This window comes from Xenopus tropicalis, chromosome 1, assembly GCF_000004195.4.
Source record: "Xenopus tropicalis strain Nigerian chromosome 1, UCB_Xtro_10.0, whole genome shotgun sequence".
Taxonomy (NCBI): Eukaryota; Metazoa; Chordata; class Amphibia; order Anura; family Pipidae; genus Xenopus; species Xenopus tropicalis.
The window spans coordinates 169,391,914-169,520,041 of NC_030677.2; the positions used below are offsets into that span (position 1 = coordinate 169,391,914).

General features: G+C 39.8%; 3 protein-coding genes across 4 annotated transcripts in view; 1 reads left to right on the plus strand and 2 right to left on the minus strand.

Annotated features, from left to right (window-relative positions):
- The first annotated feature begins 18,841 nt into the window (after positions 1-18,841).
- Positions 18,842-34,911, plus strand: ppic (peptidylprolyl isomerase C (cyclophilin C)). The gene is made up of 5 exons (XM_002931727.5): positions 18,842-19,048; positions 25,138-25,251; positions 27,785-27,878; positions 33,589-33,773; positions 34,714-34,911. Exons 1-5 carry the CDS (start codon positions 18,950-18,952, stop codon positions 34,846-34,848), a joined length of 627 nt encoding a protein of 208 aa, XP_002931773.2. The 5' UTR covers positions 18,842-18,949; the 3' UTR covers positions 34,849-34,911.
- A 3,290-nt stretch (positions 34,912-38,201) lies between these two features.
- Positions 38,202-112,079, minus strand: snx24 (sorting nexin 24). Its single transcript, NM_001016125.3, is given in 8 exon segments — positions 38,202-39,988; positions 40,817-42,809; positions 43,435-43,499; positions 44,902-44,934; positions 47,528-47,622; positions 77,897-78,001; positions 80,261-80,344; positions 112,016-112,079. Coding segments are annotated over 7 exon segments (513 nt in total). The 5' UTR covers positions 112,076-112,079; the 3' UTR covers positions 38,202-39,988; positions 40,817-42,738.
- Positions 112,080-117,923: 5,844 nt separating this feature from the next.
- The window catches only part of snx2 (sorting nexin 2), a 25,034-nt gene continuing 14,829 nt past the window's right edge, over positions 117,924-128,128 (minus strand). Inside the window, exons 11-16 of one of the 2 annotated variants that reach the window (XM_012968441.3) lie at positions 126,715-126,920; positions 126,308-126,451; positions 124,806-124,817; positions 120,299-120,379; positions 120,122-120,193; positions 117,924-118,417 (exon numbers count right to left, since the gene is read on the minus strand). In XM_012968441.3, the coding sequence (XP_012823895.1) occupies positions 118,367-118,417; positions 120,122-120,193; positions 120,299-120,379; positions 124,806-124,817; positions 126,308-126,451; positions 126,715-126,920 (566 nt within the window). In that variant the 3' untranslated portion in view covers positions 117,924-118,366. The remainder of the gene's footprint in view (positions 118,418-120,121; positions 120,194-120,298; positions 120,380-124,805; positions 124,818-126,307; positions 126,452-126,714; positions 126,921-128,128) is intronic. The other variant, XM_002931715.5, reaches the window with a different exon arrangement.

A 128,128-nucleotide genomic window follows, 5' to 3' on the forward strand; every position in this document is an offset into this window, starting at 1 on the left:
CATTGGTCCAATCCTTAACCTAGTTGGAGAAACCAGGCTACAGTGTGGAGTTGCAGAGCAGAGGAGTGGCAGAGTGCTCGAGGTAAGAATAAAGGGCAGCAATGTTTTTCTCCATTGATTAATGAGCTATACAATAAAACCAGCTAGAAGAGGAGCTGCAATCAATAAATAAAGTCCCCATATGTATTATTTTCCCTGGTGAAATGAAAAGCTGGAGGACAGAATTTTGCTCTTACATATGGGGGCTAATCTCATCCGATTCCGTTTGACACTCAATTAAAAAGTTTGCATTTCATATTAATTAATTGTCCTGATCCCACCTAAAGACAAATGGGTTGCTGCAGTGTGACAGGAGGCCGATAAAAGGATTCAACAGCTTCACTTCCTATCCAATGCATCCCCTGATCATTGTTTTAAGGTCACGGCCGGCAGAGTTAATAATTCATTAATATGGACATGTATTCTTATGGGAGAACAGGGGGCTTCCAGCCACCCTATACAGTTGCCCCCATACCCTACTGGTGCTGTAGCCTTGCACAGACCTGCAGGCAGGGCTTTACACATGGACTTGTCGAAACTCAGTGCAATACCTTTTTGGCAATCAATCATATTTAACCAATTATATATATATAAATAATATTTCAATATATATATATATATATATATATATATCAAACTCAACAGTAGAAAGCACTCACAGCTGTGAGTGCTTTCTACTGTTGAGTTTGATGTATTATTTTTGTCAGCACCCAGCCTGTGCCCGATACTGGTGAGTGCCGATTCTTTGCAAGACTATATATATATATATATATATATTTATTTATTTTTTGGCCAAATGTAGGATGTGTGTACATTGCCTGTAACAGGATATATTCAGCCTGTCAAATGACAAAACATTACTTCATGGCTAAAGGCCAAATCTAGGAAACAGTTTGATTAACAGCAATAAATATGGACTATGTATTTAATGATTTAGTGTACATTGCGTATTCACTAAAGAAGAGATAAGCCACAGATTAGTATTAGCACAGGGCAAGTGTTGTCTTTTCTTTACTCAGGTAGTTGTTCTGCTGAGAGCTTCCTGTCATCATCACAGATCTGTTAACAATGGTTGGGATTACTCTGCCCTAACACAGCTGCACCACAAGAGGGCACTCCTCTCTCTATGCTGCTTCAGCTCTACTAAAAAGGTTGACAAGGTTAGTCAGTATTTAAAGACCTGCGCTCCTTTTGAGAACAGGAAATTCATAAATCACACACATTGTTTACCAGCATTTATCTACAAATAGGTTTGTACCTGTTGGCTGAAAACATATCCTGTCTTTCAAGGAGCAGCATAAAATATTGTACCTTTAAGCAAACTGATTTTGTTTAAAAATGGAAACATATATATAAGTTTAGGCAAGTAGTGACTTGACAAGTAATATTATTTACCAATTTTTGGATGTTTTTGTGTATCCCTCCAGGACGTCCACCCTCTAACCGCTCTTACCAGAAGGTGAAGCTCCCTGATGTACATATATTCCCCCTTGCATGGGTCCCCCTGGCCAAAGATAGGATTTTAAGAGGCCTATGAATATCTGTTGGGAGAGAAACACATCAAAGGGTCAATGGAATCCTTGTCCTAATAAGACATTTAATAAGAGATATGGGTTGTACAGGCTGTTGGTTTCGCCCCAAATATGGGTCCAGAATGCATCAGCAGCTTATATTAATTTATGTATGACACACTTTGGGCCTGATTGCCTCACTCCCCTGTAATATTGTAGCTTAATTTCTATGCAGGGTCATTTTCATTGCACAGTACATATAAACGCCACCATAGAAATAAGTATAAATAAGAATATTAAAGAGGAAACTCATCTCTTAACACTGCAGGAAGGATACCTTCTATGTGAAAGGCTGCCCTCTGCTCATGGACCTACAAGAACCTCCATACAATTAATGCCAGCTGGCAGCTAGGCAGTGGGGCATTATGGGAAGACAAGGTCATCACTCACTGCCACAAAGTTTCTGAGAAGAGAAGCTTCTCAGAGAAAGTTAAATTCCTAAAAAAAGCCCACAAATAAAGTCACAGTTAATTGCATGTAACCAACAGTTTCCTGGCTTTTTGGCCTCTGTGCCGATAGCTAACAAAAGAGAGCTCTCCAACGCAATTGGAGCACCTAAGAAGGCATGCCTTTTACACCAGTTAGACAACTGCCCATCGCCCACTTTAACCCTTCAATATATCTTCCATTATCACATACTCACACTGGTTAAAAAACAAATTAAAACACGCTTGGAGACTGTGTCTATCTCTCCCTGGTAATCTGTGAAAGCATGTTACCTGAAGCAGGTTTTAAACATTCTGAACATTAAAAAATCATTATTCAGTCCTGTCTCAGTGCACCATAGCTGTATCTTCCACGCTGTTTGCTTAGTGCAAAACAATTTTAAATAAACCCATTTTCCTAAGGAATTCATATCTCAAGGTATGCTTGCCTTCTGCACCTTAGTCATAGCACCCGCCCAGTTTACCTATTGTAGCATAACCGTAACTCAAGCCCTGCTTGCCTAGTGCACCACAGTGATATCTCCTGCACTTTTAGCCTACTGCACCATAGCCATCCTTCCTTTTCTTTGTGACTCTCTGGCAGAAATTATCAATCTGTATTGTGGGATGTGACGACACTGCTGTTATATGCTGAGCATAACAAAGGTGATATTTGTCACATACGTGCCTGAAAAAGGCTTTTTCAAGCAAAGAGGAACATTAAATAAATGTAAATAATAATATATCTTATGTAAAGGTAGATTTGTAAAGTTGAAGAGTTGTTCCAACAGATTAAACAATAGGTCAATATGTGAATATAATTGGAATAATATATATATATATATATATAGACCCATTTTCTTTCACACCAAAGTCTACTCAATAGGCTATGTACTGCTTCGGCAGTACAACAACATTGGTGTTTGTCATATGGACATCATGCCACTAAACTATGGTGTCAGCCATCCTCACCATCCATTGTGACTGGGATTGGCTCCTGGGGGTTTAAGATTATAGAGGGAATCAGTCGGCCTGTGCTGCTAGTGCCACCAAAACAGGTAAAAAGTGGCTTTGCTAGTGGTAGTAGAAATACCAATAAATTTTGAATTAAGCATTTCTTACTGTGGGACAGGCACCTTTTAATTGGACAATAAAGATCCCTAACATATTGATGATACTTTTAAAATGTATTATATTTAGCAACCCAATTATTGTTTTTCTGCACTGGCCCTTTTCCTGTTGTCTGTAGTTCAGACACAATCTTCTTGGCGCCTAATTTTTTTTCTTTAGTAAATATGAAGAGCAGCCTATTTTAGTATAGGTATGGGGCATGTTCTCCAGAATGCAAGGGACCTGAGGTTTTTGAGATAAAGGATCTTTCTGTAATTTGGATCTACATACTTTGTCTACTAAAAAATCATTAAAACATTATTAAATAAATCCCATAAGGATTGTTTTGCTTCCAACAAAGATTAATTATTTTTTAGTTGGGATCAAGTACAAGGTACTGTTTTATTGTTACAGAGAAAAAGGAAATCATTTAAAAAAAAATATTATTTGATTAAAACGGAGTCAGTGGGAAATGCCCTTTCCATAATTCAGAACTTTCTGGAGAACGGGTTTCTGAATAACAGATTCCACAACTTTATACTAAATGTACAAAACAGCAGCCATTCTAGTTTACATTAAAGTCCACATAGATCTCCTGCCAAGCTAAATACAGTCCAAAGTACGCAGTGTATTGTCTGGGGTTTCCATTATTTGATCCTAACAGCCTAGACTGCCCAAGTATATAATGTAGTATCACTTTATATTTCACGTCGCAATCTTTATAAGTTATGACTTAAAAGACTGCAAACTAGGCTGCATACTTTTAATGCAATAAGCGGTTGATTCAGGTATCTTTATAATAGACAATAGCAGATCTATAACAAAAATACTCTGCCACTTAAATAAATAAAACAATGTGTACTAAAAACATTCTTGGTTCAAGATCAGATCACACCATAAAGCAGTGTGGTAAATATTGTCTCTATAAATGCATTCTAAAAATAAGCCTTCACAGCACAAAGGCCAAGGCCTGTCATACATCCCACACACACGTTTTGTTCTAACAGCCTTTGCAGCATCACAACACCAGACCACAGCAGTGCCTAAAATGATTAAGGGAGGAAGCAGGGAAAAGCCATATCATATGGGCTCAGCCTTTTAATCTTGAATGATAATGTACCATAATAATACTCAATATCCTGTCTATAACAAGCCTAAAAAGTGAATAAAGAATGTGGAACAACTTTTGGCTGATAGATGTCTCTGTGGAACTCTGTTCTCCAAAATATATGAAATGTATTTTTTGCTATGACTACATCCATGCATGCACTAAAATAGCCTCCTAAATTCATTGGTTACCATTTAGGTCTAATTCTACATTAGAAAGCATGGTTCCCATGCAAAAGATGCATCTGAGAGCTTGGAGAGGTCTATTTTTCAAAATTTGAATTTGTGATTTTTTTTCTGAATAAAACTTACCAAACTCAAATGTTTTCTTATTTATTTTAAAACTCCAATATCAAAAAAGTGATCAAGGGAATTTATATTCTACTCATCAAAACCCCTCCAAAAATGTAGAAAAAATGTGGTGTAAAAGTCACTTAAATTTTGCTAGGACGAGTCCCATTGATATCTACATATTTGTTTGTTTTGTTTTTTATAATATCACTGACACTACTCACTGGGCCAGATTTAGACTAGCAAATTCCATTAAAATGTGAAATTGAATGTGTAGATGCATTTTATTAATTTATTTAAAAGGTAAGTCTAAACAACATTTTTTCATATACATTTATTTTCAGTTGTTTTAAAGCCATTTCTAGAGGTAATTTATAGCAGTATTTGTCTGTCACTGCAGTGTTGGTTCTGTCTCTTAAAACATGCTTTTTCACAGGTTTGTTAATTAAATGGTTTTTGCTACAAGTCCAGCAGGACAGAGAATAGAAAGGGACAGACATATATACCATTAAAGTGGTTGATTGATATTATTATTATACATTATGAATTATTTTATGAAAATTGGAAAGTTGCTTCGAATTACATTTTCTTTCATTAGGCAACATTTCATTTTTGGGATCAGTTCCCCCTTTTTTGTCTGTTTTGGTTTAGTGGGGAGTTGCACATGCACTTAAAAATGTGTTTTATTTTATATATCATAACCTACAGACCTACAGGACTGTTGTATAAACAAGGTTACAAATGAAAGTATATAATACACAGAAATGTGCTTATGTTTTTAACAGCTACGGCCTTAATCAGGATATTTCTATATGTCTTATTCAGGCAATGCTGGGCATATGCATTCTCTTATCCCTTTACAGTGCCCCCGTCATTAAGCTTGATCCAACGCGTGGCAACCATGTCAGCTGGCACTGCTTTAGATACAGACATACACATGCAGAAAAGCAGCTGGATCTTTACAGCAGCAAATAGATCATCTGATTTATTTGTGCTGCTATGCCAGAGATGTATAAAAAAAAGCCATGACATTCCCAGTGCACACTGCCAAGCAGTCTTTGTGAGAATTATAACTGTTTAGGTGTCCAACACATTAATGTACTGGTTATTGCTTTGTTGGGAGACTGTAGAACCATCCAGATGAATCATCTTACAAATATTCATGCTTATCTTTTAATACGTTCTTTCCTTCATTACTCCTCCATTTCCATTACTCCTCTGTCAGCCAGAGGGTTAAATCTTTTATTGTTTAAGCTGTTTAGAAAATCTAGTGAGTTTATGGTGTTTGGATTAAGTTTAAAGTGTAATACAGTATCCATAGAGCTGCTGAAAAACACACAGACGAGGTAGAGTAAGTGCTATGAGTTTCTGTTATGTTTCATAATATTCAACTGGATACACTTTGGCATACTGTTTATTGTATGTCCCATTCAGTGCCCCTCACATTGGGGTGTAATCACCACTCGGGAGCTGCCCACCGTGACGTAATAATTATTGGACAGACAATACGTTCCCAATTCAGTCCCAAGGCCTGACTCACTAATGACTTAACCTATACTCAAACTGGCATATAAGATTGTAGTACGGTATTCTGTGATCACTGATCCTTATTTTCAAAAACTTAAAAGAGAAAAAAAAAAATAACATGACTGGGTGGGACTGAAATGTGTACCCCCGCCCCCCCATGAAACTATTCACTAAGCTCCTATCCCTGTTCCTGGTTGTTATGGGAACCCTAAGAACCGAATGATAAAGCTGCAGAAGATGAAGATGGTTAAAGAAGAAGGAAAAATAAAATTACAGAGGGGTGCCACTTTGTTATGCAAATATTAATCTCCATGTTCCAGTCTGAGGGAACTTTTGTGCAGAGTGGGCCACGCAGAGATCCTATGTGCCAATTCAGTTATGTACAGTGAATGTGCCCCATCAGAGTGGCTCAGGCGTTATTTGGGGCAAGAATGTGGCAGAGTGCACAAATTTTTAAAGAAGAGGAACACTGGCATAGAGTAGAAGGTTATCAATTAGAGTCTTTTGGGGTGCCTAGCAAATCAGTTTTACATTTCCTTCCCCTTAATGGCTATGGCAGACAAGATTTGCTACATTGGGTATAACATCCTGCCTGGATTTAAACCTGGAACCCACTGCTTGCCATGCAGCTTCCTTGCCTCACACCTATTTGAGTTGACTTGCTGGGTTCCTGGTTCACTTCAATAATTTCCTTAGTTATCCAGGCAGGAATGATGGCTATAGGTGCTCACCATTTACCTGTTCTAAATCTCCAATTATCCAATCCCTACCTCTCAGTTCCTTCCATGCCCGTTATAGATCTGTCTTGCATAGTTCCTGGATGTGCTTTCTGTTCTGTGTATTTGGTTCTGACCTCAGCCTGTATTTTGATTTCGACTGAACGCTGCCTGGACTGACCGCTTTGCCTGTTTGACTTTTCTTCTGAATCCTGATTTTGTACTACGCTGCTGTTCTGGTTTTGACCCAGCCTGCCTGACTCATCCTACTATCTGGTTCCCTTGCTTGCTCAGAACATTTGCTTTGATCCTCTCACTTTAAGACCTGGCAGCACCCTAGTAGCGGAGGGCTCCACCCATAGCCAAAGCTGGTTGTTATAGGCAGGAGTGTGAGCTGTGACCGGGACCTTGGCAATTGTTCTGGGTTTTGGGTTACTGATCATGACACCTGGCTTAATCTCCTCCAGTGCAAGTGTCCAAAGTTACATTCTTACTGAGATTAATGTAAACAGCAGGTGATAAAACATATGCAATGTAATGTGTATGTTTTTACACTGGAACTAGGTAAAACAGACTGTGCAGGCTGGAGTGGGCATATGTCTAACATAATAGCCAGAACACTACTTCCCCATTTACAGCTCTCTAAGCTTTTAGCAGTCAGTAACCAATCAGTAACTTGTGGGTGGAGGGGGGGTATATGGGACATAACTGTTCAGTTAGTTTGTTTTTGAATCTGACCTGTGTGCTCACAAACTTACAGAACAGTTATGTCCCCCCCCCTTAAAGTTACTGACTAACTAAGAGGTTAAAGAGCTGAAAGCAGAAAGTAGTCTTCTGGCTATTATGTTAGACATCTGCTCACTTCAGCCCTTATAGCTTCCATTTTTGCTAACTAACTATATTGGAAATATTTTTTATTTTGTGCAGTCTATCTGTTTTACCCAGTTTCATTTTAACACTGATCTGTTCCTTTAAGAGTGAAGACACACGGAGCTACTAGAAGCAGCTACTTGTCACAGCTACAAAAACAGACAATGCTGATTATTTACTGATAATTGTAAAACATAAATGTATGTTTTAGCAGAGGCTGTCTACAGCAGGTTATTTTCTGGCATTTAGTAGTCTTGACAGTAGCTGCTATTAAGTAGCCGTATGTGTCTTTGCCCTAACACAGGGATCCCCAACCTTTTATACCTGTGAGCCACAGTCTAATGGAAAAAGTGTTGGGGAGCAACACAAGCATGGAAAAAGCTCCTGGGGATGTAAATAAGAACTAAATTTGGCTATTTGGTAGTCCCTATGTGGACTGGCAGCCTACATGATGCTCTGTTTGGCATTACACTGGGTTTTATGCAATCAACACTTGCCTCCAAGCCAAAAATGTAAAAATAACTAACTACTTTGAGGCCACTGGGAGCAACATCCAAGGAGTTGAGAGGCAACATGTTGCTCACAAGCCACTGGTTGGGGATCACTGCCCTAACATGTTCCACGGCTTTGCATTGGATTCTTAGGGTCCCCAGTCACATACCAATTAGTGAGTGGTTCAGGTGACAGAAAGAAAGAAAAATAAACTGAAGAGGCCAGAAATACAAAGATCAGAAATTAAATATTTCACAGTCCATTCTGGTTACTGGAGTCACTGACCCTGACAACCATATCACATTTTAAATTTCAGACTGGAAAGCTGCAGAATGGAGGGCTAATAATTAATAAAAAGCATACATTAGTCTGAAAGTTAATTTTAAGATTACGTTTCCATTTTTACCCCATTAGTGCCGTTGAGGCCAAGTGTTGCTGTATGTATGGTGCAGCAGGTACCTGTATCAGATACAGACAGAAGCACCATAATCTATATCTATGGTATGATTCTGATGTCTGATGTTATTCATGGCCAAATTCCATTCAGCATCATTAGCATACTAACCAGCGTCTACAATTCTGCTGACAGGTGGTGAACATAATTGGAATGCACCACATAGCAGCGAGTACATAGCCTGTCTGTACATGCACTTTAGACGGTGGCACATTACTTATGATCAATGCTACATTGCTGAGTGAAACTCTCACCTTTAAACAGAGGGTTGCAGGCAGAAAACATTTTGGTTGTATAAAGTTTTTATTTGCGCCTGAGGAATTACTTCACCATGCCATATAGTTATCAAGAGGAAGAAAACAGACTAAAATGAATAACTAAATAGGTCAAATAAAAGCTTCAGCATGATGTAGATCCATTAGAGCAGTGATCCCCAACCAGTGGCTCGTGAGCAACATGTTGCTCACCAACCCCTTGGATGTTGCTCCCAGTGGCCTTAAAGCAGGTGCTTATTTTTGACTTTCTGGTAAGGAGGCGAGTTTTGATTGCATAAAAACCAAGTATAACGCCAAACAGAATCTCCTGTAGGCTGCCAGTCCACATAGGGGCTATTAAGTAGCCAATTATAGCTCTCATTGGTAGCTCCAGGAACCATTTTCATGCTTGCATTGCTCTTCAACACTTTTTCCATTTAAATGTGGCTCACAAGTATAAAAGGTTGGGGATCCCTGCATTAGAGCAACATAATTTGGTAATGTAAAAACCCCTGAGTTGATTTTAACTCATCAAACTTATAAATGCAGCATGAAATTGGCCACATGGGCTGTCTGATCGTATGTTGAAGCAGTAAAAACGGAAGAGCAGTGTGTCAGCTCCCACAGAGATGGTGATGCCCTACTAGTTGGGTTTCTATGTTCTTATTGTACTGTACCAATGGATAGTCTATAGATGGCACTGCCTTACAACACTGCCCACAACACATTAAATAAGGAGATTAAACCCCAAAATACAATTTTGCCTAATGTAAGAAAGTGGAACTTTAGGCAACCTTCCAATACACATTCATTAAAAATGTTCAAAGGTTTTTAAGTTATTTGTAAATGCAGTTGCTATTCAATGCAGTATTTGTATATTCTGCACTGCTGGTGGTTCAGCTCTATGGCCAAGGTGTATGATGCAACAAGGAGTCTGAGATATAGGGAAAAAATGTGGCTAATATGATATGATCAAGGCAGGTATCTTTAACCTTCCTGGTGTTAGGTGGATATTAGTATTAAGATGCCAATCCCAGATAATTTTTCTACAGGTGAGTTAAAATAGGTAATGAATTCATTGGCAGCTTAGCATGTGGCATTAACCTTTTTTAAACGATAAACAAATAAATCAGTCGACAGTGAATTTTTTTCGTATATGAATAAAGAAAACCATATTTTTTTATTTTTTAACCACATCCCAAATCCCTGAGGACAATCTTTGACCTTTTCTACCACAGAAAATCTACAGTGTCTCCCATGATCTATCAAAACCCAAAGACAAATATATCTAATAATTTGTTAATGACCCTTCCTCTATTTATTCTCAAGTGTGCTAATTATCCTGCATATCCTATCTAACATCACAGTTGTGTATGACATATACCAAAACCGAAATCTCAATACTTCATTGATTTTAATTCATTGAAAGTTTTTGTTTGCAACTGTAGCAATAAAAGAAGCAATGAAAAAAACTCATGCTCTTATTGTGCATAACAAACTGGATCTTTATGTTTCTGAGCCCTAAGGCACTTAGTACAGTATATATATGACAATAAATTTCCTATAACAGTATATATATATATATATATATATATAGTTTAATTAATTCATTCATTTTGTATTATTTGTGGTTAATTAATAATTATTTTACTTTTTGTTCAGCAACTCTCCAGTTTTAGGGTTCAAATTACATTAGGAACCAGGGAGTAGAATGAGAGACTCCTCACTTTCCCCCTCCCTCCTCACCTTCTAATTGTGTAGCCAGTGCATGGGTATCTTGTCCTCCCATTCTATCACATAAACAAGATTCTGGCATGATACAAAGCTTGCCTTACTAACAGTGTCCACAAAATGGCACCTGCCTGCTTGCTGTGACTGAGCAATTTCAAGACTAAAGGAAACAAGATTTAAATAATTTTATAGTGTAAGTAAAGTTTATTTTGCTCAAGCTAACATGATAGAAAATCATTTGGTGTTATTTCTTAGTGTGACAGGTCCCCTTTACAGTAATTAAAAACTGCAAAAAATAAAGAAGACCAATTAAAAAGTTGCTTAGAATTGGCCTTTTATACCATACAATGGGGCAGATTCATCAGAGTACAAGTTGGAATCCTGAAATGGGTAAAGTTCGGATTAGATACGATAATTTCTGATGTTCAGAAATGTCATGGAAATGCTTACGAAAAAATTGTATTAGACACAATAATATCGTATTGGCGATCCGAAAGTCACTAAATTTTCGTATCCGAAAGATTGTAATCGGTGGGAAAACCTTTCTGCCTTTTTGGAAGCCTCCCATAGGACTCAATGGCACTCTGCAGCTCCAACCTGGCCCAAGGAAAGTCTCCCATAGGGCTCAATGACACTCTGCAGCTCCAACCTGGCCCAAGGAAAGTCTCTCATAGGGCTCAATGGCACTCTGCAGCTCCAACCTGGCCCAAGGAAAGTCTCCCATAGGACTCAATGGCACTCTGCAGCTCCAACCTGGCCCAAGGAAAGTCTCCCATAGGGCTCAATGGCACTCTGCAGCTCCAACCTGGCTAAAGGAAAGTCTCCCATAGGGCTCAATGGCACTCTGCAGCTCCAACCTGGCCCAAGGAAAGTCTCCCATAGGGCTCAATGGCACTCTGCAGCTCCAACTTGGCCCAAGGAAAGCCTCCCATAGGGCTCAATGGCACTCTGCAGCTCCAACCCGGCCCAAGGAAAGTCTCCCATAGGACTCAATGGCACTCTGCAGCTCCAACCTGGCCAAAGGAAAGTCACGATACTGAAGCTTGAATGAATCTGAAACTTTCGTACTCGGCGCGATAAATACGATTTTGTCCCACAAATTGTTGCGCTTTTTGTTGCAAAGTACAAAAAAGTCGCAAAAAATACGCACAGTACGAAAACTTAGAAATACTGAGATCGTACTTTGATAAATGGGCCCCTAAAAGTTTACTTAAAGGTGAACCACCCCTTTAAGCAAAACCAAACTTAAGCTATTTTAGTCAAAGCACTGTTAATCTTGCAATGGCTCTGGTGAGACTCTTACCCTTATGCTTAGTTTCTGCCCTAAAGCTTCCTTAAAGAAGATACAGGGATGTCTATACTGGGACATGTAGTCAGGGCCCCGAGCTGCAGAGGGTCCAATCTGCATACAATCAAGGTACCCGATATTTACCCGGATTAAAATAATTCAGTCAAAAGTGTAATAAAAGTGAGGATAACAAATGGGAGCCTACTAAATAGGAAAAAAATACATTTTGAATTAATCTGAACCCCCAGACCCAGTGAACCTTATCTCAAACTCCCAGTAAAGTTGGAACAAATACATATGTAGTGACACTGAACCTGATCAGGACAGACATTTTTATATGCTCCCATTTAATTTTATTTCATGCAAGTGCCTGTTAAGCCCTGCTGCCTCTTGGATAATATACAGTACCTGCCATGATGGCAGAACCTAAAATAAAAAGAAACACTATTTAGTTAGTATTTCTGGGGCTTATGTATTAGCACAGTAGCCATAGACATTAGGTTCTGGTTTAAGTATCAGATTGGAAGATGAACAGGAGAGGGCCTGTATAAACAAATAAAGTATAATTATATCAATCCTTTTCTCACAATCCTGTGTAAACCTAGAATTGAACTAATTAGAATTCCAAGCATTATGAACAGGAGAAGTTTTGGACCAGCAGAACCCCCTAAAATTGTGAGATAAGAAAACAGTCAGAAGCTGAGGTGATGGTAGTGGGATGTGCACCAAGTAGCACATGAACAGCTAATATAATCCGTAAAACATAGACAGGTACTAATCACAGTGTTTTCCACTATATATGAAGGGAATAATGTAAATACTGCTAGAGCTACTATCATTCATTCCCATTGTAGTCAGCTGGAAGTATTAATGTTTGTATATATAGTTTATGTATGTGAGTGTATAGATAGGTCAGTATAGGTTTGTGGGTTCTGGGTTTACTTGGAAGGGTTGAACTTGATGGACTCTGGTCTTTTTTCAACCCTATGTACAGTAACTATGTAATAGTTACTGTACATAGATTCACCTTACAGGCCATGGGTATTTGTTCTGCAGGACACCTGACGAGAGCTACTTAAAGGGCAACTCATACCAGCCTTGCATATGTGCCTATAGTTTTGAGTAACTAATGATATGCAGCATTTTAACATTTGACCCGCACCTCAAATGGGGTAATTTTAACTTTACATCACAGCTTAAGCTTTAGAGCGTGAAGTTATGGCTACACCTGTCTTTTTACCCAGTTAATTAGTGAGATGAATGTGGTAGCAAGTATTATCCGAGATATCTTTGTCTTTTCCTTTCACTGTCTACAAATGCTCTGTACGATCAACAAGTCATCCTGCCACAAATTTTCTCAGCTTAGACAATAGGTTTGTATCTGATTTTTTCATAATTATTTCCCTGCGGCCCACTTACGCAGGAATAAAAATATTGATTTATTTGCAGAATGTAGTTCAAAGAGACTTATTCTATTGGGGCATGCCCTTCGTTCAACTCTGAAATGTTCCTTTACACCGCTATCAACTCAGAAGGTAATTTTATAAATGTGGCATCTGCAATAACTGCCTAGGAAATGAAGGAAACTATTTATTAATTTGCCAATATTTCTAACTAACTAGCCTTGCATTGTGTGATGTTTTGACAAGCAAAACAAGTCCATAAACAATAAGGAACAATGAGAAGATGAGCACACGCTGTTCTTAAGCTTGAAACATTGTGGTTGTGTATTTCTATTCCTTTACTAAACCAAGGTATGCCTACATCTTTCTGCTCATTGGTTGTTTCTGTGCTTTTGAAGCTGCATAACTGAGGGATACCAATATGGCAATATCACTTTGTTTAAACTGATATATGATGTCCAGTCTGCCCAGCTGTGTATCTGGACCCTGCTATACCTACAATTCATAAGGCAGCTCATTCATACTTAGTCTTAGGAATGCACCGAATCCAATTCGGGCAAACCCTGAATCCTTCGTAAAAGATTTGGCCAAATACCGAACCGAATCCGAACCCTAATTTGCATATGTAAAGTAGGTCACGGAAGGGTTAAAGGTTTCAAAAATTTAAACTTTCCTGTTTATGTGACAAAAAGTCACACGCTTTTAAGGATTCAGACAGGAGCGTGGATTCTGCCAAATCCAAATCATAGCGAAAAAGGCTGAATCTTGCCCGAATCCCAAACCCAATCCTGAAATCGGTGCATCCCTACTTAGTATACTTCTTAAAAAATAATTTAAGGGTACATTCACCTATATATTAACTTTCAGTATGCTAGAGTGACATATTAAAAAAAAACTTTTTAGTAGGTTTTTAGTATTTTTGTTTTTGTATATTTTTCAAATGATTAGCTTTCCCATTCTGCATTGCTGCTTGTCCCTCTGAAGTTTACAAACCACTGCAACAGCACAAACTATAACCACTACAGGTGCTGCTATAGATTGTTTGTAGACAAAGTAGAAGCCATAATATGAGACTATTAGGGCTCTGGCACACGGGGAGATTAGTCGCCCGCGACAAAACCTGCCATCCCACCTGCAACAATGTCGAAAAAGACTCGTGAGGCTTTTTCGACGATTTGCGCGAAATCGCGCCGCCGCGCGTTTACATTGTCGCCGGTGGGATGGCAGGTGAAGGCAACTCAGGGAGATTAGTCACCCGCGAACAGGGAGTTTTGTCGCGGGTGACTAATCTCCCCGTGTGCCAGAGCCCTTAGACCTCGCTTTCAGTTATATAGATGTTCAGAGCTGACAATTGCACTCATACCCTCCCTGGGGCTTAATGGCAGAGGTTCACAGCAAAACAAAAAAAAATAATACCTTGTTTCACAAGTTGCTATGAATCTGCATATAAGTATTATTTTATCAGCCTTGGCATTACTGACTTTTGTATTGCTTACGTTAAGGAAGAATTTAAGCAGTGCAATACGAATACCAATTCCAAACCAAAGTTCTAAGCCAATAAAATGGCAGGAATGCAAGTGTTTAACAGCTTTACAAATTCCTGGCCTGAAAAAGTACATGGATCTTGTCAATATGATGTTTTAATGAGTGGTAAAATGCTACCAGCTTTCTTTTGTGCCAAACATAAACCTACAGGTAAAATTCTGACACGTCTGTAAATTGGATGATATTATAGTAAAAGGATTTATAAGTGCATAAACAACGTATGAGGCAAAAAAAGTATGGAACTTTATTTCACTTTTAAAAACGTTATAAGAAAGATATTTGACATAGCGGAACTGTATTTAGTGGAACTCCTAATAGGGAGAAAAACAACTATTATTTACAGATTTTTGGAACAAATGGCAAAAAACCCAAGGACATAGTGACATAGTTTCCCCAGCTGGGGCAGTTGAAAGGGCAATAGGGCTGAAATGTGGGATGAATGTGTGTTTATTGTGATAGATATGACTGGACCTATACCATGATTATTGCATTAACGATGTATATGGTACATTGGTACTAGAAACCTCTTTTTTGAGATTAAGAGGGTCACTAATCAAATGTTCGATTATAAATTGGAGCTTTAACTAAAAAATAGATTTTGACCTTTCACCACACTGACAAATAGGATGTCAGTGTTCATAGGATATGTGGCCATCCTATTAATGTACTCTGGTATATCCTACAACTAAGTATGCAGCAATACTTTCTATTTAAGGCCCCTAGGTGTATAAGTCCTACTTGGACGGGCAGTTCATTTTTAAATTCACTTTCAGCACAATGAAGACAGTAGCTTCACTTTGTTTTATTTTGGGCATTTAAATGATCTACTTTTTTTGTTTGCAGCTCTAGCACTTTTTTGAATAATAATCGCCTGACCCACTAGTGGGTCCAGACAATTGTTGTAGATATTACAATTACAAACATTTTCCTAGGGAGTGATGTGGGCTGTACATGGGGCAAACAGGCAATAATGGCAGGTTACTAGTCACATAAATGAAATGATCTTTAATTTAAACTTTTTTTCTTTAATGTAGTACCCTGAATTCTTTTTTTTTCAGATCATTAACAGGAAAGAAATATACTCTTAGCAATAAAACTGTATCTAAAAGGCTTAAAATCTGCTTTCCATTTCTCCTTTTTCGTGACCAGAGCTTAACTGTATTTCAAATTTACAACTGTTTAATTCTGCGTATACTTTGAATATGATTTATGCAAGGTTATTATTTGTATAAAAAACTGCCCTTCAGAGCTCATCAGTACAATAAAATCTATAAAGTATATGTGTATATGTGCACAAGTATAGCCATCTGCCAGCATTTACTTGAGGAACACTTTTTCATTTCGGGTCATGCATATTTTAACGATAATAATAGCAATCGTGAAACATAGATTACCAAGTTGCTACACAGACCCAACAATTTTCCACTAGCTCATCTTAAAGATTTATGGGCGTTTGTACTCTAAGTACTTTTTGGAGAAACAGAGTCTTGGAACCTTTATGGAAATTGTTCCACCTGTGAAAGAAAAAATGAACCATGAGTTATGAATGTATACTTAAACTTCATTTAGCATGAGGACATCTCTGCAACATATTCCAAGAAACAAGCGTATTTTATACTAGATGAAAGGTGAAACAAAAAGTATTTTATGATGGATTGGTTTAACTCAACAATAAATATGCAAAGATGGAAACACAGCACAAGGTTGCAACCTTCTGACTCCCGTCGTAAGACCATAATCTGGAGGAAGAACTTTATTGGCAATATAAAATGCATATTTGCCAGAGGAAAAAAAAAGTACTTTGAGAAATAACCCCTTAAGACAGATATATAATTTCTATCTACAGACTCTTTATTAGACCTCACTTAGACTGGCAGAAACTAGGGGGCTCATTAACAGATGGGGGGTTCATGGTGCACAAAGTTTTCATTTTTTGTGCACTTTGCACCCTGCCCCAGTATCAGCACCTGTAGGACTTTGTGCTCCAGAATGAAGGGCAAGAACCTGCGTTTTCTCCATGAATGCAGTTCTGCCTGCATTCAGACACCTGGCGAAGAGCTTGTTGATGCGGTTCCCAAACCAATAGCACCTATGCATAGGGCCAAACAATCAAACTGGCCCAATATCGCTCACCTGTAGGTTGGTATATCAGGATAAGATCCGCATGCTTGGCGAGGTCATCGGTTCAGGGATCGCCGGTTTGGTTCGCTGTCGGTTCCATCTTACAGTGTATGGCCACCTAAAGAGTGGATAAGGATACCCATAAAGTAAAGCTGCTAACAGAAGGGTTTACATTTGTAGCAGTAACATCCTTATCTGCATGGCCACAGGATATTAGTATGCTGGAAATAGAGCAGGGACAAGCAACTGAACTAAGGACTTAAACCCAGAGTAACAACATTTTTACCTGAAAATGGAAGACATCCAAGCACCAAGACATCCAAGGCATTCAAAATATACAGGGTTATAAATTTTTGCATGTAAGTGAATGTGAAAATGTGTCTGTGTGCGCATGTGTGTATATACATATATAAATCTCAAAAGGGAAAACTGTACTCAAAGTTGCACTGATCAGTGCAAAATTATGAAAAGTAAAGTTACATTTCACATTCTAGTTCATCAGGATTCAAACAAATCAGCAAACCACTGAGAAGCCTTCTGTATTAAGAAACCCTTTCCCTGGCCATACAAGAGAGGGTGCAAAATAAAAAGATGTTTTTAATATAGTCAGCCAAAAGGCTGAAGTTAACAGATGTCTAACATAATAGCCAGAACACAACTTCCTCCTCTGTATCTGTCTAACCTAGTCAGCAAATTTTCTGGGCCCCCCAGGTCTGCTATCGCCAACCCCGCCCCTGGGCCGGCAACCCCCAAACTCCACTTCTCTCCCCACAGAACCAAAGGTCAAACAGACAGGAAAAGTAAATAAAACCCTTTTGGCCAAGGGGTTATTAAAGGGGTGGTTGTCCTTCAGGTTTACTTTTAGTATGTTTTAGAATGACCTATTTTTAGAAACTTTTCAATTGGTCTTCATTTTTTTATAGTTTTGATTTATTTGCCTTCATCTTCTGACTCTTTCCAGCTTTCAAATGGGGGTCACTGACCCCGGCAGCCTGTGTTGCTCTGTGAAGCTACAATTTCATTGTTACTTTTTATTACTTATTTTTCTATTTATGCTCCCTTCTATTAATATTCCCGTGTCTCTTTCAAACCACTAGCTGGTTGCTAGGTTAAATTGAACTCTAGCAACCAGGTAGCTGCTGAAATTCCAAACTGGAGAGCTCCTGAACAAAAAGCTAAATAATTAAAAAACTGCAAATAATACAAAATGAAGACCAATTGCAAATTGTCTCAGAATAGCTACATCAGGGGTCCCCAACTTTTTTAACCTGTGAATATAAAAAAGGTTGGGTAGCAACACAAGCATGAAAAAAGTCTGTATTTTGTTATTTTGTAGCCCCTATGTGGATTGGCAGACTGTACCCACAGGTGACAAGTCTCTGGAAAACACCTTCCCATTCTCTTAATTTGCTGGCCAGGGGCCCCTAAAGATAAAAAAAAACAAAACACTGCTGGCCATAGTGATGGGTCACACAGCTGAGCGGCAGTGTAAAGCCAGAGAGAGGGTGCCTGTGCTTCCCCCAAGCTAGCCATATTAGAACGAGAAGCAAACATACTGAGTATGCAATTATCATTTGTCACAAATACCCATAATACTTTCCGACCCTTTCTTGACTTAAACCAAATGCCCACAGTTATAGCAGCCTTTGGTACTAGATTTCATGCGGATGCACATTTTTTTAATTGATTTTTGACGGTGTAGGTGCCTAGAATTCTCGGCTTTAATCCTGCAACAGCGACTCTCACACTGCAGAAATATACTCTTCCGCTGCTCGGAGAAGGGTTTTTGGAGAGGCGTCCGTCCCCTCCTATCCCAGCCCCTCCTATCCAAGCCCAGCCTTCCCAAACTTGTCGCATTTCTCCCGCAGCTAAGGAATAAAGCGCAGCGTTAGGGGGCGGGGACAGCCAGGGCTAGGGGCTGACTCTGTGGGTGGAGCCGAGCTTTGCTGACGTTGCTGGCTTATCCCATACCGCTATAGTGGCGGTGCTGCCAGCTAGGCTGGAGATGTGTAGGTACCGTAGCTTGCTGCTCTTGGGGCTTGTCTTGTTCTTATTTTCCACAGCTCATGGCTACAGGAAGAGGGGACCTGTCGTGACTGCCAAGGTAACACGTTACTTCCGAACACTCCAACTCTTGAGCAAAGCCAGAAACGGGCTGCCCCACCGCCCCATCAGCCCAGTGGGTCAGTAATAGTAGCAGCTAGCCCGCCGCCCCATTATCAGCCCAGTGGGTCAGTAATAGTAGCAGCTAGCCCCCCGCCCCATTATCAGCCCAGTGGGTCAGTAATAGTAGCATATAGCTCGCCGCCCCATTATCAGCCCAGTGGGTCAGTAATAGTAGCATATAGCTCGCCGCCCCATTATCAGCCCAGTGGGTCAGTAATAGTAGCATATAGCCCGCCGCCCCATTATCAGCCCAGTGGGTCAGTAATAGTAGCATATAGCCCGCCGCCCCATTATCAGCCCAGTGGGTCAGTAATAGTAGCATATAGCCCGCCGCCCCATTATCAGCCCAGTGGGTCAGTAATAGTAGCAGCTAGCCCCCCGCCCCATTATCAGCCCAGTGGGTGAGTAATAGTAGCAGCTAGCCCACCGCCCCATTATCAGCCCAGTGGGTCAGTAATAGTAGCAGCTAGCCCCCCGCCCCATTATCAACCCAGTGGATCAGTAATGGTAGCAGCTAGCCCCCCGCCCCATTATCAACCCAGTGGATCAGTAATGGTAGCAGCTAGCCCCCCGCCCCATTATCAGCCCAGTGGGTCAGTAATAGTAGCAGCTAGCCCCCCGCCCCATTATCAGCCCAGTGGGTCAGTAATAGTAGCAGCTAGCCCCCCGCCCCATTATCAGCCCAGTGGGTGAGTAATAGTAGCAGCTAGCCCACCGCCCCATTATCAGCCCAGTGGGTCAGTAATAGTAGCAGCTAGCCCCCCGCCCCATTATCAACCCAGTGGATCAGTAATGGTAGCAGCTAGCCCCCCGCCCCATTATCAACCCAGTGGATCAGTAATGGTAGCAGCTAGCCCCCCGCCCCATTATCAGCCCAGTGGGTCAGTAATAGTAGCATATAGCCCGCCGCCCCATTATCAGCCCAGTGGGTCAGTAATAGTAGCAGCTAGCCCCCCGCCCCATTATCAGCCCAGTGGGTCAGTAATAGTAGCAGCTAGCCCCCCGCCCCATTATCAGCCCAGTGGGTCAGTAATAGTAGCATATAGCCCGCCGCCCCATTATCAGCCCAGTGGGTCAGTAATAGTAGCAGCTAGCCCCCCGCCCCATTATCAGCCCAGTGGGTGAGTAATAGTAGCAGCTAGCCCGCCGCCCCATTATCAGCCCAGTGGGTCAGTAATAGTAGCATATAGCCCGCCGCCCCATTATCAGCCCAGTGGGTCAGTAATAGTAGCATATAGCCCCCCGCCCCTTTATCAGCCCAGTGGGTCAGTAATAGTAGCAGCTAGCCCCCCGCCCCATTATCAGCCCAGTGGGTCAGTAAAAGTAGCAGCTAGCCCCCTGCCCCATTATCAGCCCAGTGGGTCAGTAATAGTAGCATATAGCCCGCCGCCCCATTATCAGCCCAGTGGGTCAGTAATAGTAGCAGCTAGCCCCCCGCCCCATTATCAGCCCAGTGGGTCAGTAATAGTAGCATATAGCCCGCCGCCCCATTATCAGCCCAGTGGGTCAGTAATAGTAGCAGCTAGCCCCCGCCCCATTATCAGCCCAGTGGGTCAGTAATAGTAGCAGCTAGCCCCCCGCCCCATTATCAGCCCAGTGGGCCAGTAATAGTAGCAGCTAGCCCCCCGCCCCATCAGCCCAGTGGGTCAGTAATAGTAGCAGCTAGCCCCCCGCCCCATTATCAGTCCAGTGGGTCAGTAATTGTAGCAGCTAGCCCCCCGCTCCATTAACAGCCCAGTGGGTCAGTAATAGTAGCAGCTAGCCCGCCGCCCCATTATCAGCCCAGTGGGTCAGTAATTGTAGCAGCTAGCCCCCCGCTCCATTATCAGCCCAGTGGGTCAGTAATAGTAGCAGCTAGCCCGCGCCCCATTATCAGCCCAGTGGGTCAGTAATAGTAGCAGCTAGCCCCCCGCCCCATTATCAGCCCAGTGGGTCAGTAATAGTAGCATATAGCCCGCCGCCCCATTATCAGCCCAGTGGGTCAGTAATAGTAGCAGCTAGCCCCCCGCCCCATTATCAGCCCAGTGGGTGAGTAATAGTAGCAGCTAGCCCGCCGCCCCATTATCAGCCCAGTGGGTCAGTAATAGTAGCATATAGCCCGCCGCCCCATTATCAGCCCAGTGGGTCAGTAATGGTAGCAGCTAGCCCCCCGCCCCCCCCGCCCCTTTATCAGCCCAGTGGGTCAGTAATAGTAGCAGCTAGCCCCCCGCCCCATTATCAGCCCAGTGGGTCAGTAAAAGTAGCAGCTAGCCCCCTGCCCCATTATCAGCCCAGTGGGTCAGTAATAGTAGCATATAGCCCGCCGCCCCATTATCAGCCCAGTGGGTCAGTAATAGTAGCAGCTAGCCCCCCGCCCCATTATCAGCCCAGTGGGGTCAGTAATAGTAGCATATAGCCCGCCGCCCCATTATCAGCCCAGTGGGTCAGTAATAGTAGCAGCTAGCCCCCCGCCCCATTATCAGCCCAGTGGGTCAGTAATAGTAGCAGCTAGCCCCCCGCCCCATTATCAGCCCAGTGGGCCAGTAATAGTAGCAGCTAGCCCCCCGCCCCATCAGCCCAGTGGGTCAGTAATAGTAGCAGCTAGCCCCCCGCCCCATTATCAGTCCAGTGGGTCAGTAATTGTAGCAGCTAGCCCCCCGCTCCATTAACAGCCCAGTGGGTCAGTAATAGTAGCAGCTAGCCCGCCGCCCCATTATCAGCCCAGTGGGTCAGTAATTGTAGCAGCTAGCCCCCCGCTCCATTATCAGCCCAGTGGGTCAGTAATAGTAGCAGCTAGCCCGCGCCCCATTATCAGCCCAGTGGGTCAGTAATAGTAGCAGCTAGCCCCCCGCCCCATTATCAGCCCAGTGGGTCAGTAATAGTAGCATATAGCCCGCCGCCCCATTATCAGCCCAGTGGGTCAGTAATAGTAGCAGCTAGCCCCCCGCCCCATTATCAGCCCAGTGGGTCAGTAATAGTAGCAGCTAGCCCCCTGCCCCATTATCAGTCCAGTGGGTCAGTAATTGTAGCAGCTAGCCCCCCGCTCCATTAACAGCCCAGTGGGTCAGTAATAGTAGCAGCTAGCCCGCCGCCCCATTATCAGCCCAGTGGGTCAGTAATTGTAGCAGCTAGCCCCCCGCTCCATTATCAGCCCAGTGGGTCAGTAATAGTAGCAGCTAGCCCGCGCCCCATTATCAGCCCAGTGGGTCATTAATAGTAGCAGCTAGCCCCCCGCCCCATTATCAGCCCAGTGGGTCAGTAATAGTAGCATATAGCCCGCCGCCCCATTATCAGCCCAGTGGGTCAGTAATAGTAGCAGCTAGCCCCCCGCCCCATTATCAGCCCAGTGGGTCAGTAATAGTAGCAGCTAGCCCCCCGCCCCATTATCAGCCCAGTGGGCCAGTAATAGTAGCAGCTAGCCCCCCGCCCCATCAGCCCAGTGGGTCAGTAATAGTAGCAGCTAGCCCCCCGCCCCATTATCAGTCCAGTGGGTCAGTAATTGTAGCAGCTAGCCCCCCGCTCCATTAACAGCCCAGTGGGTCAGTAATAGTAGCAGCTAGCCCGCCGCCCCATTATCAGCCCAGTGGGTCAGTAATTGTAGCAGCTAGCCCCCCGCTCCATTATCAGCCCAGTGGGTCAGTAATAGTAGCAGCTAGCCCGCGCCCCATTATCAGCCCAGTGGGTCAGTAATAGTAGCAGCTAGCCTGCCGCTCCATTATCAGCCCAGTGGGTCAGTAATAGTAGCAGCTAGCCCCCCGCCCCATTATCAGCCCAGTGGGTCAGTAATAGTAGCAGCTAGCCCCCCGCCCCATTATCAACCCAGTGGATCAGTAATTGTAGCAGCTAGCCCCCCGCTCCGTTATCAGCCCAGTGGGTCAGTAATAGTAGCAGCTAGCCCCCCGCCCCCCCGCCCCTTTATCATCCCAGTGGGTCATTAATAGTAGCAGCTAGCCCCCCGCCCCATTATCAGCCCAGTGGGTCAGTAAAAGTAGCAGCTAGCCCCCTGCCCCATTATCAACCCAGTGGATCAGTAATTGTAGCAGCTAGCCCCCCGCTCCGTTATCAGCCCAGTGGGTCAGTAATAGTAGCAGCTAGCCCGCCACCTCATTATCAGCCCAGTGGGTCAGTAATAGTAGCAGCTAGCCCCCCGCTCCATTATCAGCACAGTTTGTCAGTAATAGTAGCAGCTAGCCCCCCGCCCCATTATCAGCCCAGTGGGTCAGTAATTGTAGCAGCTAGCCCGCCTCAACCTGTGCTGCTCAGTCACTTCAAGCGTGGAGTTAATGGTGCCCACACCTTCTAGTCACCAATGCACATGGCTTTTGGGGGAGAGACATTAATTGGGTGTTTTTGGCACTTTAAGTCTAGTAACCCCTAGCAACCAATAAAAAAACCCACAGCTAACCAGTAAAAGCTAGGTTTCCTGTAGCACATTTTTGAAACTATTATTATAGTACCTGCAAGGGGGAATACCCTGGGCTGTCTGTACATAATACTCTCACACTGTTAGAAATATAGCTAGAATCATGGCCATAAAGCATGACAGGATTGCCACTTTTTAAAGGGGAAGTATTGTCTGGTTTAAGCCAGAGGCCCATGCTCAGTTACACAGCGTGAAGTGGCCTCAGATTATGGTTGCTTGCCATCCTGTTATTTGCTGACCAGGAGCATGTTCATTGAAAGACAGGACCATTTTGCTTTCCCATGCAAGTGCTCTACCTCGATGATGACAGGAAGTGACATGTCTAAACATGGTGGCCGCCAACCCCACTGCGCAGCTCTGGGTAGTTATATCCTTTTTCTCTTTCAAACACCCAATTGGCTAATAATTTTTAAATGAAGACAGTGATTTTTGCCCTGTCTGTACGACATTAGCCAAATCCGACAGATGCCAAGGTAACTTTTAGTATGTTAAAGAATGGCCCATTATAAGCAATTTTTTAATTGGTCTTAATTGTTTATTAATAGTTTTTTCAATTATTTGCTGCCTTCTTCTGCTTGCAGCTTTCAAATGGGGGTTGCTGACCCCGGCAGCCAAAATATTGCTCTGTGAGGCTACAGTTTTATTGTTTCTTTTTTTACTTATCTTTCTATTCTGGTACTCTCCTATTCATATACCAGTCTCTCATTTAAACCACTCCCTGGTTGCTTAGGTAATTTGGACCCTAGCAACCAGATGTTAAAATTCCAAACGCTAGAGCTGCTGAAAAAATAGCTAGATTATACAAAAAACAACAAATAAAAAATGACCAATTGCAAATTGTCTCAGAATAGCACTCTCTAAATTTTACTTAAGTTAATTTACAGGTGAACAACCACTTTAAGGTAATGCTAGGTGTGTATTGTAAGGCAAAGGATACCCTTTCTTTACTGCCTATATTAAATTAAAGGACAAGGAAAGGAAAAGTCACTTGGGGGTGCCAAAATGTTAGGCCCCAAGTGACTTAAATCGCTTACCTTTTACCCCAGGCTGGTGCCCCTGTTCGGAGAGAACAGCATCAGCCCGGGGTACCTGCAGCACTTCCTCCTTCCTGTATCGCTCGCGCGCGCATGCGCAGTAGGCTAAAAGCCGAACTTTAACAGAGAAGTCGGCTTTTCACTCTACTGCTGATGCGCCGGTAATGGGGTCCCGGCAAAACGAAGCCGGAAGGAGGAAGCACATCACTCCAGGTACCCCGGGCTGGTGCTGTTCTCTCCCAACAGGGGCACCAGCCCGGGGTACAAGGAAAGCGATTAAAGTCACTTGGGGGTGTCAAACATTTTGGCAACCCCAAGTGACTTAGCCTTTCCTTGTCCTTTACGCTAAGAAATACGCTTTTTGAACTTTATAAATGTAAACAACCAAAGAGGTGCTTCATGCTGCCCTCCATTGCTCGCTTCTTCTACCAACTGCACGTTTGAAGTAATATATGAAAATAGTCCTTTTTATATTCATATATTACAGTTTCCCTTTTTTAACTTATCAGTAGTTCAGTACTGTTTAGTAATATATTGGCCTGTCTCATATTCTTTTCAGTTCAACATAAATGTATTTCTTGTCATATCTAGGTGTTCTTCAATGTAGAGATTGGAGGCACTGATGCCGGCAGAATTGTTATTGGCTTGTTTGGAAAAGTTGTACCGAAGACTGTGAAGAACTTTGTTGCGCTAGCAACTGGGGAAGTAAGGTTTTGTCTGCTCTTGTTATATAATACATTAGGGAACATTATACAACTATATACACATACACCTATAGACTCCTTTGTTCAACACAATAAATATAACTTGTTTTGAAAAAGTATTGTGCCTATTCATTAAGTAAACAAAATTACATTTGTAATATTTATATTATAGTACAGGTATTTTGTTTTCTAGAATGCTTGGGACCTGTGGTTTTCTGGATAAGGGGTCATAATTTGGATCACCATACCTTAAGAATGGGAAAAAAATTGGATTGGAAACGAACATTTTTCCATATTTTTGCGATTTTTTCGTCACCGTCGCGACTTTTTTGTAGCCGTTACGAATTGCGCGAATTGTCGCGACTTTTTCATAGCCATTACGACTTTCGTGAATTGTTGCGACTTTTTCATAGCCATTGCGACTTTCGTGAATTGTTGCGACTTTTTCATAGCCATTACGACTTTCGTGAATTGTTGCGACTTTTTCATAGCCATTACGACTTTCGCGAATTGTCGCAACTTTTTCATATTGAGTGCTCGAAAAATTCGCGAAAAAGTCGCAAAATACCGATCATAACGAAAAAAACGCATTCGGACGCTTTTCGGTGGATTGGTAAATGTGCCCCTAAGTCTATTAAATATAATTGAAACATTAATAAAACCCAATAGGGTTGTTTTGCCTCCAGTAAGTACAATCCCTGTTCATTCAACCCATGGCACATGAACCCCAGTCTTAAACTCCTAGGTTGTAGCTGCATTTTAGCATAGTCCCGGGTATCTCTATGTATTTATTATCTTTAATAAGCACCAAACAACTCAACCTGACAACCTCAAACAGCGCCTGAGAGCCAAACTATACCCAACTGTCCTTTATGAAGCATCTTTCCAATTTTTTCTCCTACTTTAAAAGGGATATTTACCAATTGAGACATATTAATGTGGAACTGCTCAGGGTGCTCATTAGAGGCAGTCATATAGAATGGTAAAACCTGAAAGCCCTTAAATGACTCTGTACAGCCCCCAGAATTAAGTCTCCTAAAAACCATTTAAATATTGAATAAACCCAATAGGCTTGTTTTGCCCCCAATAAGGATTAATTATATCTTATTTGGGATCAAGTACAAGGTACTGTTTTATTATTACAGAGAAAAAGGAAATCATTTTTAAAAATTAGAATTATTTGCCTTTAATGGAGTCTATGGAAGATGGCCTTTCTGGATAATGGGTTTGCAGGTAAGGGATCCCAAATCTGTAAAGGTCCCCATACACGGGCCGATAGTAGCTGCCGATATCTGTCCCTTGGACCGATTCGGCAGCTAATCGGCCCGTGTATGGGCAGAACCGACCGATATCTGGCGTGAAACTGGCCAGATCTCAATCAGCCAGGTTAGAAAATCCAGTCGGATCGGGGACCGCATCGGCTCGTTGATGCGGTCCCCGAACCGACTGCCCCATGGCCGCAAGTGTAATTCGATTCGGATTTTTTTTTTTTTTTAGCTACTTGCTACCCGATATCGCCCACCCGTAGGTGGGGATATCGGGTGAAGATCCGCTCACTTGGCGACATCGCCAAGCGAGCGGATCTTATAGTGTATGGGGACCTTAACTGAGAAACAAAATAAATCTGCATGCAGGAAAAAGGTGTGTTATTCTGGGGACTGTTTAGAGGAATTTTAGAGGATTTTGCACACTTAATAGACCGGCTGTACGATTTAGCAAGCTCAAGAAGCTCAAGAAGCTCAATGTGTACTCTCTGAATGTGACAGAATGGAAAGAACTGTGGCAGAACTTGAGGTGGAAAAGTCTTTGTATGCTCATTAAATCTGACTCATGCCTTCCTGCTCCCTCAAAATATAAACTGGGCTGCTGAAAAATGATAATACTAGTACCAGCTGTTACATGATGCTACGGCTATGCAGTCACTTCTCTTTCCAAATATGTGAAGTTAGTAGCCAGTGAATAAGATTTTATCCAGAATTATTGGGAAAGAGAATAGGAGAAGAATAGCAGAAGAATAATGCATATTGTAGTGGAACCAATGACCTATGGCATTTGATTTCAAGTTATTGCTAGAGGCATTCTATCTATCGCCATATGGTCTATTATCCAGAATGCTACAAATTATAGGAAGTACATCCCCAACAGAATTTTTTAAATTATTTTATTAAATAACTACATTTCTTAAATGATTTGCTTTTTCTCTGTTATACATTGTACCAGATGGTAACAAAGCTGCATGAATCCAAATTGTTGGCAAAACATTCCTATTGGGCTTATTTAATGCTTAAATGTTTTTTTAGTAGACCTAAGGTATCATGATCCAAATAACAAAAAGACCCTTTTTTGGGAAATCCCAGAATAGATCCCATGTAACCCACCTGTATACATTTTATGAAATTGAGTTGGTTAAGGTTTTTTTCCAGTCTAGTGTGGTAAGTAGTGAAAAAGTGAAAGTTGCTGTTCTATATGCCCAGACAGCAAGGACCTTTCCTTTTCTAAATAATCTATATGCTGTATTATTTCTTTCCCTGTAGAAAGGATATGGTTACAAAGGCAGCAGATTCCACAGAGTAATCAAAGATTTCATGATCCAGGGTGGAGACGTCACTAATGGTGATGGGACAGGAGGTAATCTGTTTATAGGACTTGTGCAAACTTTGTATCTTTAAGGACAAATATATCATAACTGAAAATTCCACCAAACATTTAGGCAATAATGAATATATACGGTGCAGGTTTCACTCTGCGCTAAAAATTGTCGTTAAAAATGACCAGTTATTGGAGCTCTCTATGGATCTGCTACTGTCCCTGTCCATGTTTTAAATGAGAGGGGGGGGATGTTATAAAGGACACTGCCAGAAGCACAGTAGGAGGGGAATAACCACAGTCCTACAGTCACACAAGCAAAGACAGGCTACAGTTCCCTATCAGGCCAGCCTAGCTGAGATCATTGCCGCAGGTAGTGCATTACCATGAAAAAAGAGGATTTGTTTACTCACCGATAAAGCCTTTTCTCGGAGTCCCGTCATGGCAGCACAGGTACTAGTGGGGTTAATGCAGTCTTCCCTTTAGGAGGCAGGATAGCAGAAATAAAAATAACTAGGGTCTGTCCCTGCCTCTCCTCCCACTTCCCTGCATTAGCCCCACCTCCATCAGTTACGGCTAGCACAGCTGATATGAAACACGAAAAATGGGTGGGACTCCCTGTGCTGCCATGACGGGACTCCGAGAAAAGGCTTTATCGGTGAGTAAACAAATCCTCTTTTCTCGGTCGTCCCTAGGCAGCACAGGTACTAGTGGGTTCGTCCCAAAGCAGTGAGAGTGGGTGGGATATTTAGAACATAGAAGTAGGAACAGAGAAAAAACCCCTAGGAGAATAGACGGAAACCGAAGTTTGACAGTGCTCTAACATGGCAACTGAGGGCGAGTGCTATGACCTCACCGCGGATTGAAGAACTTTGCGGCTGAAGGATGCTTCAGCTGACGAAAAAACATGAAACTTGTAGAATTTCGTAAACGTATGTATGGAAGACCATGTTGCGGCTTTACACAACTGTTCAGCAGATGCTGCATTGGCCAGTGCCCACGAGGTGCTGAGTGCCCTGGTAGTGTGCGCCGAGGTCTTGAACGGAATAGGTAAACCTTTGTTCTGATAGGTTGAAGTGATTAGGCTTTTGATCCAGCGGGCGATGGATGCTTTCGAGGCCTTAGCGCCTTTGCGTTTGGGGCCATAAAGGACAAATAAGGAATCTGACCTTCGGAAGTCTGTTGTTCTATTAATGTAGAACTTTAGTGCCCTTACCACATCTAGGTTGTGCAGACGCCGTTCCTGTGGGGATGACGGCTTGGGACAGAGCGAAGGAAGGACGATCTCTTGATTAAGGTGAAAGGCTGAGGTGACCTTTGGCAGGAATGTGGGCAGAGTCCGGAGTACCACTTTGTCCTCATGGAAGATACAGTATGGAGTTTTATGGGATAAGGCTCCTAACTCGGAGATCCGTCTGGCCGAGGAGATCGCTACCAGAAAGGCTACCTTCCAGGTTAGAAGTTTCAGGTCGATCGTAGCCAATGGCTCGAAGGGTTTGTTCTGGAGAGCGTGGAGGACCAGATTCAAATCCCATGGAGGGATTGGGTCTTTGTATGGGGGTTTGATGTGTGTCGCCGCCTGGATGAAAGTTTTGACATCCGGGTGTATCGCGAGTTGGCGTTGGAAGGGTAGCGAAAGCGCGGACACTTGTACCTTTAAGGAGTTCACTCCCAAGCCCTTGTCCAGGCCTTCCTGAAGGAAGTCTAGTAGTGTAGGGATGTGACAGCTGGAAGTGTTATGCTGCGTCTCTGTGCACCATGTAAGGAAGGTGTTCCAGATTCGATGGTAGGATGCAACAGTGACTGGTTTACGGGCTTTCATTAGTGTAGTTGTCACCTTGGTGGAGAAACCCTTTCGTGCCCAGATGGCGCTCTCAATAGCCATGCCGTGAGTGCCAGGTTTTCCAGCCCAGGGTGGAGTATTTTCCCTTGGTATAGGAGGTCCGGTCTCAGAGGGAGCCTCCAAGGTGGTGTTATTGCTAGTGCTTGTAGGTCGGAGAACCATGACCTTCGTGGCCAAAACGGAGTGAGAACTATGGCTGTCGTCTGGAACTGGAGGAGTCTGCGGAGGATTGGGTGAATCATGGGTATGGGGGGAAAGATGTATACTAGGTCGAAATTCCAGGGGGTGGTCATTGCATCGACCGCAAATGCCTGAGGGTCTCGGTATCTGGTGCAATAGCGAGGGACCTGGTGATTGAACCGGGAGGCCATGAGGTCCACCTGTGGTGTTCCCCAGCGGAGTGTGAGCTGTTGGAACACAGCCCTGTGTAGACACCATTCCCCTGGGTCTACGAAGTTCCGGCTGAGGAAGTCCGCTTCCCAGTTGAGGTGGCCTGGGATGTACACTGCTGCAAGATGGGACTGGTTGTCCTCTGCCCATTGAAGTAGTCGGGATACTTCCTTCCAGGAGGCGCGGCTCTTCATGCCCCCCTGGTGGTTGATGTACGCCACGGTGGTGGCGTTGTCTGACTGAATTTTTACTGGGCGCCCATGTAGGAGGTGTGCCCAGTGAGTGATGGATAGGTATACTGCCCGGATTTCTAGTAGATTGATATGGAGCCTTGCTTCTTGTAGGGACCATTTTCCTTGTATTGTCCTGTGTTCGAAGACACCGCCCCAGCCGAGTAAGCTGGCGTCTGTTGTGACTACGGACCAGTTGGCGAAAGAGCAGGTTCTGCCCCTTAGAAGTTTGTTGGGTTGGAGCCACCATTGTAAGGAGCGTTTTGCGGGGCAGGACAGGAATATTGGGCTTCTGAGGTCGTGATGAAGTCTTGACCATTGTCTGAGAAAGTCTAGTTGAAGTGGTCGCATATGAAATTGGGCGAACGGAACTACCTCTATGGTTGAGGTCATCAGTCCCAGAAGCCGCATGCAGGATCTTGCGGTAAGGGACCTTGACGTGATGGCTTGTTGCGCCGCTGACTTGAGGTGTCTCTGTTTTCCTGTCAGGAGAAAAACCTTGTGTTGACTGGAATCGAAGAGGACGCCTAGAAAGACAATGGATTGCGTAGGGAGCAATGTACTTTTTTTGAGGTGTATTTGCCACCCGTGTGTTTCTAGGATGTGGACACATTCGTTGGTTCCGGTCAGTGATTGAGAGTGAGATGGAGCTCGTAGCAAGAGGTCGTCTAGGTAGGGGAGGACGTATAGTCCTTGTCGTCGCATGTAGGCCACCAAGGCTGCCATCACCTTCGTAAACACCCGAGGGGCCGTAGCCAGGCCGAATGGGAGGGCTTGGAACTGGAAGTGGTTCCCTGCGAATGCAAAGCGTAGATATTTCTGGTGGTCCCGGTGAATGGGAATGTGTAGGTAAGCGTCTCGGAGGTCGATTGATGTGAAGAAATCTCCGCACTGGACGTTGGCTATGACGGAACGGAGCGACTCCATTTTGAATGACGGTACGAACAGGAATCTGTTTAAAGCCTTCAGGTCGAGCACTGGTCTGAAAGACCCGTCCTTTTTTGGGACCAGAAAGAGATTTGAGTAGAAACCTGTTTTCCTTTCTGGTGCTGGGACTGGTATGATTGCCTTGGAAAGTAACATGGTGTCTATGGCTTGCTTGAGGGCAAGTCTCTTTTGGACTGTAGGAGGGGTGTTTGATGCCAGAAACTTGCAGGGGGGCTTGTGATGGAATTGGATCCTGTAGCCCGAAGAAACGAGTCGGTGGACCCATTTGTCTGTGGTTGTGGATAGCCATGCCTCCCTGAAGAGTAGGAGGCGGCCCCCTACTGCCTCCTGCGTCCCGGGAAGGGCTTTACCTTCATGCGTCCTGAGACTTGTCTGAAGTTCCCTTAAAGGGACGTCTCTGTGTGTTCCAGGTAGGCTTCTTGTTGTGGCGATAGCCCTTTGTGGGGCCTGAATATGTGCTCTGTGGCCGAGAGCGTTGGGGTGAACGGCCGGTATAGTTGTTGGAGCGAAAGGGCCGCTTGGGTTGTGAGCCGCTTGGTCGTGGTTTCTTGTCTTGCGGTAGGAAATTACTTTTTCCACCTGTGATTTTGCTTATAATTGAGTCTAACTCTGGCCCGAAAAGGGAGCGCCAGTAAAGGGTAAAGCTAGAAGTGCCTTATTTGGCTCTCTTGCCCTGCCGAGATACCCCCTGTGGCAGACGACCGCTGTCTGCTTAATGCGCATTGAATTCCTCTGCTCTGCGCTGGAGGAAGTACACGGCGTGTACTAGACGGCACGCTTCTGGTAAGGGCGCACGAATGGCGCCAAATTTGAAAATAGGCGCCAAGTGTCGGTAGGAACGCGACTTGCGGGCGTGCGGCTGAGGAGGGGAACCCGGCGATATGCTTGACAGCGCTTCGGCTTGTCGGCAAGTGCTGGAACGGGGGGGGGGGGGGGGGGGGGGGGGGGGGGTTGGTTGAGGCAGCGCTACAGCATGCCGTAATAACCGTGTCCCCATAATAGAAGCGGCAGCGCTGCAGCATGCCTCTGTGTCTCTCCTTTCTTTGCTGGCAGCGCAAAAGCATGCCGTTAGTGCCCCATTATGTAAGGGGGGGGAGAGCTGGAAACTTGGCAGCGTAGTAGCTTGCCATGGTGAGCAGGAGCTTTACTGTTCTTGTCCTGGAAGATAGGCAGAAAACCGGTGGCCAATGTGGCTTAAATAGACAGGCTAAAAGAAAACCTAAATAATATGAAATAAAATGAAATAAAATAAAATAAAAAGGAAAAAAGAAAAGGGAGCAGAGCCCCCCTATGTCCTGCCTCCAGGAAGCAGGATAGCAAAAAACTGATGGAGGTGGGGCTAATGCAGGGAAGTGGGAGGAGAGGCAGGGACAGACCCTAGTTATTTTTATTTCTGCTATCCTGCCTCCTAAAGGGAAGACTGCATTAACCCCACTAGTACCTGTGCTGCCTAGGGACGACCGAGAAATCTTGGTAATTTAGAGCCTGATTTCCTTTTTTTTTAACTTGTGTTGTTTGGTGTGTAGGCTCCAGTAGGGCTGTGTACCTTGTGGGCAGTGAGGGCTGCCACATCAGCTCAGATTTACATGCAGCAGACTTAGATGCACCTATATTTTCTTGTGAAGTTTCCATGGTTTAGTTCCATGTTGTCATCCATTGGTCAGCAATGTCCATAATCTTCTTTCATGCAGTGATGTTTCTAGAAATCAGAAACTATTCCATGATATATAGGGCTAGTTTACGCTAATGATTCAGTACAGAAGGAAGCAACTTTTCATCAGTTACCTGTTTGTGCATTGTAGTTTAAGGGAGTTAAAATAATGATTCTGGCATAGGACTCTGATGCTGCCAATTTTTTTTTTTATATATTTTTTTTTTATATATATATATATATATATATACATAGATATATTTTTGTCTGGTAGCAAAGCCAAATTTCTGCAGCCTTTTCCTCTCCACTGATCTCTATGGACTTACAAATGTATGTTTTGTCAGTTTTCAAACTGGAAACTATGCAGCATTATAAAATTTGATACGTAACGGTCATCTTTTCCATCCAACCGTTGAAAACAAAATAAGGGAGCTGAGACCTTTCTATTTATCCCACTAGTTCTTGGGTTATAACATTGACCAGATTTTTCTCATGAATACTAAATTGGACTTTTTCAGTTATTCATGTCAATGAATGTCTTACTTAGGACCCTTGACAGCAGAAGAGCCTTTAAAAAGATACTTCTGTTATACATTTTGATTTACGAGTATTTAATTTTATTGAATCTTGGCTTAGAGATTAGTTATCCAGGTAAATAGTTGACAAAAATCATTGGTTTTATTTTTACAGGAAAAAGTATATATGGAGAGACTTTCCCCGATGAAAACTTCAAGCTAAAACACTATGGCATTGGATGGGTCAGCATGGCAAACGCTGGACCTGATACTAATGGATCCCAGTTCTTTATCTCTACTACCAGACCTTTATGGCTAAATGGCAAGCATGTTGTGTTTGGAAAAGTACTGGAAGGCATGGTAAGCTATGTGATGTGTATATTAGCTCTAACTGGTTTTGCAGTTACGGGAAGAATATTTGAAAAGGCATGCCAAACATTTGTCTTCTTTTAGCAATATCATGTTTTAGTATCTCTTCAATGACCAGTAACACTCTTAGGCATTAATTTATGGGGCAATAACAATATTTAGCCTAGCTTTAAAAAAAAAAAAAAAACCAATAAAAAACCTAAGGCTTTATTTCAACCTTAGTTTTTAGTGTATTATGTTTCTACAACTTCTGGTGTGTGCCATCTGGTAGCCAAGTCTCTTCTGTTCAATGGCACCTTTTATATAGAATTGTGATATACCTGCCTGGCCACACCCCTGTCTCATAAAGGGCAACCAGGTCAGTCCATGGATTACATTTTACTATGAGTTCATTTTCAGTAACCCCTTTTACTTTATTACTTGCTACCTTTCTCTTTTTCCCTTGCTTGAAACTGCCTGCCAGTACAACTACTTTGAAAGAGAATTTCCACAATTCACAAACTATGAAAAAACTATTTTGCTTTCATTAGATCTTCTTTCATTTAATCTGAAAGGATAACATTGAACCCCATGCAAAGATTGACTCCTAATTATAGCATCATAGAAGTTATTATATGTATGAAGAGTGCCAACCCAATGTAGGAAGTTAGCAGCTAGAATTACTGCGGTTGCCTTACATTTAATTTTGCCTTGAAGGCAAGAAACTTTTGTGCTTGATAGTCTGTTATACAGGGGGGAGTTTATGTGCACTGTAATTTATCTACCTTACAAGGACCAAACATGAAGTAGCTTCATTTTCCCTATTGCTGGGAATATTGTGGGTAAATGTGGGGATTTACTTGATCAATAGACTTTTCAACATTCATTAAATAAAGCAATTATTTTGTGATAGTATTTCAACCTGTCAGATGACTGTTTCCTCTACCAACAGGCGGTGGTGCACTTAATAGAGCTTCAGCAGACAAATGAAAGAGATCAACCTCTGAAAGACTGCGTTATTGTTAACAGCGGCGTGGTAACTGTAAAAGAGCCATTTGTGGTTGAAGTTGATGACTGGCAAGATTAAAATACGTTCACTTTATTTTATACAAGGCATTTCTCAATAAATGTATATATGTTTATCATTTTTCATATTGTGAGGTTTGGTGCTTAGTTGGATGATAAAAAGTGCAATGTTTTGGTCTATTTGCACTATGGAAAAATAAAAGGTTAATTTACCATTGTCGGGGCATGATGCTAAGCAAAAACTTTGCACCCTGTCCCAACTCCTGACCCCGCACAGCTTTTTGCACTGGAGAATGGAACACACAGATCTGTGATTCCCCCATGAATATAGTGTTGCTTGCAATCAGCAGTGCTGTATTCATATTGGGGGGGAGGGGAGACATGTAGGCATTTCCTCAATGCCCCTTAAAGGTCAATGAAAGGTTAATATAAATTAAAAGTAAGTCTAAAGGCATTCTTTTTAAGTACTTACTGCATATCCAAATTCCCAGATCCCTGCTTGCTTCTCTGAGATATGGTGCTGGCAGCCTACAACAGTGTGAAGCCTACAGTGACATCACTGAAATCTCTCTCCCCTTCCTGTAGGTGCCAGCGGCAGCCTTCCTATTCTCTGAGCATGTGTGTAACTTGATCCTGTCTCCTGTTCTGAGCTACACATGCCCACCAGCCAATCAGAAGCGGATCTGCCAGAGGGGAGGGGGGGAGGGAATGAAACACATGTGCAGTATGAAGCAAGGACGGAAAGGAAGGGAGAATACCTTTTTAGAGATGGCTGCCTGTTCTAGAAAATGTGAAGTAAGTGTGACTGAGTAAATATTTGATTAGGTGAGCCAAAAGTGTGGCGTTTTTACTAAACAATAGGAGGGCTATTGGGCAGTATGCTTTTTAAATTTTGACTTGCATTCTCCTTTAACTTGCATGTTGTTTACCTGTGCAAGTAATGGCCATACATGTTAGAATTATGACCAATGGTAGCAGTAAAGATTTGTTTGTTTGTAGACTATACTAACGTTCAGAGCTGAATAGTCAGATATGCAGGTAGAAAAAAAAATTCTACCCATATCTGATGATTTGGCACTAAACTTTTGCCAGTGCTTGGGCTCAGTGGTTTGTGCCTTAGTCATTCAGCACTTGTGTCTGAGGTATTAATGAATAAGGCCCAAAGTCGATATAACTAGACATCTATTTCATTCTGTACACTTGAGGATATGTACATTTAATAGAAAACAAACATGGAGAAAAGCAATAGACTCTGATTACACCAAAAGTTGGTACGCACCGTATCAAGGATTTGGTTCAGTATTTAGCCAAAATTCAGCCTTTTTCAGCAGGATTCAGATTCGGCTGAATCCATGGTCCTGTCACTCACCAAGATGGAGCTGCAGCCTGTAATCTGCAAGTCCCTGGTGTGGTTCTAGAACTGACAATTCCCAACTGTTGCACAAATATGCTACTTAAAGGAACAGTAACACCAAAAAATGAAAGTGTATAAAAGTAACTAAAATATAATGTGCTGCTGCCCTGCACTGGTAAAAGTTGTGTGTTTACTTCAGAAAGTCTACTATAATTTATATAAATAAGCTGCTATGTAGCCATGGAGGCAGCCATTCAAATGAGAAAAGGCACAGGCACATAGCAGATAACAGATAAAACACTATTGTATTCTACAGAACTTATCTGTTATCTGCTATGTAACCTGTGCCTTTTCTCCTTTTTTCCAGCTTGAATGGCTGCCCCCGTGGCTACACAGCAGCTTATTATATAAATTATAGTAGTGTTACTGTAGCAAACACACCAGTTTTACCAGTGCAGGGCAACAGTGCATTATATATTTATTACTTTAAAGCTCTTTCATTTTTTAGTGTTACTGTTCCTTTAACTGTTAATTTCATGTTCCATTTCAACGAACCAATCTTCGGTCTTTCACACATGCAAACATCTTTTCGCTCAAGCAGATCTGTAGAGGTTCCCAAAGGTTAAAGGAGAAGGAAAGGTGAAAACTAAGTAAGCTTTATCAGAAAAGTCTATGTAAATAAAGTCACAGAAATGCTGCACCTCTATCAAAAGAAACACAGGCTTTCTATTCTTTTGTGTATACATGTTCTTCTGTGTCAGACTTCCTTCTCTCAGAAAAATCCTTCAGGGCACAGATACGAGTCTGTGCAGCTTGCTCCTCTCTCCTTCACCCATCTCTGCTCACGCCCCTCCCTTCTCTGCTAAGAGCTGCAGCATGGAAGCTACTGAGACCAAGCTAAAATGGCAGCTGCTGTCTTAAACAGAAGGAGCTTCTAGGGCTGTTTACACGGTAAAGCTTTCTACCAAATAAATATAGCGTTCTAGCTTGCACTATTGTGAGGTAATAAAACGCCTTTCCTTTTTCTTTAAGATTACACTTGGGTACTTTTTTTTTCACCCAAAAACTTTTGCCCACATCTATGGCAACTGAACACAAATCATCAGTTGAAAATATAGCTGGGATCACTTTTGGAAAGTAATTGCTGAGTGGCTGTGTGCCAGAACCTATCTGATCCTAGCCAAAGATGCTATACGGTAGGAGAATCCACAGGCTGCAAAACACACCGTGTGTGTCAGCACGCAAGCCCCAGAACATTATAGCTGATGTCTTGGTTAGACTCCGTGCAACAGGCTGGCTGTACTTGCTCTGCCACATATAATCCAGTCTAATATTTGACTACAGACATCTACAGGATTCCCATAATGCCTCACTCTAGAGCAAGACTGGTGTACATGCTCAGTTAGTTAGACTATGAGGAAGCTTCCTGCTGATTGGCTCAGATCCACATTCCTAAGGGGAGTGAGCAGGAGAGGGGAGAGAGCTGCATGTCTCTGGCAGAGGAAAACAGACACAACAAATCAAAGCAAAGAGAACTCAGTGCAGCGTTTCTGTGAGTGCTTATGGCTGTATTTACATAGACCTTTCTGATAAAGCTTACTAGTCTTTCTCCTTTAAGAGTCATGAGGGAGCTACCTATCTGGCTATGACAGAGAAGATGGCTCTGCAAAGGCAAAGAGATTATAAGCCCATGGCAAAGACAATGGCTATTTGGCAAAGCAGAGTCATTCAGCAATGATTAGAAATAATAACAGTAAGTTTGCTTTTCACCTGTTATCTGCCCAAGGTGCTAAGCCAAATCAGGTTGATCTGATTGGTCGGTTCCCAGGCCAACTATTGGATCATAGCTAAGGGGTATGAATTGTTACCTTCTATATCCAGAAACTAATACTGGAGAAACCACCAATTAAATGCAAGTCTGTGTGCTGATTATTAGATCCCTTTTACAGACATATGATGTTTGGTCAGTAACCCTATAAAATATCAAATGTAAAAACGCAGAAGCAAATAAATGTGAATTTGGCCAAGGTTGTAATGAACACCACGCAGAAAGATCCGTCTGTATGTTATACATTTATTGCATACATAAACATCAAGGTTAAATTTCTTTTTACATATAGATTATCCATATAAATTATCTCTCTCTTTTTACATTACTTCTGTAGTGGTAAACGGTAATGCACTGATATAGCGACTGTACAATGTGCATATCAGAGTATGGTAAACAGCTCCACCCATTTCTGCTATGCATTCATCAGTAGTGTTCCAATACTATAATGTTAATACTAGTAATATATTGCATATACTTCACAAACTAAAAATGTAGTTTTACTTGTATAAAGAGCATTTACGGTAATGTGCCTTAAATAGAAAACATAACTCATGTAAATGTACACTTTATATTCCAATGGGGCTATAAATAAACAGTAAATTATAGTCATTTTCCTTGATTCTCATATTTGTGTACGGATAATGCGGCAGTGCTGTAGTCCCCACATTGTCCAAATGGAACTATGGGATGCTGTATGTACACAATAAGCTTACACCATCAGATACAACAGAAAACAAAGTGTGATGTTATAGCTTCTGTAAATAGAAATTTCCTTTTATTCATTATAGGTATTTTATGAAAACTTTTAGGGATATGTAATAAAAGGTGCAAAATTTGCCACAGGGCTAATCACCTATAGCAACTAATCACCTGTTCAACGGCAACCATCTTATTGGATATGATGGGTTACTGCCCTTGGGCAAAGCTCTGTGCCTTTTATTATATATGTGGGTTTGTGTTCTCCCAGCCTCTATAGGGAAGGGTTTTGCTAAAGGAAGCAATGAATCCCGCTCAAATAAACACAGCTGTGGAGCAGAAATGATCCCATGATACCCCTTCTACCTTACCATTTATTCAAGGAAAATGAAAGGAACATAATCTCTGTCTATAAGAAGGGTAAGTTTCATTTTTAATTCCAAGAGGTGAGTATATAGGCAGTGATAAAGAGACATGTTATTAAGTAACATATTAAAAGTAAATTACTAGGGGCAAATGGACAGTCTACAAGATGACTTCCAGCTCCATAATTCATGTTAATGCTAATTAAGATTTTATGACAAAATGGTCTCATGGTTATGGTAATGATGATGAATTTTTGAGACCATGCTAGGTACAGGTAGCACCCAGTTTTACATTAACTCATACAAAAGTTTCACTTCCCATATATTTTGTATTTTCCCTTTTCACCTTATCTTTATTCCTACAGAAAGAGAAAACTGAATAAGGGCTATGACATACGCGGTGTAACATGTAGCCAGCTTCAGTCTGACAAGCATGTTATTGCGTGATGCCTGAAAATGATTAATTTTATATATATATTGTCTTGATAAAGACATTGATGTCTTGATAAAGGTCCTTTGTGTAGGACCGAAATGTCGACTTGTACCATTACATTTTTGTATATAATAATATATATATATATATAAGTCCCATGAGTGCTCTGTGTTCTACATGCTGATATTATATATATATATATATCTATATAAGAAGAGCTTAACAAGTTCATGGTCAAAAATCTCCATTACATCTCAGCTAAGGCCTGTGAGGGTGGTAGCCATTTGTATTATAAACATGGCACTTACTGGGTTTGGAATAAATACAAAAAAGTCTCAGAGGAGCCCAAACTTAATTTCTTAACTTTCTTAACATTCTTACACATTCTTTTCACTTATTCAAATCCCTGCGAGCACTGAGTTTTTTTAATATACAAGTTTCAGTGAGTCATAACAGAAATTACATCACTAAGCACCAAATATAATTGGAGACATCACTTAGCACCATTTATAAGATTATCATTTACAGCAGTGCTGTCCAACTTCTGTTGTACCGAGGGCCGGAATTTTTCCGACCTACGTGGTGGAGGGCCGATAATGGAAGCCAGTTTTGACCACTCCCCTTTTTTAAACCGCACCCACTTGAAACCACACCCATGTTATCACATGACCATACCCATATTAATGGTTGTAGTACAGCAAAAACCTGCCATACTCTGCCTGCCCTACCCTGCCTGTGTGTGCCATACTCTGCCTTCCCTACCCTGCCTGTGTGTGCCATACTTTGCCTTCCCTACCCTGCCTGTGTGTGCCATACTCTGCCTTCCCTACCCTGCATGTGTGTGCCATACTCTGCTTGCCCTATGATGCCTGTGTGTATGGCACACACAGGCAGCCTACAGTGACACAATGCTGGCACTGCTCCTACAGTCTGCACAGTCTGCACAAAAACTATATATTAAACTTTTTAATTGCAGTACCACCTCAGTATATGTTCTTTTTGTAGTGTGCAGGGATTATTTGTGGGTTTCTACTGCTCCTGAGGTGTGAAGAAGTGAACAATGGGGGTGATTACAGCCTGAGTCTGAGGTGTGAACACTGCAGGGGGTAAACAATGCATAGATTAAAAGGTGTGAACAACACAGGGGATTACATATTTAAACAATACAGCCTGATTACAGCCTGAATCTGAGGTGAGAACCATGCAGGGGGGGCAGTTAATCACAGTACTGATACCATTTAAAGCTTACACAAGAGTAAGCCATCAAAGCAGCCAGACAGGTGGGGGGCCACACAGAGGGGGGTCGCGGGCCGCATGCGGCCCGCGGGCCGCCAGTTGGACAGCACTGATTTACAGGATATTCATGGTTCTGGTGTATTACAGCCTTTTAAACAGTGCTTAGTGATGTCATTAGTGTGTCAACTGGTGATTAGTTATGTACGTTGTCAATGACTCACAGACACTTGTGTATTATAATAAATAATATACCCCCTGTTGTAAAATATGAGGATATTAGACACCACCTTGGAGTCCCATGACTTGGCCTTCAGCCCCATGCCTTTATATAGTCATGGAAATCCTCAATGACTTATATTCTTATGTTATACAATAGGGGTTACATTATTACCTAAATAAACACACACATTGCAGTACAACTGACATTTTTAATAATGCACTGAAAGCGAAGACATCGGAGGAGCTTGCAAGCAGAACTTGTTCAATACTTTTAGAATTACGGATGAGTGACCACTGCACTATTTTGTTCAGGGCATCATTTACCTTAAAGGGGATGTTCACCATCAGACAATAGTCTGAATTTGAACATCCCAAGTGAGAAAAAACATTTTTTCTAAATCAACTTTTTTATTTAATAAGTGTAGTTTTCAAGTTTACAGACCAGGATGAGTGCGGCTGACAGGCTTTCTGCTCTGCTCTCTCTTCTGCAAGGATTGCCGACACTGAACTGGTTACTGTGCATGCCTTCCCTAAATCTTAAGGAGCCCTGAATCTTGCCAGCCAATGGTATCACAGATTTGCAAATGAAGCAGGAGGGGGAAGGCAAGCACAGTAACCAGTTCAGTGTCAACTTTTTTTTTTTGACAACCTGCAAAGTTCTCCTCTGGGAAATCCCCTACTAAGAGAAGAGAGAGCTTGACAAGAGCTTTAGCAGCACTGATCCTTGTCTGTAACTACACATTTTAAATAAAGATGATTCACAAAAATGTTTTTTTTTTCCACAGGGGCAGTTCAAATTCAGATTATTGTCTGAAGGTGAAAATATTAATGTATATAAAATGTTACCTACAGGTCATGCTGATCGATTTTCACTGATTGGGCTGCTTTTGTAAGTAATTGTTCCTAAACCTGACTGTTTTGCCAACCTGACTGTCCCTTCTCAGCCTGTCAGTTATAGCTTCTAATGCTAATAGCCTACTGCTGCACAAAAATGGCAGCCCCCCATAGAGAAACATGGGGGATCAGATAGGTAATTTAAAAGCATTGGGCAAATGCATCTAAGGCAAAATTATAAACAGCATTCAAATAAAATGTTATGATAGATATTTAAAAAAAGTTTCATTTTTGGTGTCAGTATCTCTTTAAGGCTGGCCTTGCTGGCACAGGTACATACAAAAGGGTTAACAAGGTTCTAATTTATTAAACAAGTAGGCATTCTATTAAACTCATACTTTCACTTTTCTATTAATATGAAGAAAATGTCTGCATCACTATAAAGTACCACTCTAGAGAAGGGCAGTACGACTGAAAAACTCAGGGTTCTGCCAATCCTAGCACCCGAAATGCTTCCACTATAGAGGCTCTAGGTCACAACAGCCTTACTGCCCAGTTCAAGTGGCTGGAAAGCTTCATGGCATGAGCAGGTAACCCACATTCCAGCTGGTGAAGAGAACTGGAAAATACATAGGTGTGGCATCCCATAAAGGTTTCTTATTCCTGGTATCATGATCAGTGGGGCTGGTAATCATTCACCTGGAGATATTTCTGTACCTAAGTGAAGCAAATGCTTAAATGATTCCTATGACTTACAGTTAAGGCGAATGAACCTACATATATAATACATATTGGCACAATGTTATAACTGGATATCTAAAGCTTCTTAAAGCTGAGACTGCACAGTAGTCAGTTGATGTTTCCCTTTGTTTCCATAGGTAGAATCATCACTGGAACAGATTTCATTGTTTCCCGTTAACAATAACAACACAGAAACACAGTTACTTCCCATGAGAGCTTCAGCCTTCAGAGAAGTTCAGTCTCTAGCTGGTCTGAAGGTGAGGGTAAAACAATCCATGAAGAACGCCTTCTATCACCACGTTTGCTGCGTTATCTGGCATGGGGGGGGGAAGAAATCTATTTAATAGGCATAAACAAATGGAATAAAGTGCTCCATGGAAACAAATATTTATAGAACCCATTTGCAATGAGGCTGTGACAATAGGTCCTCTGCACTCACCCATATACAGGACATTAAGACCAGCTATTGCAATATATGGACAAACAATCCCTGTTTCATTAAAAGGGAAGGGAATTTCTTAGTAAGATAATTCACAAAATGTTTTAATGTCCTATATATATTTATTGACAAAGGGTGAGTGCAGAGGACTTGTCCCTGTCTGTGTTGGGTAAAGGGTCCCACAGATATATTCACAGCCAGGCCACTGGTCTCCCACCCCGCTGCAGGACTAAAAAGAACACAAAACTGTTTGCTAGCCTTGTATTGTTATTAAGATGTTCTACGTCTGCATTAAAGTAGAGATGCCAAAAAGATTTATCACTCACTACAGAAAAAAAAACACACGCTGACATAAAAGTATGAACTTAGTTGAAGATATATGGCAGCAGGCTGATAATATAGTATTCTAAAGTCTGAAAGGCCAGCAATAACATTGCTGTGGTTTGTGGTGCAGGGTCAGATCAGTAAACAGCGGTTAACAGATGACAGGTTTGATTACCGTTGGCTGCAGGCAAGATGTATGGATCCCTTAGGAAAAGCAGCACAGGCTGGTGGGACAGTTTGCTGGAAAGGTCAAAAACACAAGTGTCAGCAGCAGAAATGGTAAAGAGAAAATCCAACAAACTAGTTTCAACACGGTGATGAGCTGTGGCTGCAGCTCAGAAAAATCCACATTACTCGCCTATCAATGTTTCACTGAGGAAGAAAAGTCTGTTTCCCAAATAGGAATATGTGCCTACTGCTGTGTCTGCCAGTAGCACTCGCTTTAACTCAAGCAATCGGATTCCAAGTGGGAGCTCACAGGCTGCTCAGTGGTCCCACAAATCATCCTATTATAACCTGGCCCAAAGGCATGTACATAACGTCTGGTACACTGGGGTCTAAACACATAGGAAGCTCATATATGTAACTCATACATACAAATATGCAGCGAACGATTAAGCCATGTTTATCTACCCTCTATATACCCCAGCTAAAGTACAGGATCCATTATCCAGAAACCCGTTATCCAGAAAGTCATGGATTACAGGAAGGTCATTTCTCATAGACTCCATTATGTGCAAATGATTCTAATTTTTTTCTCTGCAATAATAAACAGTACCTTGTACTTAATCCCAACTAAGATTAATTAATTGGGGCAAAACAATCCTATTGGGTTTATTTAATGTTTAAATGACTTCTTAGGAGACTTAAGCTGGCCACACACGTGACGATTTTCGATCTCTGCGTGTATGGCCAGCTTTAAGATATGGAGATACAAATTACAGAAAATACCCCTTATCTATAAAACCCCAGATCCCAAGTATTTAGGATAATAAGTCAGGTCATGTTAAGCACACATGAGCAAGAGGGTGTTAAATATTGTGTTATCCGGTCCATTTTATCAGTCTGCTTTATCCCCAAGAATATCTAGAAAATTGTACCTACCCTAAATCTCATCTCAATTAGCCTTCAGCCTGGAATTCAAAGATTATCTAGCAGAGCAATTAGGAATTTACCCCAAATATCATCACAGCCAGCCTTAAGGATAACCCCCTCTACTGCTTTCCCCATAGATTGCAAGGGAACCTCTGATAAAGGGATATATTTATCACAGGGAGCAGAGGAGCTCCCTTGGCATTTAAACTGAGATGGAAATGTTAGCACCCCAGATTTTTTTTTTGTCATTTTCAGTGAACACAAATGTAAATACAAACATGGGAAACAACAATTCTCTGTAAACTTGGGAACGTTTCCTGGTTTTTTAAAGTGACCAATAGCAGGAGCAAGCGTATCGTCAGCTTCTAAATGAAACAATAGTATGTAGTGGGGCACCTAACAGCCCTGCGCTTGTATAAGATATTGACAGAAATGTGCAAATAATTGTAAATTCATAAAGCAAATGCTACCCTGACAAACTAAGTGGTCAGCACTGGTGTTTACTTTGGATTTTTACGTATGATCTCAGAAAAAATTCAACACCCACCTGGGTTCATCTGATTCTAAGTCATCGATGGAGCTGAAATACAGTGATTTACTTATTAAATTAATTCATATACACAGAAATATCAAGACTGATAAACAGGTGAAATCCATATACTGTAATTTATCTGTAACAGCAAGGAGAACTAAAGCCTAACTAAAGAAGTAGGGCAGAAATGGTGAATGTATTTTATGTTTTGGGGTTCTGGCAACCCCAGCCCTCTAACAGAAGAGATCTGTGCCTCCAAAGATGCCCCAGTAGCTCCCCATCTTCTTTTCTGCTGATTCACTGCACATGCTCTGTGCTGCCACTTACTGAGCTTAGGGAGACTCACAATATACAGGTATGGGATCCGTTATCCGGAAACCTGTTATCCAGAAAGTTTTGAATTACGGAAAGGCCATTTCCCATAGACTCCATTATAAGAAAATATTAAAACAGTAGCTTGTACCTGATCCAAACTAATATATAATTAATCCTTATTGGAGGCAAAACAATCCTACTAATGATGTTTCAATTATTTTTTAGTAGACTTAATCAAAATTACAGAAAGATGCCTTATCTGGAATGCCCTGGGTCCCAAGCATTCTGGATAACAGGTCCTATACCTGTATTGTATAATACAGAATATAAATGTCACAGTATAAGGCTGATTAGTAATTTACACAGATAGTTACTACATGGCAGCTTTGAAACCAGTGCAATTAGCATCAGAACTTAATATGCCCTGTAGCATCAGCTTATATTTCAGGGCAACCTTATTTTCTCCTTGATAATTTGAGAAGACCCCTAAAATCAGATTCTTTACAGCTGCTCAGAGCACACTGAGCATGTAAGTGCTGCAGACACTTTCCAAGATGGGGAGCTCCTATGACAAGTTTGAAGTCCTGGATCATTGCTGCTGTTGAGATGCTGAAGCTTTTGGCTGGTGCAGTAAGTACAGTATATATAATATGGCATTTATAGCCATATTTATTCTAGGGTTTAGTTTTCCTTTAAGAATAATACAGATTTACTACCATCACATGAAACTGTGGAAAACTAATTGAAATATAAATAAATAGACGTCATCAGGCCATGTAGCCAACTGTGTAATTCTCCCTGAATAGTATAATACCACCAGAATCCGTGATAGAGAAGGTAGATCAGGACAGAGTAGTGCTGATCCGCTGTTCGGATGAGTAGTGAAACGTCTTCAATGATTACCAAACAAGTCCAGTTGCTTTAAATTTAATTATACTAGATGTAGATCAGGACAGCTGGATAGTTATCAAGTATCAAGCAAATTCATTCATTTTAGCATTTTAGAAAGTGCCCTTGGTTTCTTGTCTAGCTGTGCTATAGTTACATGCCATTTTTTCTTAGGCCAGTTGGAGTCAGAGAATAACACTAATGAGGCCTAAGAGATACTTTAAAGAGATACTGACACCATCACCTTTGTGAGAAGAGCCTCTTACACTTTACATGTAAGTCGCCGGCGGGATGGCACACGCGGCGGCGCGATTTTACGCAAATCGCCCCGCCGCGTCTGCCATCCCACCGGCGACTTACATTGTCGCCGATGGGATGGCAGGGGAAGGCAACTCGGGGAGATTAGTCGCCCGCGAACAGGGAGTTTTGCCGAAGGCGACTAATCTCCCCGTGTGCCAGAGCCCTTAAACTGCCCGTGGCTCTTGTTGGCCCTTTTAAAACGTGCATCAATGAGTTAAATCAGTGCTGTCCAACTGGCGGCCCGCGACCCCCCTCTGTGTGGCCCCCCACCTGTCTGGCTGCTTTGATGGCTTATCTTTGTGTAAGCTTTAAATGGTATCAGTACTGAGATTAACTGCCCCCCTGCATGGTTCTCACCTCAGATTCAGGCTGTAATCCCTCTGTATTGTTTAAATATGTAATCCCCTGTGTTGTTCACACCTTTTAATACCTGCATTGTTCACCCCCTGCAGTGTTCACACCTCAGACTCAGGCTGTAATCACCCCCATTGTTCCCCTGTTCACACCCCAGACATAGGTACTGTAGGTACCTATGTAGGTACTGCCTGGAATATGCTGCCTGTGTGGCACACACAGGGAGCATAGGGTAGGCAGAGCATGGCACACACAGGCAGCTAAGGTCAGGCAGAGTATGGCACACAGCCAGCATAGGGCAGGGAGGGTATGGCACACACAGGAAGGGTAGAGCAGGTAGAGCATGGCACACACAGGCAGCTAAGGGCACGTAGAGTATGGCACACACAGGCAGCAACCTGTCAGAGGTTTGTTGTGGGAGTTAGCAGTTGGAAATAGCCATTAAATGGTCCCTAAGGTGTACTTAGGTGTACTGGGGGTTGCTGTGCTATCCACAGGGGAGGAGGAGGCATATGGAATTTAAGGGTATATCTTAATATGACATAATTCTTTCACATATGAATGATGGTTGATATCCCCACAGTAAGGACCAAGCATTTGGGATTTTGCTGTGCTACCACCATTGTGATAAAATAGGTGTGGTTTCAAGTGGGTGTGGTTTCAAAAAGGGGAGTGGTCAAAACTGGCTTCCATTAGTGGCCCTCCACCATGTATGCTAGAGAAATTCCGGCCCTCGGCACCGCAGAAGTTGGACAGCACTGAGTTAAACCATTAAGGATCTTACCCACAACTCTCCGCTTTAGGCAGTGATGGCAAATGTCGAACATTCAAGAAATCCAAAAATATCTTTGGAAGTTCTTCATTTTCAAAAATGACAGCCTGAAAAACACAAAATTTAGAAAAATCAAATCATTATAATTGTATCCCAAAGAGAACATGCATTATTAAGTAACTGTCATCACACCAGTGAGCAGACATTTGTATAATGATCATTTGATAACATAAATATATTTTTATATATACTCATACTATAGAACTGTAAATATTTTTTAGCATTGTGTATCTGTTAAACGATGCTGTGCTCTAAAAATGGCCAACAAATTCCCAAATCAATTTTAAACCTAAACCAATTTATTACTAAACGCAACCTCTCCTTGCAGAGATTGCCACAACATGTATATCTTTATGGTTAAATCACTCTTCTTTTGTTCTACTGGTAAAACCCATTTTCCTTCCATCTCAAATGGATGTTCTCATACCTCTTGCAGGAAACAACTGGTACAAGAAATCTGCATGTACATATGTATATATTATGGAATAATAAAAGCAATCTTTCTGTAAACGTTCCCGGTGTGCACCTGCCTATGTGGGATTATACTAGAGCAGGGCAACAGTACATTATATTATAATTACTTTGATACATTTTAATTTTTTGGTGTTACTCTTCCTTTAATTACTTAGATTTCCTTCTCCTCTTCTTATCCGCTTGGCGCCCTCCCAAGAGGGTACTTTGGCTGTTGGCTTCTGGGCATGCTCAGTTCTTTTCATCTCAGGTTAATAAACACCCTCCAGTCTAGCAGACAATAAAGAGATGGCACTGCTGGTTCCATAGAAACTCTAGCTGTCTGCTCCTATTTTTTTCTTCTAACCCCCTTTTCCTGAGCTCAGCTTAATCATTACAATCATTATAGTGCTCAATTAAAGAACACTTTTATCAAAGTAAGTTCTGCCTGTGTAAGCCTGCATTCTTGATTGCACTGCACTTTACAGTACACAGATGCTGTTTGCGAATGTAAATGTAACTGATGGTGTGTCAGAGGGAAAATGGCAGCAAAAGTTGCTATTTGTTTAAGGAAAATGTGATGGTGCTGGCGAACAGAGGGGATATATACAGTACAAATTGTGTGGTTTGGGGGGAGCGAGATGTGCCCAACTTATTTACATGGTAGGAAAATGCAGGGTTTACGTGTCCATTAAGCATTTGGTCTTCTGGGCTTCTTTTTTGCCTACAGGATTAGTGAGATTGCCTTATTATACTGGAGTTATATCATACCTCGCAACATTTTGAAAATGGAAAGAGGGACAAAAATAAATGCTGCGGCATAATTATGACCACACCCATTGTTGTGACCTGTTTAGTTTATTAGTTACAATTGTATCTCAGTGCAGGGGGGGCTTTTTACCTTTCTGGGCTCTCTGCCAAATATGAGAAACAATGTATCTAAGTGCAGGTGAAGCTTGTTAAGATTTCTGGGCTCTCTGCTACTTTTTAATTAAATTTGTATCTTTTTTAGCTTCAGCGCAGGAGATTAAAGGAAAATGAGGGACTTTTCAGTAAGAATCCGGGACTGCGGGTTAAGCTGTCAAAAGAGGGACTTTCCCGTGAAAATCAGGACAGCTGGGAGGCATGTTGAAGGTATAACATTTGAACCCCAAACTCTACTACCTTTGTTTTCTTTAGCTGGAGAAAAATCTGAGATGATTCTCTGCATCTGACAAACCAATCAATTTTTTTCTCCCCATTCAGTTGAAGGACCTTAAGTATTTTATACTTGATTCAAAACAGCCTGACAACCATGTTTTTTTCCCCACCGCAACACTTGCATTGCTCTATATATTAATGGGAGACGAAGCCTTTTACTTTCAGAGTCTCATGTAAACCAACACATTTAATCATAGATTAGCAGAAACAATAACTCACAACTTCCCAAATGACTGCATAAACACTTTGATTTATAAAGATTAATAGGAATCCCCAGGTGAATGTCATTTTAAGCCCTCTGTATCACTGATTTTCTCGTCATAATAAACTTTTATCTGACGTTTTTATTTAGGTAAAAGCAAAAAGAAAACAAAGCGTTTAGATTCAATGGCCAGGCTATTTCATTACTCAGCCTTGAAGGAATCCAATCCATCATTGTGCTGAGAGAGAGGAAATCTCTTGTGGGTTCAGCGACTCACTCTGGTTTTATTAATGCAAGATTTAGGAAATGTTAACAATGTGAATTGTTTGTTTAACTTGACAGATCAGCTTACGATGCACTGGCCCCATCTATAGTATATTTGATAATGACAAAGGACAGGCCACAAATCTAATGTCAAGTTATTTGCAGCTATTCCCCGATACTTCTCATAAGTTATCAGACATCTACCTTATGTGCTTTTGCTGCATATTTTCATGATAGAACTACAACTTGGAAATAAAGAGAGGAAACTACAATAGCCCCCTTTACGTACCTCCTAAGACTACTACTTACTGTCTACTGAGAGCTCTCTACCTTGGCCCAATTCATTTGTCTTAATCTGGTGAGTGGGTGTTTAATTTATCCGAGATGCAAACTGACCCTCCAAGACAAGCAACATACTTTACCCAGTATATATTTTACAATTTAGAAACCATAGTCTACAGAGGACACCAAAGTGTGGCAATTTCACATGAACAACTGGCAACACCTAACTTTTGGGAGCTACAATGATACCTATGTAGAGTTTCATAAATTATATTAAAGGGATTCCATTGTGATTTTTATGGTGGAGTTTTTATTACTATATTACACTGTTCACATTGCAAATAATTCATTCTACCATATAAAATTGTATTTTTTAACAAATAAATATATATATTTTTAGTTGTAATATAAATGTGTAGGCGTCATCGCAGTTCATTGTGTCTAAGTCTGAGCTTTCAGAAGGAGCCAACACTACTAGAACTGCTTTTAGATAACCTATTGTTTATCCTACTCCATGTAACTGGAGGAGTCATGAACCAGACTTGGAATAAGAGCTGGGAGCACTTTCAACAATACAGGTGTCAGGTACCTTCCCACCGGTCTGCTGATCAGTTGCTGGGGGGAAAGGGAGGGGGGTTATATCACTTGCAGCGCAGCAGTAAAGTGTGACTGAAGTTTATCAGAGCACAAGTCACATGGTTGTGGCACCCTGGGAAATGAAAACTATGGCTAGCTCCATTTGAAATTTCAAAATTATATATAAACAAAATCTGTTTGCACTTTTAAAAAACGTATTTCAATGCAGGATTCTGCTGGACAAGATGTATTTTGAAAAAAAGCATATTTCCCATGACAGTATTCCTTTAAAGTAAAAATTGGGGGCTGTAAGGACTATTTTTAATTATGCCATTATTATTATTCTTGCCTGAAATGGGGATTAAGGACATCAAATGGCAATACTGAAAGAGGATTAAGGTAAGGATAGCAACACTGTGACAAACTCAATTCTTACAAAAAAACAAAGTCTGGTAAGGAACCCCTAGGAAACTATAGTATTAATCCACATACTACACAGGCAAGTAGGTAAACACACTATCCACCCGCGGCCCTATACAAAGGACAGCAATTGCAACAATATCTAGCAGTTCAAATGTCAGTTTCTGTAGTTGTTTGGGTAATTTACATGCTTGAATATCCACAAAAAAATGTTGCATTCTTGCACCACAGTCACTGCCGTAGGAGAGCCTTTTACTGAAAGTGATACTGACACTAAAAACTACTCTTCCAAATATTAATGTACATTAAAAGTTACCGATAAGTCGTGTTGCTTTTCACTGGTAGGGCTGCTTTTGTAAGTATTTGGGAGATCACATAGGTAATGTAAAAGCATGAGGCAAATACTTTTAAAGGAGAAGGAAAGATAAAACTCCCCCCCCCAGTGATTGTAATTGCTTACCGTTTACCCCGGGCTAGTGCTGTACTTTAAAACTGCAACAGTCTGGGGTAGCTGTGAGCCAGTGACCCTCTTCCTTCGTGCTGCTCGTGCATGCGCAGTAGAGTGAAAAGCCGAACTCTAGAAAAAAAGCCGTCTCTTTCACTCTACTGCGCATGCGTCGGCCCCAGGATCCCGAAGATAGAAAAGTAAAAGGATCGCCCCCTCACAGCTACCTACCTAGCCAAATGTTAGGCACCCCCAGTGATTGTAATCTCTTACCATTCACATCGGGCTGATGCTCCTGTTAGGAAAAAAACGCCCCAGCCCGGGGTATAATGAAAGCGATTACAATCACTGGGGGTGCCTAACATTTGGCAACAACCAGTGATTTTTTAGCTTTCCTTTTCCTTTGAGGCAAAATTATAAATGGCGCCCAAAGACAATGTTACGATAGATGTAAAATAGGTTTAATTTCTTTTATATCAGCCCAATGCTTGCTACAAGGTGGCTATTTCTAGTTTCTGAGAAACATATTTTAAATGACCAAAATAAACCAATAAAAAGTGGCTATTTGACTTTGAACAGAAGCTCATTTTTGTTAATAGCCAATAGCTGGCCATTTGTATACTTGTTACTTTTCTATATATAATATATTATATATAATTTATTTATTATAGGGGCCTTCTGGATGTGTCTTTGGCTGAGTCCTCACACTTAAAATATATGATATGAAATAAAAGTATATTTAATACACATTCCAGGAGTGCAGCAGTCTTTTATTCAGGTGTGTGACATTTTTCTGGCACTGGGGCATATTTTCCCATTAGAAGTACATGCAAAGGTCTATTTCAATGTAGTGATAGATAGATAGATAGATAGATAGATAGATAGATAGGTCCATTGTTAATTTACATTGCTGCTTTTTGTAACTGAATATTATAAAGCAGGAAGAGAATAATAACCATAAAAAGTACAATGAGTTAAATTATAAATATTGTGCAACTCTTATAAACAAAGTTTCCAGAGACAGTGCACATTATGTGTATTCAGTATGAACATAAACCAATGTAGCAGTGGTTATTAAAAATCCAGAGTTCTCCTAATCCTGTTCTACCTTATCATTGTCACAAAACTGTGTTCCCAATGGGCATCATTGATTGGCTGCACGTTACAGCTTTGACAACCCTAGTACTTAATTGTCAGTTATTTCTTCTTCTTCAGTGGCTAAAATACAGTCACATAATAACAGAGGGACTTGTTCTGCTTTAACCTTAGCTAGCTGCCATCACGCAGTGGAAAATAGTGTTAAAATATCACAGGATCATGCTGTACTGCAAAGAAAGACGTGTAAAGAGCGTAATGATTTCCCTTGAGTTTGCTTTGAAGAAAATTGTCACCACAGCAAGCAGAAACTGTGACACATCTTCAGAAGGGATTGTGGGAAATCGAACAATGGCATTCTAGTTAGGGCCAAGCCTACTCATCAGCCAATTATAACTGGAACAGAGCTTCATACTGAAAACTTCAACAAGACTACTTGGCTAACCTTTTGAGATTTCCAAGCAAGCTTTGAACAGAGCAAGATATAACGTGATCAAAATGAAACATTTCCTTCCACTTAGTGCTCCGCAAGTCATTTGTGAAGTGTATCTTGCAAGGAGTGAGCACGTTGTAAGTAAGAGGGCAAGAATGCGGTCTATATCTGCTCTGAAGCTCTAGTTTGGAAGTCACCTCTGCCATAGAAAGATATATAAAAACATTAATTCCACCTGCACTGAGACAGTAGTTCCCCGTGGAATTCTGTGGATGTTTAAACGCGCTCTTCTTCGGGTGGAAAGGGTCACACCTGTGTTTCTTTTTAACAAAATGGTTTACTGTACTAAGAACATTACATTTTATTAGTAAGTAAAAAGCCTCAACTGCCGCTACCCATCTCTGGATGGAAAAAAAAAAAAAAGTATTATTACCAGAAGTGGTAAACTCTATAATGGGTATATTTTAAAATCAAATTTCAAGTCAAAGTATAAAAAAAAAACCCTCCAAAATATAATTCAGCGCCCCTAATTTGCAATAATTATGTATCTATACCCTCCTTGCAACACTGTTTTTGAAACGCTTTTAAAAATCCCATAGGAATGAACAGAAAGTGGCTGAGTCTTTCTGTGGTGAGCTCTAATTTCAAATTTTTCCTGTGAGAAATGAAGCTTGGTGTTCCAGAAAGGGAGTATATAAACATGTTGTAGCATTAACCTGGAGGACAACATAGCTATAGAAATGGGTATAGCTCTCTGTAATAATAAAACAGTACCTTGTACTGAATTAATCCATATTGGAGGCACAATATCCCTATTGGGTTTAATGTTTTAATAATTCTTTAGTAAACAAAGTATGGTGATCCAAATTACAGAACGATCCTTTAGCCAGAAAACTACAGGTCCCGAGCATTCTGAATAACAAGGTCCCATACTGTTTTTATATCCTGCATATAAGTGGCACAGAGATTATTATCTGGGTACAAATCTGATTGTTAAACATGGTTTAAAGCGGAGTATAAAGAAGGATATATCAGTTGACCTATAAGAAGTTCTTAACCTGGGGTGTATAAAAGCAGCAAGTTAACTGTAGGAGTTTGTTGCTGACCACATCTAATAATGAAGGGCAAAAGTCTCAGCCAGGCCTGGAATGGCAATGTGTGGATTCTGGCAAATGCCAGATTGGCTGCTGTAAAATGCCATAGACAGTCACTATTTTAGGGCTGGTAGGAGGCTGTCTGGGCTTTATGTACTTGAAATTCCAGGGCCTATTTCCAATCCCAGTCCGTGCCTGGTCTCTGCTCCTATTACAGTTTGAAAAGGCTGTGAAATTGGGTTAAGCCTTAATCATGGGGACATTTAATTACCTTGATATTGACTAGTGTAATGGAACTGCCACAACAAGGGTAGGATAGCTTTTATATTTGCCATGTGAGCATTTTTATAATTCAGGTGCAGAAGTTCCCACCAGAAAATGTGCTCTGTTGGATCTGATGATCAGAAACAGCTTATTACAAATCTTCAAGTAAGAGAACCCCGAGGAATGGTCACCATAATATATTCAATCTAAGTTTGATAAAAGTTACAAAAACATAGGTTTAAAAAGGATGCCTAAAATCATACTAATTATTCTTTTTATTAATCCATTGGGGAAACCAATAAAATATATTTCTATAAAGCCTCAACTTAGCTTCACTCAAAAGATAATGAAAATACACATACTGATCTATGCTCCAGTCCCTTACACTTAGCTGAACCACCAATAGCAACCATCACTTGGTTGGCAGTCTGAGGAGGGTTCTTATGGATTTTGAGAAACATTTAAAATACAACACATCAGATAAAATAAAAATCTCAAGGAAAGAGGACAAACAGTTGCCCATAAGGCTGATGCCACACGAGGCGTAGGGCTGAAATTTTCGGCAAGCGGAAAAACGCTTGCCGAAAATTCAGCCCTACGCCGCATGTGGCATCAGCCTAATACCTTAAGCACCTAATTAAAAAAAAAAAAAAAAAAGATTTTCTTTTGAATACTAGGGATGTAGCGAACATCGCCAAAAATGTTCGCGGACCCGTTCGCGGACTTTCGGCAAAACTCGCGAATATTCGCGAACTTTGCGAACCCCATAGACTTCAATGGGAAGGCGAACTTTAAAACCTAGAAAAGCCATTTCTGGCCAGAAAACTGATTTTAAATTTGTTTAAAGGGTGCCACGACCTGGACAGGGGCATGCAGGAGGGGGATCAAGGGCAAAAACTTCTCTGAAAAATACTTTGTAAAAAAAATGCCAAAAAAAAAAAACGCCAAAAAATAACGCCAAAAAAAAGCCAAAAAAACGCGGCAAACCCAAAATGGCGAACATCGCCAAAAGTTCGTGAATTTGCGGACTTGCGAACACCCGATGTTCGCGCGAATTAGTTTGCCGGCGAACAGTTCGCTACATCTCTATTGAATACCAAGTAACTGATTGGTGTTTTTAGAAGTTTTTGAAACCACAAATAAGCCATAAATGACTTGAAAAAGCTTGAACAAATTCAAATGCAGAACAAAAACGTAATGAACACGAAACCCACTCATTTTTTGTGGCATTTATGTTTTCGGAAGAATCTTCAAAAAGATTGTTAAATTTGTCTAGGACTGCTCCCATTGACTTCTACATGACCTTGATAGCTTTTAGTCAGCATATTTTTACAGTTGCATTTTTAGTGGTTTTGACGCATAATAAATTATGAAAAATAATGAAAAAAAAAACGTTTAGTGCAAAAAACCCCCAATATTTTAGTAAATACCCCCACCCCATAGAGTCACGTATACCCTTAAAGATCTGTGAAGGTTAATAGTAGACTCAAATAAGGCAACATATCAGTTCTTGGCTGTTCCAATGAAAGACTATTACCCTTCTTCCACTTCCTTCAAATTTCTACATTAGTGCCTGACTACCTCAGTCATCCAAAGCAAGTTTTACAACAAAAATGTCTTTATAAATCAAATGTTCCTAAGATTTGTAAAATCTTGAAAAAAATGAGATCATGAGCAGTAGGTTGTCTTGACACTGTGCGTACTTTAGATTCTTGCATCTGTTTCTACCCTTTAAAATGGAAGCAATTTGTCACCATTACAGTAGTTTCTCTACAGCCCCCGAACGTTAAATGGATAGCCCTCTACAATGCACTTTTCACTTTAAATGAGCTCTGTACAGAGTTCTCAGTATGATTGATCTCTTTCTTTAGTTTCCCCTGGAATGCTGTTAACAGGGCTAGTCTCTGATAGAGACTAACTGGTATGAATTGCTGGTTCTCTCAGTCCTACTCATTCAAACACCACAGGGATCATTTAAAGATCCCAATCAGTGCAAAGCAGCTGTTGGCTACAAAATGAGCCTTAAAATACAGGGCACTTTTCTCCTGCTTTAATGTAGCCAAGGCCAGAAGCACATTTGTATCTATAATAAGTATAAACAGTCTATTTTAACAGTTATATTTCTCACTCATAAAATCATTGTGATGTTTCCGACCTCTGGAAGAGTTTTCATCTTAGTATGAGCCAAACACCTTCTCTCACCATTTATCTACACCTGCTTGCAAATGATTATCATCTATTGTGCCAATTCCCAGCCTTTTGTTCCAGTCCTATGAAGGAATGGACAACGTATTGGCACAGTATTAAAAAGAAAGAAAAAAAAAAGCTGTCAGTAACGGCACAATAGGTAAATAAAATGTATGGAGACAGGTGCTATAAGAGATCTGTTGGAAATGGGTCCCGTAATTTGCAGGAAATACCATATTTAATATATTTTGGTGTTACTGTTTCTGCTTTCTAGGCCGCCATAAAGAAATAGCCAGAAACTACGTTTGCAAAATAAAATGGGGGTAGGGGAAGCCAACGTGCCAGATACATACTGGGTTAATTTGTTCGTATTAATGCATAGTGGCACTGTGTGCTTGCCTAGTTTATATATGAGAATGGACAGCAGGACTTTAGAGCCCAGGGAATCTAAATACGGGTCACTTATGGTTTATAGAACACACCAAAATTCTGTCTGCCTTACTACTGACTGATTACATATCTGGTGATTTGCTTACTCTGTACCTTAGAATTTTAACTCTCATTGCCCCAACTCCCCCCACAGTTTACTGCTCCCAGAGGTGGATATTTGTCATTGTCAAAGGGTATTAGTTATCATTCCTTGTTTGGAAGAAACAGAGTCTTGTTCTAATATCAAACCTTGGGATTAGACCCCTAGATCAGATGCCTGAGGGCTCCTGGGTACATTCCATCGCAGATGAATGCTTAGACTGCATTTATTACACTTGCACAAAGTTATAGTCATTTGCAGCCATACTGGTGTATAGACCCTGCATGAGCGCGCCTGTGTAAAGTACAGCGTGAGCGCGCCTGTGTGTTCAGATGCACCTGTGTGTTCAGATGGCATAGGAAAATTTGCTGGAAGTGACACTGTTCCTTTCATGCGTCCAACATAGTATGTTGCCTAGACACTATACCCTGCCTTGTTAAATACTGCGATGGGAAAACATGTTGTTTTTTCAAAACACATCAGTTAATAGAGTTTCTCCAGCAGAATCCTGCACTGAAATCTATTTTTTGAAACCACAAGCAGATTTTTTTTTTAATATTTAATTCTAAAATTTCACATGGGGCTAGCCATATTCTTCATTTACCAGGGTGCCACAGCCATGTGACCTGTGCCCTAATAAAATTCAGTTGGAGTGATATCACCCCCCCTTCCAGCAGCCGATCAGCAGAACAATGGGAAGGTAGCAAGATAGCAGCTTCCAGTAGATATCAGTAGTAAGAAATTCAAGTCTGGCTTGGGACTCTTCCAGTTACATGGGAGTAGGAGAAAGCAGTTCTAATGTGCAATATAAAAATATACATTTGTTGGTTCTAGTGGAATTATTGGCTATGTAAACAGTGGAATTTAGAAAAAAAAAGTACACCATAAAAATCATGACAGAATACCTATTGTCAAATGCCATTTGGTTTAAGTGATAGTATACTATAAATAATACTCGTCATTTGAATTTAATCCAGTCTTTCAGCATGCTTTATGGGATATAACTGGCCAGCTACATATAATAAGGTGGAAAGCACTGGGCTAGATTATGCAAGTTAAGGTGGCCTACACAGGCAGCTTTTATGGCCCATGCATACAGCCCCCTATATCTTTCATTGTGACTACATCCCTTTATAAATGCCATTTAATCATTCTTGCCAGGATTAGCTTACAGGGTTATCTGGAATTTTCGTTTGCAAAGCCTGGATAACATAGTAGGAATCCATGGGATAACAGGGACTGTTTTACTGTAAGTCAAGCACAGTGGAAGGTCATACTTTAAAAGTTAGAACAGCACAAACCCCCAAGAATATACACCCAGCAATGTACACCCAGGCCAAATGCAGTTTTAGTGAATTTTATTTAACCCTTCCTAGGCAGCCAAAATTCTCCTTGCAAAGCAAACGCTGATAATAAATGAGCTTATTAATAGACAAGAAGGTCTGTGGGTTTTCAACAGAGATTTGTTGTCACAAATAAAGCACACACCTAATGCTTATTGGGCTGCACCAGTTTAAAAGGACCTCTCTAAACAATGCAAGATGGCCCGAGCAAGCGGAGGGTTAAAGAAAGCAGGCCACTTTACAAATAAAATTTGTCATTTGGGAATCATAGTCAAAGGTCAGTGAGAATGTAAATGAGTCGGACAGAGACAAACTCATCTTAATCTAACATTTCTCTTTTAATGTGCTTTGGCATGGGCCCAGCTCTCCTCCCCAAAAAGAGATTCTTGCGGAGGGGCTGAGCATGCCTACTTGCGCGTGGCTCTCCAACGGGGGCTGGGAAATCAATAGCAGCTGAATGCCATCTGCTTCGGCCAGCAAAACAGCACCAAAAGTGTGAGCCATGCATCTTCCTTTATTGAAAGGTTATTTTTATGCAAGTAAACAATTCATCGTCTCCTTACACGCTTGATGCTCATTTACCACCATTGATCAATAAAATATGCAAAACTAAAAAAAAAAATGGAATCCTAAGAGTGGCTGTGATGCCAGGGTGAAAGCTAATCAATAGCCGGCCTGTTCAGTAGGGCAAGCCAAGGGGGTACTCTTAGAAAATTATGAATCCCTCGGTTTTCATTCCAAATGATTATTTTCTATGTGGCCATTATGCAAATAAATACTGATCTAGGGAGGGGGTTTATTTCCAACTCAACTTTCCATCTGCACTAAAATACTGCCTACTGTTTAACAACAAGAAACACAGCTCTTAAGTAATACCCTAGGCACTGGCATTCATCTGCCTGGTAAAAGCTGCTCATCTACTGCCAGTCTGGGCCGGTTCTTCCTGCTCAGAGAATAGGAGCATAAAATAATCTACTGCATTGGACCACAAAAAGCCCATTATTGAATTGATAATTGTTTTAACACAATTATCCTCACTCTTAAGCTTCACTTACATTTGTGATTGCAATTTCATCATCAGCGCTTTCTTAGATTTTCTTATGTGTCCACTAAGTTCAGGGCCAAGGCACTGTAAATCTTCTATTAAAGCAAAACGGCTGCATTTACAAAAACACTACCTTCGTACGCTGATAAGTAAATATAACAGATGTACATTTATATGAAAGGCATATATTTGTACATTGTCCCCAGACAATGCTGGGCTACCTTGCATTCTAGTCTTACCTATTTTAAAACATACTGGGAACCCTAGCTAAACAATTCCTGTTTAAAAGCCACTGATCTTTGAAAACACATTTATTTAGAGAAGCTTACCCTAATTTAGTTTAACATAACCTAAAAGCAATACCCTGTGCCACTTCTCTCACATTGCTTAATTTTAATCTTGCCCATTCCCACACCTTGTGTCTCAACCCTTTCTCCTTGTAGATTGTAAGCTCTTTTGGGCAGGGTCCTCTTCACCTCTTGTATCGGTTATTGATTGCTTTATATGTTACTCTGTATGTCCAATGTATGAAACCCACTTATTGTACAGCGCTGCGGAATATGTTGGCGCTTTATAAATAAATGTTATTAATAATAATATTAATAATAAAGTTGATAGAAGGGCCTTCCCTGATAGAAGGGCCTTCATTTGTAGCTTCTGTCCTATTTTTGGTTTCTGTGTTTTCCCGGTAAACCCTATCATAAAAACCCTTTAAGATTAGATGCATTACCATGCTTATTTCAAGAAGTAATAAATGAGTGGGTGGCTTTTTCATCTTAAAAGCAGAATGGCATTACATATTTAATATATGGGCTGTTCACCTTTGAGTTAACTTTTAGTATGATGTAGAGAATAATATTCTGAGACTATTTGCAATTGGTCTTCATTTTTTATTTAGTTTTTTTATTTCAGTTTTTGCTCAGCAGCTCTCCCTTTAGAGTTTCAGCAGCTATTTGGTTGCTAGGGCCCAAATTACCCTAGCAACCAGGGTGTGGTTTGAATGAAAGAGTCTTATATGAATAGGAGAGGACCTGAATAGCTGTGGCCTGAACTTCAGTGGCAACCGTTCTAGGGAATGCTTGGAGAGTATGAGGGAGTCCTGAACCAAGTGACTCAAAAGGTAACTGCATTTCAACCATCTCTAGAGCTGCACAGACTATGGAATACTACACAATGAAACATCCCATAAAGTAGCAGGCTGAGCATAACCATTTCTGATGGCTGAAGATAACTAGGGTTCCAGATTGAGAGTCATACATTTTCTGTGTCTACCCAAGAATATAAGTGGGAGATAGTAATTGAATAGCTGAGGCAGTAGCTTTCTTAGTTCCTGGGTACGCAGACCCAGGTCCGAATTGGGCCACTAACCCGGACCCAGAGCCAATCCCAGAGACGCTCCCCCACTGTCTGATCTCTCTCCCCCGATGCGCCGAAGAGAAGTAAAAAAGGTATGCACGTTAGGGGGAGGGGATTGGGCATGCAGCGAGGGCCTTGGCAGGGGCTACTTTGGGGGGGGGGGGGGGGGGTGTTGGGTTTTTCCAATATAACAACTCATTTATACCAAAATTGTACAATTTGTATTTAATCATTATGCATTTTTACAAACAGGGCCGGTAAGTAGCAGTGGCTGCTGATCAACAACTTGACAAGCAGTGCAAGAAGTATAGTACTTCCTTTATCTGTCTACTGGAAACTTGGTCACATATCTTACCTTTCAGCTCATAGCACACAGAGGTATAAATTTGCCTCTAAGGGCTCTGGCACACGGGGAGATTAGTTTCCCTGCCGAAATCGCCTGCGCAGCATGTGCCATCCCACCGGCGACTTACATTGTCGCCGGTGGGATGCCAACTCGGGGAGATTAGTCGCCCGCGAACAGGGAGATTTGTCGCGGGCGACTAATCTCCCCGTGTGCCAGAGCCCTAAATGGGTGGGAAAAACACAGCCATCTAATAGCAAGTATACAGACTAATCAGGTATGTAGCAAAGACAATATACTTTCTGAAGACATGCATTAGAGTTACAGTTCAGAGAAGACGAGTGCCTTGAGAAGCTCTTTTTTAGAAGTGTCTGTAAAGCGTGAAGACAGGGTGCTCAGCATAATACCTAAGGGCTGGGAGTTCCACAGATAAGTTGCGGCACTGGAAAAGTGTTACAGACGTGATAAGGCAGTGTTGACACCGGGTGTGGAAACAAGACAGGCCTCAATGCAATAGGCATAGTAGATTAAGGCTGAGGTGCACCTTGGAAAAGAGTTGAAGGGTTTGTAAGGACAAAATATGTATCTTGTACTTGTACCAATGTGAGTATGAAGACAATTAAGAGATATTAACCACAGAGAATTAATAATAGCACTTACAACAGAATGTGAATATGTAAATGCTGACTGCAGTGAGGAACCTTTAAAAAAGCCCTTCTACTTTATGGGTACTTGGGCAAAAACCATACAGGCTGGTAATAACCAGACTAGGACAGTAATCAAAATAGATTGCTGTGGTGCCATAGTGCTGAATCACAAAAATTGGCCTTACAACTCTTAAAAAATTAAAGCTCAGTCACATAATGCGCATAGAGGGAGCAATAAAGTCTTGTATAAAGACAGAGCAAACTGTGTTTAGACAATAGACCCAGAAGGTTGACATGGCGATCTCTGTAAATGACCGATACTAAGCATTTTTGCTCTGAAATTAATGTTGTAACTTGCTGTTGTTTTCCACTATGTGCTGTGAAAACAAGATTTGCTTCATCTGTATATAAGATTACAGAACTGAAAAATAAGTGTTTAGAGGAATACTAAACTTAGAAAACCTAATAGTCACAATAGGGATCCTGGGAAACAGAGCGATACCTCTCTGATAATGGAACACTGGAAGTGTTTTTTCCCAGCAAAGTTCTGGTGGTAAAACACGCTGCAATTTCTGCCCTGGGTAAGGGTAAAGACACACGGAACTATGTGTAGCAGCTACTTTTTCAAAGCTACTAAATGCCAGAAAATACCCTGCCGTGGAGAAAACTAAGAATTGCCACTGCTAAAACACACAGAGAAATTAGAGACAATCAGCATTGTCTATTTTAGCTGCTACTAGTAGCTCCATGCGTCTTCACCCTAACACAACAAGGTGAAACTCTACATCAGTGCTGTCCAACTGGCGGCCCGCGACCCCCCTCTGAGTGGCCCCCCACCTGTCTGGCTGCTTTGATGGCTTACTCTTGGGTAAGCTTTAAATGGTATCAGTACTGTGATTAACTGCCCCCCTGCATGGTTCTCACCTCAGATTCAGGCTGTAAACCCTCTGTATTGTTTAAAAATGTAATCCCCTGTGTTGTTTTAATCTCTGCATTGTTCACCCCCTGCAGTGTTCACACCTCAGGCTCAGACTGTAATCACCCACATTGTTCCCCTGTTCACACCTCAGACTGTAGGAGCAGTAGAAACCCACAAATAATATCTGCACACTACAAAAAGAACATATACTGAGGTGGTACTGCAATTAAAAAGTTTTTTTAAAGGGGACCTGTCACTTTGAGAAATAATTCCAAATTTAGTTCTACCATGTTAGTTGAGCAAAATAAACTTCACTTACACTATATAAATAATCTAAATCTTGTTTCCTTCAGTCTTGGAATTACACAATTCCAGCAAGCAGGCAGGCACCATTTTGTGGACACTTATTTAGAGAAGCTTTACATCATGCCAAAATCTTGTTTATGTGATTGAATTGACGGCCAGATGCTCAAACCCATGCACTCGTTACACAATTAGATGGTGAGGAGGGAGGGGTAGAGTGAGGAGTGCAGCGACATCTAGGAAGTGCTGAATGGAAAGTTAAAGTTATTGTCTGCCCCACCTCTATGCCTAAGGCATAGAGGTGGGGCAAGCAATATATGATTGACAGCTGGGATTTTTGAATGTCTTTATAATGGCTATGGATGTGTTAATAAAAAATGGAATTTGGATTTCATGTTTAATTTGAACAGGACTTTTATTATACAGTTTTTTATGTCTGGGTGACAGGTCCGCTTTAATATATAGTTATTGTGCAGACTGTAGGAGCAGTGCCAGCATTGTGTCACTGTATGCTGCCTGTGTGTGCCATACAGCATAGGGCAAGCAGAGTATGGCACACACAGGCAGGGTAGGGCAGGCAGAGTATGGTACACACAGACAGGGTAGGGCACACACAGGCAGGGTAGGGCAGGCAGTGTATGGCACACACAGGCAGGGTAGGGCAGGAAGAGTATGGTACACACAGGCAGGGTAGGGCAGGCAGAGTATGGCACACACAGGCAGGGTAGGGCAGGCAGAGTATGGCACACACAGGCCAAGTATGGCACAAACCAGCCAAGAATGGCACACACAGTCAAAGTATGGCACACACAGGCAGGGTAGGAAAGGCCGAGAGTATGGCAGGTTTTTGCTGTACTACAACCATTAATATGGGTATGGTCATGTGATAACACAGGTGTGGTTTCAAGTGGGTGTGGTTTAAAAAAGGGGAGTGGTCTAAACTGGCTTCCATTATCGGCCCTCCACCACATAGGTCGGAAAAATTCCGGCCCTCGGTACCACAGAAGTTGGACAGCACTGCTCTACATTATTACCCCTAACAGTTTCTAATCATACCTACTAAGAGCTTGGTTTGTGTGAAGTCAGTAGCCACGCTGCCATTAACACGGCAGCAAAGTTGTAATGCTTTCCATGTTACATATTTACAGCAATAACACTGGGCTGCTGGTTCAGAATATAAAAGAACAGCAAATAAATCCATATCCAGCACATTTTATAAATATTTTCTATTCCAAAATGACAGAAGATTCTTCTTTTACAACTTCTTCTACAAACTGCTCTAGTTTTTCCAGATTCAAAAAAAAAAAAAAAAAGAAAAAAGTGCCTTCTCTCTACTGAAGATATTAAATCTCTCCTCCAAAGTGTTCAGTGGGATTTAGATCTGAACTCTGGGCAGCTTTTGAAGTGTACTTTGGCTCATTCTGCTGCTGGAAGACCCATGATCTGCAACATTTTGACATTTTCTTTAATATCACCCTCCAAAATGCCATGGGAATCTCCTGATGTCATGTTGTCACGCACAGACTTAAAGTGGCCATACACACTGCAATCCAAACGAGTGGATCTTCTCCAGATATGCCCACCTGAGGCTGGCAATATTGGGCTAATTCAATCATGTGGCCTAGGGCCAATGGACCGAATTAAGACAATGGGCATAGGCGCAGTCGGGCCGAGGAACGCATCAATTAGTCAATGCGGTCCCCAATCCAACAGAAAATCAAACCCGCCTGATCAAGATCTGGCCAATTTTAGGCCATATGTTGGTCAGGTAGGTCCATTGGGGGTTCCTATACACGGGTAGATAAGCTGCCGAATTGGTCTGATGGACCCGAATTGGCAGCTGAAATCTGCCATTGTATGGCCACCTTTAAAGTAACAGTTCAGTGTAAAAATAAAGAGTTTTCAGCTCTCCAACCTCTTAGTCAGTGACTAAGGGGGAAGTAGTATTCTGGCTATTATGTTAGACATCTGCTCACTCCAGCCTTTATAGATTACATTTTGCCTAACTATATTGAAAACATTTTTTATTTTGCGCAGCCTATTTTGCCCATTTTCATTTTTACACTGAACTGTTCCTTTAAGGTGCCTAGTTCCAAAGACAGAGAAGCAAACACAAAACATCACTGCACTTTCTCCACCTTATGTTTGAAGTAGGGTTGCCACCTTTTTTCATTTTGCAACTTACTATAATGGTTGTAGCTCTTGTGCAGCAAATGGGGGGCAGGTTGTTGTGGAAGAACTCATTTCTGTTTACTGTACTTTACAGATCTGTACAACATTTGTACATTTATTTTTACTAAAGTCAGTGGAAAATATTTTCCATAGACCACAAAAAAATATTACTAACTTTATAGATAATTGATATTTGGAATGATATAATGAACCTAGAGGAAACAATGCTCAAGGCCAGCAAGCTCCAGGTGTCCGGCAAACAGCAAAAAAATAATCTAAAATATGCCATGTGTGGCTCTCCAAGGGAATTTTTTGGCAATCAGTCTGTTAAAGGGCTCCATAGACTTCCATTTTACTGAACACCCTGAATTACAAGAAACTCTGTCTAACAAATAATATTTAGATAGTATATAACCCTCCCGGAGAAGTAGTTTACTATTTTCTTGTAATATGATTAGACCCATATGGATATAAGCTACCAGAAGTATAGTTAAGGATAAACTGATTCTGCTATACCTACAATTATCTGCTGCTTCCACCACAAGATCTAGTAAAGTATAATAAATATTATCTCAACAATTTTTTATCCCACAAATCAAAACAATTACGTGATAATCTTTTATACCTTTTTCTCTCTCTAAAATGTAATACTAGTTATGTTTGTGCACAGAAATGTTACAGCACAAGAAGTATTTTACTTCTGCCAAGCCACAGGATGAATATCCAAGACTGCCTGGTTATAAACCACATTTCAGTCAATGCCTCCATTTTCTTCTGATGCTTTTAAAAGTATCTTAAAAGTCTCAGGTACGAATGACACAGAATAACTTGATACTTGTACAATAATAAATTTAGTACTGTACTGTAAATAGCTATAGAATGAATAGTGAGTAACTTTGAATTGTGTATGTGTATTGAACTGTGTATTTTCACATGCGCACACATAGGGGCCCATTCATTAAAGCACGATGACCATAATATAATTAAAATTATGTGACTTTTTTGCGTTTTGCGTAACTGTGCACAAAAAAAAATCGTATTTTTCACAATGACTACGAACATTTCGTAATTCATTCAAGCTTTGGTATCGTGACTACCTTTCGGCCAAGTTGGAGCTGCATAGTGCTATTGAGTTCTATGAAAGGCTTCCAAAATCCTTCATTGAAATCAGAAAGATTTTCACGCCGTTTACGTTCTTTCGGATACGGAAATTTCGTAACTTTCAGATCGCAACCACAATATTTTCGCACGACCGCGTCACAAATTTTCACGCATTTTACACGCAAACACATCAGAAATTATCGTGGTTACTAACATGAAAGCACGATGACCATAATATCATTAAAATTATGTGACTTTTTTGCGTAAATGTGCACAAAAAAAATCGTATTTTTCACAATGACTACGAACATTTTGGAATTCATTCAAGCTTTGGTATCGTGACTATCTTTCGGCCAAGCTGGAGCTACATAGTGCTATTGAGTTCTATGAAAGGCTTCCAAAATCCTTCATTGAAATCAGAAAGATTTTCACGCCGTTTACGTTCTTTCGGATACGGAAATTTCGTAACTTTCAGATCGCAACCACAATATTTTCGCACGACCGCGTCACAAATTTTCACGCATTTTACACGCAAACACATCAGAAATTATCGTGGTTACTAACAAATTTTTCCAATCGTGCTTTTAACAACCTGAAATTTGTGCTTTAATGAATGGGCCCCATAGTGTTGAAACCTGGCTGGGGCTAGTCTTACAACTTTACTAGCAATGCACTTAACAGTAAATCTGTAATAACACCTCCGATTAACCCCAAATTCCTTATCCATGCTCCCCCTCTATACACTGAACTTACATATTTCCCTTCCATGGCAATCCTGATGGCAAGGCCCCACCTCGTTGGCATCATAACCACAGCACTTACATCACATACCCTCCCCCACCCTGGCCAGTAATGTATTGGCAATCCCACACACGTTTTGACAACAGTACACAAATTGCAGGTCGGAAACATCAATTCATACTTCTTAAATGTATTCACCAGTATTCTTCCATATAAAATCTAAACCATTCATATGTAGTCACAAATAAAGGAAGAGATGCTGATAGCGCATGGCCTAGAAATGAGCAGTATCTGTAAGTCAATGACCCAGCCAGCAGCAAGGGTATAATTTAAAGGCAGAAATTTCCAGTGAATGCACGGTTAGCCACAGTGAACCTGTTACAGCTCTAAAGGGAATAGAACGGCTCTTATTAGATTTTTTACCGCACACGCATAAGTGATAAATGTACTGCTGTACTCACTGTCAAGTTAATCAATGCTGCCAAAGTTTTGTTGACCTAACTGTAATCTATAAAGTAAGCAGTGTCTTCTCTATTACTATGACATCTCAGTCTCCATGCAATTCTAGTTTCACAAATACAGCAAATGGAGGTTATCATGAAGTTCTCCTTGATTATTTTGCAGAATGCACCAGGCAAGTAATGTATTAGAACTGTGCTTATAATAATTATTTTAAACTATTATCCTCTATTCTTTAACAAATATAAGCAAATAATTTTGTTTTCAAGGCAATGATACCAAGACATATGTGACTTAGGTAATAATCACTGCCACTATGCCACCAGCCTTGTGAGCTACTGCTTCTAGTGCTATATGTGTCATTTTAACTGACCCGAAAAGAACAGCGAACACTAGCAAATTGGGAAATGAAGTTCAATGTTGATAAATGCAAGGTTATGCACTTTGGCAGAAATAATATAAATGTGAGTTACACACTAAATGGTAGTGTGTTGGGGGATCCTTAATTGAGAAGGATCTGGGGTTTTTTGTAGATAACAAGTTGTCTAATTCCAGGCTGTGTCATTTGGTGGCTACTAAAGCAAATAAAGTGCTGTCTTGTATAAAAAAGGGCATTGACTCAAGGGATGAAAACATAATTTTGCCTCTTTATAGGTCCCTGGTAAGGCCTCACCTTGAGTATGCAGTGCAGTTTTGGGCTCCAGTCCTTAAGTATGAGCTGGAGAGAGTGCAGAGACATACAACTAAACTGGTAAAGAGGATGGAAGATTTAAACTATGAGGTTAGACTGTCAAGGTTGGGGCTGTTTTCTCTGGAGAAAGGGCACTTGTGAGAGGACATTTACAACTACATTAGTTGACGTTATAGATAAAGGGGAATCTTTTTTGCAATAGAAAAGATCGACACAGTAGAGGCCACCCCTTTAGACTTGAGGAACAGAACAGATTCTATTAATGCCTTTAAGAGGTGCTTGGATCATTTCTTGAGCAAGCATAATACATAAGGCTATTGTGTTCTTAAAATCTCCAGTTAGTTAGTATAGGTATGTGTATACTGTATACTGTATGTGCACTGGAGTTCATTTGGAGAGGTTGAACCTAATGGACTTTGGTATTTTTTCAACCCAAATTGACTATGTACCTAAATATGTAACTCAGCCACTGGCATGCTCTGGTATTCACAGAGGGAACTCAAGTACTTAAGTAATAATGTGCAACTAATGCAGATGAGTACTGATGGCTTATTCAAAAGAGAAGTACCAAATATACCCGGTTCCTTGAACAACCCCTGGCTTTTGGTAGCATGTCATTCAATTTAGTTATGTGTGAGCAGCTTCACATATTTGGTTGCACTTCTGGTCTAAAACCTGGTCATCACAGATAAAAGATGTATGACTGCACATGGTCCATTCACCAAAATTATCTCTCTTAACAGTCAGTTTTGTTAGCATAAGTGGGATATGTGGCTATAATTCTTTAAGGACAGCACATGGCACAGATCTGCTAACATACAAACCTATATACTACAGACTGACTGGAAAGAGAAGAGATCCAGTGGAACTCTCCACCTCTCCTCCAGATGTTGGAAGGCTGCAGGCTTGAGTCCCAAAGAGGGAATAAATAGCGGGAAAACATTGAAAAGTTTTAATATATACTTTTTATTACAACCAAAATTGTTGTGCACATTTGTAGGAAATTGCATATACAGTGGCTTGCAAAAGTATTCGGCCCCCTTGAACTTTTCCACATTTTGTCACATTACAGCCACAAACATGAATCAATTTTATTGGAATTCCACGTCAAAGACAAATACAAAGTGGTGTACACGTGAGAAGTGGAACGAAAATCATACATGATTCCAAACATTTTTTACAAATAAATAACTGCAAAGTGGGGTGTGCGTAATTATTCAGCCCCCTGAGTCAATACTTTGTAGAACCACCTTTTGCTGCAATTACAGCTGCCAGTCTTTTAGGGTATGTCTCTACCAGCTTTGCACATCTAGAGACTGAAATCCTTGCCCATTCTTCTTTGCAAAACAGCTCCAGCTCAGTCAGATTAGATGGACAGCGTTTGTGAACAGCAGTTTTCAGATCTTGCCACAGATTCTCGATTGGATTTAGATCTGGACTGTGACTGGGCCATTCTAACACATGGATATGTTTTGTTTTAAACCATTCCATTGTTGCCTTGGCTTTATGTTTAGGGTCGTTGTCCTGCTGGAAGGTGAACCTCCGCCCCAGTCTCAAGTCTTTTGCAGACTCCAAGACGTTTTCTTCCAAGATTGCCCTGTATTTGGCTCCATCCATCTTCCCATTAACTCTGACCAGCTTCCCTGTCCCTGCTGAAGAGAAGCCCCCCCAGAGCATGATGCTGCCACCACCATATTTGACAGTGGGGATGGTGTGTTCAGAGTGATGTGCAGTGTTAGTTTTCCGCCACACATAGCGTTTTGCATTTTGGCCAAAAAGTTCCATTTTGGTCTCATCTGACCAGAGCACCTTCTTCCACATGTTTGCTGTGTCCCCCACATGGCTTGTGGCAAACTGCAAACGGGACTTCTTATGGTTTCTTCTTGCCACTCTTCCATAAAGGCCAACTTTGTGCAGTGCACGACTAATAGTTGTCCTATGGACAGATTCCCCCACCTGAGCTGTAGATCTCTGCAGCTCCTCCAGAGTCACCATGGGGCTCTTGGCTGGTTGTGCCGTACTCCTTCCATTTCTGAATGATCGCTCCCTGGGATGTTCAAGGCTTTGGAAATCTTTTTGTAGCCTAAGCCGGCTTTAAATTTCTCAATAACTTTATCCCTGACCTGTCTGGTGTGTTCTTTGGACTTCATGGTGTTGTTCCTCCCAATATTCTCTTAGACAACCTCTGAGGCCGTCACAGAGCAGCTGTATTTGTACTGACATTAGATTACACACAGGTGCACTCTATTTAGTCATTAGCACTCATCAGGCAATGTCTATGGGCAACTGACTGCACTCAGACCAAAGGGGGCTGAATAATTACGCAAACCCCACTTTGCAGTTATTTATTTGTAAAAAATGTTTGGAATCATGTATGATTTCCTTTCCACTTCTCACGTGTACACCACTTTGTATTGGTCTTTCACGTGGAATTCCAATAAAATTGATTCATGTTTGTGGCTGTAATGTGACAAAATGTGGAAAAGTTCAAGGGGGCCGAATACTTTTGCAAGCCACTATATGTAGAACAAATAAATGCCTTTTTTAAGATGAAATAAAATGTAAAGATTTGAATATGTAAAATCAGGGCATCACTAAAATAAGTTCATACTTTCTTTAGAAGGAACCACGGCTGCTTGATATAGTTTTGCTGATATGACACACTGTAAGATACTGTTTCTGGGAAAAAAAATGTTTGCAAGAGACTTTTTTTTTCCCAAACAGCAACTCCACTCTTACAAGCAATTACAGACATATGAAATATGAATCGCCATTGATTTTATTTTCTTCAAGGGTCGAGCTGCTCCCTGTTTTACGCTCTCAAAGGCATTTATTTCGCCGGCCAAACTTGACACAATTTCACAATATCCACTTAGTAATGTAACCCATACTTTGTCAAAGGGATTCTTCATTTTTTACTTCCTGACATTTGGTCCCTGCATAGCTCTATTGGGAGTGAGACAACAGGATAAAAACATGGACCAGTGCAATTACTGAAAAAAGGACAGCTCACAAGATCTTAGGAAAGTCTGTCATTAGGTTTTTTTTTAATGCTCTAATTTTTAAATTTGCTCATCATAACATTTCACATGTTAACATTAAACCACAACAAAAGTTTATAGAGGAACCATCACTTATATTAAATCCACCATGTTGCACCGGTTCTTTTACACACAGAATTTTTGAATTTTGAGGGCAGGGAATGCCGAGTCTACTGAAACAAGTATACAGATATAATTGGGGCATCTACAGAGATGCTACAAAATTAACAGCAAGCAGAGTGGAGGACAGCTCACAGACTGTGCGAACTGTTATATGGTTTCCCATATATATAATTCTAGACAAATTATGCTAAAGATCAGTCAACACAGAGTAGAGTTCTACATAGAGAGAATTGTCAGATGCACAAGCTGGATTTCAAAAAGGCCAAGGAACAAGTGATATTATTGCTGATGCATGCTTAATTATGGACAAGCCAAAGAATACCAACTAAAAATGAACATGTGCTCTTTTGAATGCTGCAAAGTTTTTCATTATGTTGACTGTAACGTCATGGAAAAACGAGAAAGAGAACATCTAAGGCTAATGTCAGATGCAGTGTTGGACCTTTGCCGAACACCCGGGTCACAAACACTTGGTGGTTGAGACAAGTTGCCAGAGAAGGAAACTTTATTTGTTTAGTTCATCAAGCATAGAATACATCTGCATTCAATATCACTAGAATTCTGACGCCTGTTACATTTGCATTACATTTTATAGGGGGGGGAACAAACATAATGATCATATAATAATTTCCATTATCTCATTGGGTATTTCTAAATAACATTAGTCACGTAATTATTTCAGACTACTAATTTTACTTTTATTTTGCTGACTTTCTGTTATCATTGAGTCATTCCTATCATAACACTTGGCATAATTACAGATTAGATGGATTAGACAAATATGATTTATGATAACAATTTATTCACTTACTATATGAAGGTATGTGTGTTTTGTGGAAATCTAATTAGCCAAAGAATTATTGCTATTGCAAACTTAATAAAAAGACCTACTAACGGGAAAGACATGCTGGCCCTAAAATTTCTCCACTTTGGAGATTAACATCTCCACTTTCATCTTGACAGACCACTAGTATTTATTCTGACATAAGGGATTTCAATAAAAATGGAAGGTGTTGGTTGGGCAGCAATTGAAATTGGACAATGAATTAGGAGTGGAACTGAAAGAGATACACTTAAGTCCCTCTCTTTACGTACAAGTACCTCATATTGGGCTGGGGTGTATTTCTGTCAGTGAAGAAATGCCCCTAAAGGCCCACGTGGCTTCCCATTGATTAATTCTGCCACTGTTTAATGGAAACCAGGCAGTTTTGGGCTAAGACACGTTCTAATAAACATTTTTGGAACTATCACAACCTATACTACATGTAAAGCATGGTGGTGCAAAGGTTATTTTTTGAAGAAGCTTTGCTGCATCAGGGCCTTGGCAGTTCACCATCATAGAATCCACTATGAATTCTCAAATGTACCAGAGGGCGCTTGATTATAATGTGACACCATCTTCCAGAAGATGGAAGCTTAACCAAGTAGACCTTGCAGCATGGCAATGGCCCTAAACAATGAACTATATCCACCAGGAAATGGCTGAAAAAAGGGTATTGGGCCAGCACACATCTTTATTATATGTTGTTTGGATGAAGATCAGATACCGATGTCCACCTATGCTAAAACAGAAAAAACCTCCCATGGGATGTAGTTACATTTTTGACATGACTATATATTATTGCCACCTGTCTAAAACTGTACTTACCAAATGTTTTCTTTAATGCTCAAAAGAACACAAAAGGATACTTGAGTGAATGGGTACAGATAGCTATTGTAAAGATGTCCCCCAAATCAGCCCATTTGAGAGATCCTGGGGATGCTTTTAGTGTTCCCCGATTTCTAATATTATTTATGTTTTAAACTATCTCACACTTGTTAATATTAGCAATAGGGCAGGTTTTAAGGCCCAGTTAAAAATACAACCTAAAATAGCTTGCACAACTTTTTTCACTAAACATTTCTTTTCATAGATGGCAAAATATCACTTCTTAGAAAAGCATAGCGAATGAATTTTTAGTGTCAGCATAAACAGAAAATATTAACTATGAAGTGTTTAAACCATTATTTCTCTTTTCCTACATGATTTGCATTCATTAGCTCTTGCAGTGGTTTTGCAGTGGATTTGTTTGGAACTAATTGCTTCCAATGAATCGGTTCCAGTTTGATAGCTTATTTATCAGATGGGGAAGGAGAGAATTAATGGTGCTTGCATGAAGCAGGTCCTATAATTGGAAACAATGTTTAGTTCACATTGTGCTTAAGCAATTAAGAGCAATTTAGAAAATTCTTGTTTTTCCCCCCTCCTTTTTTCTACTATTGTCTCTTTGATTGGATTTCTCAAGGCAAAAGACAAAACAAATAGGGATACAATCTAATAGTTTTAGTCTGAATAAAAATCCAAGCGCCAAATTACTAACTATGAGAAATGTGCACAATACCTATTAATCCTTCTGCCAGCTTACATTTATTTCAACAGACTATTACAGAAAACTACCAATATTTCACAGATAACATATCCTTCTGCCTTACTTTTTATGTAATTGTCCCAGTTTGAAAAATAAAGCAAACCTGTAGAAGAAGAAATTATTTTTCTTGATTAAGCAGCTAGATTTCTCTAGGGAGTAGAAGAAAACAAACAATTAATCTTTTCTTATTTGCTCTCAGAAGAACCTCCATGCCTTGCACTCAGGACTGCCAGTGTACCTGTGGCAGCCAGTCTTCAGCAATTAGGCTTGATCTGAAAATGAATGGGCTTATATCAGAGGGCCAAATCTGCTGAGATTTCTACCTGGAGGGCAAGGTTACTCTGTTCCAATTCCCTCTTGTGGAAATATGGCTCAAATGTGCCCACCGTGCGCCAGTATAATTAACAAGGCCAGGGAATTAATATCAGCTAAGTAATTGGAAAGAATTAGCAAGAGAAATATACATTAATCTTTACTAGTTACGGAGTGTTAATGAAAACGAGCTGTGAGTTCACGCTTATTAGAGGAATTGATTAAAGAAAACTTTTTATTAACCTGTAGATCATAAAAGGAACCTAACTTACTGACTGCATAGAAGCAGATACTGAATCTGTGTCCTCACAATTCTTGTACACTAGAGATAAACTACAACAGCTTTTCCGTATTATTTACATAGCACTCTATCCTACAAGCAAGGGCTCTGTAATGGAGTAAAAATATGCTGGAGAGAACTGCTAGGTTCTGCTATTTAGCAATAAAGAACTAGTAAAGGAGATGACCCAAACCCTCACACTGTGTCCCATATGAAACAGGCATCCCTGAATACTCCTACATTTATCCTAAGCCACCAGAGGTTTAAGGTAATCCATTCCTGGAAAAAGTGAATGGCTACTATCCATTTTTCACACAAAGTCAGATAAATCTAAAAAGAGACCCAAAACAAAAATGGCCCCATGTCACACCATAATAAATCTCTTCCAGGAAACTCAAAGGCTCGTCTGAAGAGATCAGTGCAGCAAATACACAGGGATTTTCAAAGGACAAGCTGCATACATACTGCATAATGCCATTTGCTTTCTGTGGCATCAAGTTCCATTCACAGAAACCACCAGATTAAAAATGTTGTACTTGCCGAGGCCACCAAAATGGAACAAAGTAATTGAATTTCTATTTGGTGTTATCCACCTAGCAATAACTCTTTCACCATCTATATATATGGCTGGAATCATTTTTAATGATTAATACAAAGCAAATATTTCTCCCATGAACTGAAAAACTGAAATCCTGCCGGTAGAATTATCCTAGCACAAAGTAGTAACCATTTTTTCTAGGGCACATATGTCATTTAAGAAAAATCATCAGCAGAATAATTAAATTAGCAAAAAAAGAAAAAAAAAAATCTTCCATGCAATATGCAAAGTGCTTATGACAATTACTGCATTCTGAATTTTAGTTGAATACATACACTTTTTAAAGATCTACATAGGTTACTCCACCAGTGGATGAACAGATGTATCTCTTTCCTGGTCATATTAAACACTACTATGTAAACAAGGAGAAATTGGCAGGCAACAAATATCACTCCTCCGTTCTTCAAATGCAATTGTCTGAACAAGTTTTGAAAAATGTTAATTACTATAAAAATATTGTACCCACTTTTCTTCTTACATTCAGTAGATGCTGTGTTTTTAAGCAACAATCACCTGCTCTTTGAATGCACCCAAAAGCAACGCTGGATTTGTATTTTCTGTGCCCCCCTAGGTTGGCCCATGTCTCTCCACTCCTCTCCCTGATGCTGAAGTTTTGCATTGTTTTTGTTTTTTTTTTTTTTAGAATTTTTCTGCACTTGAGTTTTGAAAATTCAAAATTTGGGAATTTTGACAAAAAAAAAATTTGACTTGAGGAATTAGAATGTTGATGAATCACACCCTTAATTTTCCCACAGGCCACTGTGGTTTTTGATAAAAAAAGAGGCCTTACCTGGAGAAAAACATATCTATTTATTTTACTGGGGGGTGGTTAATATTTTGGACTCCTCAAGCTACTCACATAAAACAAACGAAATCCCTTGAACCATGATCACTTACAACTAAAGATTTAAACAGCACGCTGCATAGACTTTAATAGCATTAGAATAATATACTGTCATTGGTAAAACAGAAGGTGCTTTCATAGGTGCTATCTCATCTAAAACTCAGGCAGTCGGGTTCCAGAGGTTGCCTGAGACAAGAATTCAGCCCATAAACTGAGTCCAGCTGATATACACAATGATGGATTCAAGTTATTAACCGATCAAAAAGAGATGGATGGTTTTCTGCTTTTTGTAATCTACATCATCATCTTGATTCATTTAAAGATATGTGGGGCACTTAACAAACGCAGTTAAGGTTTGGATAGAATTAGTCGTATAATCTGAACCGTTGCATCAAGCCCAAATCAATCAATACATTCAGTTGTGTGGGAAAAGAACTGTTAAGTACTTACAACCAGGGCCATTAATATTATTTAACACAGCGCTCAAACTTTTTAATAAGGATCAAGAACAGGCAGCGATTCCTACTGGGATCAGATACTGCGGTACAGAAACATTTCACTTTCAATGTCTCCACTTTCAGTGATGTGCTTTTATTTCCTATTATCAAAGAAAATAAAGGAGAAGATTGCTCCACTGGGACTCCCTATTCCAATTTTGTCTTCTATTTTTCTATTTAAACAGCAGAGCAACGAAAATCAATACACATAATTACAAGAAAAAGTGACTCTAGCATTTTTTTTTTTTATAATTTATCAAAGAAGAGAATTGAAAAGACAATGTAATTCTAATCAAATTGTGTATCTGGATTTAACTATGGGTGTATATGTGTATAAATGGATGGGATTTATTCCAACCAGAACACTTGGGACGTTGTTTTTTTTAGATAAGGATTTTTCTGCAATTCTTTTACCCCCAGGTTAAAAAAAGTCCTTCCATCAATTCCATAGGAGGGTCAGTAGTGTTGTGTGGGCAGGCCCAAAAGCAGCAGGTTGGTTCAAACTAGGTTTCACGGCCCCACCATGCTCGCGGTGATGTCAGTGTGCCGAGATGCCTCATCTAGCCATTATTTCATTTTATGGGTGGGTATAAAAGTAATGATGGCACATCAGGGCAAGTTGCTTTTGGGTTGGGAGAGGGAGGGTTATGCTCAAGCACAGCCCAACTGTTTGTCGACCTGTGAATCACAGGATAAAAGTCCTGTTTACTGAGCAGCGCAGCAGCAAATAGAAAAGTGTGTAGGTACTGTGACTGCAGGGTGTGCTAGGTACATGTGCAGAAACAAATCCATTGGCTGGCACTTTGCTCAGCTTTGCTTCGACTGGATATTTCATGGATTTTATAGAAGTTTGCATTGTTCTTAATTATTTGTTTTTGCCCATAAAAATTACATTATTTTGATTTTCAGTTCCCTGTGCCATACTTGACACTGAACTGTTCATAAGACCCCTGTCATTCATATTTATGATGTTTTTATTATTATTGTTTGGTGGTATGTGCTATAAATTGCAAGCTTGAAGGCGAATTTCAGAAATGTCATTAAAAAACTAGAGATTATAATTAGTAGTTTGAAGTAGTAAGGCATAGCAACCCATTTTTGTTTTAGCATTCTAAAAATGTAAGGTTTTCTGGGGTGTATACACTATGTTTTAATTTTGGGATTTCTACATGCCACACATATTGGCAGTCCTATGTATACTGGGCACCAAATGCCTGGCATATATTTATCTTTGTACCTTAGACATGTGGAACAAGACAGTGTAAAGTTTAAGCTTTGAGAGAATTTTCAGAAATCCTAGACATATAAAGAGTCTTCATAAAAATATACATATCTGGTATTGGAGACATGAAGTTTGAAGTTCTTCAAAATCATGAATGGATTTGCATGTTTACATATTAAGTGATATATTGTGCTAGGCAAAAATGTGTCCCGCGAGGGCCGGGGCCCACCGGGTTTTTTCTGGTGTTCTGCCGGCTCATCTCAACCCTGGAAGATTATATATAGTTTTGTGGGCATAAAGGACCCAAAAAAAACTACAGCAACTAATCAGCAGTTGTGGGAATGGTGCACACTTTGCCATGGTACCACTCAACTGCCTCTCTGATATATACTAACACTTTTCAAAAGAATAACTAATTGGAGGAAGACATCTTACCTGCAAATATGCCTCCAACCCCTGGCGACGTTGCTCCAAAACTTTAGGCACCCAGTTTCTTACATGTTTTGATGGAATCTCTGGCGTTTTAATACTTTTCTTAAGCTAAAGAGCAATAAGAAAAGTTTCTTTTACAAATGGCATATGCAATTAATATATCGCATACTATAAGAACCATACAAATCACATGCCATTAATATTTCCCACATTATAAAAACCATACCAATCAACCTTGATATTTCTAATGAAACGGGCAATTACACATAAAAATGTAATATTGTACAATGAATTCATATGTTTTCTTTAATTCTAAAAACGTTACTCAGCCTATCACTACTGATGCAGATATGGCACAGATAGCTCATTACAATGTACAGTATCTTATCCTCTGGCCTCTTAAGGCTAATGTCCCATGGAGAGATTAGTCGCCGGAGATAAATCTCTGCTACTGCATGCTACTAATCTCTCCGAAATGTCTTTCCATTGGCAACAAAGGGAATCTCTGGTGGAAAGGCCTGTACAGCACTTTGGCTTCCCCAAGTCTCGCTAGGTTTCCACCAACAGGACTTGCAGGACTTCAGAAAGCCAAAGCGATATGTGGATAGACTGGTTGCCCACGGTAGCAGAGTTTTATTGTGGGCGACTAATTTCTCTGTGGGAAATCAGCCTAAACCCTGTGACCAGTTAAGAGTTGCTTGTAGTTATTCATAAGTAGTAAACTGTAGTGAGAGAACAGTCTACTACAAATTTAAAACTGAAAGGAAATATGGGATTGGCTACTATATATAAGTAGTTACACAATTTACATGTTTTTCTGAGTAATATTCCATTATTGTACTAGGATAGTATGTGTTCAAAGATGATATTTTTGTTTATTTAATCTCTACATTGTGGTGAAAGCCCAGTGCCTAAGTGACAGCACAACAATATTTTTCTATTTATCGTTGCAAAGCCAAAAACCTAAGCATGCTTCCTTTCAGTTTATTAATGTGTCAGGCTTTGAATAGGCCATCATCACAGCTGCTGGAGTTGGTGACAGCCATGTGAAAGAGAAGATAAATTACACAGGATACAGAGATGCAACCCAAAGACAATACAGGTGCCCAACAAGACCAGCCTGCCTATACAATTCCTAGAGAATTTCTTTTAGTAAATCATAAGCAACTGTGCTCTCTGCCTAAAAATAACTCTATATCTAGGGATGTATGAAAATACCTGTTGCAGGGAACCATTATATAATGTAAGGGTATGCTATATACCAAATGTCTATATTACCATTCAGACATTTATGAAAGGGAGTTTTTCTTAATTTCACAGTACAGGTATAGGACCCGTTATCCAGAATGCTCGGGACCAAGGGTATTCCGGATAAGGGGTCTTTCCGTAATTTGGATCTTCATACCTTAAGGCTACTAAAAAATCAATAAAACATTAATTAAATCCAATAGGATTGTTTTGCATCCAATAAGGGGTAATTATATCTTAGTTGGGATCAAATACAAGGTACAGTTTTATTATTACAGAGAAAAAGAAAATCAATTTTAAAAATCCTAATTATTTGATTATAATGGAGTCTATGGGAGTTAGGCTTTCCGTAATTCGGAGCTTTCTGGATAATGGGTTTCCGGATAAGGGGTCCGATACCTGTATAGGATATGCCCAGATTATTACTTCTGTGCTTATTTACCAACACCTTGGCTGATGCATTCTACTTGGACAAGTACTGAGCTACCAATGAGCAGAGTAAGCCTGAGCAGGATGAATGCGGAAGTAATAAAGAGACTTGGGAGTTAATTCTTCTGCTGCAGGCTTTCTGGAGAAACTATTATGTAATATGCAAGGAACCCATACATACTCATACAGCACTTTCCTCCGCAATTACTTTAGTAATTCATTTATGATCATGTAACACCAGCTAATTGTTGCATGAGGATTGGACAAGCACTGCAAGATTAAACTTTAAAACGCACTTAACCAATGCCCATGCAGGTATTTGCTGGAGTCACAGTGTCGGACCCTTTTCTTTTGTGTTATTACTGAACTTTTTAATTGTCTTTAATTTCGGTCAGACTATATTCCACACTGACTTTTGCAATACGTTGATAGCTTGTATTGTTGTTTGTATTTCTAGTTTACATCTTTGTTTAGAAGCTATAGACATTTCTTGAATAAAATATTAATTTGATAAAATAACGCACACAGTAGTAACACTTTTACTTCTCTTCTGTTTACCACTTTCAATAATATACTTTCTTCTCCCCCATTTGCACCTAACAGTCTATGATGGAAGGTTTACACGCTAGCTAACACACAGGCATCAAACTTTACTACACAGAATAATAAATCTGTAGCTGTAATATTTACCTTTTTATGAAGGGCATGGAATTCGCTGTACCGCTTTTCAACAAAATGTCGTCTGCCATTCACTAATACTTCTATTCTAAACACCTGAAAAAATACCATCAGAAATATTCATTAAACAATGGAATTAGTGAGCTGCTTAAGAAAAATATAACGTTGCTAATTTGTAACACAAATTACATGGGAAAAATGTATTTTATAAACTGTGTCACCCTTCATTTCTTTCTCCTTAAATAGGAATACAATATAAAGGCTCGATTATGTACAGGCATTCTCCACAACTCAATCAAAAAACAGCTCTAAAGTAGCAGCTGGCCCCTAGCTGCACACATTTAATCATAATACAGGTGTGGATTTGTTATTCGGAAGCCCATTATCCGGAAAACTCTGAATTACCTTGTACTTGATCCTGACTACGATATAATTAATCCTAATTGGAGGCAAAACAATCCTATTGGGTTTATTTAATTTTTACATTATTTCCTAAAGACTTAAGCTGGCCCTACACATAACGATTTTTCTCTACTTAATGACCAATTTCAGTGTGATCTGCCAAAACCATCAATTTATCGCAAGGTTATTGTGCACCTAACAATTGTACATCTAGCAATCTTTTGATCAACATCAGTCACAAAAAAATGTCCGTCTTTTATAATAAAATTTGTCCATTGTCCAACTGCTTTAAGGACCAAGCAGGCAGCTGCCACAGTTTTTCCTAGCTTGAACCGGACATTATTGATTGAAACAGTTGGTATCATTGATGGACATACTTTTAAATGATCGTTTCACAATAAGCTTGGTCCTATAATAACAAGAGATATTTTAAAAATCTACATGTGTATGGCCGTAATCCAAATTATGAAAAGATCCCAAGTTCTGAGCATTCTGGGTAACAGGTCCCATACCTGTACAATGGTTCATGCTGCTGGCTCCCATCCAGTTTTAAATGAGACTTGTTGGGAAGTGTGCTTTGCCCTGCACCTACTGACGTTGGGTGCAAAAGGAACCGTTGATCTCCCGCCTGGTCAGGGGGTAAGTGACTGAGTGCCACCAAGTGCAACTTCACGGAAGTACCTTTAATGAAAGTGGTTTTACTTACAACTGACATGGGGAAATTTGCAGGAATGCAAGTGAACTTGCAATCCTAAATAACCCATATATCTTTAGGATGTCCAAGTAGCGCCTGCTGCCAAGTGCTTCCACAGAGCAGCAGTTTCCGCATGTAAAACAAGAGAGGTTGATAACAGTAGGGCAAGATGTTAACAGTACAGGTGTTGCAGCACTGCTATTGGTGCACTCCAAGTGCACAGGCCAGCCACTAATGGGTATTAAATGTAGTGAAAATACTTCAACACCTGCTTTGCCCTGGGGCCAGTCACTAATACAGGTTTCTTGCAGGATAATAAAGAAACTAAAATAATTGTTCCCTCACACAGTGAAATGTACCTGCAAAAGGTGGTAAAGCCATGTTAATACATCCCTGCCATCGGCATTCAAGTTCTAGGCCTGGTGGAAACGCCACTTTATCTTCCTTTTACTTTTTCAATGCATTAAAGTATTAACTTTAACGCATTAAAAAAGTAAAAGGAAGATTAGTTCTCAAAATTCACAATTAGTACATTTCAGAATGTAGTATATAATAATAAAAAAAATACTGGGTAAACATACTAGGAAATTATTCAATAAAGAACCCACTACAATATTTGCTTAAAGTGATGCTTAAATTGCAAAGAAAACAGTGTTTAAAATTCTAATTCAAACAACCCTAATTCATGTGGTGTGTGTATTTTGCCACGGTGATTGTGCTTTCCGATTCTATCACGTTTCAGCTGAGAAAGTGCAGCCTGCTACCACCTAACAATGCAAGGAAATTGGTTCACATAACTCAAAGTGCCAAAATAAAGAAGGATGAAAAATAAAAACACTGCAAGGAAATTAGCTTCCCATTGAACAATGCTATCTTTTAGAAGATAATTACAAATAGAAATGTCCGAATTAATTATTGTAACCATTACTGAAGAGCACCCATGAAATATGAACCCACATACAACAAAGAAGAAAAAATATCAGCAAGAGGTGCTTTACTACCTGCTATTACTCCTAGCTGTTTGGGAATTCAACAACTGAGAGTTTAATAGTTTTCATTGCCTTATCCATACCTTTACAACATAGAAAAAGATAAATTAATTTACCAAGTTATTTTATCTAATAAACAAGATCTGCAGTGGTGGGGCAGTTCCCAAACAATTGTGTATATTGCCAGGGTCACCACTGGTCTATAACCTGATCATCTGAACATATTCTCAGTGGTAATTTGATGTGGGGTGTCCTGCAGAGACTTAGGGCTTTGACAGACAAGGAGATTAGTTGCCCCACGATTAATCTATGATAGTGTGGATGACTAATCTACGAAAATGTAAATCACTGGTGGGATGGCATACGCGGCGTCGTGATTGGCGAAGATGCCTCTCGAGACAACTTCGGCAAATCGGCGCACCGTGTATGCCACCCCACTGGTGATTTACATTTTCGTCGGTGGGATGGCATTTCATGGAGATTAGTCGCTGTGCAACAAATTTCCCTTGTCGCGGGCGATTAATCTCCCCGTGTGCCACAACCCTAAGAGTAGATTAGTCACTAATTTCCGACTAATTTCCCCGTGTGCCACAGCCCTTAATGCTTTCCCACCAGTGATAATGTAAATCGCTTGTTGTGCGTGTGTTTGCTCTGTTGCACGGTTGGGATCTAATCAAGAATATATACGTTAGTCGCTGCGTGACAAATCTCCCTTGTCGCGGGCTAATCTCCCCGATATGCCATCCCACCGGCGAGAATATAAATTGCCGGTGGGATGGTATACACGGTGCAGCGATTTCGCCGGTGGGATGGCATTTCGGGGAGATTAGCCCGCGACAAGGGAGATTTGTCACGCAGCGCCTAATCTCCCCGTGTGCCACAGCCCTTACACAGTGTGGCACACGGGGAAATTAGTCGGAAATTAGTGACTAATCTACTCTTAGGGTTGTGGCACACAGGGAGATTAATCGCCCGCGACAAGGGTGGGCCCAATTAATCGCCCGTGACAATTGTACGGCCCAATTTTAAACAAAGGTTATTTTCTTCAGGACAAAAATGCTGAAGAACTAAGTGATTGTCTAAGTTTCTAAGAGAGTGCAGAACTTGATGTAGGGGCCCATACACTGGGATTGGATACAGCAGGTGAGACAGATATGCAAAAGTGTCAGTGGCACTGCACATGCTCTGTGCTACTGTTGAGAAGCTAAACTTAGGGATTGTTGTCAGCCTTGTATTTTGAATTGCATGTTGCATATTCATAGTGTGTGTGTGTGTGTGTGTGTGTGTGTGTGTGTGTGTGTGTATGTGTATATATATATATATATATGTAATTTTTATTTATTTATTTTTCTGTATATTGTGAGTTGCTGAAAATCGGCAGAAAGGAGATGGTGAGCTACCAGGGTATCTTTATAAGCACAATCAAGATGTTCTCTACTAAAGGGCTGTGGTGGCCTTGGGACTGTAAAAAGTTTGAAGCACAAGAAGTAGCATGTACACTGTAATCCTTTGCAAAACTTTAATTCCCCTTTAAACTTATATATTATTAGATACAATACAGCACAACATTGTAAAACAAAGGGAGAGAACAAACAAATCCAATATAAATGTTCCTCACTGTGGTCAACCACTCCACATGAATCTCTGTCACCCTAAATATAGCATCAGCATTTCTTTATTCTCTTATATGGTTCAATGCGATAGAAATGTGATAGAAAAATAGCAGCTCCAAGAGATTTGGCATTGATTTTTCCACCCCAAACAAAGACTCTTTCCTAGTTAAATGATCTATCATAATCTAAACATTTGTATCTTGGCTTTGGTCTAGGAACAATGACTCCAAAGAAATATGTTGACTTGCAAACTTTAAGATGGTTTGTAGTGAGATTGTAACAGCTGTTTTAGCCATAATTCAGAAAATGTACCTAACAGCTAAGATCCCCATGAGAAACCGGCGGCTTTATCAATACTGAATGTGTATATTGTGTGCTTTAATATGATGACAGATAAATGAGTTTCCCTTATAAGTTGGCAAATCAGCAGAAGTGTAAAGAAAACAAAGATTATGTTTTTGCATTGAGATTTTGTCTCAGGACAGTGTATGTAACTCAAACAAAACACTTAAGGCCAATATTTAGGTTCAAGCAACAACCAGGCTATTTATCACTGGACCTTTCATGATTGCAGGCATTATGATGGAAAGTTGACGTAATAAATATTGGCATTGGTTACTGGCATTGGCTTACTGGTTAAATAAGGGTGTGTGGGTGATTGTTTTCATGCTGTTACAGCATCAATATAATTGTTAAATATATTAAAACCATGGCTTTCTATTTATTACCCAGCCAGAAGCACATCAGTTTCATTTAATGCTTGCCCTGTCTTCATTTTAGTTGTGGGTTTAATGCTCTAAGTTTCCATTACAAATCACTGAATCTGTAACTACAGAAAAATATCTAGAACAACTGGTGGGATAAGTTCTTTGGACCACCTTTTACAGGAATATGTATCTATCAGACGATTCATGACTCAATTTTCAAATAGGGCAACATATTCCTAAAAGTCCTGAGATGAGGGTTTGACTGAGCAATTGCCAGACATACCCCTTTTTGTCCTTGAGCCACTATAGTGTTACCTTGGCCTTGCGTTTAGGATCATTGTCCTGCTGAAAGATGAACTTTGCCAAAGATTCAGGAGTACAGTTACCACATAGAGCAGAATGGCATTTAACTGCTCAAAGAATACATTCTAATAAACTGACACAGTAGTATTACTTAGCTGCACATTTATATGATGTAACGTACACCTTTTGATATATATGATTTTCAGCTAGTAATGGATTTCTCAGTTCGCTATTTGATAAATAATTTTTTTTTAGCAGACTGAAAGTTTCCCCAGCAGTATGTGTATCTGTACTTTCATTTTAACAAGGGGGGGGGGTTGACCCATGCCTACAATGAATTATTAACATACAGGCAGATTAAACAGTTCCTGTTAAAACCTATCACAGTTTCTGTTAATGTTGCATGTAATTGTTATATAATCAATGTAAAAGGTGACAGAATATATGTCAGTGCATGTAGGTCATCAAATCAATAAAATTATAATACAGGTATAGGTCCCATTATCCAGAATGCTCGGGACCAAGGGTATTCCGGATAAGGGGTCTTTCCGTAATTTGGAACTCTATGCCTTAAGTCAACTAAAAAATCAATAAAACATTAAACACAATAGGATTGTTTTGCCTCCAATAAGGATTATTTATATTTTAGTTGGGATCAAGTACAAGGTACTGCCATATAGAAACATATTCAGCGCAGGTCTTTAAACCCAAGCAAATGTACATATTTTGTGACCATGAGATATCAGCCAAAGTATTGTCTGCTCACCTCCCTGCTGCATGTATATCAAGTACAGCAATACAGACCAAAGATTATTTCTGCCCTGTGGAGTTCTACATGATATCACACAAAACATATCCACTATGAGAAAATGCAGATGCCACTGTATATCAGAGCGGCATTTGAGTCTTTTCACAGACAGTCTAAAACAGTTTTCTTGATCTCTTTCAACCTGAAGTCTTGTCAATATATGGATTGTCTTGCTTTCTAATTCAGTGAAAAATCTAGTTTTCCATTAGTCTCTGCCTTTCTAATTTTCAATACAGCCTTACTACATGTAATTATTAAGGGCAGATTCAAGAAAGCAATTACTGAGCTACGGCTTTGTATCTTTAAAGTCTTAATAAGCGGGGAGAAGTTTGAAGGCTACCGGGGTAAGCAGAAAGAAATGTCTACATGATGATGGGTTGCTCATATACAGCAACACACAGTAGAGCAAACAGTCGGAAGTTGATAGAGGGAATGGGAATTATAACCAAAATTCCACCTTAATGCTGTAAATCATTTACAGCTGATAGAGAAACTGCCCATTTGCTCTATTACAAAACTGATACAAAAAAGTTCAAACAATTCATACTAAATGTATGCCCTCTTTAGCTTTTAGATTGTAAGCTCCATTTAGCAGTGCACTCTTTAGCACTAGGTATTGATTATCTGTTTTATTTTTGTATGTATGTTCAATCTATACACAGAATATGTTATAACTTTATACATGTGTTAATAATGCATGTTCCGAGATCTTCATTGATACTTTGCAAGGACTGTTTATGGTTTGCTTGACAATATTAAAGGGGAACTCAACCCAAACACAATTTAAACTTTTTGAAAAGTAAACATAATTTCAAGCAACTTTTCAATATACATAAATTAAAAATATGAAGCCGTTTCAAGATTTGTAATGTTTTGGAACAGTTACCGAAGCCTGGCCCCCTGTTCTCCTGCTGATCTGGCTGACTACTTTGAGAATGTAACAGTAGTTGACAGTCCTCAGCCTGCATTATATGAATCCCACAATTTAATGCACATGTGATGTCAATAAGGAACATCACAATTCAAGGCATTGTGGGTTATGGAGTTCCTGCATGCCATCTTTAAGCTGTTGAGAAGTTGTTACAATTTGTAAAATCATTGTTTTAGTCCCTCCTCCCCCTTCCAGGATTTCAAATGATGCAGAAAAAGAAGAACTGTTTTGCAGATAGATTTCAGCATATAAAAATGGTATTTATTCATACTTTTTGACAGATTACAGTGATAGGTATATAAGGGGGATTCGGTGTTGTGTGTTAACAAATTTTGGTTTGGAAGCTGGAGTTCCCCTTTAAAGATCCAGCACCATTAACCCATTTTAGATCAGGAAAATGTTTAATGTAGGGGTTGCAAACTGCACTCCAGTTCTGGAAACTAAGGGGGCATTATACAGATTTTTTTTTTGTGCAAATGCCATGCTGGAAGGACAGCTCTGGATATATGGGTAGGATAAAACAAAATGGTGGCCAGTGGTGTCTATGTAGGAAGCCCTGCAGCCATTACAGGGATGGGAACATGATGCTTAATCTCTTTATATGGGTTCTGAGAGTTCATTGTCTCAGGTACCCTGGGCTATTATAAAATCACTTGACTTTCATTTTTCATATTGTAGTCACAGCTGAGCACATACACATGTACAACAGAAAGATAGCTGGAACTTGCTGGATCCACACAGAGAAACAAGTTTGACATGACATGATAAACATGGGAGCCAGCTCTAGCACCTTTCTTCCTTGGTGTATGTGAAACAGGTCAAAGTTTGCTCATTAAGAACTCACACTTGGAGACACTGTATGGAAACATTTTTTAGATAGGGAGAAGCTGGAGGTGTTTTAATTGCTTTACTATCAGTGACCAACAGATAAACTTAAAGAAAGTCAGAGAAAGTTACATTGCATCAACAAATAATGCTTGAGATGAAAAACAGAACACAGAAAAGGTCATTTTGCTATACGTGCTTCAGCTTCAGTACATCCCTATGGCACCTAGAGGGGCTGGCGGAAGGTTTTGATCGAACCTATTAGAATCTACTTTAGGCTTATGAAACATGTCATTGTGGCTGCTGCAGTTTGTCATTGTTGACATCATAACACCACAACATAATGACCACGGACTTCTATTACAGCTCCTAAGTAGGTACAAGTGATTTTTTCATGATTCCAACCAAAAAGAAGACTTTCACATGATCTTCCATGCTGTAAGGTCAAATCTGATCAATTAAACTGCAATAACTTTTTCATTTAAGACTTTAATATTAGTATTTTTAGACATGTATACCACATCTGATAAGGGTTGCCAGTGCCACCTGTAGGGTTTTAAACAAGACAGACTTGTTTTTCTTAGCACTGTCCATGTTTCAACCTACTGAAAATTCACCACCAATGCCCACCTGTGATGTCACAGCTCCACCCTTGTGGCAAAGGTAGCAACCCTACATCTTGTAGGATGTGATATGTCAATTGAACCGCATCCAACAATATTTCCCACATATGAGCATAAATACAAGGACAGACAAGGCAGTGTTTTTCTCCGTCAGATGATGTCGTCTTTCTAGCAGTGAGAATGTTACAAACCAGTGCCTGATAGCATGACAGAGCCAAACCTGAGGACAGCTGAGAGCACAGAGTATTCTATACTGTTGCTTGGCCAGCACTCTGAACTGCTGCAAAAACTGTTGTAACAATAAACATATGGGCTATTTTCTCTCTATAAATATTATTCTGGGGGCCAAGACATAAAAACTAATTATATTGCACATAAGATTTTTTTTTTTTTACCTTGGTGCAAGCAGTAGTGATGAGAAGAATTTTTAGGCAGACATGGTTTACCCACTGACTTCGATACTTGTGTAAAAAAAAAAAAAAAAGAAAAAAAAGAGAATGCTGTGAAAAAATGGCAATTGACTTCAGCGTATTTTGTGTGAAAAAAAATGGAACAAAAGAGAACAGATTCACTCATCACTAGCAAGAAGCCTGAACCTTCAATAGGAAAGAAAGCCATTCAGTTAAAATTATTTTATGTTCTTATCGTTAGCTTCCAGATTCAGAATAAAACACTTTTGAACATATTCATAGGCATCTAGGTAACCTGAACCCAAGTTCACTTCTTTCCTTTATTTAATTTTCAGTTGAAAGGGAAATATCACCAGAACAGCTGAAGTTTGGTACAACCATTGTTTACAATAGAAGCCAAGAGCCATTTGCAATTTACATTTTCCTATAATGATCTTATGACATAAGGATTGCTAGAATTTGAGCAAGAGGGGGTTAAATTATCACTGCAATTATCACTGCCGTATTAGATTAAGAATGGCAGAAGTTGCTGATTTTATTGCATAACTCTGAATGAACTAGGAAAGACTTAGTTATGGAAAGTATTCCCATTAACAACTGTAGTTTCAGCGGTAATAAAGGTGACAGGGGAAGTCCAAAAGCTGCAACATGGGTATACAGCAATTCCTCAAAAGCAGCCAGGGTTTTAGATGCTACTCCAAACATCTGCATGCATTTATACTGCTGTCTTCCTGCCATCATGTCATCGTAGCAACAGGGAAACTGTCATTTGGTCCTCTTTGAGATGTCACTGAGAGGCCTGGTTAGCAATGAGGTTTCTACGTACTGACATGTGTTTAAATCACTCAATGACAGCTGACAGTAGGGAAAGGGCACAGAAAACTGCCTATTGATCAGAACAAAATGATTTGATGGTATAAACATGGTTGTTGTGTAAGACTGTAGATGCCCTGAGGTGAAGACATTTCACGTGCTCCAACTGAAGTGTTAAATGGTATACAACTTCATTATATCATGCCACTAGCATTTATCACATCATGGATATGTCCTGGCTGGTTAAGAAGTGAGCAGATGAAGACAATTTACTTGCACCCAGATCAATTATCTCATGAAAACTTTTATAGAGTGCCCAGGAATATACAGCACACAAAAAGGCTTCAGTTTTCAATCTGCAATTGGTGAGCCATCAGTAGCCAATTCCAGTTTGGGATCAAACTCAGAACCCCAGCACTGCAAGGCAAACATGGGGACACTGAGCCACCATGCTGCATTAATATGCCCTTCAATATTGTGCCTTTTAAGTGCTAAAACATTAAACTCCTACAGGTGCAAAATGCCTTGTACTTATAGTCTGGTCATGGCAGCTGTTAGGTACAGGGCTCCCTTGCACTGAAACATGATAAATCCCTCAACTCAACAAAATTTTTGTAAAGTCACATAAAAATTGCATATAAATATTTTGAAGCAACACTGCAAGGAAAACATGTCCATACTGCCAAGGGCATAGGGTCCTCCGACGCAGTGCAACCAGCAGTGAGAGCGGTATTTACAAAACCTGTGTAAGTGACAGCTGTTGGTTTATTAACTTTGGTGCAGGAAAAAAAATGATGCACAGTTTCTCCTGTTTCTCACTTTACACACAGTGATACTATGTATAGCTTGTTAAAGAGAATAGTGCCTTCATTACACTGATTTAATGTTTATATATAAGTTTGAAAATTCATAGTCAAGACAGGAATCTCTTTGGGGACAGCATAGACTACTTTTTGGCTTACCAAGTGATGTGACTAAAGACTATTATTTTAAAAGGAAAGACGTAGAGTCTTTATGACAGGGGTAGAGGAACTAGGGAATAATCTCGCTATTGCTGAAAGCATGCCTGTAGCACTATGAACACATTAGTGAAGGGACACAATCAAATCGGGCTTTTTTTTTTTTTACAACAATAAAGATAAAAATAATAGGATTCCAGTGGAAATGGATTTAAAAAAATCTTTAGACTTTAGCAGATCTATTCACACTGCTCAGTGTAAATGATTAATGAAGCCGAGATGTACAGGTAATACCGATGATCCCGGCGATGTGGGTTTTGGGTGAAGACAGGGTTAGCCTGAAAAGATTCTAACACTGACCCAATAACTTGTGCTGCAACTTACAGCATATTATCTAGTGGCAATTCGGAGAAAACTATTTGGGAGCAGATACAGGAAAACACAGAAATATATAGACAGGAATCCTGGGAGAAAATCTCTTGCTAATGATCACTACATTGGAGATAAATTTGAGTTGATGGATTGCATTGAAGAAATACTCTAAGCACTACTCCCAAATGAGTAGGTGGGCAATAGTATATATTTTACTATGATATTAGGAAGAAACTCTCCAGATTACAATTGTGGTCCAGGTTAACCAGCTCCAGACCCACAGCACAGAAGAACCATGAGCAACAAATAATGGATAAATGGGCACTCCAAGAACCCACAAGGCCACCATCTTGAGAGAATATATCTTTAATTCTATAACCAACATTTAAAAGCCTTGCCTATTTTGTGCCAAGAGGCATAGGAATTCATAGGAAACACGGACTATGCTTAACGGTATATCACAGTATTCAATTCACAATTAAAAGATATATATTTCATGCGTCCTCCTTCATATTTACTGTTGGAACAAGAATGTACAGTCTAGTCCTATACCCCAAACGATAGGGCTTTTACATCAAACACTCTCTTCATTAAAGACTTCTTTTATTGTTGGAAGGAATGGAACAAATATCTTAAACTCTTCAACGCAGTGATTGTGAGTTCTGTAATGTAGTTACAAAATAATGTAGCTTTAGAAGTTACTTAGAATTGATTTACTGACCTATTATAAAAATGTTAATTCAATAGCTAAACCTTTTTATCTTGCTGCGCAGTGACTTTATAAAGTCCAAGCTCCAGGAAGGTCAAAATATTTAGGAAAGATAAAAGACATTTCACTCTGCCTTAGTGTAAGGCTTTAAAATACTGCATCTGTGATACGTTATATGTGGAAATTTCAGGATTTTTCCTGCCCCGTCACATATAAATAATTTTCTTATACCACCAGCCAAGCTACTGTTGGGTAACCTGGCCATTTACATCTTCCAGTGATGATCACAAATTGTAGAGACCCACAACCCCTTTGTGACTGACCACCAGTACTAAACAGATGCTCAGAATGTGCTCTATCCTATGGCTCGAATGAGACAAAAAACAATAGAGAAGCACTTTATCTTGAGAGCATCTTTAGAAATAGCCACAGAATTTTTCTCAGCTTAACTAACAAAAGTAAAGAAAAACACAAAGGAAAACTACTTGCCAAGCACTAAAGAATCCCCATTTTAAATTTTTTCAGGGGAAAGGAAAAAATGTGCAAAATCAGGGAAATATGTTAAAGCAACTGAAGCTCTGAGTACTCAAAAGATACAACACAAGGGTCAGAGTACCATATTTTCGGGTGTATAAGACGACTTTTTAACCCCGAAAAATCTGTGCCAAAGTCGGGGGTCGTCTTATACACCGGGTACTTACCTGCACCTTGCTTCCTGGCAGGGCCGCCATCAGGGGGGCACGGGGGGGGGGACACAATCGTCCCAGGCCCTGCTTCCTGCTGCTCCGGTGGTGTCCCCCGCTATGTGCCGCAGCTCCCCGCTACTTCTGCGCTTTTATAAGGTTGCGCCCGTGCGTACTGACGTCACACACACGGGGCGCAACGTTATAAAAGCGTAGAAGTAGTGGGGAGCTGCGGCACATATCGGGGGACACCACCGGAGCGGCAGGAGGCAGCTGGGACCTGAAAGATGCTTGGGGGCCCTGGGGGAAGCTGAAGGATGCTTTTGGGGGGGGCCCTGGAGGAAGCTGAAGGATGCTTTTGGGGGGGCCCTGGGGGAAGCTGGAGGATGCTGGGGGGGAGCGGAGGGTTTGGGTCTGCGAGCCACAGGGTGGTAGTATATTCCAAACTCTTTATTTTAACTGGAAAAGTTGGGGGCCGTCTTATACGCCGTAAAATACGGCGTATATTTTGAAATACAATACTCCAAGAACTACAACAATAATTAATAATGGTCTAGGCAATGATAGTTAAGGGTGCTTTTTGCGCCCGGGGGTATAGTTCTCCTTTAAGAACCAAGAACAGTCTGTATTTATTAAAGAAAAAAATCCTGAAAAGGTGCCAAGAGAACTGAGTAAGTAATAGCTGGGGAGGTTCAACAGAAGTCAATGGGAATTGTCTCTAACAACTTTATTTATTTTCCCAGTTATATTAACATTAGAGTTTTTTAGCCTCATTGAAAATGAACCAATGAAAAATGGCTTTTTCAATTCTGTCACAGTTTTTCTTAAGTATACTAGTGTTCAAAAGAAAGTTGCACAAGTTTTGTTGCAGTTTTTTTTCACATCCGCATGTTTTCCACATAAACATTTACAGCAGAATCTAGGGCAAAATAGGAATGTGTTTAGTCTTGTAAATAATTTCGCTAAAAATATCAGTCACAAAAAGACCAGCAATAAAATGTAGAACAAAAAGATATGAACCTCAGCAAAAAGCTGAATATGCTTTAATATGCTTCAGCCCCTCTAAAAAACATGAAGACTCATCCTTCTCATTTTATATTTACTGTGATTTTGGTTAATAATTCCTCATCAAATCAAACATTTTATGTTGGACACTGATGCTAAAGAATGAAAAAGATGCGTTATCAATAAATACACTTGCTCATACAGGTAAATAGGTACTAAATAATCCTGGGCAACATTTTCTCCAGCTCAGAATGCCATAAACTATCTAATGTTAAGGAAGATACCCTCAAACCAGCTTGATTACTGATCCAGGCTTATACTGGTCAATCAGCATTCTATCATTTTCAACAGAGATGATGCTTATGAAACAAAATAAAATTATGATTGGGAAGCAGCAATAACTAGTAACTAAATAGGCCCTAATATCAATAACAGTTAAAAAATAAAAAGGAAACAATTTACAGTATTTCAGGCACTGATTAAGCAGTTAATAGCCTAACAAGTCAGTAAAAACAATACATCAGCGATGCACAATAATATGTGTATGTGGTTATAACCAGGTTTACAAGACAGTAATTTAAATCCATTAACTCCAAGAGACAGTGCAAGGTCAGTGGTGACAGTGACATCTACTGGTGTTTTGTCAAAGCAAGTTCATTGCCACTGTGATTTAACAGAATAACAAAACCCTTCTGTATATTAAAGTGAAATATATTTAGATCAATAAGCAATTAAAATAAACTGCACTGCTACTGAAGCTACAGTAGATATTCCTGCATTCAACATTGCATTTAAAATTTCCATTTGTTCCATAACATCTGAATGCTAAATAAAACTTCCTGAGGATACTGCCACTTCAAATATTAACATTTCCGAGCACACAGCTAATAACAAAAGATACTTTCCTTTCTGCACACCGAGCACACCAATGATTAGAAAAATCAAAACAGACTGAAAACACAAACAGTGGGTGGGACAAAAAAAAAGGGCTCTGGTACTGGAAGTGGGGTTGTAAGGGAAAGGCTCTGAGCCTTGATATCCTACTTAAAGGGGTTGTTCACCTTGAAATTAACTTTTAGTATGATGTAGACATTAATAGGTTTTATATTTTGTAGTTTTTCAGCCATTTAGCTTTTAGTTTAGCACTTCAGCAGCTATCTGGTTGCTAGAATCTTGTTTAACTTAGCAACCAGGCAGTGGTGTGAATGAGAGACTAGAATATGAATAGAACAGGGACTAAATAAAAATATATGGAATAAAAAGTAACAATAAAAACAAAATTGTAGCTTCTAATAGAAAAAGTTTTTTTGCCTAGAGGGGTCAGTGACCCCCATGTAAAAGCTGTATTCAAAAAGGCAAATAATTAAAAAAAAAACACTATTTACAATAAATAATGAAGATGAATTGCAAAGTTGCTAGGAATAGTACATTCTGAATATACTGAAAGTTAAAAGGTGAACTACCCCTTTAAAATTCCCAGCATAAAACCACTAAGGCAGAAGGTAAGATGTTGCACACCATACCTGGGAAGACTGAGGGCTAGGAAAGGCTCTGGGATTCCTACCATCCCAGCATACTATCACTACAGGCCGTATTGCATGTAAAGGTTAATCACTTGGCTTAAATAAATGATACCTGTTTAAGTACAGACTCCATTCCTACTTGTGCTATAAACTGTTTTATAGCTATATTTTACTTTCTGCATCCTTCCAGACACAGGATTCGATGTGTTATCCAATACCCAATACTTACTCAATAGGTTGAAGATATAAGGAAGATAAAGGTATACTATAGTCATATTTTTTTTAAACTATATTTTATATAGAACATTTCATTCTGCCTGCTTTCAGTTATAGGATTTGAAATTCTTATCTAAATCACCAATAATTAACAGGTTGAAGAGATAAGACAAGATAAAGGTATACTATAGTCACATGCTTTTCTTATCTTCTATACTTTTTTGTGTAAACAAATCATAAGGCTGCATAGTTCTGATATATTTGGGATCTTTCTCCCATGTTTCCTCTAAATTTCAGTTATGTTTGTGGAAAAATAGTAATAATCACATGCAAATGAAATTGCTTGCTATACATTCAAGAATGTCCCCCACATGGGTCTGGGAGCAGTGTCTAGAGGGGAGCAGCCTGAATACAAGTTAAAACTTGTGACTATTTGTACTTAAGCCCCCATATTTAATAAAAACTGGATTTCTTTTAGTATCTGTTGGGGTTAAGTAATAAAAGGCGCTAAGTTTGCTCAGTAGCAGTAACCCACAGCAGCCAATAAGATGTTTGCTTTTAAAAAGGCGCCCATTAAATTCTACCTGCTGATTGGTTGGTATGGGTTACTGCTCCTGGGCAAACATTGCACCTTTTATTACTTAACCCCAATTAAAAGAAACACAGTCAGATAATTTATTAGTGTGTGGAATTTGGATGAACACCTAAGCTGGCTATACACTTGGCGATATGCCCACTTTGAGGTGGCCAATATTGGGTTAATCTGATTGGATCATAATTGCTGCTATGTAGGCAGTTGGATCAAGGACCACATCTATGTGCAAATGCAGCCCTTGATCAAATGGTAAAATCAAACCTGCCTGAACAACATCTGGCCAATTTTTAGCTATTGTTTTTAAAGATATTGTCATGTAGGCCCATCAGATGGACACATACACGGAGAGATAAGCTGCAACTTGGTCAGAAGAGGCTGAATCTGCATCTTAAATTTGTCACATTTGTGGCAAATGTGGCCACATTTATTTTGCTTAGATATTCTTAGAACAAGAGATAAAAGCCTTAAAGCAGGCAAGAAAGTAATAAAATGCAGTTTTGGTAACATGCAACAAGAAAAATCACACATCCTCTCTGAAATAGCCACTGGCAAATGCTACAAAGTACATGAGATGGCGACAATATTTCAAGTCAAAACCTTTTATGAAACCAAGATCATTTTATTTCAGTTCAGCATTTCATTGCCACAAACACACACACAATCTGTCAACTGCACCCACACGTTTGTAAATGGGAAGCAAAAAACAGAAGTGATTGTATTACAGTTATCTGTGGCCAACTAACTTTCTGTAAATAGGTTTTGGTTAAAATTTACTTTTAATAATATGTTATTATTTGTTATATTTTGAGAAAATCGACAGTTGGTCTTCATTTTAGATTGTGTGTTTATAGAGCTTTTTGTTTTCAGCAGCCTTCCAGTTTGCCATTCAGCATCGATCTGGTGGCCGAAGAGCGAATTGGTAAACTGTGTATACGCAAGCAGGGTACGTGTCGCCAGTGAGACCCGAAGTGTCTTCAGTTGCGGGTAAGATGTCGGGCAGGTACGCTGCTTCGCTACTATGTTAGGAGGACAGTTCTTAAACTTTAAAACTATGCGATAAGGGAGAGGAGAGTGGGGTCAAGTTGAGGGGGCTTTATCGCCTAGGGTTATAGTTCTCCTTTAAAGGAGAAGGAAATGCTAAGTCCCTTGGGGGTGCCAAAATGTTAGGCACCCCCAAGTGACTTAGATCGCTTACCTTGTACCCTGGGCTGGTGCCCCTGTTAGGAGAAAACAGCACCAGCCCGGGGTACCTTTAGCGAGCGTTTCCTCCTTCCTCTCTCTTCTGCTGGCGAAATCCGTCGGCCGGCGCATGCGCAGTAGAGTGAAAAGCCGACTTTCTTGTTTAAGTTCGGCTTTTCACTCTACTGCGCATGCGCAAGCGAATAGGAAGCGATCGCTGCTACCCCGGGCTGGTGCTGTTCTCTTCGTACAGGGGCACCAGCCCGGGGTAAAAGGTAGGCGATCTAAGTCACTTGGGGGTGCCTAACATTTCGGCACCCCCAAGTGACTTAGCCTTTCCTTCTCCTTTAAGAGGAAATGTATTATTTTTAACTGAAGTCCAGAATTGCAGTGTGGTTTCCCTTTTATTAATCCATACATTTTAAATGTAATCCAGGTTTCATTTACCCTTAAAGTGTTACACTTAAAAAAAGCATGCTTACATTTGCCTAAAACTTTGCAGGATCTGTAACTCGCAGCAGAAGCAATTATGATTGCCCTATGGCTGGTATTTTACAAGTCTGTTTAATAATTAATATGCCTGATGGCAATGTTATTAATATGTAAAAAAGGTAATAGGGATAGGGGCTGTAAAAACCTGGAGAGTCACAGTATAGGAAACATTTTTTATATATTTTTTATTACAATATATATTTGAAAAGGTAATAATTATTTTTACATTTAAATACTTTGTAGGTTTGTGGCCCTTTAAAGTGTAGGGGCATTATAAAGAGTGTTAGCTCCGCTGCCTGCCCTTAGCCTGTGTGTGACAAATATTGACTTTGCTTCAGGAAGCCTCCTGGTCACTTTCCTGCCCACCTTCACCGCAGCGAGAGACCTAGAAGGAATCTATTGCTGTCTGCCCTGGGTCACTTTGCCAGGGTGAATGCCACTGAGGAGTAAGGAAGGGAAAAACAAGGATGAAATATTAAAAAGAATCCATATTATTTCCACACTACTGCTCAGGGAGCTGACGGCGATTTTCTCCTTGGCCTGCGCATGAATAAAGTGCCAAAACTCAGTTTTGCATGAAACCTGCGGAGAGTTCTCTGTCAATGGCAGGCAGCATGATCGAAATAACAAGAGCTCTTGATCTGTCAAATTTTAGCTACAGATTCCTGACACATTTTAAATGTTTCTCAAATGAAATCACTAACATTAACACCCCAATGCTAATCGATCGCAGTCTGTAGGAATCTGGAGAGCTCCACCGGAGGCTCAAACACATCACACAAGCAATCAATTAAGAATGTCAAGCGAAAAAAGGAAAAATGCTGCAAAGATCAAATTTGTCAATGGTAAAATAATCTCAGCTATGACAATAGCAGAGGAGAAATGCTCTTACATATAGACAGGATAATTAAAGAGTGTGACCCAAAGTGTCGCAACTTTAAATCTAAACATGATCATCATTCCACTGATATTAAATACAGCAGGAACCACACACACTTGTAGGCCTTCAAATGCTGCTTAAAGAACATGTAAAGCCTACATTTTCCTAGGATGTATATAAGTTGGGCACATTTCCCGCACCCACACCACATCATTTGTACTGTATATATTCCCTCCGCTCGCCAGCAACATCACATTTTCCAATAATTGAGTCTACTGCTGGGTAAACAGTAGACTCAATTATTGTGACCCAAAAAGCAACAAATAAGGCCTGTTACAAAGCTAATAAATTGTTTAGTTAGATGTTTTGTTCATGACAAAAGTTTGCAAACAATATTGCACAAATTAGCACTTGGTGTTGGGGTTTTTTTAAGAACTCTTGTCTCCACCATGGGTCAGGAGCTTTACCTAGGACTCCTATGCAGGATCAATGATAAAACCTTCTCATAAACTGTTAGTGAGCAATAACTTACACACACACACACACACAAGTAATAATAGAATCAAATAGATTTACTTATCTTTGTATGATTATAGTTACAAGTAACTACAAAAAGATACATGATTTTAAGGTTTCGGTTCGACTAGGCACATGGATTTGTCCAAATTCGAATCTTGGCTAAATTACATACCAAATTCTGGATTCGGTGCATCCCTAGTTTATATCACAGCAGCATAAAATATATAATAAGAATGAAGGAGAAAAGTTGGAATAAAAAATGGAAATCTTTGTTTCCAAGCTGAAAAACATATACTGTATGAGTATTTGCCACACAAAGAAAAGATATTATTTTGTAAGCACTTGCTGATTTGACAATGGCATATTTGCCTGATTAGCAGAGAGAGACGGCTTTAATCCTCTACTGCTCTTAACTTCACACAAAATGCTAGGTGCAAAGATGACATTTGCCGCTTGCACAAATAATCTGATTCTAGAAAAAGAGCTGCACACCGATAGTGCCAGGAACATGACAAATTGCAGGCCAGATAGCAAAGGGCTGAGATGCCTGGCCCATTTGCAAATAAATGATATTGTGTGGAACTGGCATGCTCAGCGCATGACAAACTGAGGCAATTTCAGCTCTATCGGAGGAATGGGGCTCCATTTCTCCAATGCTGGCCTTGGCTACTGCATAGAATTGTGCAGAGTTCCCAGATTTGAATCACTGGGGGCTTGAGAGGGCTCCCGCTGACAGGCCACAAATAATTACAGTACACTCTTTCCATTGTATTCTATTATTTTGTACCCCTTATCTCTACACTTTGGGCACTTGTGAACAAGCAGGGTCACTTCTATTTGACCACAACAGCAAGGAAACATTGCTCTTCTGCTGATATCATAAATAAACAAAGGCCCAGCAGACTAAACATCATCTTTATCAGGCCGAGTTCATGCTAGAAGCTTGAAAAGTACAAAGAGGTGGGGTACTGGAAGCTAATATCCCATGGGTCTTTATGAAGGAAAAAAATTATGAGTGCAAGTTCATGGTCTGTTTTGCTCAGATCCTACAGCCACTAAATTACCAAAAATCCGATATGAGAAATGTGCCACAAAAGTTCCCTAAACTCTTTCTGTGCCATGAAAATGAGCAGCAAGTACTCTGAATGTTATTGTCAATGTGGAGTCAAAAATAAGCAGCAACATGCTCATTTTATTCTTATGAAGGATGTTGTACATGTGGTCTTTAGTTTTTTAACTAAAGGCAGAAAATATGAAAAAGCAAATATGCAGAAAGTCTTCTACTGAGCACTTTAATGAGAGAAAGGGAGCACCAAGCCCAAACATGCATTTGCACTGCCAGTTATCTGATTGGGGTACTGTACCTGTAATAAGGGAACATGCCAACAAAGTCTTTTCACAAAACTTTAGAGTAAGTACCATGTGGTACCACCCCAGAGGGAACCGTCAGCAGCTGTCAAAACAGAATGCTGGGTCTCTTCAGAGCCTAGAGGTGGCACATTTAAATGCAACGATCTAAAACTAACATTCAGACTGACATTGTAGGATAAAGATGTAAAAATACAAAGTTCAGAGTTAGGAAGCATGATGAAAATAACTGCAAATCAATTACAAAAAAAGGAATACTATGCCACCATAATGAATACTTAATCAACAGATTTATATCATACCGAGTGGCCTAATAAAGAACCTTAACAAACAGAAATATATGTATCAGTAAATATTGCCCTTTAACATCTTTTCCCTTAAGCCTCCATTTTGTGTGCTCCCTCAGAGATCACATGACAGGAAATAATGCAGCTCTAACTGTAACAGGAAGAAGCGTGGGAGAAAAGACAGAACTTTAAAAGAGCTAATGCGACCTAACATGTATGTGTGCCCTTTGTTTGTTTGTGTGCACCATGAATCATATGAGCCCAGGGTGTGGCCCCCTATTACAAAAAGTGGCAATTTTCTATTTAGGAGTACCCAATGGCACATACTACTAAAAAAGTGTATTTTTATGAAAATTGATTTTTTAGATAAAGGAGGGTTTTACGTATAAGCTGCTTTATACAATATATTTTTAGTGAGACCTACATTGCTTGGGAGTGAAGTTTCTTTAAATTATGAATTTTAATTTTCGCTAAAACTGTTGTCACATGCCCAAAATGAATATACACAGACAGTTTAGATCCCAAAGCGACTGCTATAAAATGTAATGGGCGTCACATAAGGTGAATAAAATATTCATAATTTCAGATGAATATGAGAGAGTCTGGAGAGAAAATAAATGTCTGGTATGACTTTCCCAAGTAGCAAATTGTTCAGATATTTAACATCACTTAAAGGCCCCCATACACGGGCCGAATTTTTACTGTCAAACGACTCCCGAATGATTCGATACTATCGTTAAGTTACTGTATCGTATAGTTGATGGTGTGCGAACGATCATCGGCCCACTAATCGACCCGACATTATCGTCCCCAAAATCGATCGCCCAGGTTTAAAAATTTTAGTCGTTTAACGATAAAATCTGCCAGTTGGTGTGAGTGTCAGACATTTGTCTTCGAACGATTGTTCTCTGCGCATGTCATGATTGCCAGCAGCAGAAGTCAACGAACATAAACGGAACAACACGAACGTGCATAAACGTTCGTTCTTTGCAGAACTTAATGGCTCGTATAACAAAGCTTTTGGATCTGTAATAAAACATTTTTTTATACTCAGCAAAGAAGAATGTTACATCACTTCATGTTACATCACTTCCTGTTTCCTGTAAATACTGCTTCCGATCGTACGTATTTTACGATAATGGTACAATGAAATCTTTTGCAAATTATCGTTGCCCGTGGATGGCATATCGTATGGAAACCTGATCGCCATACGATCGTTTGTCGATATAATCGTTCGTCGCACAACGAGTGAAATCGCCTCGTGTATGGGGACCTTTAGACTCATACTTAAGCAATTTCCATCTAAACACACTTTCCAAATGTATCATTTTTCAGCTAATTTTTACAGTTTGTGAACTCTCTGGAAATCTTGCGAAACTGTGTGATCCATAGTGGTGCTAAGCAAATGAAAGGCTGCATAAACATTACTGGCCATTTATTGTTGTTTTTAGAGTTTATAGATGATAAATACCTGTGCTGAATGTGCAGGAGGGCTCATGTACCACAATCATACAGCAGCCACTTACAATGAAAGGGTGATTTCGCCAACACTTGCAACATCAGTGGGAAAGCCTACACTATTTCCAACTGTGTCCAGAGCTGAACTATTTATACGAACTGCCACATTTAGGTCTTGGGAGTACACTTTTAGACACTATAAAGTTTCAAAAACACATCTTTAAACTAGGGAATTGGCAGGATTGGGATTCAGCCAAATCCACGGTCCTGGCCAAACCGAATCCAAAAAATCATGTGACTTTTTGTCACAATCACGGAAGTTAAAAAATTTTCAGGGTGCGGTGATATTTATGCCTTCCAAAACCTAATTAGCAGACTCAGTTTGGTATTCAGCTGAATCCTTTACAAAGGATTCGGGGGTTCTGCAGAGTCCAAAAAAGTGCATCTGAATGGTGTAAAGGGGTTCTTGGTTGAGTTCTGGAAGGTATGGGGCTACTGCTTAGCTGTTTTTTTGATGGCGAGGTGGGTTTTAAGTTGTTTTTTGGTTGATGTCAGGGGGAACTCATTTGGTTTTTGGATGATGTCAGGGGGTGGTCATTTGGTTTCTCAGGGTAACCAAGGGAATTCTTTTGCTAAAGAAGAAAAAAAAAACCAAAAACACTTTTTTTTTTTTTTTTACACACTCCTAAGGGACAAACATTACAAATTAAAGAGAGAGATTTTTACAGCACTGCTGTAAGGGTTTCGGATAGCTTTAACCTTTGTCTCGCCCAAGACTGCTTCTTAATACAAGGCTGGCCACTGAGCAGTTGAGTAATGTCAATTGTAAAATGAATTCTTTTTTGTCGAGACAAGTGGGTCAAGGGTCAATTTCTCCTCTAATTCAAAGGAACAAGAAGACATGTTAATGTTTGTGATTAAGCTAGAAGGCTTGGGACAGATATTGACACTTGCTGATCTGCCTTGGCTCTACGGCTGACCTTGCTTTGCAGAAGCGTTATGCAGACACCTTGCCAATGGCACTTAATGAGCAAACGTACAAATTATATTAGAGATCAGCACTCTTGAACATCCATGTCGCTTTGTTGTATCTTATAGTGTTTTCTTATTTGCCAACTCCTGCTACCTTTTTGTAAGCAATAGACTTGTTTTGCCACATCAAGTAGACTTTGCAAGCTGCCACTTTCTAGAAGGCATACTAACAATGTAGTAGCAGTACTTATTCAACCATTTAACTCGATGTAATAGCATTAGTATCTGAGCAAATTGAAACAATTCAAGCCCAGTTTAAGTCTAGGATCTATCTTGACAACTTTATTTACGTGTAAGAAAAAAAAAAAAGAGATGCAATGGAGGTTATTTAACAATGCCACGGACGCAAGTGCTAGTGCAGTAAGGGGTGCACCAAAATGCCCATTAGCGCTCATTCACTGAGCGCTTACAACCCATGCATGTCTGTGATCTACATCTCTAGCTGGATTAAAAATCCAGAGCAAGTTTCAGAGTGGAGGGCACAAGACTGCAACAGTGGAGCAAATTGCAGAGCAGGGTGCAAATAAAAAAAAAAAAAAAAAAAAAGTTTGTGCCTGTTTTTTTGTACTGCACTTTGGTAAACAACCCATAATGTGTAATCTATACTTAAGTATTTATGGTTTTCTTATAGTTATAAGTTAGTTACAGTACACACTAATATGGTTTGCTATAGTTATACAGGTACTGGATCTATTATCAAGAAAACCTTGGTACCTCCAGAACCCTCTGACAGCCTTAAATATCAGCTCTGGGTGAACCAACACATCAGTATCACCTAGCCAGTCATAATGTGGAAGCTTCATGTCAGTCATCAACCTCTTCCCAGGGGGGAGGTAATTCCTACAGCATTGTGTTAGCAGAAGTAAGTTATTAAAATCTAAAAAATAAAGATACGAATCACACTCTGTGCCCTAGAGTGTATCACTATCACTTCATGTTACTTTGCTTCCAAACTTTGCAAACACAAAGTCTGGTCATATTTTATGTCTGAGAGTCAAGCTCAGTTGCACAAAGCATTCTTAAACTTAAAAAAACAAGTAAAGCTCATTATAACGACAAGCAATTTTACATCTTGTTCTTTAAAAAAGCAACAATGTGACATAGTTGCATAGGGTTGAAAAAAAGACCATTAAAGTCCTTCAAGTTCAACCCTTCCAAGTAAACCCAACACACACAAACCTATATTGATCTTTCTACACACTTACATACATAAACTATATATACCAACATTAATACTAACTGTAGATTTTAGTATCACAATAGCCTTGGATACAATCCTTGTTCAAGAACTCACCCAAGCCTCTCTTAAAAGGTATTAACAGAATTCCCCAACCTCACTGCCCTCACCGTGAAAAAACACTTACGCTGCTTCAAATTAAAGTTCTGTTCCTCCAATCTATAGGGATGGCATCTGGTGCTTTGGTCATTTTTATGGGAAAAAAGAACACCCCCTATCTGCCTATAATCCCCACTCTATACTTGGACAGAGTAATCATGTCCTCTCGCAAACGCCCTTTTTCATGAGAAAAAAACTCCAACCTTGACAGTCTAACCTCATAGTTTAAAGCTTCCTTCCCTTTTACCAGTTTAGTTGCACGTGGTTTTATTTGGTGCTCAGTAGATGCAGGACCAGTTCTGTAATGAGTTCAATGCTATTATGTACACACGCATCAACAGAAATATATAATGACAGGGAGAAATGGATAATTGAATGAAATGAAACAGGAACATGCTAATTATAACATGTATCATGCATGACTTTTTGTAACATACGTCCCCTTGACCTAAAGAAAGCAAGAGGGGCACGCAGGTCAATACAAAGCAAATGTGATCTAATGTATTCACTGTTTTATGGGCTCTCAATCAGCATTAGAAATGAAAGTGGCATTTGTTATTCTGGTATTGGCACTAACAGCAAATTTAAATGATAACAAGCACTATCAGTGTCATTTGAAAGTGCAATTGCTCCCTATATTGAGCCCCACACAGTGATCCCACACAAAGGTCACTCATAGGCAAAATATGAGCAACTGCTCCCACCCTCCTTGTCTGCTTATTGACATGAATCGATACAAACAGTAGTATCGGGTACATAGTCTAAATCAATAATTTATGCATTAACTTTCTTTTTGTAAAATTAATTTTGAGGTAAAAAAAATACAAAAAATGTATTTTGTTCCTGCAAAAAACAGAACAACAAACTTTTGAGTGATTTGTAGAGAAAACAGTGAATTTTGCCTAAACAAAATAGATTCTTCAGGCTTTCAGACTGTAAACTATATTGAGCATAGATCTCTTTAACTTTGCCCAAGGCTGGTCTCTAATGGCCCCATACCATCAGAGAGTCTTATCTACAGATGTCTGTTTTCCACCTGTGGCCAGAGGCACCAGAGCAAGGGACAGTTTTATCCAGGTCTATGGATATTTTACCCCAAGCAAAGTATAAAGTTGGCCATACACTAAAAGATCTGCTTGTTTGACAAGGTTGCCAAATAATCAAATTACATTAACGGGACATAGGGCGTTGGGGGGGAGAGGATCATATCTATGATTGAATGTGCTCTTTGCTCAAACAGGACTTATAAACCTGTCCAACCCACAGATATTGGTTGGTCCGAGAGCCCCCATACATGGGACGATAAGCTGCTGACTCGGTCCGTCAGCAGTTTTTAGTGGCCTGTTTATGGTCACCTTTATAAAAAAAACAAACAATTGTTGTTGATATTCATGTCAATTAAACAGAGATGTTTTACTAAACCATTAAACTCTCTTGAAGCTTCCTTATAAAAATGAATATCAGTTTATGTTTTCATTCCAAGACAGAAAGCAATGAGAAGGAGAGCTCTACATTTCATTTGCTATGAAATACATTTTGACCACACGCTATTTAACTAAAATAAAGACTTATTGTTTTCCCATGCCAAGGACAAGTAAATGAATATTCAATTGAGACGACTTTCCAAGCGAACAGACTGCTGTCTAAGACATTGCAGAATTGTTTTTAATATATTACTTTTGTCCCTAAGACAAGTGTAACTGGTTTTCCACCTGTCTGGGCAGGTGAATGTGTTTTAACTGATCTGCCTCCCCAGAGCCGGCTAAGCCCTGTGAGACACATGCTTTAAAAACCACAATAACATTACAGAGAATCTGCCTTTAAAAGAAGCATGCATAAAACCATTATTACCTAATTTGAATGCTTGCATAAAGCCATGAGGAAATTTTAGGAATGACCAAAAGTGTACCTGCACATTTTTAAAAAGCAGATTTTTGCTTACTTTAGCAATCTAAGGGATGGGGCAAACTAGCCTGATACAATATTTTAGCCAATAATCAGATACAATAGGAGCCCAGTGAAGACCCAGCTAATGTCAGATTTCCCAATCAATATTTGACTGAGCCCCAACAGGATATCAGTTGGGGGGCCAAAGTTTATGCCTTTACAAAGGTGCCCATTTGGACATACTGTATGTGGCAGAGTGTGCAGTCAGTAATGCCTTGTATATGAACAGTTCTATATCAAATAAAAAGCTTCTTAGCAGCTGCTACTTGTTGTTCATATTTTCCTCTGTTGCCTAAGACATGTTGCACATTGCATTATAACACAAAATGCAAAACCTTGGCCAATACCAACATATATAATTATTATTATATAAGAGGTGCAAGAAAGACTTATTTATCCCTTTTTAAAAATGTATAGTTTTCTAGGTCAACATATTCATAGGAGGGGTTTGCTTCATAAACCACAGGCTCTATCTTGTGTCAGTAATAAAAATTCATATCTACTTCATTTATGTTCTTTCTACATGCCAAAAAGGAACATTTCCTAGTGGAAGTTTTGTTACATTTTTTTGTAAAAAATGCTGGTTTTAACAAACATCTTTCTTGGCCATGCAATCAAAAGTGTGCCTATTTCTGCTGTCATGGTTTAAAAGTTGTTTTTTTCCCCCCATTGCTATTGGCAGAGTGGACACTTGATAGAGGATGTGCATGCAATAGTAAAAGACCTAGACTGCTCTGAGTATGTGCTGATCAGCAACCAGTGCTCCGCAGGCCTGTGTGGACCGCCATCATTTCAATAAATCGTACCTCTGTCATTCTTACATTCTAACCTAGAAAGCCTTCTTCAGAACAACCACAAAAAGAAACAACCTAATCTCTGAGAAATATAATTAAACTAACAGCTAATTTCATTGCAAAAGATTTCCACACATTTCTAAATGCTTTTCAGTAAGATACTGAGAAACAACTTTAATATGAAGTTACTTTGATGGGTTAAGAGCACACAGGTAACGGAGTAGTGTTGTTTTCTTCATTATTCATTCATAGTGTCCTTACCTCCCCCTTAAAGCAAGACAACCATCATATTATTTTTACCAGCTACCTGTTTATACACTGAGAATGATAAATACATCTAAATAAAGTATTCTTGTGGCTTTGGGGAAATGCTTCCTTGGTTAAGTTAAATAAAGTTGTTAAATACAAGGATTAAGCCTTAATCCTCACATTAATACTATAATTAAAATGAACACTAACATTCTCTCCTGCTGATGCAAGTCAAAGCTCTTGTTAAATATAGTTTTACAAGGTTTTAATTCCATATTAATGCTCAGATGGTCATTAATTCTCTACAGGGGTCACCACTACATCTTAATCTTTCCTTAAAACAAACACATAGGGAAAGAAGAAGAGTTTACTATATTATAATAATTATAATTGTTCTCCCCAGGAGCCCTCTCTGCCCAGCATTTTTTGTAATTTTAAGGCCAATGACACACAAGGTGATTTGTTGCCTGTGTTAAAAAATCACTACTGTGAGCAATTTGGCTTAACTGTGGGAAAATGCCAGACCAGGCTACTCAAGGTCAGACTGGGTATACGAAGCCCACCAGGACTGCTACCCCAGGGGTCCCTTCACACCCCCTTAGGGGCCCCAGCTGCCTGCTCACCCACCTCCCCCTCCCTTCATGTGTACCTTATACTTGCTGCAATCGAGGGAGGTAAGGCAGCAGGGGAGCAATGGCAGTGGGAAGCAACAGGTAGCATTGGGTCTGTGCCAGTGCCCCACCAGGTTTAATCCCAGTGTCCCACCGGCCCGGTCTGAACCTGAGGCTATTTCTCGGAGAAAAAGCCAACCCACTCTGACACATGGATTTCATTGTGTGCATTTCCAAGCTGTGAACATGTACCTAATGTAAGTGATGCCACCGGTGGTCTGGGTGCTCTAGCCTGCCCCTGGTAGGTACTCCTTCTATCCTAATCCAGTTATTGACCTTGGCCTGTCCTCAGTCTACCTGCCTAGATCTATTGCCTGGACTTTGCTATACTGTGCCATGGACTCTTGCCTGCCTGTTATCTGGTATGTGCTAGTACATACATCCTACCTTGCTTTATTAACCCTGCCTGTGCCAGTGCAACTCTTTACATTTGTTCTGCTGAATGAAAGCTACTTGATTTTCACTAAACCTTTAAAAAGGGACTAATGGCCACAGGTTTCTTCTTTAATTATGAGAGGTATACACACCGAGTGAAAGCACGTGGCTTATGCATACATGGAGATTTTTTTTTTTTGAGTTTTTATTTAGAGTTTTAACATTTTAACAACAACAGTTAAGAAAGAAAGAAAGGTATACAAAGTTTGAGCGAGCCTGGCAATTTTATCCAGATTGTGCATTAAACCAAATGTCCCACCAACCCGCATTGAACTTGGCTGGAGAGCCTTGGGAAATGTAGACCAATTATTGTTTAGGTAGCGTGTCATTAACTAGTTTTTTTCCAGAAGGTAAGTGAGGGGGCTGTCGTCGATTTCCAATTTAACAAAATGGTTTTTTTTTATATATATATATATTTTTTTTTTTTTTTTTTTTTTTTTTTTACAGAGAATAGCAATTGCACAACCGTTGATATACATGGAGATTTCTTTACCATCTAAAAGCCCAGATCTGGCTCCTCCAAGTGTGACATGAACCAAAAATTCTTCTAATTAGGTTTTAAAAATAATCTGATATAAATAGTAGAGTGAGTATTAGTGAATCATTGTTGAATCAGCACCACCCCAGGAGTCCTAGCTGCCTGAGGCAGGCATATTGATGCCACCTCCTTGCATTTAGTGATGGGGGCCGCATCACTAGTGCAGAGATATAAAAATCTGAATTTTATCTCTTTAAGTAGCAGCTTTTTGCAGCTTTTTTGAAGGATGTCCCTTCACTGGTGATAAATAGATACATCATAGTTCCCGTTCTGCACTGCAGATTGTCTCGCTGTAAATGCTGCCATATTGTGCATCTGTTTAAATACATCTACAAATTCTCCCACAGACAATTTCAATAGCACCATCTTCATTTTGCCGTTAGAGAATCTTTAGGCTTTTGCCTTTACCAGGCCAGCATTACTGCAGCACTCATACATATACAGAAGATCCATTCTTTATGCAAATACATGCATGGGATCTATTATTCAGAACACTTGGGACTTGGGGGTTTTCTGGAAAAGGGATCTTACAATTACGGTCCCATAGCAAGTTACACTTATTCTATTTAGCAAAATGTAACCTTCAAAAACATAGTGTAAATGTTATCTTTAAAAAGAGGAAGCATATAGTAATTGGCATGCAGATATGAAACCACTGTAAATCTCACTTTGGCAGCAGATGCTGACATTAGCGCTGGACAGTCATATGGGAATGGGAACTTCTTTTTAGAGATGTACTAATCTAAAAACTAGTGTACCATTCTTCACATGCCTCTATGTCACTCACCATCATGAGACAACAGGGTGCCACTGGGTGGCAGGAACTGTGCAAGGAATCCAGCCCCGGAGCCATACAGAAAGAGGAAACTCTCAATAAAATGATTCTGGATGAGTTAATAAATGCATTCTGCAAGGCTGTGCTCAAACCTCTGGAGCCACAAGGGGGTGGAGGTGAAAGACTAATCTATATACATGATGATCCCTGTATACATAATTTCTTTGCCATATTGTTTTTAGGATTTAGTTCTCCTTTAATAATGCCAGAAATTTATAAGCATTGTGCTATCATGTATGAAATAACATTACGTAAATACTAAAGACAGGATCACAACATCCAAGCTGGGCACGCCAAAGGCATGATATCAAGACTATACAGCACACTCTTAAAACCCAATATCACTGCACATACCGACTGTTCCAAAATAGCTTGGCAAGAAAATATTGGGCAGATTGATCAAGAGGAAAGGTAGGAAGTCCTTTGAATCCCCCAAATACGCTTTCCCATATACAAGGCAACGTACAATCCAAAGATACTCTTTTCAAAGAGTCTCTCCGACTCATACGTCAAAACAGACACTACATGCCCCAGATGCCACTCAGATAGCCCCACTTCTACCACCTAATATGGACCTGCCGGCCCTTATCAATTACTGGAAGCAGGTAACCCAATTTATGCATGATGTGATGGGATCGCCAGTTCCATTGGATCCCAAAGTATGCCTACTGGCTTTTATTGAACACCTTTACCTAATACGCATGTGTCAAACACAAGGCCCGCGGGCTGAATACAGCCCTTCTGGCTGTTTTATGTGGCCCCTGGTGACTGTGCCTGACCGTACAGTATCTTAATAAAAAATTTGCCAGGCAACTTAGCCTGTATTTTAGATTTCGGCCCCTTATATGATTGAGTTTGACACCCCTGCCCTAATACATAAGAACGTCAATGGCTGAGTTACTTTACCTGGCCCGTAAACACATAACAAGTAAGTGGCTATCTATACAACGGTTGGCTGGCTCTGGTAAACCAAGCATTTCCCAATACAAAACTGGGGTACCCAGACAAATACAACAAAGTATGGAGCCCTTGGCTCCAAAACCACCGTAAAGCACTACATTCATAACCAAATTCTTTTACGACCACAGAGTCTTGCATTATTGATCAATGGTAATGGAGGCGGGCCAAGTCGGCCGGGCGCCCCCCTCCCCTGCAGGGACGCCCGTAGAGGAGGGAGCGCTGGGCGCAATACACGCAGATGCTGTGCAGGGAGGCAGCACAGAGAAATGAAGTCGGGGGAACAAATCCCGGACTAGGGGTGGCAAAAGAGGTACCTGCCTAGCGCCCCTTCACTGTTGCGCCCTAGGCAGGTGCTTCTTCTGTCTACTCCTAGTTCCGGCCCTGAATGGTAACTCCTATGGCTCATATATAAACTATGTAAAAATTATATCTTCAAACTTGAAACCATTTTTAAAATACTGTAATACTGCACTTCCCATCTACCTGCTTTTACTAATGTGCTATAACTCTGTTATCCTTATTATTTTTGTTTAAGAATTTTATAAAGTGTTGAATAAAAAATAAAAAAGACAGGATCACAGCAAAGACTGTGACTATCTTTCGTGAAAAATTCAGCTGAATTCTGAACCAAATCAGAAGGCAAGAAAGGGGATAAAAAGTTTCTGATTTCTTTGTTTGACCAAGTCACTTGATTTTAAGGGGTTCAAGGGCTGCATATAAAAAACTCCACAAATGCAAAGTACTTCAAATAACACACTTAATGAAAAGGTTAAAGGTTATTAAAGCTTATCATGTATTAAACCACATGCATTCATTTAGCAGAATGAAAGCTGGGGGGGGGGGGGGGGGGAGAATGTGTGTATATTTATTCAACTACGGCGCCCTATTCATATAACCATCTGTAAAGTACTGCCTATACGGCACAATTACAGCCGTACAGAGCTAAAGAGCTATTAAAGGTGCATTAGGCTGTGTAGGCTCTGCCTAGGGATCATTCATGCCTTACTTGAAGGTGCTGAAGTAGAACTATCAGTTCCATGCATGACAAAAGTGCCTTTACCTTGGATTTGCTCTTGACAAGACACTAAGATTGAAAATACCTTTTCTTTTACATGACCCAGAGCTCACTTGTATAGGTTATATGTGTTTGCAGAGAGAGGTCACACTCGAAAATCCCATCCAAGAGGGACCTTCCCACTCGCACTGTTGTGCCCCCTTCCTACCCGATACAACAGGAGTTGCCAAGCCCATTGTGACCTCACCTCTTGCCTTTAACAACATTTGGAATGGGACAGAAAGCAATAGAGTGATACCGTTAATAGTTTGGTATTGCACCCTCACTATCATTGCCAGATAACGTATCATTTGCACTGGTTCCTGACAGCATTGGGTAGGGGATGAAGGCAACCGGATTTGTTTTGATTCCACCCGGTATCACCCATAGGCAAATAACAGAGAGCGTCGGTAGCTGCAGTAGCGCAGCTCTGTGACCGGCATTTGTAGTTCGTCACTAGTTGTGTCGGGGGGTGATGTGTTTTTCATTCACTAACACACACTCATTAAGCACAACCGTGCCGTTCCCTTGCAGGCAGCGCTGGCTCCCCTACCGTGTAGCCTCTCTCCATATCACTGTCTTCGTACCGGAATGATGGAATGTAAACCTCCATAGCGTTCGCTCTCCCCGGGCACGGCTCGATGAAGGCACGGCCAATGGGAAGCTTCCCAGTGATGTCACGGTTGGCGCTGAGTGCGGCCGCTACGAGCACTAACCAGCAGAGGCACTGGGCGGCACGGCGCTGGGGAGAGCCATATGGAAAGCGCTGTCATGTGACGCGTCATGTGACCGCTCTGAATGTGGAAGTTTGCCGGATTCCAGCCTTCTTGCATAACTTGCCTGATGGAGGGGCAGCTGACACGGCAAGTCATTGCCTTCTGCTTCTGTGTTTAACAACATACTGTAGCTAAACGTTGGGAAGGTGCAGCCGGCGGAAGGTTCCGCTAAGGAGACTAATAACGCAAGCACAATATATGCAGAGTCATAACACTGCGCTGGGTGTGAAAAATATGCAGTTGGCCGACTGCTGCTAAATTACTGGGCCCTATTTATAAAGGCAGCGCAAAGAGAACAAGTTAGCCTTGCCTGTAGTTATATTTAAGCAGCTGTGAACTGGCATATTTAAAGCGCTTGTTTACCTTTAAATGAACTTTTAGTGAGCTATATATAGCAATGTGTCTATGAAGATTCTCATTCATCCAGGTCATGATATACAGTATCTAGTAGAATTAAGTCTAAAACAACTGGACTTTTCTGAGTTTTTCTTGAAAACGTTTCACCACTCATCCGAGTGGCTTCTTCAAGGGGGCCTGAGACACTGCTTGTCACCAACATACGATGGCGCGTTGACATCCTTACTCCGGCAGTTTCACAACAGTTCACACTTCCAGTCATGTACTTTGAAGGATTAACACCTTCATCAATGAGAATCATGGTACCATTGTGATTGGATCATACCTTCTTACACCTGTCAGTTTCAGCTAACACCTAACTGAACAAGTTCAATGGAACCATTGTGATTGGATGCCTTTGACTGTACTACCATCAAGAGTTTAAATACCGGGGAATTCCCTACCAGTCATTTGAACTGAAGAAGCCACTCGGATGAGTGGTGAAACGTTTTCAAGAAAAACTCAGAAAAGTCCAGTTGTTTTAGACTTAATTCTACTAGATACTGTATAACATATATATAGCAATATTCTAAAACTTTGCAATTGGTTTTCATTTTTTTTTGTGGTTTTTCAGTTATTTAACTTTATGTTCTGCAGTTTTCCAGTTTGGAATTGTAGCAGTTATCTGTTTGCTAGGGCCTTAGGTTCACCTTAGCAACCAGGCAGTGGTTTGACCTAGAGAGAAGAATATGAATAGGAGAGGGACTGAAGAGAAAGGTAAAGAATATAAAATAACAATAGTAATAAACTGGTAGCCTCACAGAGCAATATTTGTTTGGTTGCTGGGGTCAGTGACCCCCATTTAAAAGCTAGAAAGATGTAGAAGAGAAAGGCAAATAATTTAAAAACTATAAAAAATTAATAATGAAGATCAGTTGCAAACTTGGTAGGTATATGACATTCTATCACATAATAAAAGTTAACTTAAACGTGAACCACTCTTTTAAGGATCGAATATAATTCAGTATTTTTATTGGCAAATTGAGAATAGTTATGCCTATACAGGAATTTTTCTGCATTCAAATGACTGCACTCCAGCTTTGCAGCTGTTTTCACAAATCTTGCATTTATAATCACAAAATTACCATGCTATATTTGCTCACTACAACCACGCACAGTAGCCATGCTTACACAAACACCCATAGGGTTGCTAAATGGTAATACCAGTCTTTGGGGCCGATTTACTAATCCACGAACAGATCGAAAGCGTCCGAATGCGTTTTTTTCGTAATGATTGGTGTTTTGCGGTTTTTTCGTCGGCGTCACGGCTTTTTCTTAGCCGTTATGACTTGCGCGAATTGTTGCAACTTTTTTGTAGCCGTCGCGAAAAAATCGGAAAGGTTTGCCCGCCGTTTACTAGCGCTCAATACGAAAAAGTCATGACAATTCGCGCAAAAAATTGCGACGGTGGTGAAAAGATCGCAAAAAATACGAAAAAGTCGCAAAATGTTCGTTTCCAATCCAATTTTTTCCCATTCGGGATTCAGATTCGTGGATTAGTAAATCAGCCCCTTTTGGTCAGGGGTATGACATAGGGTGGGGAAATGAGTGGACTAGGCAGGAAAGAGGCGATTGGAGGTGTTAAATGGGCAGACTGGGCATGGAAGTAGGCAGGTGGGCCTGTGATTACAAAGGCTGATTGGCAGAAGTCAAGGAAAGGATTTATAGGGTATTACAAATTTACCAGCAAGCACATTGGTAAATTTTTACTACTGGTGCCAGCCCTAGCTGGTGAATTACTGGCCAGGTTGGTTTGATACCAGCCAGATGGCAACTCTAAATGCCCATCTAATTTGGGAATATTTGTGTGCAAGGCGCAGCTCACCACAATGCGCAAAAAAAAAGTTACAGCATGGGAAAACACAAAGAAAACCCATATGTGAATAGGTACAACATTTTTAAATGGCCCCAAATGTGAGTAAATAGCAAAGGTCGATAAAACTAGGGTTTCCTACTCAGGGTTGAAGTTAGAGAGAGAATTTGGATGGAGGCACACTTGAAAGGAAAATCAATTGTCACTGTTTCAGTAAATCACACGTTTATGTAGCCACAGCAGTGGCTTTTGGGGCAGTCACCTTGATGCACAAGAGACATCAGCATTCATTTTTCTTTGGCCTAATTTCTACTCAGTTCCACCAATGGGCTGCTGACCCTGGACAGGGGAAGCTCCCTTAGCTAAAGCTGTAAAATCCTCTGTTCCCTAACATAGTTCCAACAGCCTGCATACCAGCAGACTCTGCCCTGTTTGTGGCCTGAATGTGTTCATGTACATTATGTTGGGATTTAAGAAGTCTGAGCTGTTCATTTTTTATTGCCTATACAGCAAGTCAAATTCTTGATTTAGTAATGAACTCAGAAATAATCCTCTTCCCCTTTACACAAATAATTTTTTTAAAATAGTACACCACAAATAATGTCTTCTTGCATTGCTCAGCAACTTCAGAGAAACGCCTGTAAGAAATGTATTGAATAATAAAAGCCAGGCCCAAACTGGGGTTCAAAATAGGCCAAGGAATTTCAAGTACACAGAGGCCCAAACAGCCTCCACCAGTCCAATAAATAGTGAGTGTCTATGGCACCTTACAGCAGCCCCTCTGGCATTTGCCACAACCCAAAGATTGCCAGTCTGGGCCTTATAAGAGCCAGCACCATAATCCTTTTACCAGTTCCTAAAACCAAACAGACTTTTTTCCTTAATTCCACCTTAATATCCTTTCTCCCTTCTGCACATAAACCCTCATTAGTATTGCTGTGTGTTACTGTGCTTTTAATTTGCCTTTTGATCTGTTTGTAAGGAGAACTTTGTAATAAGCTGATCTGGGCACAGATCTGACCCAGCAGTGGGGACTCAGATTTCTCTGAAGTATTTGCTCAGCAAGTCAATTTTTACATTTCTATTTACAGTTTTCTAACTTTGATGATTATACAAAAATAGCAGACACGGGTGCGCCCAGCTGCTTTCCATCTGACCTAGTGAGCACTTAACCGCTTGTGTCTACATGCAAGATATTTAAAGAACTTTAAGCATTTTTTGTAGAAGAGTAAAATGCAGAAATTATATTTAAAAACACAAACAAAATTGATGAATTACAATTAAAAGAGGGAAATATGCAATTTATTCTAAATTATAACTTATGTATAGAATTAGTGATCTCCCATGTTATGGGACCTGGTTTACACAGGTAACCTGCATGCCATTAATTGTATTTTCTTCCTTTTTTTTTTTTTCAAGCCCTTTCAGTTTTTTGTCTCTGTCCAAGGACTTATTTACTCTGGCTAAAATTCAGATGTGATTTTAAAATAATTCTATGAAAGAACAGCCAATACCTTGATAATACATGCTTCCACATTAAATTGCAAACATAAATGCATGAATTTACTCCTTGCAGACTATACCAAACTGATCTTATAGCTCCATCAGCCATACACAGCTTGTAGTATTGCCACCATCCTGCTTAAAGGAATACTGCCATTGGAAAACATGTTTTTATCAAAATGCATCAGTTAATAGAGCTTCTCCAGCAGAATCCTGCATTGAAATGCATTTTTCAGAAACACAGATTTTTATATTTAACTTTGAAATTTCACATGGGGCTAGCCATATTCTTCATTTCCCAGGGTGCCACAGCCATGTGACTTGTGCTCTGATAAACTTCAGTCAAACTTCAATCACACTTTACTGCTGCACTGCAAGTTGGAGTGATATCACCCCCTCCCAGCAGCCGATCAGCAGAACAATGGGAAGGGAGCAAGACAGCAGCTCCCAGGAGATATCACAATAGCACTCAATAGTAAGAAATCCAAGTCCGGCATGGGACTCCTCCAGTTACATGGGAGTAGGAGAAACAATAGGTTACCTGAAAGCAGTTCTAATGTGTAGCGCTGGCTCCTTCTGAAAGCTCAGACTCAGGCACAATGCACGGAGTTGGTTGGTTCAAGAATGCATTTTTAAATGGTAAATTGTTTGCTATGTAAACAGTGTAATTTAGAAATAAAAAGTACACTGTAAAAATCATGAAAGAATCCCTTTAAAGAGATACTGACACCAGAAATAAAACCTTTGTCTTTGCACGCTATTTATAATTTTGCCTTAAAAATATTTGCCAAATGCTTTTACATTACCTATCAGATCCCCATGTCCCTCTATGAGGGGGCTGCCATATTTGTGCAGCAGTAGGCCTTTAGCATTAGAAGCTATAACTGACAGGCTGAGATGGGACAGTCAGGTTGGCAAAACACTCAGGTTTAGGAACTTCAAGTAACAATAACTTAACAGGTTACTTTTTATGTACATAAATATTTTAAAAAGGAATGCAACCTACAGTAACAGGATGACTATATAGACAAGGTCCTTTATCTGCTTAATACATTTCTAAAAATGCTATTATAAAGCAGGAAATCAACACATGAGACTATCAGCTAAAACATGGCAACTATCCACAACTGGCGATCTACTGCAATGAAATTTAACATGTCACAGTCCAATGACACAAAATATTACAGTGTATTTTCAAAATGAGCATTACTAGTATCTGTAATATGTGTGTGTCTACAGCAGCTTACCACAAGTCATTCCTGTTGCAACAATTTCACCTTCCTTCTTATACCAGGCATAGAAACAACCCCTACTAAATGCCAGCTCATTCTTGCCTGGCACCATGAGCTTCACTCACATGAAGTTATAAAATAAAAAAAATCGAGCTTCCAAACTGAGAGGTCTGGTACAGGACCAGGAATCCAAGTTACATTTTTGTGCAACATATTCTTATACACAACATATTCTTATACACACTCATTTTATACAGCCAGCGTCAGACTGGGCCGCCCGGTGGGTCCCAGCTCAGATCCGATCCCCCCAAGGGCACTCCCGCAACCCGATGCGCCGCAGGTAAGTTTCTTTTAGGAGCGCTCGGTGGAGTGGGTCGGAGGGTGTTGCCTCACTACTGGTACCATGAGCTGACAGGGAATTCCTAAATGTCAGCAGCCTGCATGATCAAAGGAAGTCTGGCATCAGAATCACTGTATAATATGGGTAAGGCCCAACCAGACGGATTGTCAGCCGGCATAAAAGTGCATGCAAAATTCAGTGCTTACGGGTGCAAGCTCAATTAGAAGATTTTTCATGAATAAAGGCAGATTGTCAGCCTTGCAGGCCTTACCCTAAGAGCTTGTGTATACAAGGATTCCATTTACAATGTTTACTACATTTAACTTCTCCAATAATCAGCTGTACACAGGAAAGAATTTAGCCAATAATGCAAATTATAAAAGATGAAAGTAAGACATAAATAATGGCATTACACGAGGCATATGCCTTTATTATAATAATCACAAAATCATAATATCTGTACAGGAATGTGTAAGTGAACATTTATAAATGCAACAATAGTTTGATTCATAAAGATAAGGGTATTATCATTGGACAGAACTTGTTTGCAAGTAATAATACTCGAGAGTAAAACATTCTTGCCTTCTTCTGCACTTGTTAAATGCAAAATAGTAAGACACATTAGTGTTCAATTCAGCAGAATAACGCAGAATATCATGCCACAGTCCATTGGAATGGGTCAGGACATGCAGCACTTATTAAAATGCAATAGTATATAAAAGAAGCCACATGTTAATAAAATATAGAGTGGTTTATCTTGATATTGTCTTTGATTTTACACATGATTTTATTGTGAAATGGGGTGTACGTCAATGTATGAACTGAACATGATATAGTCTTCATCCTATGCTATGGCTTTGGCTTCAGGTAGAAAAGCTTCCCAATACTTAATGAGCTGGAAAAAACAAACAAACACACAATCAGATTTCTAGTATGGATAAAGTACTATAGATACACATCTAATAAGACAATCAGAAGTTAGGGCTGTGGCACACAAGGAGATTAGTCGCCACTAATCTCCCGCGATCACCGCATATGCCATCCCAATGGCAATTTACATTCTAGCCGGTGGGATGGCATACTGGCGAGATTAGTCGCCCGCAACAAGGGAGATTTGTCGTGCGGCGACTAATCTCCCCGTCTGTCATGGCCCTTAGACACTATTAGGCAGAATTTAAAGTCAAGACACAAAGTAAAAAATTAAGGCCAAACGGATATAGAATATCACTGCCTGCATCATATTAAAAGTTAATAGTTTAAATTAAAATGCTTTTTTAAAGTAACTTTATATTTATCACCAAATTATTTCTAATTTTATATTAATGGGGAAATATTTAGCACCCGGTGTATAATTATTCTTAACTTTATATTAATGGGAAACATTAAGCATTGGGTGTATAATTACTTCTAAGAAAATGTTACTGAACAGGTTGCATTATACTCAGGTTTCCAGCCACACAGAACCTACTACAGGTATCTGACCCCTTATCTGGAAACCCATTATCCAGAAAGTTCCAAATTACGGAAAGGCCATCTCTTATAGACTCCATTTTAATCAAAGAATTCACATTTTTGAAAATGATTACCCTTTTCTCTAATAATAAAACAGTACCTTTTTCTTGTTCCCAACTAAGATATAATTAATTCTTATTGGAGCCAAAACAATCCTATTAGGTTTATTTAATGTTGAAATTATTTTTTTAATAGGCTTAAGGTAGGAGAAAGTACGGAAAGACCCCTTTATCCGGAAATCCCCGGGTCCCAAGCATTCTGGATTATGGGTTCCATACCTGTACCATCCTGTTATAGATTCATTACAAAAAGTGAGGGGTAACAGTGAAATATTTTTCAAAAAGGTAATAGAACAATACCATAATATCATGTCAGCATAAGGGTCCTGTCTCTAAGCTAAATTAAGCGATGCACCAAATCCACTATTTTAGAATCAGACGAACCCCGAATCCTTTTGCGAAAGATTTGGGTAAATACTGAACCGAATCCAAATCCTAACAGAAAGATTAAAGAGAACCGTGCACAAAGTATGAAGTGAATATTTTCAACTTCTGAATCAGCCAGAGGCATGGATTCTGCCAAATCCGAATCTTGGTCAAATCCCGAACCGAATCCTGGATTCAGTGCATCCCTAAGCTAAATATAGTAAGTTTCTATATAGTGGTTAATTAAAATTAAATATTTTATAAAATATTTTCTTCACACAGATTTAAGCCCCACCTATTATCCCCCAAAACATTGTTCTGTGTTGAAAAACTGGCTCAAACTAGGGATTGCACCAGCAAGAAGCGGTGAGCACCGTGACTTCTTTCCTTAACCAAGTGCAATGTGTATGCCTGCCTGTGGTAGGGAAATCAGACTCTAAGCTGGACTGGACAACTAAACAAAAACCTTCCTTAACTGACAATGCACCAACTCGATGTCACTGTTCAATAAATAAAACCTTACATATTAAAAATAATTGTAGAGCACTGTGTTTCAAGACAGTACTACATTAATGACACTGTAATAGTTTAGCAACACAGATTTTATGCTAAAATTGTTACTGGTTGATTTGGCTTGAAAAGAAACCTGTTAGTTTACATACCTGTTGCTGTGTTCGGACTAACGATTCTAAGTACTTTATAATAACTGATTTGAAGTCTCTCACTCTCTCTTTCTAGAACATAGAAACAAATATTTCATTTATTATACTAGACTGATCACAAATATAAATACACTGTAAGGTCATCTTTACAATGCCCTGGTATTGGAGGATACTTGCCTCAAATCTTCCTACTTCCTTGCGAATAGTTTTGGATATTTGGTCAAAATCTCTCTCTCCTTGTTGAACCTTAGCCTCCCACTAGGAAAGATGAAGGGTGTTGTTAAATGTAACATTCAAACCAATAGACAAAAACAATGTGACAACAGTTATGAGCTCATTTATGCTGTATAACAAGTTGCCATTCCAAATCATGAAAATTAAGAAAACCACAAATTGACATATATTCCCCAAGCCTAATTATTCTAGTTAGAATGCATTTAATATGTGTTTTTGCCTAAATATTACAGTTTAACTTTTTTGGATACATGTATCCTAATATTAAAGATATGCAGATATGGGACCTGGGGTTTTCCAGATAAGAGATCTTTCTATAATTTGGATCACCATACCTTGAGTCTACTTAAAAAAAAATTATATATTAAATAAACCCCACATGATTGTTTTGCCTCCAATAAGGATTAATTATATCTTAGTTGGGATCAAGTACAAGGTACTGTTATATAATTTTGGAGGAAAAGGAAATCATTTTTAAAAAATTTAATTATTTGCTTATAATGGAGTGTATGGGAGATGGCGTTTCTGTATTTCTGAGCTTTCTGGATAATGGGTTTCCAGATAATGGGTACCTGTAATATATTTCATGCTTATGAAAATCTCCTAATTTAGTAATACTTTCTTTAGAATGCCCAACAAACTATTCTTAACATTACGTTTGTCTTATTTTAATACCTAAATTATGAGCTTGTTTATAAACATCTTTAGGATGCCCTGAATTAGAGACACTATCATCTTTCAAAAATGTCTTAAATTATACTGCGAGTTGTTCATTTTACACAACATAACCCGTGTATGAAAGTTTTAGTGAATCTAGTTATACAAATGAATATGCCAACATTATACAACAGAATTTTGCACCCCAATGGAATTTTTGCAGTACTGAATATCCTGTAACTCTCTTTTAAAGGAACAGTAACACTAAAAAATAAAAATGTTTTAAAATAATTAAAATATAATGTACTGTTGCCCTGCACTGGTAAAAGTTGTGTGTTTGCTTCAGAAAGACTACTGTAGTTAATAGAAATAGCTGCTGTGTAGCCACGGGGGCAGCCATTTAAATTGAAAAAAGGAAAAAAGGCACAGGTTACATAAGAAGATAACAGATAACTGTGAAGAATACAATGGGAATCTATGCTACTTATCTGTTATCTGCTTAGTAACCTGTGCCTTTTCTCCTTTTTTCAGTTTCAATGGCTGCCCCCATGGCTACACAGCAGGGTATTTATATAAACTGTAGTAGTGTTTATGAAGCAAACACACAACTTTTACCAGTGCAGGGCAATAGTACATAATATATTATTTTTATACACTTTCATTTTTTGGTGTTACTGTTCCTTTAATAACAGACTGAGTCTAGGCCTGCCCAAATCAAAGTTCTATAAACACAGACGGGACACTGAAAACAAAGGGCTTAGACAATTGTAGAAAACACACATTACGTATGATTTTATGTAATTTTCCCATCTTTCTGATGTCATGAATGATGCAATCAAATTCAGTCTCTGAAACCATCCTTAGGAATTAATTCTGACACGTACAGCTACAAAACACATTTGTAAGAAAGACCCAAATCAGTTCAGTTGATAGAGAGGCTATTACCACCTTTCTTGGCTAAGAGCATGAGTAAATAAAATAGTGCTTAAATAAACTCACCCTGCTCAGATTAGAGTAACACTTAAAGGAACTGTTCTGTGTAAGGATGAAACTGGGTACAACAGACAGACTGCCAAAATATTTCCAATATAGTTAGTTAGGCAAATGTAATCTATAAAGGCTGGAGTGAGCAGATGTCTAACATAATGGTCATAACACTACTTCCTCCTTTGCAGCTCTCTAAGCAGTCAGTAACCAATCAGTGACTTTGAGGGGGGAGGGGGGGCATATGGGACACAACTGTTCAGTTAGTTTGCTATTGAATCTGACCTGTGTGCTCACAAACTTACTTAATAGGTATGTCCCATGTGCCCCCCTAAAGTCACTGACTAACTAAGAGGTTAGAGAGCTGAAAGCAGGGAGTACTGGCCATTATGTTAGACATCTACCCACTCCAGCCTTTATAGATTACATTTTTGCCTAACTGACTATATTACAAATATTTTTTAATTTTTTTTGAAGTCTGTTTTATCCAGTTTCATTTTTACACTGATCTGTTCTTTTAAAAGGGTGGTTCAACTTCAGGTTTACCTTCTAGTATGTTATAGAATGGCCAGTTCTTAGCAACTTTTCAATTGGACTTTTTTATTGTTATTATTTGGATTCCTCTTGAGATTTTCCAACTTTCACTGGCCCCAAGCAGCCAAAAAACTATTGATCTGTGAGACTACAATTTAATTTTAATTGTTACTTTTTATTACTTATCTTTCTATTCCAGGCCCTCCTCTATTCCCATTCCTGCCTCTCTTTCAAACCACTGCCTGGCTGCTAGGATAAATTAGACCCTAGCAACCATATATCGGCTGAAATTCCAAACTGGAGGGCTGCTCCAGAATAGCATTCCTTACATCATTTAAGTTAATCATACTGCCCTTCCCATTTAAACACCCCTGTACAACCAACTCCTCATCTGTCAGCCTGAGACACTGCAGGATTTTTTTTTTATTTATGGGTGAACATACGTACACGAGACATCTGTATATTATGTGTCACCATATTTTACTCTAAAGGACAAGTGTGGATTTGGCAGACGCCAGGAGAATGCTACCTGCCTGAATAAGTAATGCTTACCATATTATTTGGTGGAGGAGGAATAATGGGCTGGGGCTGTTTTCCATTGTTTGGGCTAGAACCCTGGTTCCACTGAATGCAGACCTTAATGCTACAGTAATATTCTTAACAAGTCAGTGCTTACTACTTTCTGGAAAAATTATGGGGAAATCCCCTTTTCTTTTTCAGCATGATAAAGCCTTAATGCACAATACTGTACTAAACTGTGCACTTAGAAATTAAGGAAATGTTTTCAGTATTAAAATAATAGAGCTCATTGTGCGTTTTCAATGTAAGCCCTACGCACAGATGTATAGTGTCCTTTTAAGAAAATGTTGTATTGCTTTATTAAATAAAAAGCTTTCACAAGAGCTAGAAACACATAGCAACCAAATACTTCTGTTTCATGCCTCTAAGTCACTTTGGGTACCTCCCAGAATTCTATGCACCTTTGCAGTGGCAGTTGCAGTGCTAATGTCTAGCTTCCAGCCTATTAGAATTCTTAAATCAATATCCAACACCATAATCAAATGTAATTAAACAAGGCACATAACCTTACATTCACCTGTATTAAACCTTATTTGCCAGTTTGCAAAAATCTTCTAATCCCATACCTGTGTAACCACTTTACCTAATTCTTATCAATCTGTGAAGAGCAACATTATTATTTGGTTTAGAAAACCAAAATCTAATCCATTTTATAAATTATCACCACCAGGGGCGATTCTAGGACAAGAGCCCTGAAGAGGCTCCTGAGATGTCACCCCCCCCCCCCCCCCAGTGATTACCTTTGCTGTGCCGGAGCAGGTCCAGGGGGATGGGGGCCACATTGCTGGTGCAGAGAGCACAATTCCGCTCCACAACCTCTACTAATATATCAACCATATTTAGTCTGACTCCAGACCAAATCATCAGCTAAGTCTGCAGCCAGGTTTGAAAATCATCTGACATGATCAGAATATTTGACACACACACAAACACACATTTATGTAACAGCAGCACATGCCATGTGTATTTTTTGCTCACCCAGCAGCATGACACAGTTAGCTAAGATGTGTTTAAGTAAGGATTTGCTTACAGGTTAAGTACAGGGCACTACAAGAGAATGGCTTGAATGTATATAAACCAAGCCCTGAACAGGTGTATTTACCTAACATTGGTAGGTTGAACTCACTGCAATCACAGTCAATCACAGCAATCCTTTTTGCCTGGTGCCATAAGATGTGACCATTTCTTACGGAGAATAAAATAATGTTTTTACTATTTACCAGAAGTCATTGCCCTTTAACCTCCCTATAGCTTCTTATTAGTAGAAGATGCGGAAATGAGCTGACAGCCAATGGGATGTATCCAGTCAAAAAAGAAACATAAATGGTACTCTCTTAAGCAGGATACATCTCAGAGTTCTCTTATAGCCTGTATGGGAAGGTACCCTAATGCTACATCATCATAGATATTCTCCTGATATAGTGCTGCATTATAATCTAATAGTTATGTCACACTAAGGCTGCAATATCAAGTGGAAGTTAAAAAATAAATAAATAAATAAAATCATGGTAAACAATAATACAACTAAAAAAAAAATATATTGTGAAAGCAAAGTTATGAAATGAAATAATGACTCAATTATTGCTATTAAATATAAATAGTAAAATACTAATAAACAGTTATGGTTCTACTAACTTGCGTACAGGTTTCAGAAAATAGAAACACAAATACAGGGTATTAATACGGAATATCCTACCTCTTCAATCTCCTTAAAGAAGCATGGGAAAGATGACCAATAAAAAAAATTTAACGGAAGTTTAAAATGAAAAGTGCCACATTAAATACTTATATGGAACAGGCATTCACATACCAATAAGTATTTACAAAGTTAAGGTATATAAATGCAAATAGCAAATGCTTCTATCAAAGTAAGTCACAACTTCACAGTGAGCCTGTCATGCCTCCAACCCGGTTATCCTAACACTAATGTTCTTATCATTATCTATTCCTCAGGTTGTCCCCACTGGATACATGAGAAACAGCCTTCGTTATTGTCCATGACACTGACTTTAGAATATGAAGATTATTCACACCTTCATATGTAACTCAGGCAGCCAGACTATGCTGTTAGGCCAAATTCCATTAATAAACCTTTTTATTCACAGACCATTTGGAAGTTTATTACAAATGTATTTGTAAGCGTTTATCTCACCTATCCATACATAAACCTCAAATATAATATAATTAATACACTGAATAACGTGTAACAGGTAAATTGCAGTTCACAACATGTTTGTATGCATAATCCAATAGCCATGAATTAACTATAATAATTCAAATAATTCATTGTTTTAAAAAAATTATTTCCTTTTTCTTTTTAATAACAAAATAGTACATTATACCAAGTAAGATATAATTAACCCTTATTGGGTTTATTTAGGTCTAAATGGGAGATTTTGTAGGACGGTGTCAGATTGACAGAATGCATCCTACAAGTCAGATGGGTTAAAATACAATGGAACCGATACAAAAATGTGGTGCATGGTGTTGCGTGACATCAGATGAAATCTGACTTGCAAAATCTGATGAAAATCGCCCGTCGAGTTTCGCGCTTAGGGTATAATGCTCCAAATTATGCAAAGACCCTTTATCCGGAGCACTAGGTTCTGAACATTCTTGATAATAGGACCCATTTATTATTGCAAATCAAAAAGGAAATAACTTTTAGAAATATTTGCTTAAAATGGGGACAGCCTTTATATAATTCGGATCTCAAACCTGTACTGCTAGCTAACCGTGATTCTAGGGCAAACTATGTATATGGTGACAACTAACTAAAATGCTTAACAGTAAGCACAGAAAACTAGCAAAGAGTAGAAAATATACAGATACGCCTCCAAAAGCATATGAAGTATAAATATGCTGGCATTCATAATGTACCAAAATACAAACTGCAAGCTTTTCTTTGACCTTTAATGTATACTACCAATAACAATACCAATTTGTACACACTATGATTACTGTATGGTAGGGGCGAGCAAAGTAAAAGTTACAAATAAATACATGATGAAAAATTGCTATAGAAAGCAATCCAGCTCAACATACGGATGATTTTTAATCCTTTTGTAACTACCATTTTTATTCAGAGTATCTTTAGTTAAGAAATTTACAGAAAAAAATCCTCTCAAATATAAACAATAACATAAAAGAATGCATAAGTGATAGAATGCAGTACTCCTAAACAGGCAAACATCATACCTCTCTGATTTCATCTTTAGCCTGCTGAAGTTTATCAGGTTTATTGGAGATCTGAAGTTTGGCCTCTGCCTCCTGTTTCTTTTGCAGATTAACCTGAGCATCTTGCCATTTTTGCCAGCACTTCATCCTCTGATCAAAAACACCCTGCAAGTACAAGATTATGAGAAACAAAAAAAAAAAAAAAAAAAAAGAGAAAAAACATTGATTGTAAATTTTTTTCTTCAGTGTATCCAACACTAGAGAGGTTTTACTAGACTGAATGATTATAAGCACTGTTGTTCCCTGAGACATTATGTAAGGCACTAACTCAGGCACTCAGACTATAAGACTGTCTACTTCCCAGATTGGTTTTATCATGGGTCAATAGACAATTGATTAATTAAATATAGATTTTACAGTGGATGTACCTTTACAGCAGCAATAAGTCGTATATAGTCACTTAGAAGTTCTGTAAACAAATAAAAGTCTGCAAAGGCCTGATCCTGATGCAACTGGTCAATTTTTTCTTCCACCTCTGCAAGCTGGGATAATGCCCGGGAGAGTGCGGTGTGATCTTCTGAATTGCCTAGCATTGCAGCACTCTTTGCAAATGCAGCTGTGTTGGCTGAAAGCTCTACAGAGAAATAATGAATCATAGCTTAGCGGTTACAGGCACAACTTAATACATGAATAAGTTTTTGAAGGCGAGGGTGTTTTCTTAGTAAGAATGACTCTAAGCTGATTCAGGGAAGTGTGGGTTCCTCTACAGTCAAAGCTTCTTGTGTAAATCAAAAGGTCACAAAGATGCAGGCATTATAATTTAGATGATATGATTAGGACTTTCTGGGCCTCAAACATCCAACACATAGGGGCACATTTACTTACCCACGAACAGGCCGAATGCGTCCGATTGCGTTTTTTTCGTAATGATCGTTATTTGGCGATTTTTCAGAAAATTATCGCAACTTTTTCGTTGTCATTCCGAATGTTGCGCAAAATCTGGCGATTTTTTCGTAGCGTTAAAACTTGCGCGAAAAGTCGCACCTTTTTCGTAGCCATTCCGAAAGTTGCACAAAATGTTGCGATTTTTTCGTAGCGTTCGGATTCATTCAAGCTTCAGTATGGTGACTTTTCTTGGGCCAGGTTAGAGCTGCAGGGTGCCATTGAGTCCTATGGGAGGCTTCCAAAATCATGCTAAGTCTGAAAGTTTCGCCCGCCGCTTCCGAGTGCTCAATACGAAAAAGTCGCGACAAGATACGAGCGAATCGTAATGGCTACGGAAAACTCGCGTTTTTTCGCGAAAATCGTATTGGTAACGAAAAAGTTGCGTCAATTTCCGAAAAGTCGTAAAGGCGCCGAAAAAAATCGCAAAAAAAACGAAAAAGTCGCAAAATGTTCGTTTTCAAATCGGAATTTTTCCAATTCGGATTCAAATTTGTGTCTTAGTAAATCAGCCCCCTTCTGTGTTGCTTAAAATGTAAGTTGTTAGCGACTGGTGAAATATAAAATAATGCAGTTAGGACATTGGTTTTGTCCAATCACTCCATAGCACACACAAACCAGGAGATGTGGAGTTCAGCATCAAAATACTCAACCAGCAATATTAGGCTCAAACTTTAAAGCACCGGCAGTAAATTGAATACACTCAACCATCACTATGTATTTTAACGCCAGAATAACTACTAGCGAGATATTATGCTTAAGACTCGAAAAAATGCTTTGTCTGGACATCTGGCTCATTGAGTACCATGTTTAGATGAGCCAATAAAATGTTTCCAATTTCTGTTTTACAACACACAGCTAGCACAGCTGATCACATATTGACAAAGAATAAGATGGAGC

Coding starts and splice junctions, on each gene's coding strand:
- ppic (XM_002931727.5), top strand. CDS start 18,950: ATGTGTAGGTACCGTAGCTTGCTGCTCTTGGGGCTTGTCTTGTTCTTA. Junction 19,049..25,137: donor GACCTGTCGTGACTGCCAAG/GTAACACGTTAC, acceptor TGTCATATCTAG/GTGTTCTTCAATGTAGAGAT. Junction 25,252..27,784: donor TTGCGCTAGCAACTGGGGAA/GTAAGGTTTTGT, acceptor CTTTCCCTGTAG/AAAGGATATGGTTACAAAGG.